The 144,179-nt window shown below is 37.7% G+C and overlaps 1 protein-coding gene and 1 pseudogene across 4 annotated transcripts; both read right to left on the bottom strand.

Annotated features, from left to right (window-relative positions):
* Positions 1 to 49,299: 49,299 nt before the first annotated feature.
* Positions 49,300 to 52,891, bottom strand: LOC132518223 (HIV Tat-specific factor 1-like; annotated as a pseudogene).
* Positions 52,892 to 52,978: 87 nt separating this feature from the next.
* SLC27A6 (solute carrier family 27 member 6) lies at positions 52,979 to 117,250 on the bottom strand. 4 transcript variants are annotated; one of them, XM_060143505.1, is made up of 10 exons: positions 115,988 to 117,250; positions 105,533 to 105,736; positions 97,655 to 97,813; positions 96,232 to 96,356; positions 70,879 to 71,073; positions 63,068 to 63,158; positions 60,128 to 60,299; positions 58,758 to 58,855; positions 57,475 to 57,605; positions 52,979 to 53,553 (listed from the first exon to the last, which is right to left on the bottom strand). In XM_060143505.1, exons 1-10 carry the CDS (start codon positions 116,511 to 116,513, stop codon positions 53,377 to 53,379), a joined length of 1,878 nt encoding a protein of 625 aa, XP_059999488.1. In that variant the 5' UTR covers positions 116,514 to 117,250; the 3' UTR covers positions 52,979 to 53,376. The 4 variants fall into 4 exon arrangements, with proteins under 4 accessions (XP_059999488.1, XP_059999489.1, XP_059999487.1 ...); XM_060143506.1 differs by having other exon boundaries at positions 60,128 to 60,326; positions 116,018 to 117,250; XM_060143504.1 differs by having other exon boundaries at positions 60,128 to 60,326; positions 115,988 to 117,249.
* Positions 117,251 to 144,179: the final 26,929 nt, after the last annotated feature.

Below are 144,179 nucleotides of genomic sequence, written 5' to 3'. Positions count from 1 at the left end.
TCACTCCTGAATGCCAGACTCATATACAAGTGCCTATTCGATATCCCCACTTGGATCTCTAACAGATTTCTCACATTTAATTTGGTTTTGCACCCTCTCCAAACATTCTCCTGCCTGTGTTAGCATGTAAGCAAATGTCAACCTCATTTTAGTCACTAAGTACAATAACCATGAGCTTATCCTTTATTCCTCTTTCTCTCTCCCTCCAATTTATCAACAAGACCTGATCATCAAAATCCAAAACTTCTCATCCATACCAGTGCTATCACCCAAGGCCAAACCACCATCATCCCTCATCTGACTAAAACACTATCCTCTTGGACTGTGACTATTTGTTGATTTTTGTACCCCGAAAGGCCACTTACCACATTGCAATCAGAGTAGTACTTTAAAATCGTGATTTCACAGTACATCACTCATCTGTTCAAAATTCTCCAGTACATAGAAACAGACCTCAAGAAAATCCAGATGTTGGAATTAAGAGAAAAGGGCTTTAAGGTAGTTATTATATAACTATATTTAAGAATGTAAAGGATATTTATAAGAATGAACAGAGAATATCAGCAGATATTGCTGCGTATCAGCAGAGAAATGAAAATGACAAAAATAAACAAATGAATGTTTTAACACTAAAAAGTAAAATATTTGGGAAAAAATTCACTGGACAGTCTAAACATCAGATTATAAATTACAGAAGAAACGATTAATGAAATTGCAAAAAAGATTTATAGAGTTTATCCAAGGTGAAGAACACAAGGAGATTTTAAAACTATGAAGATAGCCTTAGAGATCTGTAGGACACTATCAAGTGGTCTAATGTATGTGTAATTGGAGTCCAAGAAGGAGAATCAAGACATAGTGGGACAGAAAGAATATCTGATGAAATACTGGCCCAAATAGCACTTCTTATTAAGTCCTCAGCATGCTAACATTTATCTCACAGTTTGGTATCAAGGAAACGCACATGTGACATTTGGTGTGAGGAATGATTCAAGAAAGTCACCGTGAATGGGATTTGAAAGCTGTCAAGCTAGTAATGAATACCTTACCATTTCCAGAGAGTGGAACACAGATAGTTCCTGGCAACTGTTAAAACTTCACCAAGAGTGAACTTGGATCATATTCCAGTGGAAAGAAGTGCCTTAGCTTTATCAACCATTCGAAAAATATGGGGGAAATAATAATTATAGCAATATAGGAATAATAATTATAGAGATAAAGAAAACTTGTGACAGTTACAAGTCTTTATTGATGCTCTAGAAAAAAGATGATAGAAAGATAATTGCCAATTAAAAGATAAGTGTGAAATCCAGAATGCCTTTTTTGGTAGCATTGAAAGAGGCTCTCTGTTCCTACAGTGAGCAGATAGAGAATGCTGAGGGCAAGGACTAGGACTTAATATCAAGAGTAGCAGAGCTCCAAAAAACATTAAACTCTTTAACAATACATATTTTCTATGCCAAGGTCAGGGCCCTGGTTGGGAAATGGAACCATGACACACAGGATGGGACTGATAACACCAAAAATCATGAGTCCTCAGATTCCTTAATGACTAGCATTCCCCAATATTTTGAAGGCAGTGCAGAGGCTTTTCCTCAGCGAGACATGAACTCTCCCAGGATTTTCCCTCCACCTTCCCTCCCTCCTGGTACCTAGGCCCATACATAGGCTTAAGCAACAGCAAAACCAGGCCATAGATGTACTGGGCCTGATAAGGAAGGAAAGGAATGATATCTCAAAGGAATTGTAGAATCTAACCAGCAGGAGCTGAGACCATGCATGGCACTGGAGTATGAGGGCGCATGATCAAGGAGGTGGAGCATAAGTTTATCAATCAAGAAACTTCCAGCATACAGAACTTAACACCCTCGTAAAGCTTTTGGGAGATAGACCAGACCCAGTGCTTCTAGGGCAGCTCCTCCATGGACCACACATTTACATTTCTCAGTCCAAAACTATGGTAGCTGTCTTTCCCTCTGAAGAGATATAAAGTGCCTGGACATCCTGCAGAACATCACACTCATCTACTATATTGATAACATCACGCTAATTGGAGAAGATAAGGAAGAAGTAATTATTCATGGCAGGGTTTGGTGAGACCAAAGAGCTCCAGACGGGAGACAGAAACTCTCAGAAACTCTTCAAGGACCAATCACATTCGTAAAATTTTAGGGTCCAGTATCCAGGGCATTCTAAGACACCCCCGTCAAAGTCCAGGACAAATTACTGCTTCTTGCACTTGCTATTCCCACCGTGAAGAGGGAAGCACACAGCCTAGGAGACCTCTTTAGTACATCATAGAGACAACATATTCCACAACTGAGCGTAAGCCAAGACTCATGCTGCACAACATGAAATGCTGCCAGCTTTGAGTGGGGCCGAGAGTAGTAGAAATGGCTTTGCAGTAGGTCCCAGCAGTGGTACAAGCAGCCCTGCCTCTCAGACCATACAACCTGACAAATCCTATGTTACTGGACATACTAATGGTACAAAAGGATGCTGTTAGATTTATGGTAAACCCCAGTGCAAGAATCACAATGCAGACACCATAAGTTTTGGAACAAAGCCATGCCACCTGCAGCAGAAATTTATATTCTGACAGGACATAAAGTAACCATGCAGATGGAACTGCCCATCCTGAGTTGATTTCTGTCAGATCCACCAAAACCTAAGGTTAAGAAAGCCAAGAGGAAACCCATAGAAAGCTGGAAGTGATTTTTATGGGATCAATAATAAGCAAGAATGGACAGAACAACTGAACTACATGAGCAGCTAGTCTAAACACCCACGTCATCCACCAGTGTTTCACCAGTGCCTGTCCCTCAGGTCAGATAGGGAATTCACTATCACTAGCTGATGGGGTATAAAAAGTTTGAGCTTGGTTCACAAATGGATTGGCTTAGTATGTTGGTATAAGCCTTGGAAGTCAGGAATGAGGAAAATCCTCCCAGTGGGCAAAACTTTGAGCAGCAAGCTGGTCATCTACTTCGCATGGAAAGAGAAGTTGCCTGAGCTGAGCTTAGAAAAAACAGAGAATCATGGGCAGTGCAAATGGCTTGGCAAGCTAGTCAGGAACCTAGAAGAAGAAAGATTGGAAAATCAGGAACAAAGAGATCTGTGATAGACACATGAATGTGTTCATATGGGAATAAGCACCAAGTGTGACAATTTTCATATTGTATGGTAATGCTCACTAAGAGGAGCCTCTAGAAGAGAGATACTATGCCACCAGGTAGACAACCAGAATATATAAAGGATTCCTATTAATCAATGATAAAAAGACAGTCCAATTAAAATGGGAGAAAAAGACTGGAACAGAGCCTTCATAAAAAAAGATAAATGTCCAAAAAGTACATGAAAAAGTGCTTAATGTCACAAGTTGTAAGGCAAGTAAACATTAAATCAACAACAACAAAAAATACTACTTCACCCCACTAAAATAGCTAAAATTAAAAAGACAATGACAACAATATAGAGCTAAAATTTTTATACACTGTAGTGGGTATGTAAATGGCACAGCCATTTTGGAAACATTGATAAGGAAGCTTTTTACATAGGTAAATATGTACCTGGCCTTTAATCACAAAATCTCAATCCTCACTATTTATGCAAGAGACATGACAACATATATCCACAAAAGGGCTTATACATCAACATTCATGGACGCTCCATTCACAATTTCCCCAAACTGGAAATAACCCAGATATCAATGAAATCTGAGAAACAGATGGTGATATATTTATACAATGGAATACTACACAGAAATAAAAAAGAATGAATATCTGATACCCTAAGAATGTGGTTGAATCTAAAAGCAAAAACAAAAAGCAAAACCAGGAAGCCAGACACCAAAAAGTGCGTGTTGTGTGATTCCATTCAAATGAAGTTCAAAAAGAGATAAAATTAATCTCTGGTGATAGAAGTCAGAACAACGATTCCCTGTGGCAAGAAGTGGAATGATTGGAAGGGGTGACAGTATTTCCTGGGATAATGGAAATATTCTGTATTTTATCTGTGTACTTAAGATCTGTGCATTTTACTGTATGGGAATTTTTATCTTAAAATAATTTAAAATAAAAAGTACAGGGCTTCCCTGGTGGCACAGTGGTTGAGAGTCCGCCTGCCGATGCAGGGGACACGGGTTCATGCCCCGGTATAGGAAGATCCCACATGCCGTGGAGTGGCTGGGCCCGTGAGCCATGGCCGCTGAGCCTGCGCGTCGGGAGCCTGTGCTCCTCAATGGGAGAGGACGCAACAGTGAGAGGCCCGCGTACCGCAAAAAAAAATAAAAAATAAAAATAAAAAGTACAGTTCAATGTCTTATTTCTCTGATTCTAATTTCTGTCACTCACCCTCTTCTCCAGCCCCATTGACCCCCTGACGGTCTCAATCTTTGTACTTCCTGCTCTTTCTGCCTGAAAACTATTCTCCCAGACAGCCACACTTGCTGAGCTTTATATGAGTCTATATGAGTTTTTGCTCCCTCATTTAATTTAGTTCTGTGTTCAAATAAGGACCTCATACCAAAGCCATCTACCCTTGCTATCTTATATAAAATAGATCACTTACTGTGATCACAATCTATACCCATTTCCTACTTCATTTTTTTCTTCTCTTTCTTAACACTTACCACCATTTGCATAGATTGTGAGAGCAGAGACTTGCTTGTGTTGTTCCATGCTGTATCACAACCCAGCACACAGTAGGCTCTCTACAAATATTTGGTGAAGGGTTGTTACACCGAATTTGTCTTCAAGCTTACCATACTTCAAATCCAAGGTATATTTAGTCAAAGGGGATTTGTTTCTAGGTGACTGCTCTGTCTGCATTGTAAATGAATCCTGAGACAACTATTATTGGATTATTGGATTTCTCAGCAGGCTCCAAACAAGATTATCTGACTCCATTTGTGTCTTCTGGAAAGTGTGTGGTAAGGAAAGCAAAGAAAGTCAAATATCAAAACAGCTTTTATACTCTCGTCTCTGGAGAATTCTGACAATTTTCTGCAAAGGAATGGGAAGCGTATCAAGATGTCATTTTATACATAGATAGATTATGGTACAGTCAAATGATTTGAAGAGCTACCGGATAAATTTTAGGACCAGAGGAGACCTTAGAGATCACTTAGTAGAGACATCTACCAGAACCTTATTGCTAGGATTTATTATTATTATTTGATCACAACATCACCAAAGATCTTACAGTTAATTGCTGGTGCATCCAGCTGTGAGTGTCACTCATAATCTTATTCAAACTCACATTAATATAAATTTGAATTGTTTGAATTTTTCATCAATTCATCAATTTATTCAATCAGTGAATAAGACTGAAGGGAGTTCGGGCTTCTTGTAGGACCAGAGACAGTTGTTCTATTGAGAATGAAATTTGGTTAAACATACAGGCAGGTTAATAATTTTGGAATAAGAAAATGAGGGAGTTGCTTAATTATATTTTCTTTTGTATTATTTACAACAAGGTCTTAAATGTCTATTATCCTTATTTCTTGGTATAATTTAGATATATATTACTATATTAAAGGCAGTCATAATTTTGGCCTGGTCAGGTATTCCTAACTCTGTCTTTCCTTATTTTCTTTTCAAAAAACGTACTTTCAGAGTCACATTTCTATTTTGAAACATTCACCTTACCATGATCATATTTTGAAGACAGAAAGGTGTTTATAATTTATTCTACTTTGTATTTTAGAATGTCCACAAATCTCATCAGGAAGTTTCTGTGCATTGCTGAGTCTGGCTCATTTTTCAATAAAGGGGTTCCTAGAGTAGAAAGGAAAAAGCAGAATTATAAACTCTTTCCTAAATCCAGAACTCCTATTGTGTCCAAAATTTATCTTAAGATCTTCAAATCATCAACCTAAGACAATTTAGCAACATCTCACTAATCCCAATTAATTTTAATCACAATTTGCATGGCTTTAATTTCCTCAAGTTCCGTTATGGCTGGTTTGGAATCCTTAATCACATTGTTGCTTGTCTTCACTGCTCTGCTGCAGATGGCTGTGTCATGCTTGGCAAATGCAATTTTGTGATTTGCCATTCTTTGACAAAAGTTAGTACAGTTGTCCCTTGGTATCCATGGGGGAATAGTTCCAAGACACCCCCCACCTCAGATACCAAAATCTGTGGATGCTGAAGTCCCTTATGTAAGACGGCATAGTACGCAGAACTTTTCAGGTCAGCACAGCATTTACCATCCACATCTTCCCTCCTCAGAAGCTGAAGGAAGCACCCTTGCTCCTACCAAGTGCTCCACTTGGGCTCTGGATCTTCCATCTGTCAGAGATTTCTGTTCTTCAATTATCCCCACTGCTGTTCTACATGAAAAATTTCTCCCTCTCTACTGATCTCTCTCATTAGACATGAAGTGAGGTGATAATGAATTAACTCTTTTCCTCTTCTCCTATAAATATGAACCCATTTCTCTGCTCTCCATAGAAAAACTTCTTGGAAGAGGTAATTCCGATTCTCTTTCCATTTACTCCTTAACTCACCCCGCTATGGCTTCTACCTTCCTCAGTCCACTGCTCTTGTCAAGGTCACCAGTGATCTTTTTGCCAAATCCTGTGACCATGCCTATGGCTAAGGACCATATCTGTGCCCTGAACTTACCAGACTTTTCAAATATATTCAACACATCTCTGATCACTCTCTGCTTTTTGAAACCTTTTTAGGTTGTAGCTGCCATTACTTTATATTCCCCTAATTTTCCTTCTAGCTGAAGGAAAGATTTCACCAGCGTTTTTTTTTTTTTTTTTTTAATGTTGTTCTTTCATTATCTGACTTTTAAATGTCAGCACACAGCAGGCCTCAGTCCTGGATCCTCTCTTCTTCTCTGCACACTTTCCTCAAATGATTATGATCTATTCCCATCATTTTCATGCCATCCAGATGTTACAAAAACCAAATTTATTTCTCCAGTGCCGACTCCTCCTTGACCTTCAGACGCATGTGTCAAAATGCCGGCTTGACCCCTCCACCCATGTCTCCAGGACTTCTCAAACATACCATGGTCAAAGAAGAACTTTTAATTTTCATTCTGTAAATAGTTTTTTTCGAAGTCTTCCCCATCTTAGAAAGTGGCACTAACTCAGAAAGTGAGACTGCCTCACAGTGATCAAGCTAGAAACATGTGAGTCCTTTTTGACTTATCCCCCTTCAGCACGACAACATTCATTTCACGAGCAAAGTCCATTGCTTCTACCAACTATTGACTCTCAGGTTGCAACACTCCTAGTTGAAGCACATCAGCTCTTATTGGATTACTGCCAAGTGGTTTCCCTGATTCGACTCTTGCCCCCTAGCCCATGCTCCAGACAAAGTGAACTGTTGAAAACATAAATGATAACATCCTACTCCTCTCCTTAAAAACCCTCATTAGCTTCCAATTTAAAGTGAGATAAAATCCATTTCCTCACCTTGGTCTGCTAGGGCTCACAAAGTCTGACTTAGGAGCTGCCTCTCTGTGCTCACCTCATGTCTGTGCTTATATCACACTGCCCCAGCCACACTGAATTCTCTAGGAATTTTCCTGCTTCAAAGCTTTGTACTTACTCTGCTTGCAAGGTTGTTTCCCAAGATTTTACCATGCTGGGCTCCTTCTCATCCTTCAATTCTATCTAGAGGAGATTCCGGCAGTGGAACCCCCTCGCTCATCATATTATTATCTTTGTTTTTCTTTTAAGCACTTGCCATCCAGTATTCATCTTTTCCATAAGTCTATTTATGAAGTGTACACACTACACAAAGGCAGATACTTTGTTCACCTCTTTCATCAAATTATTCTCAGTAGCACAGTACCAGTCAAATACAACTCAATAAATACTCGAACAAACTAATGAATAACTAAATTTAATTGATTAGTCTTTCTCCTTAACACTCTTTTCTATTCTCCTTAACATTCTTTTCTATTCTCTGGTTGAGTAATTCAAAGTCATTTCCCATTCTCTCTCCAAAGATGTTGTAATATACTTACATCATAGTGTGCTCCAAGGTCTCTGAACCTAAATTATTGACAATCTGAATTTATTTATATGTATTGTATACATTTTGCTTGCAAGAAATAGAATTCCGGGCAAAGAGTTTACATTTTGCATGTAACTAGAAGTCCAGAGGAGGCTTGTGGCTGCAGTGATGTCTAGTTTAAGGGTGGCATCTAATTCTCTCACCTTTCCTCTCCTGGTCCCACGGTAGGTGCTGCAGTTCCAAGCACCACACAATTATATTCAGTGCCTGGAAGCAAGCGTAACTCAAGGCAGAGACAGTTTTCTCTCACTCCCTTGCCACTACTGAAGGAAAAAATCTTTTCCAGAAACCCCTGAGCAAACTTGTGCTGGCATGCCATTGGCCAGAAGTGGGGCACATACCCACCTGTAGAAATAAAAGTAGGTATTTTGGTACTAAGGAGGAAGGAGGGAATAGCTTCTGGTGGACAATAAAGAATAAGGGCTATAAACTATCACAACGTTAGCCAAATTTCAGCCTTCCCTCTTTGGCTTTGCTTAGCAATGGTGGCAGATGGCAACTGCCCCAGGTTCCACTCCATTACTCTACTTGCAAACCTGCAATGTTTTCAACACATGACCACTGTGATTGAAGCAGACAGGGAGGCCTTGTGTTTTCTTCACTGTGGTAATACATGTGGGCTCTGTGGCCACTTAAAATTGTCGATTCTGTCATCTCCTTAAAATTTAAAATCAAGCTATGAAGAGTTAAAGTGATTTCTCATAACTTCCTTTCTGGAGCTAAAACTTGGCAAAAATAGAATTTCTATAATTAATATTGCTTTGAAGCCAGCATCTACTTTCATAGGCAGGATTTTGCCCCAATTTAAAAAAATATTTATTTATTTATTTATTTTTTAGCTGCATTGGGTCTTCGTTGCTGCGCGTGGGTTTTCTCTAACTGCTGTGAGCAGGGGCTACTCTTCGTTGTGGTGCGTGGGCTTCTTATTGTGGTGGCTTCTCTTGTTGCAGAGCACGGGTTCTAGGCACACCAGCTCGGTAGCTGTGGTGCACGGGCTTAGTTGCTCCGCTACACGTGGGCTCTTCTTCCCGGAGCAGGGCTCCAACCTGTGTCCCCTGCATTGGCAGGTGGATTCTTAACCACTGCACCACCAGGAAAGTGCCTTTCCCCCAATTTAAGCTTACTGAAAGATTGGACTATCTCCTATTACCTTCCTTTTCAGAAACAACCTCTCCACTCCTATTCTGATACCCCCAGATATTGTGCTACTGGATTTGTAAGCTTTAGGAGTGAAGAAAACAATATATGGGGCTAGTGTGGAGAAGAGGTTCTTGGTGCTCTAGCCAGGCATCATGCTGTGCCACTGAGGTGGGAGAGCCAAGTTCAGGACACTGGTCCACAAGACACCTCCCAGCTCTACATAATACCAAACGGCAAAAATCTCCCAGAGATCTCCATCTCAACGCCAAGACCCAGCTCCACTAAACGCCCAGCAAGCTACAGTGCAGGACACCCTATGCCAAACAACTAGCAAGACAGGAACACAACCCCATCCATTAGCAGAGAGGCTGCCTAAAATCATAATAAGTCCACAGACACCCCAAAACACACCACCAGACGTGGACCTGCCCACCAGAAAGACAAGATCCAGCCTCATCCACCAGAACACAGGCACTAGCCCCTCCACCATACACAAGTCACTAAAACAACCTTAGTCACAGGGGACAGACACCAAAAACAACGGAAACTACGAACCTGCAGCCTGTGATAAAGGAAACCCCAAACACATCAAGTTAAGCAAGATGAGAAGACAGAGAAACACCCACAGATGAAGGAGCAAGGTGAAAACCCACCAGACCTAACAAATGAAAAGGAAATAGGCAGTCTACCTGAAAAATAATTCAGAATAATGATAGTAAAGATGATCCAAAATCTTGGAAATACAATGGAGAAAATACAAGCAACATTTAACAAGGACCTAGAAGAACTAAAGAGCAAACAAACAGAGATGAAAAACACAATAAATGAAATTAAAATTTCTCTAGAAGGCATCAATAGCAGAATAACTGAGGCAGAGGAACGGATAAGTGACCTGAAAGATAAAGTAGTGGAAATAACTACTGCAGAGCAGAATAAAGAAAAAAGAATGAAAAGAATTGAGGACAGTCTCAGAGATGTCTGGGACAACAGTAAATGCACCAACATTTGAATTATAGGGGTCCCAGAAGAAGAAGAGAAAAAGAAAGGGACTGAGAAAATATTTGAAGAGATTATAGTTGAAAATTTCCCTAATATGGGAAAGGAAATAGTTAATCAAGTCCAGGAAGGAGAGAGTCCCATACAGGATAAATCCAAGGAGAAATACGCCAAGATACATATTAATCAAACTGTCAAAAATTAAATACAAAGAAAACATATTAAAAGCAGCAAGGGAAAAACAACAAGTAACACATAAGGGAATCCCCATAAGGTTAACAGCTGATCTTTCAGCAGAAACCCTGCAAACCAGAAGGGAGTGGCAGGACATATTTAAAGTGATGAAGGAGAAAAACCTACAACCAAGATTAATCTAGGCAGCAAGGATCTCATTCAGATTTGATGGAGAAATTAAAAGCTTTACAGACAAGCAAAAGCTAAAAGAATTCAGCACCTGTAAAGCTGTAAAACAGCTTTACAACAAATGCTAAAGGAACTTCTCTATGCAGAAAACACAAGAGAAGGAAAAGACGTATAATAATAAACCCAAAACAATTAAGAAAATGGTAATAGGAACATACATATTGATAATTACCTTAAACGTAAATGGATTAAATGCTCCAACTAAAAGACATAGACTGGCTGAATGGATACAAAAACAAGACCAGTATATATGCCATCTACAAGAGACCCACTTCAGACCTAGGGACACATACAGGCTGAAAGTGAGGGGATGGAAAAAGATATTCCATGCAAATGGAAACCAAAGGAAAGCTGGAGTAGCAATTCTCATATCAGACAAAATAGACTTTAAAATAATGACTATTACAAGAGACAAAGAAGGACACTACATAATGATCAAGGGATTGATCCAAGAAGAAGATATAAAAATTGTAAATATTTATGCACCCAACATAGGAGCACCTCAATACATAGGGCAAATACTAACAGCCATAAAAGGGGAAATCGACAGTAACACAGTCCTAGTAGGGGACTTTAACACCCCACTTTCACCAATGGATAGATCATCCAAAATGAAAATAAATAAGGAAACACAAGCTTTAAATGATACATTAAACAAGATGGACTTAATTGATATTTATAGGACATTCCATCCAAAAACAACAGAATACACATTCTTCTCAAGTGCTCATGGAACATTCTCCAGGATAGATCATATCTTGGGTCACAAAACAAGCCTTGGTAAATTTCAGAAAATTGAAATCGTATCAAGTATCTTTTCTGACCACAATGTTACAAGACTAGATATCAATTACAGGAAAAAATCTGTAAGAAATACAAACACATGGAGGCTAAACAACACACTACTTAATAACCAAGAGATCACTGAAGAAATCAAAGAGGAAATCAAAAATAGCTAGAAACAAATGAGAATGAAAACACAAGGACTCAAAACCTATGGGATGCAGCAAAAGCAGTTCTAAGAGGGAAGTTTATAGCTATACAAGTCTACCTTAAGAAACAAGAAATATCTCAAATAAACAACCTAACCTTACACCTAAAGCAATTAGAGAAATAAGAACAAAAAAGCCCCAAAGTTAGCAGAAGGAAAGAAATCATAAAGATCAGATCAGAAATAAATGAAAAAGAAATGAAGGAAACGATAGCAAAGATCAGTAAAACAAAAAGCTGGTTCTTTGAGAAGATAAACAAAATTGATAAACCATTAGCCAGACTCATCAAGAAGAAAAGGGAGAAGACTCAAATCTATAGAATTAGAAATGAAAAACGAGAAGTAACAACTGACACTGCAGAAATACAAAGGATCATGAGAGATTACTACAAGCAACTCTATTCCCATAAAATGAACAGCCTGGAAGAAATGGACAAGTTCTTAGAAATGCATAACCTTCCGAGACTGAACCAGGAAGAAATAGAAAATATGAACAGACCAATCACAAGCACTGAAATTGAAACTATGATTAAAAATCTTCCAACAAACAAAAGCCCAGGACCAGATGGCTTCACAGGCAAATTCTATCAAACATTTAGAGAAGAGCTAACACCTATACTTCTCAAACTCTTCCAAAATATAGCAGAGGGAGGACCACTCCCAAACTCATTCTACGAGGCCACCATCACCCTGATACCAAAACCAGACAAAGATGTCACAAAGAAAGAAAACTATAGGCCAATATCACTGATGAAAATAGATGCAAAAATCCTCAACAAAATACTAGCAAACAGAATCCAACAGCACATTAAAAGGATCATACATTATGATGAAGTGGGGTCTATCCCAGTAAGGCAAGGATTCTTCAATATATGCAAGTTAATCAATGTGATACACCATGTTAACAAATTGAAGGAGAAATACCATATGATCATCTCAGTAGATGCAGAGAAAGCTTTCGACAAAATTCAACACCCATTTATGATAAAAACTCTCCAGAAAGCAGGCATAGAGGGAACTTTCCTCAACATAATAAAGGCCATATATGACAAGCCCATAGCCAACATCGTCCTCAATGGTGAAAAACTGAAAGCACTTCCACTAAGATCAAGAACAAGACAAGGATGTCCACTCTTGCCACTATTATTCAACACAGTTTTGGAAGTCCTAGCCCTGGCAATCAGAGAAGAACAAGAAATAAAAGGAATCAAAACTGGAAAAGAAGTAAAATTGTCATTGTTTGCAGATGACATGATACTATACATAAAGAATCCTAAAGATGCTACCAGCAAACTACTGGAGCTAATCAGGAATTTGGTAAAGTCACAAGATACAAAATTAATGCACAGAAATCTCTTGCGTTCCTATACACTAATGATGAAAAATGTGAAAGTGAAATTAAGAAAACACTCCCATTTACCATTGCAACCAAAAGAATAAAATATCTAGGAATAAATCTACCTAAGGAGACAAAAGACCTGAATGCAGAAAATCATAAGACACTGATGAAAGAAATTAAAGATGATACAAATAGATGGAGAGATATACAATGTTCTTGGATTGGAAGAATCAACATTGTGAAAATGACTCTACTACCCAAAGCAATCTACAGATTCAATGCAATCCCTATCAAACTACCACTGGTATTTTTCACAGAACTAAAACAAAGAATTTCACAATTTGTATGGAAACACAAAAGACCCCAAATAGCCAAAGCAATCTCAAGAAAGAAAAACGGAGCTGGAGGAATCAGGCTCCCTGACTTCAGACTATACTACAAAGCTACAGTAATCAAGACAGTATGGTACTGGCACAAAAACAGAAAGATAGATCAATGGAACAGGATAGAAAGCCCAGAGATAAACCCATGCACATATGGTCAACTTATCTTTGATAAAGGAGGCAAGAATATACAGTGGAGAAAAGACAGCCTCTTCAATAAGTGGTGCTGGGAAAACTGGACAGCTACATGTACAAGAATGAAATTAGAACACTCCCTAACACCATACACAAAAATAAACTCAAAATGGATTAAAGGGCTTCCCTGGTGGCGCAGTGGTTGAGAGTCCGCCTGCCGATGCAGGGGACACCGGTTCGTGCCCTGGTCCGGGAAGATCCCACATGCCATGGAGCAGCTGGGCCTGTGAGCCATGGCCACTGAGCCTGCACGTCCGGAGCCTGTGCTCCACAACGGGACAGGCCACAACAGTGAGAGGCCCGCGTACCGCAAAAAAAAATGGATTAAAGACCTAAATGTAAGGCCAGACACCATCAAACTCTTAGAGGAAAACATAGGCAGAACTCTCTATGACATAAATCAGAAAACGATCCTTTTTGACCCACCTCCTAGGGAAATGGAAATAAAAACAAAAATAAACAAATGGGACCTAATGAAACTTAAAAGCTTTTGCACAGCAAAGGAAACCATAAACAAAATGAAAAGACAACCCACAGAATGGGGGAAAATATTTGCAAATGAAGCAACTGACAAAGGATTAATCTCCAAAACATACAAGCAGCTCATGCAGCTCAATATCAAAAAAACAAACAACCCAATCCAAAAATGGGCAGAAGACCTAAATAGACATTTCTCCAAAGAAGATATACAGATTGCAAACAAACACATGAAAGAATGCTCAACATCATTAATCATTAGAGAAATGCAAATCAAAACTACAATGAGGTATCACCTCACACCAGTCAGAATAGCCATCATCAAAAAATCTACAAACAGTAAATGCTGAAGAGGGTGTGGAGAAAAGGGAACCCTCTTGCACTGCTGGTGGGAATGTAAATTGATACAGCCACTATGGAGAACAGTATGGAGGTTCCTTAAAAAACTACAAATGAACTATCATACGACCCAGCAATCTCACTACTGGGCATATACCCTGAGAAAACCATAATTCAAAAAGAGTCATGTACCAAAATGTTCATTGCAGCTCTATTTACAATAGCCAGGACATGGAAGCAACCTAAGTGTCCATCGACAGATGAATGGATAAAGAAGATGTGGCACATATATACAATGGAATATTACTCAGCCATAAAAAGGAACGAAACTGAGTTATTTGTAGTGAGGTGGGTGGACCTAGAGTCTGTCATACAGAGTGAAGTAAGTCAAAAAGAGAAAAACAAATACCGTATGCTAATACATATATATGGAATCTAAAAAAAAGAAAAGAAAAGAAAATGGTCAGAAGAACCTAGGGGAAAGACAGGAATAAAGATGCAGACCTACTAGAGAATGGACTTGAGGATATGGGGAGGGAGAAGGGTAAGCTGGGACAAAGCGAGAGAGAGGCATGGACATATATACACTACCAAACGTAAAATAGATAGCTAGTGGGAAGCAGCTGCATAGCAAAGGGAGATCAGCTCAGTGCTTTGTGACCACCTAGAGAGATGGGATTGGGAGGGTGGGAGGGAGGGAGATGCAAGAGGGAAGAGATATGGGGACATATGCATATGTATAACTGATTCACTTTGTTATACAGCAGAAACTGACACACCATTGTAAAGCAATTATACTCCGATAAACATGTTAAAAAAAAAACAATATATGGGGCTAAAACAAATAAAGAAAAAACCTTTTGGGACTTTTTGTGCACAGATTTTTTACAATCCCTTAGCCTTATTGAACTTAGTTGTCTACTTAATCCTCAATGTTTCTGAATGAATTGCTGCTTTGGCCTCACCTTTTCTGGAGACTATTTATTGAATATTTACTGCTCACCAGTCCAAGACTGAGCATTTTACATGCATTAGTTAATTTGATTCCTATAATAATCCAATGAGGCAATGTTGTCTTCCTCTCCCTTAGTTCCCCACCCCAACCCCAAGTTTACAGAGAAAATGGAGGTCCAGAGAAGAGAGACAGCTGTATGGGGTCATGTAATTTGTAAGTACAGATTAGGGGTTCAGTCAGAGGTCAGTTTCACTCTCAAGGCTCTTAATCACTGCAGTAGACCACCTTCTCTTGAATGGGTTTCGCATTGTTATTCGGGAAGCAAATTTTAGCTCAAGATACTATTCAGGGTCACTGTTTTCAAGGCTTTGAAAAATACTTCACATACCTCCCAGGTGATTTTGCTGCCTGGAATACAAATGGGATATCTTTTTAGTTGAGCCGAAGGAGAGGGCATTGCAGTATGGTCACTGTCTCCCTCTGAGGCTCCACAGGTCCCTCTTCCTTGCTGCACCTGATTGAAAGGTCTTCTGGTGGAAGGAGCCACATGGAATGTTCTATTCACTTCCCACACCAGAATTCGCTTCTTTCTTGAATTCACTTTTGTACCCAAACAGACACAAATAAGTTCCCTGAAAATACACAGTTAGTGGTCTTTGAGCTGTCCAGTTCTGTACTTCAGAGTGTGACCTTATGGCCATTTTCTTAGAATACTAATAGCATATAGTATTTATACTATACTTTTATAATCCTTAGTATGTTACAAGCATGGGTCTAAGCATTCATATTAGTTTCCTGTGGCCTTTGTCAAATTACCATAAACTAGGTGACTTAAAACAAAGGAAATATATTGTGTCACAGCCCTAGAGGCCAGATGTCCAAACTCAGTATCATTGGGCTGAAATCAAAATGTCACCAAGGCCATGCTCTCTCTGGAGACTCTGGAGGAGGATCTACTTCTTTCCTCTTCCAGATTCTGGTGGGTACTGGCATCCCTTGGCTTGTGGTCATATCATTCCAATCTCCACCTCTATCTTCACATCACCTTCTTCTATGTCTGTCTGTGGTCAAATCTTCCTCCCTCTTATATATACCTGTGATACATTTATATACATGTGATCACTTCTAGTGTCCACCTGGATAATCTCGGCATCTCAAGATCCTTTACTTAATCACATCTACAAAGTCACTTTTTACCATATAAAGAGACATTTACAGGTTCCAGGGATTAGGACCAGATATCTTTGGGAGCCATGATTCAGACTGCTACAGCACATTACACATATAATTCACTTAATCACTCAGCCATTGAGAGAAATATAGTTATTATCTCCATTTACTGGTGAGGAAATTGAGACAGAGAGAGATTATACAACTCATCCAAGATCAAATAGTCATTAAATGGCAGTATCTGGATTTGAACCCAGGTTCCATCATTCCTATAGAAGAATTCTCCAGACTGATGTGCCAAGATAGAAATCAAATGAAAAGAAGTTTCTCCTTTAAAGGCAGTACTCCTAGGTTATGGAATTTCCCCACTTTCTCATCTTTGGCAGGACTCTTTGTTCTATTGTGTACTTTATCATCTTATATACACAAAATCACTTTAAGTGCAGGGTTTTTAGAATAATGTGAGAAAAGTATGCTATATAAACTGTATCCAGTTGAAGTATTTGCTGAATGAATGGACTTTCAACCAATCTATCAAAGGAACACCATTGTTGGCAATAAGCAGTAAATTAGCTAGATACTCCTTATCATTTAAAATTTTTAAGACAGACCCTTCTGGAAAAGCTTTCTAGACCCCTGTACTCCCAATATTTCAGACCTAAATCTTCTTTGGTAACCCATAGAACCCAGGGAAGGGTTTTCTAGACTAAACATCCCATGGTATCAAATCTGTCACACTTCTAGTAGACAATCTTGTAACCTTTGGGCTATGGAGACCTATAGCCTTTGCCCTTTGAAGTCTTTGACCTACCTATCGCTGCTTTTCTTGCTCAGGTGAGGCTATTTTAACCAATCAGCTTTTCTCTTCCAGGAAGCTCTATATTTATATCCTTTCCCAAGTCTACATTCTTTATAGCACCATTCAAACCAAATCATTTTCTATTTCTCTCCCCCATACACCCAGTTTCACCAAAGCAAATTTCATAGTTCTTCACATCACCACGCTCTTAGGGTCAGGTCACTTGGCCCAAAGGCCACATCTTCCTTCCACAGAATCTCATTCTCCTTTGACCAAACTAGCACAAGAGCTCACGTGCACTTCAGTGTATAGCCTTAAGCTGTCCCACCAGTTCTGAGACACCACGGGTATTGCTATTCTACAAAATACTGGAAAAATGTATTCAAAGAATAATACCACATCATATAAAAATATTTTTTAAAATAATATATGTTGGTAGGTGGAATAAGACAATCCTTCATATATTTCCGGTCAGCATGTAAATTAATATAATCCTTTTAAAACACAACTTGACATCATGTATCAAAAACCTTGAACATATTAATGATCTTTGATCTAAGAATTCTATTGTGTAAATTGCTGTAGGTTAAGGTGCTGTAACTGCTTCCAAACATGTAAACTGGTTTAAACACAAAAGAGGTTTATTTCTCACTCATGTGACAGCCCTGGTAGGGTGACTTTCCTAGACATTCTGATTTAAAGATGAGGAGGCTTCTTTCTAAAGCATTGCCATCCCCTATGTCATCATCTGCACCTGGAAAACAGAAGGGACAAGAGAGCACGGGGAAGCTATATTCACTTAAAGCCTTAATCCAGAAGTGACAGATATCACTTTCCCCCACCTTCTACTGGTAAAAGTGATGCAAAGTCTATACAATACAATATGAAAACATTTAAAATATAAAAATTTAAAGGCAAGAGACATTTGAAAAGAGAATAAATTTAATTAGGTTAAAATACTCTTATCTATGGAAAAATTTTTAATGCAACAAAATTTTAACTGATATTATCTATGATTTTTCACTTTGTTTTGACTTTTTATATTTTAAATTTTTAGTGATTATTTTACTGCTTTTCCCTTGGTTTTTTTGCCTGCTTATCATAAAAGTTCCTTTAAGTAATAAAATATGACAGATGTAGTTGAAATCCCTTTACAATGTCTCCTGAGAACCCTCTCCTCACCCCAGAGAAAACCTTTTCTGGAGTTGGTGTATATTTTTCCTGATCAAGTATTTTACTCTGGGTATGCAAGTATGTTTGAATAAAAATCTATGATTACTGGAATTTTTTAAATTACTTGAATGGTATCCATTTTTTATTTATTTTCCATGTAACATTATCTATTCAATATATATCCACATTTATTCTGCAGCTCTAGTTCATTTATTCCAACATTTTCATAGTGTTTCATTGAATGAATATAATACAATCCCTTCATTCATTCACTATATATGGATATTTAGGGGTCTTCAATATTTTGCTATTCCAAAGAAATATTGCAGTGAACATTCTTTTATATGCTCCTTGTGAACTTGTGATAGATTCCCTGTCAGTCACAGGTTAGGATCATATGGAGGTTTATTAAATATGGCCAAATTGGTTTCTTATTGAGTTCATATTCTACTAGGAAAATATGAGGTTCAATTTTCCATACCTTTTGGCCAATTCTTTGACTTTTTTTCTATTTTTGCCAGTCTTACAGCATGTAATGATATTTCTGTGGTTTTAATTTTCCTTTCATTGATTAATTATAAGGTTAAACATTCTTATATTTTTGTTAGACATTTAGATTTCATCTAATAACTGCCTATTTTAATTCTTTGCCATTTGTGTTTATTTTTTACTAATTGATTTCCAGCATTCTATATGTGTGTGTATATATATATATATATATATATATATATATATATATATATTCTCAAAACTCAACTCATTTTAAAATATAAGCATCCCAAATGTCATTGCTGATTTTGTGGTCTGATATATTGCTTGACAAATTAACCTAAAAGTCAAACTGATATTTGCTAACTCTAGTGGGAAATTATAATTATTTTCAAGTTGTTTTTATTGCCATTAATACATGTAGTTCACTAAAGGGATTTCTTGGGACATAGATTCCACACAGATCAAAGAAAGACAAGCACTGAACTTCTTATAATTCACCTTCCCTGTAGCTAAACATAACAGAATCTAAACATGCTGCCAACTGTCGAGGATTTTCGTACTGCTCATCCAGGCTTAAATATCTGCTAATTGAGATAATGGCTACAGTCCATCAGTTAATAGTATTTACAACAAAAACATATGGCCAGTACTTGGAAGGCCAGACATTAGCTAATGTGAGTCATTTCCAGATGACAAAGAGATCATTTATATCGTCCCTATGAATTCCGCTTGAGTACTGTGGCATCTCCCAGGCTTGACCTTAAAAGTAGATATTGGTGGCTCCTTATGTGTTGACTATTGGGAGACTCTGAAAAAGCCTACTCGTTCATCACAGATTATGAGGTACAGACTGAAAGAAAGTCTAGAGTTTGAGAGAGGTAGGGGATGAGAGAAAGAAAGTATGAGAGAAAGAAGCGTCAGAAAAGATTAGAACAGAGATTGAGCAAATTAAGTCTACTTTAGCCAGAATAGGTGGTAGTTTATGCTACAACAATAACAGACAAACCCTAATATAATGACTTAACCCAATAAATAATTTTTCCTTAAGTACATTACATATTCAGCATGGGTTAGAGAAGGCTCTGACCAATGTAATTATCTGGGAGGTAAAAGCTTCTGTGATCATCGGAGCTTTCTCTCCAAATTGATATATATCGTTTCTGACCACACTTGGTTGTCCCTAGCAAATCTCATGGCCACCTATAACTTCAACGGGAACTGATAGACTTTCCATGATATGCCTGGAAAGAAATTGGAAATATTTGATAAACAGCATAGTGACTATATAAAACCATCATTCTGTTTATCAAATGTGGTTCAACTGCTTCACTCTCTGTCCCACGAGGAGAATACATCTACCCCTACTCCAAGAAAGACAGTCCAAAAATCCCACTCATGGGACTTCCTTGGCAGTCCAGTGGTTAAGACTGTGAACTTTCACTGCAGGGGGCATGGGTTTGACCCCTGGTCAGGTTCTAAAGATTCCCCATGCCACATGGCACAACCAAAAAAAAAAAACAATCCCACTCTGCCATGGCATTAAGCTCAATACCTTGGCTTTCTGCATTACATTCATCAGTCTCTACCTCAAATTTGGATGTGGCTACTCTAGAAATGGAGACCTGCCAACTAAAACAAGTTAAATTCCAACACACACACACACACACACACACACACACACACACACACACACACACACACACACACACATTAGGGCATACATAGGCTAATGCTGGAATCAATAGGAGGCCAGTTCAGGAAGTTAAGAACTGCTGAAAAATACTAGTTTAGTGATTTTTCTGTGACTTTTATCAATGAGCAGGATCAGGAAGCAGTCTGGCATTTTATTCATGCTAAACTAGGCCTAGGGTGATACCTGGAAAGGATAGACACAAGGAGCTTCCAATGCTTTGCCAATTAATATGATGAAGTTAAAACCCTATGTAGCCTGTATAAAGATAGATAGGCAGCAGGATATGACACAATTTACTTTTATCCCAGGGATGTCTGTCAGTTTCTAGGTCTGCAAAATTAAATTCCCCTGTGGGCTAACTAAATTTAAACTCCAGGACTCCTTTAGCAAATGCGTTTCTCATCTATTTCTACCTCATTTTCTTCCTGTCTGTCCTGCCTGTGCAGTCTACAGCCCCTGAGCTCATTTGGACTGAAGTCTCATATCTGTGCTTCTGGCATCTAGTTTGTTTGGTCCCAACTGAGTTTTCCCCTACAGAAGATAGATCTATAAAAAGAGAGGGAATATTTTTCACAAGGATGGGGAACTTTCACAGAGCAACTGTTTTCATTAACTGATGGCACAGTTGGCTGAAAAATAAATGATAAATGAGAAAGTATGGGGTATCTTTTAATATGTAGATTACACTTCAAGAGCAGTAACACCAGGAAGTAAGGAAATAACCTTGTAACAAGTACAGAATGCCAAACACCAAGGGGAATAAACAATTGAAAAGAAAAAAACCTGGGGAACTTCTAAACAGAAGTCAGTGAAGGAGGCTTGCCCTTGCTGTCAAAGCATGACCTTTGCACTAGCAACATGGGGATAATCTTGGGTCCTGAAACTTACAGAATCAGAATCTGCATTTTAACCTCATCATCTGGTGATTCATGTGTGTTTCAATGTTGGCACTCATCTAGATTATAATTATTAAAAGTTATTAAAATCAAAAAATATAATTGTTCATATGTTCTTGCCTTCAGAAAGCAGCATCGAACACAATGCCTGACAACTAGTTGGTTATCAGTGACTATTTATTATTAAGATCAAACTATCCCTTTTGGACTAGAAGCATTTCTTTTCCTGTGTAGAATATAATTGCTGAGATAAAGTATATGTGGATGGCTAAGCAATAACATAAAATCTGAAAAACAACTTTAAGTAGAGGAATTTCTTACCATTTGTATATTTACATATTCCTGTCCATGTACACATACATAAATCATGTATACAAATAAGTAAAATTGTTATATAAATTTAAAAGTATATCCGGGGGCGTGGGGTGGTGGTGTGATGAATCGGACGATTGGGATTGACATGTATACACTGATGTGTATAAAATGGGTGACTAATAAGAACCTGCTGTATAAAAAAATAAAATTTTAAAAATAATAATAATAAAATAAAAGTATAACCTTTGTCACTAAGTATTTTTATATAATAAAGGATACTTGGGACTTCCCTGGTGGCACAGTGATTAAGAATCCGCCTGCCAATGCAGGGGACACAGGTTCGAGCCCTGGCCCAGGAAGATCTCACGTGCCGCGGAACAACGAAGCCCGTGCACCACAACTACTGAGCCTGCGCTCTAGCCCGCTCTAGCCCGCGATCCACCACTACTGAAGCCTGCGTGCCTAGAGCCCGCACTCCGCAACAAGAGAAGCCACCACAATAAGAAGCCCGCGCACCGCAAAGAACAGTAGCCCCAGCTCACCGGAACTAGAGAAAACCCGTGCGCAGCAAAGAAGACCCAACGCGGCCAAATAAATAAATATTAAAAAACAATAAAGGATACTTGGACACAGAGATGGATAAGTGTATACATCACATATAAGTGGCAGAATATGGAATAGGATCTAGTTCCCCTGATCATAATCTTACATTATATCTAATAATTTTGAGGCTTAAATATTTTAATTAAGGTTAATTACAGTAGTATTCCATGATGAATTTCAAACAAGAATCAAGTTACAGCTTGAATGGTTTGGTTTTATGGTCATGTTCTTCTGGAATTTTAAACTAATAAATAAAAATTTCATCTTCAGTTTAAAAATATTTTTCATTATTTATAATCATATATTTCTAATATTTGTTATTTTATGACTATGGGCTACTCTTCTGCTTTCTAAATAAGATGGGTTAAATTTAATTTGAATGTTAAGGCTTTATCTCAGGGAAATTTAAATTTTACTAAATGTTATCACAAAGTTTTAAATCTGAAAGCTTTCTTATACTTGATTTATTTTAATCTATTTAATTTTTATAACGAAAACCGTAAAACATAAAGTGATAAAACTAATTTATTTAATATTTTCCATGTGTTATCCACTTATGCCATACTGTTTTTCATGAGTAAAGTTCCTTTGCTTTAAAACGTAAATATACATTAACACCAGCTTTTATTATGCATAATACCTTATTATTTACATCTATGAAGGCTTTAAAAATAGGGAATATAGAAAATTAAAACATATTTATTCTAAAGTAATCCAAAACTTTATGTATTCCATGATTACAATATAAGAATATTTGTGTACATAGAGGGTAAAATGCAAAATGCAAAAATAAGTTTATTTTAATATAGGATTATAGATTTTTGCTATTCTAGCCATTTACCTAATGTTATATTCTTTTCAGTAAAAAGTAAGTTTTCTCTGTGTGTGTACATGTTCTCTCATAATCTGTGGCTGGAATTTTCATCTTCTTAATGACAGATTTAGAAAAACATAAAGTCTTAATTTGAATTGAATTAGAGATATTAGCCTTCTTCATAGCTACTGTTTTGGCTCTGTTTAAAATTTTTCACCTCCCGAGTTCATATTCTCTCATCATCTAAAAACTTTCTTGTTTTTGCTTTCACATTGAGATTTGCAATCAATTTGTATTGATTTTTGCTTGTGGCATGATGCTGAAACAGGCTTCATTATTTTCCCACATGGATATCCAATTTTCACAGCACAATATTTTGAAATCAATGTAATTTTCCCACCACTCTCTAGTGCTACTGTTTTCATAACTCAAATGTCTATATGTACACAGGTATGTTAATGGTTTCTGTATTTTCTTTTATTTTTCTGTTTGTGATGCTATGATAATATATTAAGTATTTTAACTGTATGATAGATCTTTAATTAAAGATTGAATTTACTTAATAGAATATTCAGATTTACTATCTTCTTTTGTATCACTTTAAGTAAGTTGTGTTTTTCTGAATGTCTAACATACATTTAGCTAAAGTTACAGAAAGAAAAAAGAGAGAAAGAAAGAATGGGACAGAAGGAGTATTTGAAGAGATAACAACTAAGAATTTCCTAAAACTAATGGAAGACTTCAATCGTTAGATTCAAGAAACTCAAATTCTAATCAAGATAAAATTTAAGTTAGTGACAGATAAATAGGAAGAAGGTTAAAGAAGTCACAAAAGTAGAGAAAGGAAAAGAAAAGAGATAGACTATGTAGAAAGCAAGTAGCAAGATTGTAAATTTTAACTCAAATACTATTGATACTGGTTATAATTTTAAGTACTAGTTACGTTAAATGTAAATTACTAAGTGCTAGGATTGGGACTTTTCAGAACGTCTCAGATGCCTTAAAGCTGTTCTATAGTCTCTGCAAGAGCTGATTCATTCCCAGTTTATGCTAACTCCTAGAATGCAATTTTTTGAGCCTTAATCTATGGCATTGGGTGTTTATAAGGGTCCCCATAATTGGTGGGCTCTGGAGGATAACTTTTGTTCCCATATCCCCTAATTTCTTCAATAGTGTTGCTCAGCTTCTCTACCACCACTTCAGGGCTGACCAAAGACCTCTGGGCCAAAGCAGCCCCAAAGGGATGCTGCATTTCTCTGCATTTGTGTCAAGATTTAATTCTCTGCATTTCTGTCTTCTCATCCACTAATTTTTTACTGTCTTGTTAGGACAGTGATCACTTCAAGTAAATGTTTTACAACAAATTTTATGCAAGTTTTCTAGCTGTTCTCAGTGAGAAGAGTGGTTTTAATTACCTAGTTTGCTACTATCAGTAAAGATAATTCCCCTTTTGTTTTTTTTACATGTCATTTCATCTCTTTCTAATCTAGTTAAAATGGTTTCTTCATTTCTTAAACTTATTAAAAATAAGAGTTTTAATAGAATAGCATAAGATCCATTGAAAGTCAGAATCTCAGAATTCAATCATTAATATTATATTTAATATTTATAAGCCAAGGGTTTAACAGATTCATGGTATGCAATGCCCCACACCCAATTCTATCAATATTAAAATGGGCATAAGTTTCATGCAAGCACATTTAACATCAATTTCCTTTACCTTAGCTAACTCTAAGGAAAAACACAGTGAACATAGATATAATATTAGGGATATGGGGAAAGTAGACTCCAAATATTTATAGCTTAGAAGACACACGAGAGATAGAAATACCATGAAGCTGAAAGAAAGGATAGAAATAAAGGTAGATATGTGCAGAAGACAAATTCCACTTTCTCTCAGTTTTCCTAGGATCTACTATGGCTCTTTGAAGCTGTTCTAGAATAGCTGGCAGTTCTCCTAGTATGCAAATAATGTTGAACTGTGGACTCATATGAATTCTTCTCCCATCTCAGTTTCACAGCTTTATGCTTGCTTCTTCTTGATAATGAAAACAAGGCCAGATTGTATGGCCAGTTAACAGGCTGGATGAGACAGCTACCAGAACTTAAATAAATAGAAGTTAGTCTTAAATAACTCAAAGGCTTTCAGTTGCTTTTCTTAGTGTGAATGAGCAATGTGCAGTCAGTTGGCAAGAGATGGACTCAGTAACTTTAATACTTCAAGTTTTGCTTAATGCAGATTTGTTCAGAAACTGCTTTTGGAGTAGGGAAGATTTCCTGGTTAAGACAAAGTCTCTGATGACTGTTGAATAATGAGTATGAATTAGAAAGGTTGAAAAGGGCATGGGGGAAGGGCAATCGATGCGGGGAGACATTTAAGAGATATATTTTAAGATCTCATTATTTGAGAACCAAAGGAGCAATTTCTGACTCTAAAAAGACAAAAGTTTCTGACTTGAGTAATTGGGTGGGTGGATAATGGTGCCGTTTACTGTTATCAGAAATGCAGTAGGTTGAAATACTGAGATGCATCTATATTTAAGAACTGAGTTGAGAAAGAGAAGCAAAGCACTTTGAGATAACATAGAAAACCCAGAGAGGGCTTCCCTGGTGGCGCAGTGGTTGACAGTCCGCCTGCCGATGCAGGGGACACGGGTTCGTGCCCCGGTCCGGGAAGATCCCACATGCCGTGGAGCGGCTGGGCCCGTGAGCCATGGCCGCTCAGCCTGCGCGTCCGGAGCCTGTGCTCCGCAACGGGAGAGGCCACAACAGTGAGAGGCCCGCGTACCGCAAAAAAAAAAAAAAAAAAAAAAAAAAAAACAGAGAAAGTAGTGTATTAGAAGCCAAGAGATTCGAGAGTTTCAAGAAGAAATAAGCACTCAAAGATGTCAAATAAACCCTATATATCTAAAGAAAAAATTTAACAATAAATTTTTTTACTGTTACCCAATAAATAATAAATAAATATTGGATTTAATAATAAGTTGATTAAGTACTTTTATAGAGCAATTTTGGCATCAAAAATAAGATATCACTGAGTTAAGATGCAAAGGAAGTAAGTAACTGGAAATAACAAGGTCAGAGTAGACTTTCAAGACTTTATCTTAGTTATAGTGAGACGGGATGGTAGCTATAAAGAGGTGCAAGATTGACAGAGGGTTTGTTTGTTTTTTTTCCTCCAGAAGGAATAAACTTAGAGACTGAGAAAGACCCAAGGGAGAGACAGGATAAATATAAGAGAAAAAGTTCATAACTGATGGAGAAAATATCAAGTGAGAAAGAGGAGTCTTGATCAGAAGTAATAGAAAGTGGTTGGCCGTAAAAAGGAGAGGACATTTTTAACAACTGAGGATAGGCGAAACTGCTTAATGAAGATGAAGATGTGAACATGTTTGTAGAAGATTAGTTGTGTAGATGATGCATGATCAGACGCTAAACCAAGCAAGATACATTGATTAAGCTGCACTCTGAAAACTCAGTTGATTTTAATATAAATGTTATAATTATGAGGAATGACAATTTGTAATAGTCATTCACATAATGAAGTCTCTAAATAAGATAAATTATACGGCGAACAAATCCAATAATAGATTTTCATAAAAATCTTGCATGCAAGACTGAAGTTGAACGACCATTATGGGATATAAGGGAGTTGCCAATGTTCCACAAAGGTTACATTCTCATCAGTTAGGCTACCCTGAGACTTCAAGGACATCCAGTCCGTCAACTAAAGAAAATGCCAGTTGTCAGGATACAGCGAATATATGAGACGGCAGAAATCAAAGAAGAGGACATGCCTAAAGATAGGATACAACATAAGAGCTCAGAAAAGGCGTTTTGAAGCTTTCACTACAACTCACTGCACCTAGTAATCTTTTATTTATATTAGCCTTTGCTATTTAGATAGAGATCACACATCCTTGTTTGCCTGGTCTACAAGTGTTGTCCCAGCCTCCTTTTCTATTCAGCATTTGTCATATGGAGAGCCTAGATTTAGGCACTCCTAGCTGAATGTTAAAACTAAGAAAGGTCACGCTGGAGTTGAGTGAATATGCCAAGTTAGGAGAGCCAAGAAATTTAAATCAGATGGCCACGCCTGTTGGAGTTTGTCCTAAGCCACTCCTAGCCAATGCAGTTTGCTTTAATCTAATTTGACCTTGTTATGCTTGGTATTATAAATTTAGCTGCTCAGACTATAGGAAATTAGCTAAGGCTGAACTATTGACCTGATGGTAAAAATCTAATCTCAGGAAAAATGCCTAAGAGGCTCATAAACCCCTGGAAGCTTTCTCAGGGTCTCCTAGGTTAAGAGCCAGTGCCCTAGATAGAAGTAATTATTTGCCACCACAAGTGATCAGGAAAGGATTGTATTAACATTTTTTTTTTAAGGAGAGAAAAGGGGGGAAAAAAGAAAAGAAAGATCAAATTAACTTCTCCTCTTCTCCTGTTAACTTGCATTGCCTTCCTTCTTTTCCTTCCCCATCTCCCTCCCCACCCTGGAAAACTAACTTATAATTTGAATATTGTTTCTTGAATACAAAAATCAATGCAAAATATTCAATAAGCAGGTAAGGGATTTTATGCTTTAGCTCAATGATTTGCCAACGTTCACACTGTAAACACCTGGAGGGTTGTTAAAACACATTGCTGGGCCTGCCTTCAGAGTTTGATTCAATAGGTTTGGAGAAGAGCCAGATAATTGCATTTCTGAAGTTCCCAGGGGCTGCTGCTGCTGCCCCAGAACCACACCTGAGAACCACTGCCTAGTTCTAGGTAGCTGCACAAAATACCCTCTTCCTTGTGTGGTACTTGAGAAATCCCCATTCATTTTCCCCCCACCACATGGCTTCTTAGAGTCAATGAAAATTCAGGTGTACATTGAAATCCCAGATCACTCCCGATTAGCCACGTGCTTCAGGAGACTCTTTGTGACCCTCAGGATGCTCTTGTAAGAATTAAATTAGAACATGTTAAGTTAAATGGCTACCAAGCTGCCTGATCACAAATCCAAAAGTCCATTGTTACCAACACAATGCCTGTAGGAGACAAATAGCGTAAATGAGAGCGTCCTGTGTTAAGCGTGCACAGCTCGGACATCTCAGCAGGCCAGAAAGAACTTGTGGGCAGTCACTGAAGCGACAGTTATTTCACATCCTCGTAGGACTACAATTTTAATGATAATTGGCGATTTTAAAGACTACTTAATAAAATTAAACAGTAAACCACCGTTCTAATTTAGTGCTTCTTAAATTTTTGGGGGGTTCCAGACTTACTTTGAGAAACTGAGGAAAGCTATGGCCCCTTTTCCCAGGTCGGTGCATCCAATTCGTTGGGGAAACAGAGATCTCCTGCGGGATCTTTGTTTTCCAAATTCAGAACCTCTGGCTCTCAGTGCTTCAGGTTGATCCCTTCCTGATGAACGAGCAGTCTCGCAATCCTACGGGCTACATCTGAGAAGATTTCAAAATCAGAAGGCAGGCGCCTACTGACCAGACAGTCTCTGTTTTTAACTCAATCCTCTTTTGTCCTAGAACGCAGCATCTATATTAGTTTCAGCTGTTGGGACAAAATACCATGAACTTTGTGGCCTAAAACAACACAGATTTATCTTATACCTCTGGAAGCCCAAAGTCCTAAAATCAGAGTGTTGGCAGGTCTTCCTTCCTTCTGGAGGTTCTCGGAGAACCTGTTTTCTTGCCTTTTCCAGATTCTTGCTAGACACCACTAGCATTCTTTGGTCTATGGCATGGGCCTCCATCCTCAAAGACAACAGTTTAGCATCTTCAAATCTCTTTGCTTTCATCTTCCTGCCTCTGGCTTTGATTCTGATTCCTCTGCTTTCCTCTCTTCCTTTATAAGGCCTCCTGTGATTACACTGGGCCCACCCGGATAAGCTAGGTTACACCGCCCATCTCAATATCTTTGACTAAATTGTATCTGTAAAGTCCCTTTTGTACTTAAGGTAGCATATTCACAGGTTGTGGAAATTAGGACATAGAAATTTTAGGGTGTATGTGGGGGAGACATTATTCTCTCTGCCCCAGGATTCATTTCATTTACATCTTTCTAACATGTACTAGCTCTTGTTTGATTACCTTTACTTTCAAGACCAGTCAAATAAAATGAATAATAACTGTGGATTTCAGCTAATATCTTAAACTTACTTCTAACATTTGGTAGAAGTTAGAAGTTCTAACAGTACTTAGTAGAAGTTATTACTTCTAACAACAGCCTCTCCAATGAATTGTGAAAAACTTCTAAAATTATATGCTGGTAGCCACAAGTTAATGATTTTGCTTCCAATTCTCTAATGTAAAACATGTATACTATGGAAACATGGTCTAATGATGCTATATTTTGAGATCAATTGAGAAAATATAGAAAAAGAACAAAGTAGGGGCTTCCCTGGTGGCACAGTGGTTAAGAATCTGCCTGCCAATGCAGGAGACATGGGTTCAATTCCTGGTCCGGGAAGATACCACATGCCGCGGAGCAACTAACCCTGTGCGCCACAACTACTGAGCCTGTGCTCTAGAGCCCATGTGCCACAACTACTGAAGCCTACACACCTAGAGCCCGTGCTCCCAACAAGAGAAGCCACCACAATGAGAAGCCTGCACACCACAACGAAGAGTAGCCCCCGCTCACTGCAACCAGAGAAAAGCTCACGTGCAGCAACGAAGACCCAAGGCAGCCAAAAATAAAATAAAATAAATAAAAATTTATTTAAATAAATAAATTTATTTTTTAAAAAAGAAAAAGAACAAAGTAGTGGGCAGCTTATCTTAAAAGTACAATGTAATCAATCAAAGCTCTTGCACTTAATGTGTAAAAAACACCATGAACATGCAATGAGAAAGACATGACTTCACAGAAATATTGTCAAAAATAAACTGTTATAGTTTTTTTAGCTGACTCCATGATCAATACGAGTTTTTTTAAGATAATGCAATTTTAAGCTGCATTAATAGTACTATATTTAGAAAAGGGGATAATATTCATTCATTCATAAAAGATCATTTTGAAAGCATCTATGTGCCAAGTACTATGCTAGACAATGGAGATACTCTCCACTTTGTACTGCTACTCTGTCTTCATTAAAAAAAAAAGAAAAAGTTAGGTTAATATAACCTGGATAAAAAAATGACATTACCGTTATAGGAAAACACTTAAACTTTAAACTCAATAAAATCTTTGTGCAACAATTTTTCTGAATTATTACAACTGATCATAAAGATTTATTAGCAAAAATGCACTTTAAAATGTTTATTATCATCTACATAATGCAATATTATGATTTTAAACCATCTGTTTTTCAAAATGTTCAAACATCATCAAGTTTGAAAATTGTTTCCTTTTTGTTTTAGTTTTACTTATATTCCTCCCAAATATCTCTCACCATGAACTGTAATCATTTACAGAATTTTAATTCTATTATTTTATTTATTTTTTCTTTTGTGGTACGCGGGCCTCTCACTGTTGTGGCCTCTCCCGTTGCGGAGCACAGGCTCCAGACACGCAGGCTCAACGGCCATGGCTCACGGGCCTAGCCGCTCCGCGGCATGTGGGATCTTCCCAGACCGGGGCACGAACCCGCGTCCCCTGCATCGGCAGGCGGACTCTCAACCACTGCGCCACCAGGGAAGCTCTAATTCTATTATTTTTAACTAAACTTGTAATATATTGCAATTTTATGCTGCAATAAGAGTAGTAAAGGAGATATTTTAAAATAAAAGATAATTTTTAGGCAAATGATTATGTAGGTGACACTCTAAATTGTCTCAACTTTTTCCAGAGACTCAAATCTCTGTTTTATTATTATATTTCAGATATACACATATTCTTAAAATTCCAAATTGATACATAAGTGAGCAGATGCTATTTGTGTTAAAAGCTTTATGACCAAGAAGTAATTAATTCCTCTCCTTCAGTAAAGTAAACACAGAAGAAGATGGGAAAACATGAGCAGTGACTGGTGAATCAGGTCACAAACTCAGGTGCACAGGAAGTGAAACTAGTTCTGGTTAACTTTTGATCACTGCACTTCACTTCACCTGCTGAGTTGTCCATCATTCCATTAGCCCATCTGATCTGCAGATCAGACCTGTGGCACATCAGTGGCAGCTGAGTTGTCCTTCTCCCCAACTTCATAGCTTTTTATTCCAATTCTTTCATTACTATCATGCCCCTCTTAAAAGCTTGGGAAAATACTTTGCTGTGCTCCCAAGCCATGCTGGCACAAGAAGAAATTCTCCCATGCTATCTCAGACCATTTTTGCCTAAATGTGCAACAGGTAATTCCTAACCACACCACACCAGGTTGGATAAAGGGGCTCTTGATGTCTTGCTGCCTCCAGGGGCTTTACTTGAACTGGGGTTCAGATGCCCCACTGTTCTAATTCGGGTTTCTATTGTTCTTCACTTCCCTGGTACTTGGCCTCAGACATCAGCCAAGGCACAGAGCCCATTCTCTGGGAATCACACCAATATCCAACCCTTTTGTAACTGCCCATCCCCTTTCCAGTCTAGCAAACTCGAATATTATCTCCAGAGACAAGAAACAGTGGCTCTGACTGACTTTGCAGCTTGCAATTCTGAAGCACAGAAGCTAAGTACTGACTTCTTTGTTCTGTGTTCTGCTATAATTAATAGGCCCACTTTGATGGAACAGGTGCCTCTTGCCTTAGCTCTTTAAGAGGGTGGTGAGGAGGGAAGGGAGAGGGGTGAAAGGGTGGTTCTTGGATAACGAAGAGGTGGATTCATAGTGCAGTCTTAGTCTCAAACTCATATAGACTAGGAAAAGGACAACTATGAGAGTGGATGTTTGGAGAGGAAGCTCTTCAATTATGTGGAATTATTGATATTAGAAGAGTTGTGAAGTGTAAATGGCTCTACTTGAAAGGGAATGGGATTAGAGTTAAATCCAGGCTAGGAAAGAATTTTATCTGTTCAGGGAAGAGAGAGAAAGTGCTAGTTAATTAGTTAGTTTTTAAATGTGTGTATAATTTTACTAATTGTAATTTTTCTTGAAATAAGTTAAAATTTAAGTTTTTTAAATGCTATGAGAAGTGGAATTGTGCTGGGGCAGAAAATTCACTCATTTTTATAGCCTGTTGTCTTCTGGTCACATGGTGATAACAAAATTTAACTCAGGAAAAATTGAAAAAAAAAAACCAGAGATCTCATCCTCAACATTCTTTCCCCTTCTTATTGAAGACATTCAATCCTAAATCTCAGATGCTACCAAATATTATGGGGTGGAGTTCTCTTTCTCTCTCTTTCTCTTAAATGTATATTTTTGTATTGTTACTAAAGTAATACTTGTGTTCTTGCTAGATGATTGTATTTTTCAAATGACAATGTAAATTTTATTTTACACAGGAACGGGAAAAGAATTCAGACACCAGCCCATAAAAGCATTATAGTCTCCTGGTATAAGTACACAATCTGCTTAGCTCTATGGAGAATGTAAAGCTACAATTCCATAAAGGGAACAGTCTGAAACTGGCAACCTAGGCATGCTTGCCTGGGCCACACAGGCCAACCCCAGCTGTTACTGGGCACTCAGAAACTAGGGTGCCAGCTACTGATACCAGGGAGCAGCAAAGCAGTATACCGATATCTTTACTCAGGTTATCTATTTTGGCATTTGAAAGTTTATTTCATCCATCTTTGAAAGTACCATTTATGCAAGGTAATATGTGGCAAAATATGTTCTTATAAGTGATTTTTGCACAATAACGGCCACTTCTAATTTCATTCTCCTTTTTTCCTTCTGGTTATGGTTTATTACTGCTGCTAATACTGTCAGACTTTGTGCTTGACTTACATGTGAACCCGACTTAGCTGCTCTCCTGAAAGTCCCTGATGTGTTTCCTAGTATCGATAGATAGTGAGCACCTCAGGATATTTTCTTTTTTTAACTTTTTGTTTTATATTGGAGTATAGTTGATTAATAATGTGGTGTTAGTTTCAGGTGTACCACAAAGTGATTCAGTTATACGTATACATGTATCTATTCTTTTTCAAATTCTTTTCCCCATTAGGTTGTTATAGAATATTGAGCGGAGTTCCCCGTGCTATACAGTAGGTCCTTGTTGGTTATCCATTTTAAACATAGCAGTGTGAACAAGTCGATCCCAAACTCCCTAACTATCCCTCCCCGCACCCTTCCCACCCTGGTAATCATAAGTTTGTTCTCTAAGTCTGTGAGTCTGTTTCTGTTTTGTAAATAAGTTTATTTGTATCATGTTTTTAGATTCTGCATACAAGTGATATCATACAACATTTCTGTTTCTCTGTCTGACTTACTTCACTCAGTATGACAATCTCTAGGTCCACCCATGTTGCTGCAAATGGCATTATTTCATTCTTTTTTTTTGCGGTATGTGGGCCTCTCACTGTTGTGGCCTCTCCCGTTGTGGAGCACAGGCTCAACGGCCATGGCTCACAGGCCCAGCCGCTCCACGGCATGTGGGATCTTCCTGGGCCGGGGCACGAACCCGTGTCCCCTGCATCAGCAGGCGGACTCTCAACCACTGCACCACCAGGGAAGCCCCTATTTCATTCTTTTTAATGGCTGAGGAATATTCCATTGTATATCTTCTTTATCATACCATATCTTCTTTATCCATTCTTCTGCTGATGGACATTTAGGTTGCTTCCATGTCTCAGCTATGGTAAACAGCCCTCCAATGAACATTGGAGTGCATGTATCCTTTCGGACCATATTTTTCTCCAGGTACATGCCCAGGAGCGGGATTGCAGGATCATATGGTAGGTCTATTTTTATTTTCTTAAGGATCCTCCATACTGTTCTCCATAGTGGCTACACCAATTTACATTCCCACCAGCAGTATAGAAGGGTTCTCAGGATGCTTTTTAAAAAAAATTCATTTATTTTATTTATTTATTTTTGGTTGCATTGGGTCTTCATTGCTGTGTGCGGGCTTCCTCATTGTGGTGGCTTCTCTTGCCACGGAGCACAGGCTCCAGGCACATGGGCTCAGTAGTTGTGGCATGTAGGCTCTAGAACACAGGCTCAGTAGTTGTGGCGCACAGGCTTAGTTGCTCAGCGGCATGCGGGATCTTCCCAGATCAGGGCTCGAACCCGTGTCCCCTGCATTAGCAGGCAGATTCTTAACCACTGCACCACCAGGGAAGCCCCTCTCAGGATATTTTCAATGACAGCTAACTAAAGGGACTTTATTGCCTCCCATAAATAAAAGTCCAGATGAAGAACAAATTGTAGAGTGGTCCAATTAGGGCCTTTGCTCCATTTCTCTCCAGTTGTCAACTCTGCGCTTCCGTATGTATGTGTCAGGTTTATTTTTTTTTAGCTTGATTCCCCTTATCATTGTAACAGAACTGCCATCAACAATTATGGCAACCTGCATCCTCATTCACATCTGGCTGGAAAGTCTGGCTTTCCATTGCTGTCCATTAAAAGTAAGGAAGGGGGCTTCCCTGGTGGTGCAGTGGTTGAGAAGTCTGCCTGCCAATGCAGGGGACACGAGTTCGTGCCCCGGTCTGGGAAGATCCCACATGCCGCGGAGCGGCTGGGCCCGTGAGCCATGGCCGTTGAGCCTGCGCGTCCGGAGCCTGTGCTCCACAACGGGGGAGGCCACAACAGTGAGAGGCTCGCGTACCGCAAAAAAAAAAAGTAAGGAAGAACTTTCTCAGAAAATCTGCCCTGGTGTCTCATTAATTAGAATATGAGGCTCATTTCTATTCTTAACAAGTCACTGGTAAAGGCAATAGCAAGACCAACCACTTCTAGCCCATGAAATCATTACACAAATCTTATAAATGGAAGGAGAAAATCATCATCATCATCATCACCATCACTATAATCAGCATTTCAGATAGGTTTAGGAAATTAAACATATTGGTCATTTATGGACTTATTTTTTTCTACTAGACACCCCCACTCCTGCATCTTTACAGTTACACTCCAGGAACCTATTCCCTAAGCAGGCAGCTTCAAGCAGGCTTTTTCTAAATTTCTTATATCCAAATCTTTCCTTCTCATGCCCCTCCTGCAAACCTTCCCCATCAAGCACATTCTCTCTCCTTGGGGGTTTGCTAAATAAAAGTAAATAAATATACTATATACTATTCATTCATTTAATTGCTATTTAATTAAACTCCTTGTTTTTACTGAACTTGATAGCTTTAAAGAATACAAGACAGGTATTTTGTAGAATGTTCTTAACTGGGATTTGTCTGATTTCTTTTTCATGGTAAGACTGGGGTTGTCTATAGGTTATTGCCTACATATTGTCTTTTTTTAGTCCAGTGTCAATAAATAACATCTAAGGAAAGCATATGAGAAATCTGTATTATTGCTTTGCTCTTCTCATAGAGAGAACTTTCCCACATGTCCTGTAAAAAATTGATTCATTTTACTACAAAACTCCGTTTGATCTAAACATCTTTCATGTTTTCATACAGCACAAAATTAGATCATAATAGCTTCAAATAACGTTCTCTTTTTGGATTTAAATAGTTTATGAAGGTAATTAAATAGTTAAATCAGGTGTTTTGATGCAGATCAAAGACAACTGACCATTCATAGACTTCCTCTTTAAGCTTAATAGTTTGGCTTGCTTACCAATCACCAAAATATTTGACTGACACAGGATTTACAGGCATAGGTTTGATCATTAGCTTTGATATAAACCAATTAGTTCATATTTCTCCCTTACTGGTTTTCTTGGCACCATCAAAAAAGAATCGCCTTTTTGTTTACTTACCTCAGTCTGACAGAAATTTGTTCATTATGTTATTGCCTTTTTGGCATAAGCTTTCATGTATCATCTTCAAGATTTTTAGCTTGTCTTCATGAGAATATAATATCTGGTCTCAATACTGCAGCTCTTAATATATGGAGAATTGCTTTAATTTTCCATTAAGTTATTGACAAGTTATAAAGCATATATCTATAGAAAATGGTATTTTTGGGTCCCAGATGTCCAGTTAGAGATAATAGTACATTCAAGAAATAGCACAAAGAGCCACAATATAAAAGGATAGCAAATGCGTTACCTATTTCCATTCCCACATCTGGCAGCTGGGGGTCAGCACAAGTTTATCTTTGACCCACCCATTACTGATAACGCATTCCTTGTTCTCATTCATCGTGCACATTGAAGCCATAGTAATTGCTTGGCTACTCTTCCTATTCCAGATGTAATTCACAAACAACTAGAAAGAAGTAAAATAGCCGTCAATTGTGAATCATCCTAGAAGACCCCAAGAAGCACAGTCAATGAACAGTCCTCTGAGTATCTATCGGTAGAGAGGCTTCTTTGTAATTCTGTCAAGAATTAAAAGTTAGGGAATTTAAGTTCAAGCCAGAATTAATCTAATTTCCATTTGAAAAGGCAAGATTGCAGCACTTAATTTCAGGCAATTTTGGCTTCTCTTCCATCTATCATTTCTCTTGACATTGGGTCTTAAGTTTTTGAGAGTGTGCTAAGGATACTTGGGGAGGAGCGGGGCATTGGGGCTGCTTAAATAAAGTATGATATAGGCATCAAAAACTACTGTAAAAAGTGAGAAAGCTCTTTGTATACTAATTTGGAAAGATCTCCCATATACATTATTAAATGGAAAACTTGAGGTACAGAATAGTATTTTATATGCTTGAAATGGGCACAGAAATAAGAACATGTATTTATACTTATTATATCTTCATAAAGACACACTGAAAGTTTTCCCAAGAAATGAATAAAAATGGTTCTCTACTAAGGGCAGGAGACAAGTCAGGATGGAATCAAGACTTATCAATGTATCTTTTCATCTTGTTTTATGTATTGTTTTCTTTAAAACCAGATGGTCTATTTAAAAGAAAATACAAATAAAATATTTAAATTCTCTCTTGACGCCACATACACTTCAAGCTCTTTATTTCTCTGTCCCCATTTAATGCAAAATTTCATAAAATTATCTCCACTTTCTCACCTACCATTCACTCTTCAACCTATTTGAACCCGTCTTATTGCCCCCCCCACCAGTACTCTTGCTGAAGTCATTAATGATACGTATTTTGCCAAACCCATGTAACAGTTTTCTTTCTAGCCCTGTCTTTCTAGATCAATCTGTATCATTCTACACTATTGACTATTACCTTGTTTGGTCTGTGACACTGTAGCACTCACTCACCTCTTACTTCTCTGATCACTCTGGTGTTTCCACTTCCATCTGAGCTCTAACTGTTGGTTCTCCTTATACGTTGGTCCTAGGCTCTCTGGGCTTGGTCTTGGGTCATCTTTCATTCTGCTACTAGAAGGTGTCCTTGAGCTCCTTAACATTTACATTTATGTGGCAATTCCAAAATTTTATCTGTAACTCAGACCACCCACTGAGCTCTAGCCTGGTGGGGACATGCACTCCTGGATTGTTCCCAGTACCGTGTTACTACAGACAATGCCCAAGTCAATGACCTTGTAAATATTTCTTTCTGCATACAGCCAGGTGCATCTGTTTGAATAAATTCCCAGAAATGAGATCACCAGACCAAAGATACATGTTTTAAAATGTTAATAGATATTGCTAAACTGATTTCTATGGGGTTATATAACTTTACACTTGCATTGGCAATATATGAGGGCCTGCTTCCTTATTCCCTTGCCAACTGTTGTGAAACTTTTGAATTTTGCCAATGTGATAAGTGAAAAATAGAAGCAAAGTGTATTTCCAGTACATGTTTCCCTTATTATGAATAAGGTTGAACATTTTTTACACACTTATTTTCTCTGAACTGCTTATGTTCATAACCTTTGTTTTTGTTTTTTTTACTGTGTTACTTATCTTTTCTAAGAGATCTTTATTTAAGAGATTATCTCGTATCTGTGATACAAGTTGCAGATATTCCCCCAGTTTTTCATTTGTCATTTGATTTTGTGGTGTTTTTTTCCCAAGCAGAAATTTCTCGTTTTCTTTTCTTTTTTTTTCTTTCTCCGCCTCCTCTTTCTCCTCCTTCTCTTCTTCTCTCTCTTTCATGTTTCCTCCCCACTCTCTCCCACCCCTTTCAGTCTCTTCTCTTTCCTGTCCTTCCTTTTATATAGTCAAATATCTTTATCTTTCCATTTTGATTTGCAAATTTTGAGTTATAGTTGGAAAGGCCTTTGCCTCTCCAGTGTTATAAAGGAATTGGTCCATATTTTCTTTCAGTGTTTCACATTTAAATATTTTAAGTGCTTAGAGGTTATCCTCATATACAGTGTGTGGTATGAATTTATCTTTTCCAGATGGCAATCTTGTTGTTTCAAGAAGATTTATTTAAAATTTCATCTTTGTCCTATTGCTGTCATACTGTGTACTAAATTCTTGTCTTTGTTTCAAACTTTTGATCATTTTCCATTGGCCTACCTGTCTATTCATGAACCAGGGACACACTGCTTTAATTGCTGAGAGTTTATAATATCTTTTATTTATTTATTTTTAAAATTAATTTATTTATTTTTGGCTGCATTGGGTCTTTGTTGCTGCGCGAGGGCTTCTCATTGTGGTGGCTTCTCTCGTGGAGCACGGGCTCTAGGTATGTGGGCTTCAGTAGTTGTGGCTCATTGGCTTCAGTAGGTGTGGCTCACTGGCTTCAGTAGTTGTGGCTCACGGGCTCTAGAGCACAGGCTCAGTAATTGTGGCACATGGGCTTAGTTGCTCCATGGCATGTGGGATCTTCCTGGACAAGGGATTGAACCCATGTCCCCTGCATTGGTAGGCAGATTCTTAACCACTGCACCACCAGGGAAGCCCTTATAATATGTTTTAATATGAGATATGACTCATTAGCCCTCATGGCTCTTCTTTTTTCAAAATTATCTTAGATATTTTTCCACACATACTTTAAAATCACCTTGTCTAGTTCTAGAAAAGGGAAGTCTTTTTAAATATGGAAAATAACAGAATATACTTATATATGAGGAAAATAATCAAATAGAGAGGAGAGGTTAAAGTCAGAGGAGAAAGGGAGATAATCAGGAAGAATTCTTAAGTGGGGCAGAGAAGATGAGTTCCAGAACATATATAATAAGAATGGCTTTTGATAGTAAAAGGAACATTCATTTCATGGCTAGAAAAATGAAAGTAATTGGCATATAGACTTACATTTTTTGAATGCTATGAAAATGATGGTGTTCCCATATGGTGACTTATGTATTCTCAATTAAGTGTGAGGGGAGCTATCAGCTGAATGGAGTGGTGTGGATGAGGAATGGAAGATTGGGAAAGCATGAGGAAGTATTATATGGTGAAGAAAACATGAGAAACAAATTGGTTTAATGAAGATTGGGATTGACTGATGACACGAATTAGAGAGAGAAGAAGGCTGTGAGCCCTTTGATGAAGTTTTCAGAGGATGAGGTGGCTGTACCAAAACATGAGGATGTTATAGCAAGATTTCAGGGTCCTCACAGGACCAGGAATCATAATAGTCCAGAAGGGACCATGAGGTACACAGAGCATAACCTCTGGACCACAACATTTGGGGTATATGAGTATTTACAACCTCCACTTTAGTGGACCAAAGGGAAAATGGTACCCTCCAGGGAAAGCTACATTTCCAATAAGGCAAATAGTTGGATGGATGGGTTTGCTAAGACACTGAGGGTTTACAGGGGATTTGGTATGCACAGATCTGGGTTCTAAGAGGGCCTAGAGGAAACTCTGGGCAGCAGGGAGAGCTAGAGAATGAGAATAAAGAAATGGAACACAATACATAGCCAGAGCTCAGAATCTTAGGGGAGTTGTTAAAATGCAAGTTCCCAGGACCTATATCCAACAGAGTTTCTGATCCAGTAGAGTTGGGTAGCACCTGAGAATCTGCATATTAAAAGATGTAAAAATGATTGTTACTCACTCTGGCCTTGAGAACCATGTCTCTTGTTGGAGGCTGGGGACTGTGGCAATAAGAGCTTCCTGCAGTAGTCTGATGAAGAGGAGGAAGCATCACTCTTCACAAGGTCAGGTTGTGTTGACTGAGAAACGCAATCATACTTTCACTCTCTCACCTCACTGTTGAAATGTGACAGAGTACACAGCTGTATGGTAATCATACAGCTATGCCCCTGTCTCCAGAAGGATGTGAGTCAAATAGTTTACATAGACTAAATGTCAGATTAAATCAAGAGACCAAAATTCTGACTAAGGAAAAGACAATGAAAGCACTGCAAGAGGTTAGTAAACTCCACAGACAGTTTTAGTACTGCATTTTAACTTTGACTTTTAATTTGGTTAAGACATTGCTCAGAGCTTTCTGGTCTGAAAACCACAGTCTCGATAATAAATCCTTTCACTAGTAAAAATGCAGATGTAACAAACTATGAAAGATCATCAAGAATGTGGTTCAAACTTGATTTTTGTTACACATTAAAAATTTTACTTACAAATTTACTGATATGTAGACAGAATTAACAGCCAGTGTTCTTCCTCAAGAAGATAACACTCATGTATGAAGTTTATAAAAAATATCAGATGCTTTTCCTCTTCTCTTGAACTGTCTTAATTCATCTTAAATATGTCAAGAAGTGGTACAATCTACAGAGAAGTGAATTTTATTGAGAGAGAAAATGACAACCTAAAAATTATTTCTACTGAGAAAGGTTGAGTATCTTAAATTCCCCCCTGTAATAACACCTAATTCAATTCTCTGCTATCTGTCTTATGCTTTCCTTAAAGATGCCAAGACACTTAACTTTAAAATTGTCTTAAAAGCATACATAAGCAGTGTATGGCAGTTTTCACTTCAAATGACACAGAGGGTAAAGAGTAAAAACCCACCCATTCCCCATCCAATTCTATACTTAATTAATTAAACTATTTGAAACTGTCCTTGTAAATATTTTACTTCTCAATGTATTTTTAACGAATGATAAATACCCTTTAAATAAATAACCTCCATTCTTACTGATATAACATGGAAATTATTCCATGTCAGCACATGCTGACTTTTCAGTCACTCTTTGTAATCATTGCAGAGCAACACAAAATATGGATTCTACCAATATTTATTTTACTTTTCTATATTTTAGGTTGTCTTCAATTCTTCAATTAATAATGTTGCCCTGAACTGAATATAATCTGACATAAATACTGGCTCACTATCAATATTTTTTTATTCCTAGAAGTAGAATTGTTGGGTCAAAGTTACATGCATTTTATATTCTGATAGGTACTATCCTCCAGAAAGTTGAACCCACTTATAGGTCCACCAACAATGCCTATAAGACTTCTATTTTTAGTATGTTGCCAGAGCTAGACAGATCCAATCTTCTTAATTGTTCAAATCTCATTGGTAAAAAGTATCTCATCCTTATTTTAAGTTACAGTTTCCTAATTTGTAATGAATCTTAAGATTTCTTTCCCCAGTGCTTCATAGACATCTATAATTTTTCCATTGAATTTCACATTCTCTATGCTATAATTATTATTTGCATTACATCTGCACAGAGTATAAGCCTCCAAAACAGTATTACAAATTACGCTTTAAACAAAGAAATATTTTTTAAACAAAGAAATAACATAATCTTTTATATTTACCCACATATTAACCATTTTCAATATTCTTCATTCCTTCCTGAGGACAGGAGTTTCTACTTGCTCTTATTTTTCCTTGGTCTATAGAAGCTACCATCGTATTTCTTCTAATACATGATTCCTGGCTATAAATTTTTTTATCTGACACTTCTTTTATTTCATTTTCATCCTTAAAGAATACATTTCCAGCATATAGAATTCTGGCTTCAGTTATTTATCATTTTAAAAATATTATTCCATTTTCTTCTGTCTTTCATAGTTTCAATGAGAAGTCAGTCATAATTCAAACTGGTGGTTTATTCCATTTTTTTTTTTAATTTTTATTTCTTTAGTTTTGGCTGTGTTGAGTCTTCGCTGTTGCGCGTGGGCTTTCTCTAGGTGCAGAGAGAGGGGGCTACTCTTCGTTGTGGTGCACAAGCTTCTCATTGTGGTGACTGCTCATTGCAGTGACTTCTCTTGTTGTGGAGTACGGGCTCTAGGTGCGTGGGCTTTAGTAGTTGTGGCACATGGGCTCAGTAGTTGTGGCTCACAGGCTCTAGAGTGCAGGCTCAGTAGATGTGGTGCACGGGTTTCGTTGCTCCATGGCATGTGGGATCTTCCCAGACCAGGGATCAAACCCATGTCCCCTGCATTGGCAGGAGAATTCTTAACCACTGTGCCACCAGGGAAGTCCTTTATTATTATTTTTAATGTAACATGCTGTTTTATTCTCTAACTACTGTCAAGAATTTCTCTTTATCTGTAGTTTCCAGCAGTGTGATCATAATGTGCCTAGGTATGGTTTTCTTTGTATTTTTCCAGTTTGAGGTTTGCTGAGCTTCTGGTATACTGAAAAAATTTTATGTCTATTGCCAAGATTGCTTTCAAAAATAACCCTCAAACCCTCAAACCTGTGCTGTACAGTAGGTCCCTGTTGGTTATCTATTTTAAACATAGCAGTGTGTAAAAGTCAACCCAAAATGCCCAATCTCCCCTCCCATAACCATAAATTTGTTGTCTAAATTTGTGAGTCTGTTTCTGTTCTGTAAATAAGTTCAATTTGTATCTTTTCTTTTTAGATTCCGCATATAAATGGTATCATATGATATTTGTCTTTCTCTGTCTGATATACTTAACTTAGTATGATAATCTCCAGGTTCATCCATGTTGCTGCAAATGGCACTATTTCATTCTTCTTAATGGCTAATATTCCGTTGTATATAAGTACCACATCTTCTTTATTGATTCATCTGTTGATGGACATTTAGGTTGCTTCCATGTCTTGGCTATTGTAAAAAACGCTGCAATGAACATTGGGGTGCGTGTATATTTTTGAACAATGGTTTTCTCTGGATATATACCCAGGAGTGGGATTGCTGGATCATATGGTAGCTCTATTTTAGTTTCTTAAGGAACCCCCATACTGTTCTCCATAGTGGCTGTATCACTTTACATTCCCACCAACAGTGTAGGAGGGGTCCCTTTCTCCACACCCTCTCCAGCATTTATTGTTTGCAGCCTTTTTTTTTTTTTTTTGCGGTATGCAGGCCTCTCACTGCCGTGGCCTCTCGTGTCGCAGAGCACAGGCTCCGGACGCGCAGGCTCAGAGGCCATGGCTCACGGGCCCAGCCACTCCGCAGCATGTGGGATCCTCCCGAACTGGGGCACGAACCCATGTACCCAGCATCGGCAGGCGGACTCCCAACCACTGCGCCACCAGGGAAGCCCTGTTTGCATACTTTTTGATGATGGTCATTCTGACTGGTGTGAGGTGATATCTCATTGTCTTATTTATTTTTTTAAACATCTTTATTGGAGTATCTCATTGTCATTTTGGTTTGCATTTCTCTAACAATTAGGGATGTTGAGCATCTTTTCATGTGCCTCTTGGCCATCTGTATGTCATCTTTGGAGAAAAGTCTATTTAGATCTTCTGCAAAGTTTTTTTTGTGATATTGAGCCACATGAGTTATTTGTAAATTTTGGAGATTATTTCCTTGTCGGTCAGATTGTTTGCAAATATTTCCTCCCATTCTGTGGGTTGTATTTTCGTTTTGTTTATGGTTTCCTTTGCTGTGCAAAAGATTTTGAGTTTAATTAGGTCCCATTTGTATATTTTTGTTTTTATTTCCATTACTCTAGGAGATGGATCAAAAAAGATCTTGCTGTGATTTATGTCAGAGTGTTATTCCTATGTTTTCCTCTAAGAGTTTTAGAGTGTTCAGTCTTACATTTAGGTCTTTAATCTATTTTGTGTTTATTTTTTGTGTATGGTGTTAAAGAATGTTCTAATTTTTTAATATGTAGCTGTCCAGTTTTTCCAGCAGCATTTATTGAAGAGACTGTCTTTTCTCCATTTTATAGTCTTGCCTCCTTTGTTGTAGATTAATTGACCATAGGTGCGTGGGTTTATTTCTGGGCTTTCTATCCTGTTCCATTGATCTGTATATCTGTTTTTGTGCCAGTACCATACTATTTTGATGATGGTAGCTTTGTAGTATAGTCTGAAGTCAGGGAGCCTGATTCCTCCAGCTGTTTTTCTTTCTCAAGATTGCTTTGGCTATTTGGGGTCTTTTGTGTTGCCATACAGGTTTTAAGATTTTATGTTGTTGTTGTTGTTCTAGTTCTGTGAAAAATGCCATTGGTAATTTGATAGGGATTGCATTGCATCTGTAGATTGCTTTGGGTAGTATAGTCACTTTCATAATATTGATTCTTCCAATCCAAGAACATGGTATTTCTTTCCATCTGTTTGTGTCATCTTCTATTTCTTTCATCAGCATCTTACAGTTTTCAGAGTACAGGTCTTTTGCCTCCTTAGGTAGGTTTATTCCTAGGTATTTTATTTTTTTGATGTGATAATAAATGGGATTGTTTCTTTAATTTCTCTTTCTGATCTTTTGTTGTTAGTGTATAGAAATGCAACAGATTTCTGTGTATTTATTTTGTATCCTGCAACTTTACTGTATTCATTCATGAGCTCTATTACTTTTCTGGTAGCATCTTTAGGATTTTCTATGTATAGTATCAGGTCATCTGCAAACAATGACAGTTTTACTTCTTCTTTTCTGATTTGGATTCCTTTTATTTCTTTTCCTTCTCTGATTGCCGTGGCTAGGACTTCCAAAACTATGTTGAATAAGAGTGGCGAGAGTGGACATCCTTGTCTTGTTCCTGATCTTAGTGGAAATGCTTTCAGTTTTTCACCACTGAGTATGATGTTTGCTGTGGGCTTGTCGTATGTGGCCTTTATTATGTTGAGGTAGGTTCCCTCTATGCCCACTTTCAGGAGAGTTTTTACCATAAATGGGTGTTGAATTTTTTCAAAAGCTTTTTCTGCATTTATTGAGATGATCATATGGTTTTTATTCTTCAGTTTGTTAATATGGTGTATCACATTGATTGATTTGTGTATATTAAAGAATCCTTGCATTCCTGGGATACATCCCACTTGATCATGGTGTATGATCCTTTTAATATGTTGTTGGATTCTGTTTGCTAGTATTTTGTTCAGAGTTTCTGTATCTATGTTCATCAGTGATATTGGTCTATAATTTTCATTTTTTGTGATATCTTTTTCTGGTTTTGGTATCAGGGTGATGGTGGCCTCATAGAACGAGTTTGAGAGTGCTCCTCTGCAATTTTTTGGAATAGTTTCAGAAGTCTATGTGTTGACTCTTCTCTGATTGTTTGATAGAATTTGCCTGTGAAGCCATCTGGTCCTGGACTTTTTTTTGTTGCAAGTTTTTAAATCACAGTTTCAATTTCAGTACTTGTGATTGGCCTGTTCACATTTTCTATTTCTACATGGTTCAATCTTGGAAGATTGTACCTTTCTAAGAATTTGTCCATTTCTTCTAGGTTGTCCATTTTATTGGCATATAGTTTCTTGTAGTAGTCTCTTATAATCCTCTTGATGAGTCTGGCTAAAGGATTATCAATTTTGTTTATCTTTTCAAAGAACAAGCTTTTAGTTTCATTTTTCTTTTCTATTATTTTCTTCATCTCTATTTCATTTATTTCTGCTCTGATCTTTATGATTTCTTTCCTTCTACTAGCTATGGCTTTTGTTTGTTCTTCTTTCTCTATTTGCTTTAGGTGTAAGGTTAGGTTGTTTATTTGAGATTTTTCTTGTTTCCTGAGGTAAGACTATATTGCTATAAACTTCCCTCTTAGAACTGATTTGATGCATCTCATAGGTTTTTGATCATTGTGCCTTCATTTTCATCTGTCTCTAGGTATTTTCTGATTTCCTCTTTGATTTTTTCAGTGATCCATTGGTTGTTTAGTAGCATATTGTTTAGCCTCCACGTGTTTGTGTTTTTTACAGTTTTTTTTTTCTTGTAGTTGATTTCTAATCTCATAGTGTTATGGTAGTAAAAGATGCTTGATATGATTTCAATTTTCTTAAATTTACTGAGGCTTGCTTTGTGGACCAGCATTTGATCAATCCTGGATAATGTTCCATATGCACTTGAGCAGAACATGTATTCTGCTTTTGGATGGAATGCTCTTTAAATATCAATTAATTCCATTTGGTCTAAAGTGTCATTTAAGGCCTGTGTTTCCTTATTGATTTTCTGCCTGGATGAGATGTCCACTGATTTAACTGGGGTGTTAATACTCCCCCACTATTATTGTGTTACTGTCACTTTGTCCTTTTATGGCTGTTAGTATCTGCCTTATGTATTGAGGCACTCTTATGTTGGGTGCCTATATATTAACAATTGTTATATCTTCTTCTTGGATTGATCCCTTGATCATTATGTAATTTCCTTCTTTGTCTCTTGTAACAGTCTTTATTTTCAAGTCTATTTTGTCTGATATGAGTATTGCTATTCCAGCTTTCTTTTGGTTTCCATTTGCATGGAAGACCTTTCTCCATCCCCTCACTTTCAGTTTGTATGTGTCCCTAGATCTAAAGTGGGTCTCTTGTAGACAGTGTACAAAATAAGACAGGTCTTATATTTTGTATCCATTCAGCCAGTCTATGTCTCTTGGTTGGAGCATTTAATCCATGTATATTTAAGGTAATTATCGATATGTATGTTCTTATTGCCATTTTGTTAATTGTTTTGGATGTGTTTTTATAGGTCTTTTTTCTTCCCTTCCTCTTTTGTTCTCTTCTCTTGTGATCTGATGACTAACTTTAGTGTTGTGTTTGGATTCCCTTTTATTTTGTGTGTGTGCATCCATTACAGATTTTCGGTTTGCAGTTACCATGACGTTTTGATGTGGCCATCTATATATAAACAAGATTGTTTTCAGTTGCTGGTCTTTTAATTTCAAGTGCATTTCCAATATCCTGTGTTGTGCTTTCCTCATCTCACAATTGTTTGTTTTGATATATTTGTGTGTGAATGATTTCCTACCTTTATTGTGTAGTTGGCTTTACCAGTGAGCTTTTCTATTCATAATTTTCTTGTTTCTAGTTGTGGCCTTTTCTTTTTCACATAGAGAATTTCCTTTAGTATTTGTTGCAAAACTGGTCTGGTGGTGCTGAATTCTGTTAGCTTTTGCTTGTCTGTCAAGCTTTTGATTTCTCTGTCAAATCTGAATGAGAGCCTTGCTGGGTAGAGTATTCTTGGCTGTAGATTCTACCCCTTCATCACTTTATATTGTGCTGTTCCCTTCTGGCGTGCAGAGTTTCTGCTGAGAAATTAGCCAATAACCTTATGGGAGTTCCTTGTATGTTATTTTTGCTTTTCTCTTGTTGCTTTCAATATTTTTTCTTTGTCTTTATTTTTTGTCAGTTCGATTACTATGTGTTTCAGTGTGTTCCTCCTTGGGTTTATTCTGCCTGGGACTCTCTCTGGACTTGGGTGACTGTTTCCTTTCCCATGTTAGGGAAGTTTTCAGTTATTATCTCTTCAAATATTTTCTCACGTCCTTCCTCCCACTCTTCTCCTTCTGGGACCCCTATCATGCAATTGTTGGTGTGTTTATCCCAGATATCTCTTAGACTGTCTCCATTTCTTTTCATTCTTTTTGCTTTATTCTGTTCCATGGAGTGAATTCCCCCATTCTGTCTTCCAGCTCACTTATCCGTTCTTCTGCCTCAGTTACTCTGCTTTTGATTCCTTCTAGTGCAGTTTTCATTTCAGTTATTGTATTGTTCATCTGTTTGTTCTTTAGTTGTTTTAGGTCTTTGTTAAACATTTCTTGTATTTTCTCTATCTGTGCCTCTATCTTTTTCTGAGATCTTGGGTCATCTTCAGTATCATTACTTTGTATTCTTTTTCCAGTAGATTGCCTATCTCCACTTCACTTAGTTGTTCTTCTGGAGTTTTATCTTGTTCCTTCATCTGGGATATATTCCTCTGCTGTCTCTTTTTGTCTGGCTTTCTGTGATTGTGGTTTCCGTTATGCAGGCTGCAAGGTTGTAGTTTGTCTTCCCCTGGTGGATGAGGCTGTCTAAGAGGCTTGTGCAGGCTTCCATTTGGGAGGGACTGGTTCCTGCCCACTGGTAGGTGGAGTTGGGTCTTATCCCTCTGGTGGGCAGGGCCAAGTCATGGAGTGTGTTTATCAGGCAGCTGTGTGCTCAGGAACACTTTAAGCAGCCTGTCTGCTGATGGGTGGGGCTGTGTTCTTGCCCTTTTGGTTGTTTGGCCTGAGGTGTCCCAACACTGGAGCCTACAGGCTATTGTGTTGGGCTAGGTCTTGTTGAGAAAATGGTGGCCTCCGAGAGGGCTCACACCAGTAAATATTCCCCAGAATTACTGCTGCCAGTGTCCTTGTCCCTGCAGCTAACCACAGCCACCCCCCCACCTCCACAGGAGACCCTCCAGTACTACCAGGTAGGTCTGGCCCTGTCTCTTATGAGTTCACTGCTTTTATCCCTAGGTTTTGGTACATATGAGACCCTGTGTGGACGCTCCAAGAGTGGAGTTTCTGTTTCCCACAGTACTGTGGAATTCCTGTGATCTAACCCTGCTGGACTTCAAAGCCAGATTCTCTGGGGGTTCCTCCTCCAATTGCCAGACCCCCAGGCTGGGGAGCGTGACATGTGGCTCAGACCTTTTACTCCTGTGGGAGAACTTCTGTGGTATAATTATTTTCCAGTTTGTGATCATCCACCTGGCATGTATGGAATTTGATTTTATCATGATTGCACCCCTCTTACAGTCTCATTGTGGTTTCTTCCTTGTCTTTGGATGTATGGTACCTTTTTTTGGTAGGCTCCAGTGTTTTTTGTTGATGGTTTTCAGCATTTAATTTTGATTTTGGTGTTTCTGCAAGAAGAGGTGAGCTTGTGTCCTTCTACTCCACAACCTTGTCTCCCAATCTAGTCTCCAGAGATTTTAAAGAGCTATGAATTAGTAAAAAAAGTTCATTCAGATTTATAGCATTTTAATCTAAATTAAAAATATAAAGGCAAAACAGTTTTTTAATGGGAAAGGTAAAGAACAGCCAGATCATCAATATAAAAATTAAATGCCAATTTCTTCATTTACTTAATACTTTTAAATAAAGACAATTAATCCATTCTCATTTATATAGTGGTAACATGGATATCCTTAGATTTATTTAACTTTTTCTATTTCTATTCATTTAAAAAATTTCTTTCTCTTAAAATTACAGATTTTTGCAAAACTGATATTATTTCTCTTTCATTTTTTTTTCATTTGAAAGTGTGACCTTTTATTTCTATGCTACTTATGGTTAATCTTTACATTTAAAAAATGTTTTAACTTTATAACACATGTTTTCCTAACAATGACAAAAAGGAACTATCTGCAACTTCTCTTCCCACCAAAATAAACTTTTTAGCATGTGGAGGCAACATGGCAAAGTCAACTTTCCTTCTGGTTGTACAGAGAATTAGGTTTATGGGCAAAGGAGTTTGCTGCTGGGTCCTACTCTACTTCTTCCTTTTTTTTTTTTCATATTAACAACTTATTTTTTATTTTTGAATATCACAAACTTCAATCAGAATACTTTAAAAAATATTATTCTGCATGCGCTTAACAAATTTGACAAAGGGCAAGGATCCAGTTGACTTGTATTATGCTATGAAGTTTGAATTGAACAGCCAATTCACATATATTTAAAATTGTTAAGTACAGGTAGCCATGAACACTTCACTGCATTAATCTGATGGCATCCTACCTCTAGGCACACGTTCATGTAACACTACTAGTAATTACCCTGGAGCAGAGGCAAAATGGAGATGGAGGAATTGCCCTACAAAGCAAGTTTAAGGAATTAAACAGCGTTGTCATCATCGTCATCACTACTGAGGACAAAGCTGCTGCCTGTGGACAGAGGCCCTTCCTCCTTAACATTCCCTAAACCACCTGCAGTCCCTCTCTCATCAGAATCTTCAAACAACTTGTCACTGGAATTGTCATCAAACAACTTCTCGTTGGAATCTTCATCTTTGAACATCTTTTCATCTACGTCTTCATCTTCCTTTACATCTACATCTTCCTCATCTTCTTTTCCATCTGAATCTTCAAACACCTTTTCATCTGCATCATCTTCTTCGTTCTTTTCATTTGCATCTACCAGCCCCTTTTCTTATGTATCTTCTTTGTCCTCTTTTTCATCCGACTCATCGTCAAATACTTTTTCATATGTTTCTTCCTTCTCATCTGACTCTTCGTCAAATTCCTTCTCAGAGCCTTCTTCATCAAACACTTTCCTGGAGCTGTCATCTTTGAATTCTGATTTTTCAGAGTCATTTTCTTCTAACTCTTCTTCAGAAACGTTTTCATTAAATTCCTTTTCAGAGCCCTCTTCCTCAAAACCTTTCTCAAGGCCGTTCTCTTTTAACTCTTTTTCAGAGTCATCTTCAAATTGCTTTTCTGAGCACTCTTCAGACCCTTGTTCTGAGCTGCTGTCTTCAGCTGCCTTTTGGGGGCTGGCCTCCTCCTCAGACTCCTGCTCAAGGCCATTCTCATCAGGATCCGTTTTGGGTCTCTTCTTTTTGGACTCTCATTCAGGGCCATTCTCTTTCGACTCTTTTTTAGGACTACGCTCTTCATGCTACATCTCGGGGCTGCCTTCTCTGGACTCTCCGTTGGAGAAGTCTTCTTCACGCTCTCTTTTGGGACAGCCTTCCTCAAAGTCTCTTTCGAGGCAGCTCTCTTCAGATTCTTTTTGGGGACAGCCTTCTTCAGCCTCTTTTTCAGGGCCACTTCTTTTAGCATCTTTTTCAGAAGCAGCTTCTTCATCTTCTCCCCTATCTTCTGTTTTTTCAAACTTCTTTTCATCTATAAGTTCTTCAAATGACATTTCAGTTGCGGCTTCTTGAACATTCATTTGAGATGTGCCAGGGTGCTCTGAAAAATGCCTAACTCTAGAAGGCCCCACCCTTCTGGAGCACAGAAGGAATTTGAAAGCTGAAGGCCTCTGTTGGCCTCAGGAGTGTTGAGGAAAGCCTCCCATCCTCTCAGCCTTTCCTCCCTTTCTCTTGTGGTCTCCTCCACCTGATAATCTGTAGTCCCATCACACACTTGGGCAGTGATTTGATGGCCACCAAACCACATTCCATTGAGGGTTTGAATATAATAACCAGCTTCCTCTGGGTCCCTATAGGACACAGAGGCCACACCATGAGGGTGCCTATCAAAGAGAAGGAGCTTCCTAATTTGTCCAAACTTTGAACACTCTACTTGAAGGTCTTCTCTGATCTCGTTTGGCACCAGTGGATCATCCTCAAAATCCATACGATGAAACGTATTTTTGATGATGACAACTTGCTCGTGGTGTATTCAGGCTGGGCCAGCTCTTCTCTCAGGTCTCCAATCCAACTGCTTTTGTTGCAGACAACTTTTTCTTGTAGTCTTTGCACTTCTTCTTCTTCTTTGAGGTGTCGTATTCCCCTTTCAGTTGAAACTTTGCCACCTCCATATGTAATTTGTAGTCTCTAATTTCATCTTCATCCAACCGTTTTAATGCGAGATCCACAGATTCTCTCTTCAAATAACAGCAAAGTCCATCTCCTTTAAGATTTCCTTGATTATCTTTGTAAAGCTTGACCTTAAATTCTTGTTTGAAGATCTCTCATAATAATGCACAACTTGGATATGAGCTGTATAAATTCATCCACTGTAATGTCTGGAGGCATATCAGACACATATACATTTGTATTTCTGTCTTCAACATGAAACCATCCTGATTCAACCTTTCTCTTTTCTCCCCTCTTTTTGGGATAACTGGGTTTGGGAGTTTTTCTTTGCAGAGGTTCTTCTGTAGTCCTAGCACTGACATCTTGGACACTCGCAGTAGAACTAGATGCACCATCATTAGAAAATCCATAATTGGCCTGATATGTAGCAATAAAATCTTCAGTGATCTTGCGGAAACAAGTCTTCTTGTCCAGGTCCCATTCATACGGGGTGTCATTCGGCTGCTGCCTGAAAGAATTGGTTTCTCCACTGGGATCTTTCTGGGTATCACAGTCCTTGGTGTCTCCGTACAATTCTTGCATTCACAACTGCTCATCAAACTCGTCATTCGCATCCAAGTTGTTGCCGCTCATGTTGACGACTTAGCCCAGGGGCAGGGTCCAGGCGAGCGAAGAGGCCAAGCTGACACTGGTTCACCCTGCCAGGTCTTGCCGCCGCCGCTCGATCCAGAACATGGCAGGAGCGCACACACAAGCTGCCGCCACCTATCGGGTCTGAGACAACTGCGGCTCCCACAGCAACGTCCAGAAACCACTTGAAAATGGAGGCCCACTTAGGCTGATGCAGTCACCATTGTCCCCTACTCTGCTTCTTAGTCCAACTCCACCACCCCCTCCCATGGAAGTTAGCTCACTTTGGTAAGAGAGTCTCTTATATGTTTTTGGCTTGAGGCAAACACTGGAGGCTGGTGCTTCTACATGGAGATAAGTACCATTGTGCTTATTACACTATCTTTATGATACACTTCCCAGTTAACTACTCAAAAACCTGTTCACACTCAAAGCCTTTATGCCTCTGATCTTAGTGTTAACTCATGGGTCCTAGTCTAGTCTATTCTTTCCCTGTATTATTAGTGGTTCCTACAGCTCTGTTGGATTTTAGCATCAATTTGATCCCATTTATATATCTTCCCCAAATTCCTAAATGCTTTGGGCTTACCAGTTTTTGTGCTTTCATATTTTTACATTTCTTCTAGCATCTTAATGTGATTTTAGGATAAGGGAGACAGGAGTGCATACATTTAGTTAGTTACCTTCCTTTGAATGAATATTTACAATTAAAAACATCAAAACAAAACTTCAAAACTCATATTAATAAAGATGGTTTTATTGAGTTATAGGACAGGGCACATAAAAATCAAATATTTGATTAAAATTTAACCCTTTACTCAAAACTAGAAATTTTAAATATTAATAAGTTTTTAGCAGATGTCTAAATTGTTAACCACTTATTAATTATTTAAAAACTTTAAGGCAGATATTTACTTATGCACTGAATCCCAAATAGGTAAAAAGAATAATCACCCAAAGTTTGTTATCAATTAAAACAAATTAAAGTTAGTACTTAATTAAAGAAAACTTGTTGCATGTTAAGGAAATATAGCACATGCTTAATGTCAGTTCCCTCTCCCCATTTCATATTAAAGAATCACATACTCTCCCTTTCACTTCTCCTAAGCAGCATAGGAAAATCCCATATATAAAAAAGCTTAAAGTTTAATCTCCCCTAATACTATCTGATCATAAATTTCTTTGGTCAATGGAATGTATGATTTTTTCAACTTATCCATGAAGTAAAGTGGATCAGAAATTTTCAATGGACTAAATCCTTCCTCCACCAACCGAAACTTCTGTAGTTTGAATGTTCCTGTTGTTTCCATCTTTTCCTATAAAACAGTGACCAGGATTAGTGGAGTCACTCAATATTATGTATAATATACAAATAAAATATTCAACAATATAGACTGTAATATTTAATGAAAGCATTTTTATATCCAGTGACCATCTCTATTTTCACTACTAATAATTTAATATTAGAAATTTTAAAATGCTCTTTAGAACATTTAAATCTTTACCTTGATTTTCCTGTGAGCTTCATTCAACATATAAGAATTATGAACATAGTTAATAACTGATTACAAATATGTCTAAAACATATAGGTTTATCTCTTCAATCCAATGTCAAGGCAATATTATGTACTAAGAATGCTACTAGACGGCAAGAAGATAAAAGCTATAAAAGACAGCAATCTATTCCATAAGGCAGAATACTGCAAGAACCAGAGGGGGTAAGGAATGATCTAAAACTTGGGTTCCCAAACTATGCACTGAGGTGCCTCATAGTACCTCAGTGAATTGCCAGAGTCCCCATAGGATATTTAAATTTTTCAAGGTAAACCCAGTGACATCTGTTGTCACACTACCAACTACTTGGTCAAGGTAGTTCAGTTTCAATATTAGTTTATGATACATTGTTTTCAATGATGTCATATCTTTGAGAAACAGGGTTTTTGGTGGTTGCTATGATAAAAAGCAAGTATAACCAAAAGTCAAGGTGGACTATGGAATTAGTCTGGCCCTGTTCAGCACAATCTCATTCCAACATTTGAGGAGCTGTGCAATGCCCAACTTACATCTCCTTAATACATGTGGTTATTTAAATATGAAATAAAAGCATTTTTCTTCCCATTTATATGCATTATTTTTTCAAACAGCAACTAATTTATTAGACCTAAATAGTTATTTTGCTTTGCCCTAAGTACTGAATAAATGAATGTTTAGGTATTTGTTTTGGCCCAAGAGTGCCATGAATTAATTACTAAGACACTAAAGACGTTATGAATCGAGAAAGTTTAAGAATTTTTGCTTTAAGAAATTTAAAGGAGACAAGGATATTATCTCTGTGGTAGTTTCAGGCATAGGGAAGCAAACTTGTTTTAAGTCAGATGACATGCAGGGTCCATACAAGGTTCTATGAATAGTTTGGCCATTTATATGCATCCTTCTGAACGAATGCAACTAAGTCAACCTCTCTTTGAACCTTCTTCCCTGCTCTCATCCTCTACCCAACACTGTCATCACAGAATGAGATGTAACTGTGTAAAAACACATATTCTTTTCTCTTTTTAAAAAAATTAGTTCACATTATACAATTTGACAGTCTGCCTTCTTTAAAAAAAAAAAATTAACCTGGTATGTTTCTCCAGGTTAGGTAATTTTCATCAAAATGGCACTTTTTAATGGTTTCATAGGATCTCATCTAATTATATATGTTAATTAACCTTACTCTTATTCTTGAACTTATATAGAGAATATTAAAAAATTTTACTACATAAATAATAACATTTTATATATAACATTTGTACATCTTTAATTATGTCCTAAGGGTAAATTTCTGGAAATGAAATTACTAAATCAAAATATATGCAAATTCTAAGAGCACGATCACATATTTACCAACTTATTTTCAAGAGAGATGATAACAATTTGTGTTCCCAGAAGCAAAATGAAAGGACCAGTTTAATTTCATCTCAGCCATACTGAGTAATATCACATTTAAAAATTTTTTGTAAATTTACTGCCAAAAAGAATCCTTTTTAAATTTGTGCTAAACAGATCTTCAATAAGATAGTTGTCTTATTCATTTTGTCAGAAGTAACTTATATGTTTGCATTGCTTATATCAGATCATTTATTATAATTCATTAAATAATTTTAGTGCCGGGGCTTCCCTGGTGGCGCAGTGGTTGAGAATCTGCCTGCTAATGCAGGGGACACGGGTTCGAGCCCTGGTCTGGGAGGATCCCACATGCTGTGGAGCAGCTAGGCCCATGAGCCACAACTGCTGAGCCTGCGCATCTGGAGCCTGTGGTCTACAACAAGAGAGGCCGCGATAGTGAGAGGCCCGCACACTGCGATGAAGAGTGGCCCCCACTTGCCACAACTAGAGAAAGCCCTCGCACAGAAATGAAGACCCAACACAGCAAAAATAAATTAATTAATTAATAAACTCCTACCCCCAACATCTTCTAAAAAATAAAAATAATAATAATAATACTTTTAGTGCCAACTAAGTGTCATTCATAGTGCTAACTATAGTAAATACTGTAATAAACGTAACACTCATGGGCCAAGTTCTTTTAGGTGTTTAATGATCCTAAAATATTTTCTAAATTTGTACAAGACTGATTTAATCTTACAGAGGAGTCCTGTGACAAAATATTTCTTCTGCTTAACGACAGTGAATTTTAAGTTGCCCTTGGAGGAAAATGTTTAAAATATTATTTGATCCATCGACTTTCTACTCTACTAAGAATTAAAATCCATTCTTTCTGGGGCAAGATGGGAGGGGCAGGAGGGAGCTGGGTGTGGTTATAAAAGGGTAACGTGAGGGAGCCTTGTGGTGGTGGAATTGTCCATATCTTGACTATGGTCATTGATACATGAAGCTACACAGGTAATAAAAATGTATAGAGCTTAATACACACATACACACAAATGAGTACAAGTAAAACAGGAAATTTTAATAAGATGAGTGGATTGTATCAATGTCAATATCCTGTTTGTAATCATTTACACAGGATCTCTCTGTATTATTTCTTACAAATGCATGTGAATCTACAATTATTTCAAAAATTTCAATTAAAACCATGTTACTTCTTTTTCATATTTAGCTACCTTTATTATTTCAGAGGACTGCTATGAAAATAATGAGACAATATATGTAAAAGCTCTTAAAATATTATGTAAATGGAATATGTATTTATGACAGTTTAGATGATGTGTCTCATTGGCCAAGCAGTGACTTGGCCACAAGGATTACCCAGCAAATGCTTTAAAAAAGTATATTAAGTCAGCTATTGCTCTATCAGGGATGTAACAGTGATATGACAAACATATCCAGAAAAGTTCTATGTGATTGGATGTTAAGAGATGATGAGGACTGGCTTTGGGAAATTATATTTGAGCACAATATTAAATGAATAAATGGCTGGATAAATGAGCAGGCAGAGTTACCCAGGAGCTGAGAAATTTTGTTTCCTTTTTATTGGACTTTACTCCAGCAGTCTAACAAGAGAAAGCCCACCTCTCAAAACCAGTGAGTTCAGAATTCCTGCAAAATATAAGGTCCCCGAAGGAGACTGGACAGAATGAAGCTAAAAAATTAAAGGCAGGGGCTTCCCTGGTGGTGCAGTGGTTGAGAGTCCGCCTGCTGATGCAGGGGACACGGGGTTCGTGCTCCGGTCTGGGAAGATCCCACATGCCATGGAGCGGCTGGGCCCGTGAGCCATGGCTGCTGAGCCTGCATGTCCGGAGCCTGTGCTCCGCAACGGGAAAGGCCACAACAGTGAGAGGCCTGCGTACCACAAAAACAAACAAACAAAAAATTAAAGGCAAAATTGCTTAAAGCCAATTGCCCTGAGGGTCTAAACACATCCTGCAGACACTTTGATGTCAGCTTGGTGGAACCTAATTTTAGGTACACAGCACCAAATGTCTTCACAAAGCATGAAGGCATGTGTAAGATTTGGGTTTGGCTTGCCACCATCACTGGGACCCTCATCTATCTGATTGAAGAGGAGGAGAGCAACAAGTAGGACAATGACAAAGACTTCCTAGCATTTTATTGTCCTCCCTTCTATAATTAGGCTTCAAATATGGCATATTTTAGCATCCCAATGTTTTTCATTGTTCTTGAAATTTTCTAATAAAAATAAAATGCACCTATTATCTAAGCGGTAAATATTATTTTATAACTAAACCATCTCCAGATTCCTGGTCTTAAATTTTATGGGTAGGTAAAATTACCTGAATTCTTAAAAATTGTGGGCAGGCATAAGCCGGTAAAAATGTTACAACTTGTTCATAAACTTTTTCCAAGTCTAAAGACATATTTGGTTTTAAAGTTATAGAAGCCATTCCTGCTTTTCCTTCATAATCTGAAAAAAAAAGTTTGTAATAGCATCAGTTTTACAAGTGGTAGGTGAACTTTTTAAAAAATCCAGTTAATTACACACTAATTGTTACAAATATAGACATTACATCTATTGCAGCAATAACAATGCAACAGTAGCATAAATGAGTGGGTCTTTCCGGGCATATGATTTACTCCCTAGAAATGAATTAGGAGAAAGGAAGTACAGAGTCTATGTTTAATTGTTTAAACTACAGAAACAAAATAGATGGAATAGAAAACACCATAAGTGACCCATAATATGCATCCTGCCACTATTATAAAATATTAAGAGGAAACATTTTTTTAAAGGCAAATATATTTTAGAGAAATGTCCATGTTAAGCATCAATGCAAAAAATAAAGGGTATTATTCAAGTTAAGAAACTAGAGGCAGGTATTTCCACAACTAATTCCACAGATTGCTTACTGTTTATCATGCCACCTTTTTTCCAGGGCTTTGGAATCTCTTGTAGCATTTTGCCAGCACCCAGTGCCTGTCTATTAGAGTTAATATCCTCTTTCTTTGCCCCCCTATCCAAACATTCCCACACTCAGTGTCCCCTGCACCTACAAACATTAATTGGAAAATACTGTCATTTGTTTAAAAAAAAAAAAGGCAGTAAAGGGGAATAGCTGTCCTGTGATTTCAAGTTGGTCACTTTTCTTTGCCATTTTCACCAACGGGAGACAATCCTCATAGGCATATTTATAACGATAAATGAGGCCAACCACATTTTAAAATAATTTCTGAAAAAGATTCAACTTAACTACAAGTCAGTGTTATTAAACATTTAAATTAGAACATGTTCCTATTTAGTGGTATGTATAAACTCTAGTCTTCAAGAGAAAAATAATAGACCATTGAAAAGCTGTAAATATTCTAGCAGTGAGTCACTGATCAGAGTTTTCAAGATCTGCTTAGAAATACACACATACATTAAAATGCAGTGGGTACCTTTCCCCTGGTGTGACCATGAAGTTTGCTAGCTTGGTCTAGGACATTACTTGCCAACCCCAAACTAAGATATTTATTTTAATATGTGAAAAATGAAATGCTGAGTTAATAAAATTGTTGCAAAGTGAAAGGAAAGTGGCACATTCTGAGAACCATTTCCAAACCTGAAACATATTCATACCTGGTACAGCCACACCATAGACATTTGTGTCCTGTATGAAATCCAACATTCCAACAATATCGGCAACCTCTGTGGTTGCAATATTTTCCCCTTTCCATCTAAACAAAAAAACAAGTTCCAGTTAGTTACCTATACTTGAAGAATGAGGTGCCCAGCTTTAAGTTTTAGTGTCTTGCATTTGGCTCTGTGCAAGCACCTAATAATAAAAAATAATGGCAGTTTTCAAAATGAAAAACATTTCTAAGGAAGAACTTTTTTGAGAAGTCAACAAAGTCGGTATCTATTTTTTATTTAAAATTACATCAGTATCTGTTTTTTATTTAAAATTACATTATCTGTGTCTCATTGGTACCAACTGCTACTGTAAAAGGTTTTTTTTTAATATGTCATAAAAAATAAGATAACAATAAATCCCTCTTTGTTTTGTAATATAATAACAGTGAAGTACAAAGAAAGCATTCTCTATCTCTAATGATAGAAAAAACTGAAAGGAAAGCTATAGTTGTCTTTTGGTGTACTGACCCCCTTTAATTTCTAGGAATTAACCCCTTTGGCTCTTTTAATGCATATGAATGTTTTAATTAAAATGAATTGACGGGCTTCCCTGGTGGCGCAGTGGTTGAGAGTCTGCCTGCCTATGCAGGGGACACGGGTTCATGCCCCGGTCCGGGAAGATACCACATGCTGCGGAGCGGCTGGGCCCGTGAGCCATGGCCGCTGAGCCTGCGCGTCCAGAGCCTGTGCTCCGCAACGGGAGAGGCCACAACAGTGAAAGGCCCGCGTACCATAAAAAAAAAAAAAAAGATTTTACATAAGGTGACCTCCTAACATGACACAAAGAAGGTGAGGAAATATAATTCATTTATTCATTCAACGTTTTTGGACTGTCTACTGTCTGTCCTCTACTGTTCTATGGTCATTGATTAGTAAAGCAAAATAAATTCATAAGCCTAAAATAACCCTAAGGAATTAAAAAAGCAAATATAAGAAAGGGAAATTTTGCTGTTTCACTATTTTTGCCATTAGGTCAAGAATTAGACCATATTTGACTAAATTGGTTTTCTGTTTTTACCCTACCATTTAGACTTCACATCAGCCTGCCTGTATCATATGCTAAAAAAAAAGGAGCTCACTGATTTGGACCCAAAAGATTCGTTAAGATAATTACAAAAATGACATCAAAATGTAACTTATATTTCAATCTAGAAACAGATGGGCAGTGAATTTTTAAACTGGGAGACATTATTGAGATAAAAGCTCTCCGTTCCCTGAAGGTAGGCAGCAGGTGGTGTATAATGTTTCCACAGAGCCTCACTCAGAGCAGGGTTCACAATCATGGAGCAAGCTTTGCAACCAACGCTATTTCATACCTGAAAGTGTCTCCAATACGGTCCCAAAAATAAAGGAAATTCTCCTGGTCTTGGACCATTAAATCTCCAGTGTTAAAGTAAACATCTCCCTTCTTAAAAACATCACAAAGCAATTTCTTTTCTGTTTGCTTCCTATTTCCAGCATAGCCAAAGAAGGGATTCTTTGCATTCACTGGAGAAATGAGAAGTCCAGGTTCCCCTGGGAGAGAGGTATTTTCAGTGATTTGATTAAAACTATTATTACACACACCATGCATGTACCTAAGTTACATATGACCAACACATCCAGTGTAGCTTATATTACTTATTTTTATTATATTTGACATCAATTACTCTGGGTGCCTAAATCTAACACCATTTCACAGACTGCCAAAGCACAAATCACTTTGGAAAAACTAACAAAAAGGAAATTGAATATAAAGAAAGGAATATTAAATTTATTTTACATCCTGGGTGGATACAGCAATGGCTACTTTTTTTGATTATGTAGATTCTAACACTGATAATAATGACAATTATATAAATAACAACTACAATAATAATTTTAAATAAGATTATGATGGTAGCAATATTTATTTATTGGGCACTTACTATGGAGCAAGCCCCAAGAGAAATGCAACTGTCATCTTATTAATTTTTCAAAGAAATCCTTTGAAATTGATCATCATAATCCCTATTTCACAGGGAAGGCACTAGGGTCCAGAAGAAGGAAGTATGTTAGCAAAGTCCAACAGATAAAAAGGAATGGACCTAGAACTCAAATTCAAGTTCCTATGATTTTTCTGTACAATATTATCTCTGATTTAATACATATGTTATTAGAAGCTTAAGAATATGTTTTATTCCTCTGGAATGTTACTCTGGAAATCCTCAATGGACAGGAGATAAGCCACGAAATTTATTAGTTTTAATTACATTTAGACACATTATTTAAAATAATTTTTAATCGGACTTATTCAAGTTAATCAAGATATTGCCCAGCAATCAACAAGGTAAAAAACTACTAAGAGTAGAAGACAAAGGGGACCAGCAATCACTTCCCCAGAAGATTTCAAGGCCATTGCTGACTTGTTTTGGCCACTGTGAAGAAAACTAACATCTATGTGATGGGTTAGATGAGGCTGTATTCCCGCAAACTCTAAAGCGATTTATGTCATTTTAACACTCTCTTTTTAATTCTTATTGCTCCCACTCCTCTGGACATTATGGGTTCCAAGGGCACACATACCACTGGCCAAAACTAGCCTGCCCTGACTCAGCAGGGACCCCTCACTGTCACTGTCATCAGGGACACCATCATTAGCATCGTTAGCATAATCACTGCCATTGTTACACTTATTGAGCACTCTCTGGGTACCCGTCACTATTCTGAGCACTTTACATATGTATCCCATCTCATCCTCATCACACACCTGTAAGACAGGGCCTCATATTGTATTCATTTTACAAGTGAAATTGAGGAAGAAAAAGTAATTTGCCCAATATTACACAGCTGCCAAATGTTGAAGTTGGAATGTTTTTAACCAGGTCCATCTGACTCCAAAGGCTGTCCTCCCTTGCATATCCCATCCATCTACATCCCCTATATACATTTCAGAATTTTCTAAGCCTCTTATATTTCCCTTAAAATTTATGTTCTTTATTTTTCTTCTTCAGGACACAGGTGATAGTTTCTTCACTGACAAATTAATTATTGCAAATGCTTAAAAAGGTCAGAGTGTATACTTATCTTTCCCTCCCAGGCATACTTTATGAAAGACACAATGCTTTAATGTAAAATAAAATTGAGCAATCCATAATGAGAATTACAAAATTGTAAAGCAGATATTTGGGGACAATCTGTTTTTGAAAAACCCTGAGGTTGCATAAGCAGTTCTGGGATTCAAGTTCCAATATCAGATATTATTGTAATTGTAATAAATAAAACACACTAGAAAAGAGTGCTTAAATAAAGTTCTTTGCAATCTCCTTAGAAGTGACTTTTTTCTTAGATGCTGTCTATAGAGTTGAATTAGAGAAAGATATTTGATAAATGCTCTTGAAATTCAGAGGATTGGGAAATTTGCTTTTTAAAAGACAAGGCTTATATTTTTGTCCAATCTTTCAGCTACCAGGAAAATAACCAAAACCCCAAAACCAAAACAAAGAAACCCGGGTCTGTGACCTTTATCTCCATATTTGAAGTCATCTCTGAAATGTAGTTTAAACATATTCTGAGGCAGTAGAAAGTAACTTGGGCCTGATTCTTTCAGACTGGATCTCAAACCAATACTAAGGGCACATCTCTACATTTAATTTTCTAGATTGATTATACGCAGCCGCACGTTAACTGGGGCACTCGCTTTCCTTAAAATTTCTAACCCAAAACTATGAGAAAGACTAGCCTGGTGGAGGGAGAGTGGGAGCAAGAAGAGAAAGGGAGGGAGGTAACTGGCCACATGACAGGCCCTCCAGAGGGCTCTGCATACATCATCTCATTAAAGTATCAACAATCACCTCCCGAAAGAAACACTGCTACCTCTACTCTGCATATGAAGAAAATGAGACTCAGGCAGGTTGACAAAGTTGGACAGTTTCTAAGTGTGAGAGCCCAGATTTGAATCAAAGTCTGTCTCACTTTCCACTATACGTAGAATCATAAATTGCCATGCATTTTTATATTATATCTTGGTGGTACAGGACATCAGACATATGCCACTGTAAGAGTGGTGGATTAAGAGAACTATAAGCCCACAGTAATCACTTTTAAATTTTCGTAATTACCATCTGAGTGACCCACGTGGGGCCTCTAACTTCTAATAATTAAACCATTCTACCTGCATTAAAATTCCAAATAAGTCACATATTAGAAATAACCACTCTTTCTCTTCTAAATTCAGTAATTAAAGAGAAATTCAAGAACTTTGCCTGAGGAGACATCTTCAAATACAAGAATCTTACCTTTTTTCACACGACTACACCAGCTGTGTTCATTTCTAATGGGTTCATCTTTCTGAAAATCATACTTTATCAAGTCAAAAGCGAAAAAAAGCTGCAAAAAACAGAATGAAACAAAAACAAGATTTAGTTATTTATTTGTGCAATGACATCTCCTGGTAGTAGATTTAAATCTCAGTCAATTGAAATACAGAATTAGAATGTGGATTTATTAAAACAAGTGAGCTTTCCTGGTAAAAAGTTAAATAAATGTTTAAAAATCAAAACTGAAGGTGTTAGTAACCAGCACTCATGTACTGGCATTTACTTTCACTTCTTTTATGTTGCACCTTACCTTAGAAAAGCCTTACTAATTCTAATCTTTTCTTTTTAAGTTTTTTCTTTTTTTTGATGTGGACCATTTTTTAAAGTCTTTATTGAATCTGTTACAATATTGCTTCTGTTTTATGTTTTGGTTTTCTGGCCCCGAGGCATGTGGGATCTTAGCTCCCCGACCAGGGATCAAAATCTTAACCACTGGACAGCCAGGGAACTCCCCTAATTTGAGTACCAGGAAGCGATCCCTGCACGAAATCACATACTCTGCTAACTATAGTTAAGAGGACACTTTCTTGCCTTCTCTTTTTTGCAATCTTTCAAACATCCCTTGAAATGGAAAGTTTTAATAGAACTAAAATGTCAACTACATGAATGCAAGGATTGTGTTGTGTATTTTAACTTACCATCCCTTGTAAAGGGACTAGATGCCTCAAAAGTACTTGTTTTTGTCACTTACTTAGACCTTTTCCCCAGGCCTTTCAATTTAATGTCCTTAAACTAACCCTCAGTACTTCTGTACACAGTTGTGGTGTAAGATGGAAATTTGTTGGAACATCCTCATCACATCAGGAAACAAGCTAATTGGACATCTCTCCTTGACCCCCAATATTTCCAGCTCCTCTGCTCTTGTAACGTTCGTATTACCATGTCATGCAGATTCACAGATCCTCAAAATCTGACCCTGGGAGAGAACTGCAGATTGGTTCAATCCAACTCCCTCATTTCATGCATAAGAAAATTGAGGTTTTCCCAATCAATTAAACAAGCAATCTTATTAAGCTGAACCAGCACGTACTAAACTAAAATGGAGGTGATAAAATGAAGTGAGAAAAAATAATTAGGAAGGACAAACAAAAGAGAGAAAGAGAGAAGGAGGAGCATGAGGAGAAGGAGAGAAACAAATAAAGAACAAATGGGAAAATATGAATAAAATTAATGAGATAAATGTAATAGTAAAATTTATTATCAAAGACTAAACAAACATCTCAGGAAAGTCAACATGTAACTACAATCACAATTCATTGTTTGAATTAAAATACAAATGAGAGCAACTTATATATATATATATTATAAATTTATTTATTTACTTATGTATTTATTACTTTTGGCTGTATTGGGTCTTCATTGCTGCGTGTAGGCTTTCTCTAGTTGGGGCAATGGGGGCTACTCTTTGTTGCGGTGTGCGGGCTTCTCATTGAGATGGCTTCTCTTGCCGTGGAGCACAGGCTCTAGGCGCTCAGGCTTCAGTAGTTGTGGCTCGTGGGCTCTAGAGCACAGGCTCAGTAGTTGTGGCACACGGGCTTAGTTGCTCTGCAGCATGTGGGATCTTCCCGGATCAGGGATTGAACCCGTATCCCCTGCATTCACGGGCAGATTCTTAACCACTGTGCCACCAGGGAAGTCTGAGAGCAACTAATATTGATTGAGTACTTACTGTGTCTCAGTCACTGTGCTAAGAGCTTTTAATTTAATCATCAAAAACCCTATAAGGTAGAAATTAATATTATCCTATTTTAAGATGAGGGCCAATGAAAGAGACAGCAAAACAAAAAAACTGTTACTCTTGACATAAAGATTCTTATTAAAATGCAAGCTTGCATCTTGTTGGTCTTTATCTGTAATTGGGCTAATAGGATATTGGCTACTTGCCTAATGACTGGTCAAAAGAAAGATTCCAGAGGTTCCGGAACTGCATTTATCATTTCGGCCAAACTAGAACAAAGTCCTGTTTATTACTCTCTTGTGTTTTAACATGCTTTATATTTTGAAAAATTTGCCCAGCAACTGGTAATATCATCTTTAACATTATTTCTTTTACATTAATTTGGCAACCACACGCATGGGTAAGATTCATTCCACACCAAATCACTGTTCAGTGTGCCTGTTATCAGATACAGGGGACTTGATGGTCAGAAATTGAGTAATTTTATAATACAAATGAAATTTAAATATATCACAGCACCTTCTAGAAGTAGCCTGGATCAGAGCATTAAGTCTCAGCTAGAAGGATTTCTATTTTTTTTCCTGCCTTCAAGAGGACCCATGAGGTTACAAAAACGGTTATGTTATAATAACACAAATAAAGAAACAGATGCCACACTTCAATATCTCCTAAATGTATAGTATACATACACATACTGGTATAGGTATAGGAAGAGGTATACATGGCCAGAACACAGCTGCAGGGGTTCTCATTTGTAACAGTCTAGACAAATGGGTCCCCAGAACTGTACAGCATACATCTATGTGACTGTGCACACTGGCCCTTGGAGTTCCCACACATACCTGTATGCTTTTGCATATTCAGATTTGTAAATTTAGAAGTTAGAAAGGGAACACAAAAATTATTTCCTCTATAAATAAATGAGTAGACTTTGAATCCAGAAGAAAGTGACTTGTCAAAGTCAAAAAGTCAAGTAGTGGCAGAGCTGGAACTAGAGCCCTAGGTACAGTGATTCAAATTCAGGATTTTTTTGCCTCAGCGTTATACTACATTGCTTTGACCTATACAGTACAGGCTCATTTATCCCACACCATAGGTAAAGGGTGGTTTCTCTGTTTCCTTAAACAGAAGACCCTTAAAATATACAAACACACACACACACACACTCATAAACTTATCATCTCTCTCTCTATCATAAATATACATTTATATACCTATAGTAACATGTAATATTATATAGACTTGGGACATTATGAATACTCATTTCTAGGATGCACTGTTATGCAACAGAATAGTTTTCTGAATGGTTTGCAGACTTGTATTTAAAAAATAATCATTTTTAAAAAATCAAGTAAAACAGAAAAATAAGAAGAAAAAGTTAAATTTCCCCAAATTTTAACCAAAAGTAAACCATTCTTAACATGGTGTAATATATTCTCAATACAAAGTGATCCCTGGCCATTCTATCTAAAATTTCAAAAAACGCCTCCCAATATACATGCACATGCACACAATCTCCTTTCCCTGTTTAATTTTCCTCTTTTGCACTAATGAGTATGTGCTATAGATTGTATTTTATTTATTGATCTCGTCTGTTTTCTGTCTTCCTCAATACAGCATGACCTGCACGTGGGCAGGAATTTATGTGCGTTTTGTTCACTGTGCTCACTTGTGTCAGGCATACTGGAAACATTATAAATATATATAAAGAAAGTCATTTGATGAACATCATTACAAATGCATTTAAATCAATAGAGGGAAAGGTATGAAACTGATTAGTAAAATAATTTATGAAAAATGAAACCACACCATTCTAGTAAATGCAATCAATTTAAATTTTCTTGAATTTAACAAAAGAAAATGGAACCAAAGTTAAACTAAAATGTGTGTTTAGCATAACAGATACCAGTCCCTATGGGGTCAAAGAATTTAACTTTAACCACAAATTTAATTAGAGGCCTTTGCTCTCAGCTTCTGGGAGATAATCTCTCACAATGTCATGAGGGACAAGACTTTTTATTTGCCTAAGGACCTTGGGCAACCAGATAGTAACTCTATGATTGAGAGTGGGTCTCTGAGCCATGCCAATAATGTTATGCAGGGTTGGGGCTTTGGGTCACCCAGATTGACCTCCTGAGGGACTGGAGGTGGAGGTTGACCACAGAGGCAGCCAACTAGATTTAAAAGATTGAGCCCCCGCAAAAGACTCTGGACATCAAGGCTGGGTGAGCTTCCTGAGTTGGCAATATTCCATGTATTGTCACACATCAATTCCAGGAGAGTAATATCCTCCTGACTTCACAGGAGAGGACAACTGGAAGCCTTGCATTTGGTACCCTCCTGGATTCTACCCTGGCCTTCCCTTGACTGATGTTCCTTCCCTTAACTGATGTTAATCTATATCCTTTAGGTGTAATAAACTGTAACTATTATATGGCTTTTGGTGAGTTTTGTGTTCCTTCCAGTGAATTATCAAACTTAAAGGTGGTCTTAGGGACTCCCAAGCTGCAACTGATGTTAGATGTGAAGGTGGTCCCACGTGAACTGTTTTCTAACTTCACAGTTGGCTAAATTTCTTAGTCTCTAAAAGATGCCTACTTTAAGACAATAAAAAAAGTTTATACAAATGTGAGCAAAAGGAACCTTTTTAATAAGTCTCATACTTTATCTTTACTTTGTATCTATGGATTTACCACCATAAAAGATGAGATAATCAATACTTATACCTTCTTCTCTCCTCCCACACAATTCTCATTTTTTTTAGTTATAAGTATTTTTATAGTGTCAGGATTTATACTTCCATTCGATCTATAAACATAATTCAGAGCTTTTCAGTCCTCTATATTTAAGTGGATTCAAGCAAACCTTTCAACTGAAGGTGGTTCCTTCAATTTCTAAACTGCTTTATCTTCAGGTTCACTAGAATTTTTCATTCAGTGAATATAAAGAAGTAGTATATTCCTGTAAGTACATGGGAATTATATTCTCTGATTTCTTAAAAGTTTGAGAACACTACTTTGTTGCCTTTGGACTTGTAGGACAAGTTTGTTAGAACTGAAATTCTTAGGTGAAAACATTATGCTCTTTTTGGGGGGGCACTGAGTGTAATGTTTTTGTTTTGAAAGATGCCTGAGACATTTCCCATCTTCACCATATACTTTGTACATCTTTTGCTTTTTCTGCCTTAGCATTTTCTTATGGTTCTTTAATTTACGTTCAGTAATTTCACCAGAATATATATATTTCCTGATGATCATTCTGTACCATATTTTTTCCCCCTGGAACATAATCTGCTCTTTTGCTAAAGATTCAAATCTTTATTTTCAGGAAGTTTTCTTCTATTAGGTTTCAAATAGTTTTTTTCACTTTGATTTGTTTTCTTCTACCAGAACATGAATGAAGCACATGTCAGATCATTGTCTATGCTTTCAAAATTTACCTTTCTAATTTATTTTATATTATTATTTGCTTATTCTTTACATCTGTGTGACTCCTTAATCCCATCCATCTTGCTAACCATGTTTTCAGTCCTGTTTATTTTTAAGTCCTTCAGTGTGGTGTTCAACTCTGTAATATTTTCATTTTTCCCTTTTATTCTTTTTCCTTTGGGTTGAGCATGCCTACTTTCCAACTCCATTTGTTGATCTATGATTTCCTTGCATTTTCCTTTGAGCTCTTATGTTTAAAGAGAATATTATTACAATTTTTTGAACCTATGGGAAATTGTTTTTCTAAACATTTTCTGGCCATTTGGGGGGACTTATTATTTTGATATTCATCCATATATTTTTAGCTGTTTTTTATTTAGATTCATTTTCTCCCTTTCTTTCAAGTTTTATTTCCTCTATGGATTTCATGTTTGTTCCTTCCCAATTATTATTACTGGGCATAGAAAAGGAGATGGCAGTCCCCAGTTTTTACTTGGATTTGTCTCTCAAATGCACTGTCACTAAATTTTTTATATTTTTTGCTTTGGGGGCATATATGGGACACACCTCCCTTCTGTTTCATGCATTTAAATAGTAAGCATAGCACAGAAGATGGACATTTGGGTTAGAGGAACTCTGTTGCTGCTTCATCTTTTTCTTTCGGTTTTAACATCCTATCTCCATTTAGAGGCTGATTCCTCTCTCAGATGGTAAGTGTAAGCCTCCAATAAGTTTAAATTTTTGAGAGACGCACTTAAATCTCCTCACATAGTTATGAAACAGTTATTGGTCCAATTTTTTTCTGATTACCTGCTATGTGATGAAACAACATGCAAATGAAATGATAAAAGACTAGAATTCATATGACATTGCGTACTTTTTTTCATTTTCAAACTAAAAAAAAAAAAAAAACAGAAAAAAAAAATCAGAAGTTGCCCAAATAAATTGGAGACAATCATAACTTCCTGCATTATGGACATTATAACAGTCTGACAGGGACTTTAAGATATTAGAAAATTATAATGAGGTCAAGCCAGTAATACAAAATACAAATCTTCATTGTATTCCTATTACATGATTACTTAGGAATGACTCAGCTTCACCAAAAAGCTTTAATTATGAATACCAAATTTTTAACGGAACCAGTGCAATCCATTGAGAAAATTAACTGTAAAGAATGTAATAATACTCGGTAATATCAGCACTTACTTTCCCCCAATTATTTTTGTTTGCAACACACATGTATTTCTGAAATGTCAACAAGACCCTCACAGTCCCATAAAACGCATTATAAAAATAGTTTGTACCTTCTTTAAGTTTCAAACATTAGGGCAATTTATACCAGCTTTGAATCTATTTCTTTACTCTTTAAAAATTATACTTTTATCACTTTTGATAATCCTCACTAAATGTTTCTTTTTACTTTTTTAAATTATGCTTTTTATTACTTCCTTCCTTTTATACTCTTTGAGTTTATTTTAGTTGTTTTTTAAAATTAACTTACAGAAATGGATATTTAGCTCACTAATTTTCAGCTATTCTTATCTGAGCTTTGAAATGTAACATTTTCATTATGATTCAGCTTAAATTATTTTCTATTTCTATTTTTCTATTATGATTTTTTTCTTTGACTCAGAAATTTAGAGATGTTTCATTTCCAAATATATAGGAGATGATCTAGCTGTTATTTTAAACATTTCTATCTTAATTAAACTGTGGTCAGAGAACATAATCCATATATACTCAAGCCTATGAAATTTGCTGGAATTCCCTATGTAGTCCTGTAATCTTTGTGAATGTGTGATAAACGCTTAAAAATAATGGATATTCTGCAGTTTTTAAATGCAGTGTCCTATATATGTTCATTAGTTCAAATAGTTTAGTTATTGTATTATTCTAATACATTATGTCATTGAAAAAACTTTTTGCATGTTCTATCAAATAGTAAAGAGCTAAAATAAAATATTCTACTATGATTCTGGACTTGTTTATCTCCCCTTGAGGTTATATAAATTTTGATACTTTTTTAAAATTTTCATTTTTATTATTTAAAAATATTATTGTTGAATATAAATTCTATTTTGATAATTATTTCCTCCAAACAAGTTGAAGATATCTGTCCACTATATTTTGTCTTCCATGGTTGCTATTGAGAAATTAGCTGCCTTTTACTCCTAAGAAGGTAATTTTTTGGCTACTTTAAAAATTTTAGTGATATCTTGACATAGTTTTTAAGGAAACCATATATTAGAAGCCTACATATAATTTTTGAGTGATATAAAAATGAATGGAAAGTAGAAATAGTGGATTAAAAACAGAAAATGGAGTCAAATTAATATATATTGGGACCTATGCTTGTTTATATATTATATCATTAAATTTGAAAACTGAACAAAATAACTAACTATTATTATTCCCATATGACAGGGGGAAAAGATGGGAGATAATTGAGGTTTTCACAGTCTATGGCACCACAGTTCATCTAGAGGCCACTATGTTATTTATAGAAGTTCTCAAATTAAAAAAAAGGTGATAATATTTAGCATAATTTACAAGCACAAAGTCTAGAGGAGAGGTTAGCAGATCTCAATATATTTCTTTTGTAAAGAAAATATTTTACTTACTTTGTGAAGGAAATTCGCTCTCCCAACTGATCCAATTTTCCCAGTGTGATTCATGAAACAAATGTTTCCTTCAGTAGCTCCATAAAGCTCACACATCTTAATATTTCCAAATCTGTCTAAAAATTCTCTCCATACATCACTCCGTATGCCATTTCCAACTGCCAAACGTACCCGATGATCCTTTTCTCCTTCTCTCTGTTAGAAGAAAAGATTTTACTAGTAATTTATTATTTCCAGTTCCCAATTTTTTCTTTCATTGCTATTACTTAAATAGCAACCATCCAGAAGTAAGTTGCATGTGTGCAATGATGCAAAGGAGTAAAAAAAGTATCATGTAAGTCCATGGCAGAACTAAGTCCAATAGCTAATGAAACTAACACTGGTCCAGAGTAATAGAGCTTTATTTCCCTATATCTGGCAAAATCGCTTCCTAAATTTGAGATGCTGAAGTCTTATTTTTCCTGAAATATGCTTTCTTCCTTACCAGAATGGAGGCTCCTCAAAAAATTAAAAGTAGAACTACCATATGATCCAACAATTCCACTCCTGGGTATTTATCTGAAGAAAACAAAAACTCTAATTCAAAAAGATACTGCACCCCATGTTCATTGCAGCATTATTTACAATAGCCAAGACATGGAAGCAACCTAAATGCCCATCAATAGATGAATGAAGAAAATGTGGTATATACACAACGGAATATTATTCAGTCATAAAGAAGAATGAAATCTTACCATTTGTGACAACATGGATGGACCTTAAGGGCATTATGCTAAGTGAAATAAGTCAGACAAAGAAAGACAAATTCTGTATGATCTCACATATATGTGGCATCTAAAAAAAACAAACAACAGCCAAAACAAAAACCCAAAACCCTGAGCAGAGAACAGATTGGTGGTTGCCAGGGGCAGGGTGAGGAGTGGGCAAAAATGGGTAAAGGGGGTCAAAAGGTACAAATTTCTAGTTATAAAATAAATAAGTCCTGGGGATGTACTGTACAGCGTGGTGACTATAATTAACAATACTGAATTGCATATCTGAAAGTTGCTAAGAGAGTAGAGTTGACCCTTGAACAACCAGGGATTAGGGACATGGAGATGAAGTAGAAAATCCAAATGTAATTTCTAGTTGGTTCTCAGTATCACTGGTTTCACATCCACAGATGCAACCAACTGCAGATCATGTAGTACTGTGATATTTACTACTGAAAAAAAATCTGCATATAAGTGGACATGCACAGCTCAAACCCATGCTCTTCAAGGGTCAACTGTAAATCTTAAAGTTCTCATCACAAGAAAAAGAAAATTTGCAACTATGTATGGTGTTGAATGTTAATTAGACTTATACTGGTGATCAATTTGCAATATATACAGTATATTGAATCATTACATTTTACACCTGAAACTATGTTTTATGTCAGTTATACCTCAATTAAAAAATTAGAGTAAGAATATAATATCAGCTTAGTCATGGTAAATCCATGATTCCTTTTGAAGTACCTCCAACCTTACAAAAGTAATACAAAATAACAAGAAATAACAATAAATAGACAACAATAATAGAGAAATCAATTGTCCCTGACACAGTTAAAAATGGTCCAATGAACACATTCTTTACCTTAGTTCCTTCTCTGTCTTAAAGGAGATTTTAATCTATTAACTCTCAAGAAAAAAGAGAATGTGAAAGAAAGGTAATTTCACAAACTGAAAGGTGAATAGATAAAAGGCATGAGACTAAGCAGAGTAGTTAATTCTGAAATCTAAGCCCACAGTTGGGAACGCAACACATGCTCCTAAGAGTGTCAAGGAAACAACAAAAAAATGAGGAAGGCAGAAGACTTGGTTGGAAATTTGTTTAAGAAGCATCTGCACCCCTAGACACCCTGATTCAGATAATACATCTGGGAGTCTGACCTCTGCACACTGGTCAAACACTGGAGACACTCTCTGGAGAAGCCCAACCAGATACCATTTCAGATGCAGGAATCTACTGAAAACAGTAAGTTCAATGCAAGCCTGAATACTAAATGGTGAGATCTCAGAGCCAAACTAATCTACAGAGGTAGAAATCAGAATATTGTTCACATTTGGTAGGACAATGACATTTTTTTTATGACAACCAGGGGGAATATCTTCAAGAAGAAAATAAATAAAATTGATTAAAAATACTTGAAGTGTTGTTAAATCATATTCAGAAATTTGGGCTAAGATGGAGAGATGAATTAGTAACAGGCATTTAGAAAGCAAAATTTAAAAAGTCAATTATTTTCAGTAATAAAAAGCTAAAAATTGTTATTATATTTTAAATACATTATGTGTCAGCTATGAATAATATATATATAATTTTTATAATGAAAAAACTTATTATCAAAGTATTTTAATGATCATAATTAGATTGGTGCCATAGAGGGAGAAGAAACATATGTGTGTGAATATGTGAGTAAGAAGCCAGGTAGATGATAGTTAAGACTGAAAAATCAAGAAATAGTAACATACATGTTTTATTAAGAAATATGGAAGTAAATAAAACCCAAAATATCTTAAAATAATTAAATATGTTTACCTCTAGAGGTCAAGTATTGATACGAGGGGGTATTGTTTTCTTGAAAGTACTATTTGATTTTTCAGAATTGTAAAAGTACTAATTTAATAAAATAAAAATTAAATTAAAAAAATAAAATAAGAGCCGAGGTGTGGATACATCAGAATCTGACTTGTGGATTTCATTAGACCCTTAAACCCTTAAGGGTTTAAGGTAAATATTCCACTGATAGAAAAAAACAAACAAACAAAACGAACAAAGAAAAAACCTCACTCAATCAAAGTAGCTACTTCCAAGACAGAGGATTATTTTCTACCACTAAATACTACCAGGAGCAATTCTGTCCTGGTTCCAACTCCCACGGGCATGCCCAGTATTGCCGACCTGGCATGGAACTAGCTCTTGGATTTTTCACTGCCATTTTCATATATAAAACAGTAGTGTTGAAAATCTAAGGATTTATTCTGCTTTAACAGAGAACAATCTTTTATTTTTATTTATTATTTTTTTAATTAATTTTTTTTGGCCGCGTTGGGTCTTCAATGCTGCACGCGGGCTTTCTCTAGCTGTGGCAAGCGGGGGCTACTCTTTGTTGCGGCTTCTCATTTCTCATTGCGGTGGCTCCTCTTGTTGCTGAGCATGGGCTCTAGGAGCGTTGGCTTCAGTAGTTGCAGCACATGGGCTCAGTAGTTGTGGCTCATTGGCTCTAGAGCACAGGCTCAGTAGTTGTGGTGCACGGGCTTAGTTGCTCCGCAGTGTGTGGGATCTACCTGGACCAGGGATCAAACCCTGCATTGGCAGGCAGATTCTTAAACCACTGCACCACCAGGGAAGTCCAAAGAACAATCTTTTATATGGCATGATTCTTGGATGCTTTTCAGGTTAGAGATGAGTTTTAGCAAGTATTATTTATAAAATGAATTGGCACACTCTGGAAAACCAATAAGAAGGTGGTTGACACACCAAATTCCATAGACTTTAACCTGTGTGGGATATATAGCTATACAAGCTTACTAAATAATAATATTCATCCAAAGTCATTCAACTGATATAGAAAATAAAATCATCAAAACTAGGATAAGGCTTTTGTCTAGAAATTTCAAAGTCATGTTTTTAACTCTCAAGATATGTATTTATTTAAAGTATTTAAATATTTATTCTATTTTCCTTTCATTTAAAAGAAAGCACAGAATATCATGCTTTGAGGACTATGAAGAAAGATCAACAGATTCATTACTTAGTGTTGTGGGAAAAAAGAAAATGCATATTTCTTCTGTTGTTGATATGCATGCACTCCTAAAACAGTAAAATACAAATGACAATTGATATAAGGGATATAAATTAGTTATTTTCAGTTTATTGAGATATAATCTAGTTTCAGTGACATTATTCAGATTTTTATTTACCAGATTAAAATCATGAGCATGGAAATATATATATACATATATATATATGAAAATAATATGATTCCTTTATCTATAATAATGATATAAAAAATATATGAAGCTCTGTAGCAAGATCAAAATATACAGATATAGTTATTTTTTATTTTTTTTTACATTTTTATTGGAGTATAATTGCTTTACAATGGTGTGTTACTTTCTGCTTTATAACAAAGTGAATCAGTTAAACATATACATATGTTCCCATATCTCATCCTTCTTGCATCTCCCTCCCTCCCACCCTCCCTATCCCACTGCTCTAGGTGGTCACAAAGCACCGAGCTGATCTCCCTGTGCTATGCGGCTGCTTCCCACTAGCTATCTATTTTATGTTTGGTAGTGTATATATGTCCATGGCACTCTCTTGCTTTGTCACAGCTTACTCTTCCCCCTGCCCATATCCTCAAGTCCATTCTCTAGTAGGTCTGTGTCTTTATTCCTGTCTTACCCCTAAGTTCTTCATGACATATCTTTTTTTCTTAAATTCCATATATATGTGTTAGCATACAGTATTTGTCTTTCTCTTTCTGACTTACTTCACTCTGTATGACAGACTCTAGGTCTATCCACCTCATTACAAATAGCTCAATTTCGTTTCTTTCTATGGCTGAGTAATATTCCATTGAATATATGTGCCACATCTTCTTTATCCATTCATCCGATGATGGACACTTAGGTTGTTTCCATCTCCAGGCTATTGTAAATAGAGCTGCAATGAATATTTTGGTACATGACTCTTTTTGAATTATGGTTTCCTCAGAGTATATGCCCAGTAGTGGGATTGCTGGGTCGTATGGTAGTTCTATGTGTAATTTTTTAAGGAACCTGCATACTGTTCTCCATAGTGGCTATACCAATTCACATTCCCACCAGCAGTGCAAGAGTGTTCCCTTTTCTCCACACCCTCTCCAGCATTTATTGTTTCTAGATTTTTTGATGATGGCCATTCTGACTGATGTGAGATGATATCTCAATATAGTTTTGATTTGCATTTCTCTAATGATTAATAATGCTGAGCATTCTTTCATGTATTTGTTGGCAGTCTGTATATCTTTCTTGGAGAAATGTCTATTTAGGTCTTCTGCCCATTTTTGGATTGGGTTGTTTGTTTTTTTCTTATTGAGCTGCATGAGCTGCTTATAAATGTTGGAGATTAATCATTTGTCAGTTGCTTCATTTGCAAATATTTTCTCCCATTCTGAGGTTGTCTTTTGGTCTTGTTTATGGTTTCCTTTGCTGTGCAAAAGCTTTGAAGTTTCATTGGGTCCCATTTGTTTATTTTCAGTTTTATTTCCATTTCTCTAGGAGGTGGGTCAAAAAGGATCCTGCTGTGATTTATGTCATACAGTGTTGTGCCCATGTTTTCCTCTAAGAGTTTGATAGTTTCTGGCCTTACATTTAGGTCTTTAATCCATTCTGAGCTTATTTTTGTGTATGGTGTCAGGGAGTGATCTAATCTCATACTTTTACATGTACCTGTCCAGCTTTCCCAGCACCACTTATTGAAGAGGCTGTCATTTCTCCACTGTGCATCCCTGCCTCCTTTATCAAAGATAAGGTGACCACATGTGCATGGGTTTATCTCTGGGCTTTCTATCCTGTTCCATTGATCTATCTTTCTGTTTTTGTGCCAGTACCATACTGTCTTGATTACTGTAGCTTTGTAGTATAGTCTGAAGTGAGGGAACCTGAACTTCCAGCTCCGTTTTTCGTTCTCAAGATTGCTTTGGCTATTCGGGGTCTTTTGCATTTCCATACAAATTGTGAAATTTTTTGTTCCAGTTCTGTGAAAAATGCCAGTGGCAGTTTGATAGGGATTGCATTGAATCTGTAGATTGTTTTGGGTAGTAGAGTCATTTTCACAATGTTGATTCTTCCAATCAAAGAACATGGTATATCTCTCCATCTATTTGTATCATTTTTAATTTCTCTCATCAGTGTCTTATAATTTCCTGCATACAGGTCTTTTGTCTCCTTAGGTAGGTTTATTCCTAGATATTTTATTCTTTTTGTTGCAATGGTAAATGGGAATGTTTCCTTGATTTCACGTTCAGATTTTTCATCATTAGTGTGTAGGAATGCCAGAGATTTCTGTGCATTAATTTTGTATCCTGCTACTTTACCAAATTCACTGATTAGCTCTAGTAGTTTTCTGGTAGCATCTTTAGGATTCTCTATGTATAGTATCATGTCATCTGCAAACAGTGACAGCTCTACTTCTTCTTTTCCGATTTGGATTCCTTTTATTTCCTTTTCTTCTCTGATTGCTGTGGCTAAAACTTCCAAAACTATGTTGAACAACAGTGGTGAGAGTGGGCAACCTTGTCTTGTTCCTGACTTAGTGAAAATGCTTTCAGTTTCTCACCATTGAGGACGATGTTGGCTGTGGGTTTGTCATATATGGCCTTTATTATGTTGACGAAAGTTCCCTCTATGCCTACTTTCTGCAGGGTTTTTATCATAAATGTGTGTTGAATTTTGTCGAAAGCTTTCCCTGCATCTATTGAGATGATCATATGGTTTTTCTTCTTCAATTTGTTAATATGCTGTATCACGTTGATTGATTTGTGTATATTGAAGAATCCTTGCATTCCTGGAATAAACCCCACTTCATCATGGTGTATGATCCTTTTAATGTGCTGTTGGATTCTGTTTGCTAGTATTTTGTTGAGGATTTTTGCATCTATGTTCATCAGTGATATTGGCCTGTAGTTTTCTTTCTTTGTGACATCCTTGTCTGGTTTTGGTATCAGGGTGATGGTGGCCTCGTAGAATGAGTTTGGGAGTGTTCCTCCCTCTGTTATATTTTGGAAGAGTTTGAGAAGGAGAGATGTTAGCTCTTCCCTAAATGTTTGAAAGAATTCGCCTGTGACGCCATCTGGTCCTGGGCTTTTTTTGTTAGAAGATTTTTAATCAGTTTCAATTTCAGTGCTTGTAATTGGTCTGTTCATATTTTCTATTTCTTCCTGATTCAGTCTTGGCAGATTGTGCATTTCTAAGAATTTGTCCATTTCTTCCAGGTTGTCCATTTTATTGGCATAGAGTTGCTTGTAGTAATCTCTCATGATCTTTTGTATTTCTGCAGTGTCAGTTGTTACTTCTCCTTTTTCATTTCTAATTCTATAGATTTGAGTCTTCTCCCTTTTTTTCTTGATGAATCTGGCTAATGGTTTATCAATCTTGTTTATCTTCTCAAAGAGCTAGCTTTTAGTTTTATTGATCTTTGCTACCGTTTCCTTCATTTCTTTTTCATTTATTTCTGATCTGATTTTTATGATTTCTTTCCTTCTGCTAACTTTGGGGTTTTTTTGTTCTTCTTTCTCTAATTGCTTTAGGTGCAAGGTTGGGTTGTTTATTTGAGATGTTTCCTGTTTCTTAAGGTAGGATTGTATTGCTATAAACTTCTCTCTTAGAACTGCTTTTGCTGCATCCCATGGGTTTTGGGTCATCGTGTCTCCATTGTCATTTCTTTCTAGGTATTTTTTAATTTCCTCTTTGATTTCTTCAGTGATCACTTCGTTATTAAGTAGTGTGTTGTTTAGCCTCCATGTGTTTTATTTTTTACAGATCTTTTCGTGTAATTGATATCTAGTCTTGTAACATTGTGGTCGGAAAAGATACTTGATACAATTTCAATTTTCTTAAATTTACCAAGGCTTGATTTGTGACCCAAGATATGATCTATCCTGGAGAATGTTCCATGAGCACTTGAGAAAAATGTGTATTCTGTTGTTTTTGAATGGAGTGTCCTATAAATATCAATTAAGTCCATCTTGTTTAATGTATCACTTAAAGCTTGTGCTTCCTTATTTCTTTTCATTTTGGATGATCTGTCCATTGGTGAAAGTGGGGTGTTAACGTCCCCTACTATGAATGTGTTACTGTCGATTTCCCCTTTTATGGCTGTTAGTATTTGCCTTATGTATTGAGGTGCTCCTATGTTGGGTGCATAAATATTTACAATTGTTATATCTTCTTCTTGGATCGATCCCTTGATCATTATGTAGTGTCCTTCTTTGTCACTTGTAATAGTCTTTATTTTAAAGTCTATTTTGTCTGATATGAGAATTGCTACTCCAGTTTTCTTTTGTTTTCCGTTTGCATGGAATATCTTTTTCCATCCCCTTACTTTCAGTCTGTATGTGTCTCTAGGTCTGAAGTGGGTATCTTGTAGATAGCATATATATGGGTCTTGTTTTTGTATCCATTCAGCCAACCTGTGTCTTTTGGTGCGAGCATTTAGTCCATTTACATTTAAGGTAATTATTGATATGTATGTTCCTATTTCCATTTTCTTAATTGTTTTGGGTTCGTTATTGTAGGTCTTTCCTTCTCTTGTGTGTCTTGCCTAGAGAAGTTCCTTTAGCATTTGTTGTAAAGCTGGTTTGGTGGTGCTGAACTCTGTCAGTTTTTGCTTGTCTGTAAAGGTTTTAATTTCTCCGTCAAATCTAAATGAGATCCTTGCTGGGTAGAGTAATCTACCAGCTTGGTTGCAGCTTTTTCTCCTTCATCACTTTAAATATGTCCTGCCAGTCCCTGCTGGCTTGCAGAGTTTCTGCTGAAAGATCAACTGATAACCTTATGGGGATTCCCTTGTGTGTTATTTGTTGTTTTTCCCTTGCTGCTTTTAATATGTTTTCTTTGTATTTAATTTTTGACAGTTTGATTCCTATGTGTCTTGGCGTGTTTCTCCTTGGTTTTGTCCTGTATGGGATTCTCTGTGCTTCCAGGACTTGATTAACTATTTCCTTTCCCATATTAGGGAAGTTTTCAACTATAATCTCTTCAAATATTTTCTCAGTCCCTTTCTTTTTCTCTTATACTTCTGGAACCCCTATAATTTGAATGTTGGTGCATTTAATGTTGTCCCAGAGGTCTCTGAGACTGTCCTCAGTTCTTTTCATTCTTTTTTCTTTATTCTGCTCTGCAGTAGTTATTTCCACTATTTTATCTTCCAGGTCACTTATCCGTTCTTCTGCCACAGTTATTCTGCTATTGATCCCTTTTAGAGTATTTTTAATTTCATTTATTGTGTTGTTCATCATTGCTTGTTTCATCTGTAGTTCTTCTAGGTCCTTGTTAAATGTTTCTTGCATTTTGTCTATTCTATTTCCAAGATTTTGGATCATCTTTACTACCATTATTCTGAATTCTTTTTCAGGTAGACTGCCTATTTCCTCTTCATTTGTTAGGTCTGGTGGGTTTTTATCTTGCTCCTTCTTCTTCTGTGTGTTTTTCTGTCTTCTCATTTTGCTTATCTTACTGTTTTTGGGGTCTCCTTTTTATAGGCTGCAGGTTCGTAATTCCCGTTGTTTTTGGTGTCTGTCCCCAGTGGCTAAGGTTGGTTCAGTGGGTTGTGTAGGCTTCCTGGTGGAGGGGAGTAGTGCCTGTGTTCTGGTGGATGAGGCTGGATCTTGTCTTTCTGGTGGGCAGGTCCATGTCTGGTGGTGTGTTTTGGGGTGTCTGTGGACTTATTATGATTTTAGGCAGCCTCTCTGCTAATGGGTGGGGTTATGTTCCTGTCTTGCTAGTTGCTTGGCACAGGGTGTCCAGCACTGTAGGTTGCTGGTCGTTGAGTGAACCTGGGTGCTGGTGTTGAGATGGAGATCTCTGGGAGATTTTCACCATTTGATATTACATGGAACTGGGAGGTCTCTTGTGGAGCATGTCCTGAAGTTGGCTCTCCCACCTCAGAGGCACAGCACTGACTCCTGGCTGCAGTACGAAGAGCCGGTCAAGTCAAGACTTTCCATTGTGATTTCAATGGAACATCAGAACTTCCAGCTTCTGTGACGCAGCAGAATTCCAGGAAGGCAAACAGAAAGTACACAGGGAGGAAGATGAACTGCAGCAAAGCCTTTGTCATATGATAGTGACCTCACGGGTTTGCCGGGCATGACGGCGTATGTGTGGCTCGCCCTCAGCGGCCAGTCAGGGGTTCTCTATGGCAAAGTGGAGAGAGAGGAGCTTGCGGAGCCGCTCTGCCTCCGCTTCACTGTACACTGCTCCACATACAGTACATGCCTATAGTTATTTTTGGCACACACACAATCACATGTATATATATAATGGAGAGAGAGAGAGATAAACAGAAGTTTTAAAAAAACTAGTTTGCCCAGGAATGGAAACTTTACCTAAAAGATATATAATACACAATAAGGTGTTATCATAAATGTTATCAAGGGTTAGCAGGGGCTAAATCCAGCCTACTTCCTGTTTGTTTTTTTTTGTTTTTTTTTTTTTGGTTGCACTGGGTCTTAGTTGTGGCAGGTGGGCTCCTTAGCTGCGGCTCACGGGCTTCTTAGTTGCAGCTCACTGGCTTCTTAGCTGTGGCATGTGAACTCTTAGTTGCAGCATGCATGTGGGATCCAGTTCCCTGACCGGGGATCGAACCCAGGCCCCCTGCATTGGGAGTGCAGAGTCTTACCCATTGCGCCACCAGGGAAGTCCCTACTTCCTGTTTTTGTAAATAAAGTTTTATTAGGACACAGTCACACCCATTTATATGGATTGTCTACCCTGCTTTTGCAATACAGAGGTAGAATTAAGTAGTTGTAACAGAGACAGCATGATCCACAAAGCCTAAAATATTTACTAATCTAGTGCTTTACAGAAACAGCTTGCTGACCTCTGCCCTAAATTATAAAAATAAAAAGTAAAAAAAAAAATCAACTTAATATTTACATGCGTTAAGCACCAGCAGGTAAACTGGACAACACACTGGTGCTACAAATTGGTGAAGCTTCCTCATCCAGATTCCCATTTAAGTTCATTCTATGTCTTCTTAAGAAATGCTTTATCTCATTGGAAATAAATGCGAGTTGGCTTTATTTGTAAAGCAGGTGTAGAGTTTCTTATATTCATTGAGCATATTGGTAGGAGGGCAAAATATTGTTCAGATGAGCCTTTTAAAAAATCCTACCCAGGTAGTGATGTTGTGAAGCTCTCTTGGTAACCCTGGAAGATGACTGGAAGCCAAGGGAAGGGATCAAGCAGAGCCTGAAGTAATAGCATCAACTGGCACGATGGACTGGGAGGTTGGCAGGAGTCAGAGATAGCAGCTAAAGTGGTCCAGATAAAAGATGATTAGAGGAGGAACCCAGATTATGGTCAGGGAAATGGAAAAGGAGGGTCAGCAGAACAACAAATGTATGGAAGAAAAAAATCATCAAGATTGGCAAAGGGAGCCTTCAAACGTCACCCTGGAGTTTATGGAAATTAAGAGGAGGGTCTGAGGTTGCTAATTATATTTGGTCTTATATGCGTCCATTTTGAAGGTGATTTGTGAAATTAGTGGTAAATCATCTAAAATACAACCAAATCTTCCTAATGTCCATCTATAATTTAAAGAATCTCCTCTCTGTCCATAAGTCTCCTGAAGGCTTCTTTAATTTAATTTTTTTAATAAATTTATTTATTTTTGGCTGTGTTGGGTCTTCGTTACTGCATGCGGGCTTTCTCTAGTTGTGGCGACCGGGGGCTATCCTTTGTTGCAGTGTGTGGGTTTCTCATTGCAGTGTCTCCTCTTGTTGTGGAGCACAGGCTCTAGGCATACAGGCTTCAGTAGTTGTGGTGCATGGGCTCAGTAGTTGTGGCGCATGGGCTTAGTTGCTCCGCGGCATGTGGGATCTTCCCGGACCAGGGCTCGAACCCATGTCCCCTGCATTGGCAGGTGGATTCTTAACCACTGCGCCACGAGGAAAGTCCCTGAAGGCTTCTTTAGAACAAATTCCTATTCCTTTCACTTCTTCCTGAGTTATGAAGTTACTACCTAACTGTCACTGGATATCTAAGCTGTGTTGGGGACAGAATGAGAAGAGCATGCATAAATACATGTACGATTAAATGAACTAATGAACACATAGCACCTTCATATGTACATACACAAGAGAAAGTCACAGAGTGGCAGAGACTAAGACACAGAGAGACAGAGTTGGAGAATCTGAGAGAGTGCATGAGAGACAAAAACACAGATAGAAAGCAGGAAAGGCAGAGAGTGAAAGTGAAAGAGAGAGAGAGAGAATATGAACAAAACAGAGAAAGGGACAGAGTGAAATAGAGATACACAGAAACATAGAAACAGAGTGATATATGCAGAGGCAGAGAGGGACCCACCGCATGTGAGAGAAACACAGAGACACTCAGAGAGCTGGACACACACACACACACAGAGATGCAAAGTGAGACACATTCACACAGCACAGAGATCCACAACACACACAAAGTGAAAGACAGTGACAAAGAAGCATGCACACAGAGGGATATTCTCTGTCACTCTCTCTCTCACACACACACAAACACACATATACACAAACACACACAGCAAAAAAAAAAAAATTATATAAACTAGACACATATACCAGAAGGCAGAGAGGCACACACATAAAGACACACTGCTGCTCACAGAGACATCAGTATTGAGACACACGGAAAGAGATACATGCAAATAAAGAGACTTACAAACAGAAATCAAGGCAAACAGAGTCCAAGAAAGGGGGAAAAGCAGAAATCCAGAGAGAGTGGGACGGGAACAAAAGACACGTCTGCAGCCGTATCAGAAGAAGCAAGGGAGTGAAATATGTCTGTACCTCCATGACCAGGTTATTATATTATCTCATTTTAATCACCATGACAACCTCATGAAATAAGAAGCATTATCCCCATTTTGCACATGGGGATAATGAAGTTCAGATCCAAAGTCATACACCAGATAAACAAAGATAGAATTTGAACTCATCGAAGTGTAAGTGCTCTGTGGGCAGAGAGGGTGGGAAGGAACGAGGGATGAGAGGAAAGAAGGAAAAAGGGGCGGAGGGAGAAAACCAGCTCAAAAACCCTTAACAGCCCCTGCTCTATTTTTCCAAGCCTTTCCGCGTGATTTCAGTAATAGGAAGCAATTGAAACCTGGGTTTCTAATTCAGCAGTAAGTGCTTAAATGTTTATACACTGGCACACACACACACAGTAAGCCATTTTACAGTACACAGAAAGGACTCATTTTATTGTCAGCCCTTTAAAATCCCCTTTGAAATTTAAGAGAGAGTTTGCTGAATGGGTCAGAGCTTTTAATGTAGTGACCCCAGGGTTATGGATTTCAGTACACAGTCCCTCTGGCTTTCAGTACCACACATCACAATGGTGTGCGGATAGCAGTGAAGGAGTCACGTTATTTTGTATCAAGGCTCTTGTTTCTTCAAAACATCCTTTGAGAGCTGTTTTCCCGGAGTGTCTGTTGAGCTGCTATATTTGAGGCAGTGGTTGAACTACAGTTACCTCCTACCCAGTCACAGATTTATTCACTTGCCAAATATGCAGGTCTCTAACAACACCTCTTAGAAACAAAACCTCTTTCTTCCAGACCATGTGCTTAATCCTACTCAGTGAATCTATAACACACCCAGGCTGAAGAGGCTCTTTGTATGCCTGTGAAAAGTGAAACTCTGGAAGCTCTGTTTCAATACAGGTAATTTTGTGTATCAACCCTGATTTCTCAGGAAACAAAGACGGTTGTTAGATGGAGAGACAGAAAAGAAACATAAACTCATGGGAAGACAGAAGAGAAACATAAACTCAAAGTGGAAAAAAAGGGACAAATCATTTCTGCCTTCAGCCCTGGATAACTAGCAGCTTAATGCACAAAACAAAAGTATGGTCTAATTCCTTTACTAAAACATATTAACAACATGTGTTAGGGATTATGATTCTTCCATCATGATTCTATTTAACAGAAGACCTCTTTTCCCTAACACCCACTGATAATCACATACGCACATGTATCACAACCACACATCCCTGTAATAAGAAGAATAACTATACATTCCAACAGTTTGCTTCTTTCATGGACACTCTACTACTACACACTGGAAAAATAAAGGCAGCAAGCCCAGTGGGTATCACAGAGCAGGGACAAAGAAACCTTAAATGCAAACAGGATATGAGAGAATCCTGTTAACAAGAAAATAGGCACAAAACAGCAGTTTCTTATACTGAAGCAGGAAAGGCATGGTGGAGGGGAGAGGGCAGGGGACTCTTTTGAGAAAGGACATAAGAGGATTTAAAAGGAGAGGCCCCCAAGGCTAAGATAGCGTGGGCTCAGCTGCCCAAGTCTTGGTGTAGCTGCCTTTCCAGTCTGGTTACGGGCAGGCCACGGTTTGAGAGATAACAGTCATCAGTTCAACAAACCATTTTAAGTCACAAATAACAGCTAGAAAAGACCTCTGTGATTGCAAACGTTACAGCAGAAAGGTGTACCACATAGTGGGCTTATTTCCAATTCATTTTCTAGAAATAATAAGTAATTGAGATTACCATTTGCAGACCACTCACTCTGCACAGGTGCTTTCTATCCTGGCAGCACTGGTGAGAACTGAAAATGGGAGGAAATCAATGCTTCAGCCCAGAGGCATTGCACAGTTGCCTTGTAGAGAAAGACCAGCTCCAGGAGTCTGCAGGACTCACCTCTGACCCAAATGACTGTTCTCACTCACCTAGAAAAAGGCTGTGCAGATGTAAAGGGAGGATGATCTTCCCGGGAAACCCAGAAAGAGGTCACCTGAGCCACAGCTACCACAAGTCACTAATGAACTGAAAAGTTCAGGGGCCCATTAAAAGTGCAGGATAATTTCTGCTGTGAGCTGGAAGCAGCAATGGCCTGACACCCTTCCCGCAATGATGCTGACTTTGATTTTTCCAAAGTCTCTCCCTGAACTCTATCCTCCCCAGGAACTCTGACTTTCTCATTACAATTGAGCTTTCCTTTCAGTTCTGGACTAGGCAAAGATTGTGCCCATCATGAACACATAGGTGTCCCAGCAACTGGTCTCATTACATTTGTTACTTTATTTTTTTAAATAATTCAACAAATTTTTATTGAGCACTACTATGGCAGGCACCATTCTGAGTACTGAGGATATAACTAGAGATAAAAATGATAAACTCCCTGCTTTCCTGGAACTTATATAATAGGGTGGGGAGATTAAGTGACAACAAATAAAAATTATCTATAAAATATGTAATGGGGTAATAAGTTCTATGAGGAAAATAGAGCAGGGAAAGAGGACTCAGAGACAAACACTGTAATAAAGAGCTGACTCCATTCTTGATGTTTGACTGCTGAGAGCTTTCAAACCACCCCCAATCCCCTTTCCTCTTCTGCCCTATATCTGGGCAAGCTCTTGAGAAAGCCCAGGGCTCCTTCCTTTGGCAGCAACAGGAAATTCAAAGCGCATGAGCAATCCTGCATGCACAAGGCCCCTCAGCCTAGTGCTAGCCTCTTATCACAATAAAAGCTGAACCTGTCTCTTTCCCCTGCTTTCTCAAGCCAGTTTTTGGCTTGCTTGGGCCCCTGCCCTACTCTCCCCAGAAAGCCCCATCATAGGAGTGATAAACATGTTCACATTCTCTTACTGCATGTGTGGCATCGTCATCAGTCTCCACTTTTGAACCAGATTTTGGGTACGGGGTCCACTGGAGTTGGGAAGGTGACCATACCAGACGTTTTTAGGGGTTGTCGCCAGAGAAATGCTCTCCAAACAGGAGGAGGAGGGGATTTCAATGGATCAGGGAGTGAGGCATGCAAATATACGGGGGAACACTCAGTGGGAGGAAACTGAGAACCCTGGCACATTGAAGAAAAAGAGAGGAGGTCAGTGAGGCTGGGGTGGAGTAACCAAGTAGTCTGGTGGGGTGAGGGAGCGGATAGGGGAGGAGGTCCCAGCAGGGGAAGCAGATCACATAGAGCTATGTGACCCATGCCAAGGGAATCTGGACTTTTCCTCCAAGTAAACTATCAGAAGGATTTGAGTAGTGAAGTAACATAATCTGACTTACATTTTAACAGAATCATTCCAATTGCTATGTAAGAATTGAAGTTAGGGGGGCAAAATGGAGTTAAGAAGAGGCCATTGCTGGAATTTCAGGGGAGAAGTAGTGCTGATGGAGATGACAGCAGCAGGTCAGGTGGTAAGAGGAGGTTTGAGTCTGGATATATTTAAAGGTTGAAACTGCAGGATGTGCTCATGGACTGGACAGGAGGTGTGAGAAAAAGAGAAGCTGCAAGGGACATTCTAGAGTGTTTGTGACTGAGTACCTGGAAGAATGGAGTTGTCATTAACTGAGACAGTCAAGATGGAAGCAAGGAGTACATGCTGAGGCAGGAGGTGCTGACAAAGTTCGCCACTTTTTTTTTTTTTTTTTTTTTTTTTTTTGCGGTACGCGGGCCTCTCACTGCTGTGGCCTCTCCCATTGCGGAGCACAGGCTCCGGACTCGCAGGCTCAGCAGCCATGGCTCACGGGCCCAGCCGCTCCGCGGCACGTGGGATCTTCCCGGACCGGGGCACGAACCTGTGTCCCCTGCATCGGCAGGCAGACTCTCAACCACTGCGCCACCAGGGAAGCCCAAAGTTCGCCACTTGTGAGACGAGATGTCAATCAGATTTCTAAGTGGAGATGCCAAGTAGGAATCTAGACACATAAAAGTTGACATCAAGGGAGAAGACAGGGCTACAGCTATAAATTTGAGAGTTAAGTTGTAGATGGTATTTGCAGCTGGGAACATGTCCAGAGAGAAAAGGGAAAAGCTTGATTGAGAGTCCTGGACACACTAACAATTAGAGGTCAGGAAGATTGAGGAAGATCCAGCAATGGAGACAACTTAAAGCTATAAACTGGCATTCCTGAACCTGGTTTATATGAGTCTAATGTAAAGACAGGTAATGATAAATGCAGTTCTGAACCTGTCAGGCTGGAGGCTAGAACAATTTTGGCACATCTGCTATGATAACAAAACTGTTTTGCAAGGCCTCTTGGGAGAAGGCTGTCTCCTCTTCCAGAGAGCCCCCAGCATTACTGTCAGTCTGTTTTCATTTGTACTTCAGTACTTAACTCATTCATCCTTATGTCAGCTCTGGATGTAATTGTTATTACACTCATTTTATAGATGAGAAAACTGGGGTGGAGGCTGCTCAGAAAAGCAAAAATTTGTCCAAGATCAGAGAGCTTGTAAGACAGGGAAGACAGGCTTGAACTTCAAGCTCCCCAACTCTAGGGGGCAAAGAAATTAAATGCTTTGCCTGATGTCACATGATGAATTAATGGAAAAGATGGAATTAAAACCCTCATCTTGGGCTTCCCTGGTGGCGCAGTGGTTGAGAGTCTGCCTGCCGATGCAGGGGACACGGGTTCGTGCCCCGGTCCAGGAAGATCCCACATGCTGCGGAGTGGCTGGGCCCGTGAGCCATGGCCGCTGGGCCTGCGCATCCGGAGCCTGTGCTCCGCAGCAGGAGAGGCTGCAACAGTGAGAGGCCCGGGTACTGGAAAAAAAAACCCCTCATCTTTAAATTCATTGTTACTTTTTTTCATTGGGAATAAAATCATCTTTTGGAAAATTTTAGTTGGTAATAATTTGCTAAAGATTCTTGTATTTGCTGGTAAGCCTTACTGGAAGGGCAAAGATCAACCATTTCTGACCTTGACTTCCTATGTCCGTAGCATGGGTATCAGGAACACACAATTAAAGGAATAGGCAATGTGAAAAACAGCAAATAAACAGTAAAATAAATAATCTTGAAGGTATATTTTAAAATGTTAAATCAGTCTGCAATGTAGGAAAACCTTACTAACATACCACATTTACAGTAACAGCAGGATATACCCCAAGGGGAAACAGGTATAATGTTTTCAGGGTTTCTTATTTTATTTTTATTTCTAATGTTTTTGTGTGACAAGTATAATATAAAATTGTTAATATTTTAACATTATTAAAAAGTTTTATTTTAAAATAATCATGATCTAAATTGACTTTTACAATCAATGTTGTATGATTTTTGTTAGTCAAAGGCCAATTATTTTTTAACGCCACAAAAATTACTCTAATTTTATAATGACATTCATGGAAAACATTACCATGTTCTGCATAAAAATAAAATCCTTCCATTTGTATTGGCTTACCAGTTTACATTTTTTCACATATATCTCATAACCAGATGGTGAGAATCAAAGGCCGAATTAGGAGAGGTAGGTATTTATATAAAGACAGGAACTATGGCTCAAAGAGAAAAGACCAGCAGAGTCATACAACAAGAGCTTGAAACTGAGCCTGTCTTTTGATTCCACAGCCAACACACTATCTGATGGCTTTCCACATAAAGCTAAATTTGTAGGGAAATTTAATAAATAAAGGATATATGTATTCTTAATGGAAATGACAGCAGGAAAGGTATAAGCAGATAGACAGAAAAAGATATGTATACTTTATATGTACCACTACCCACGAACTACGAATCATTAAGTATTAAAATTGGCATTTATAAAAAGTCTTTAATATATACGCAGTTCTAAAACTTTCCAAAACATTAATTCCCTCCTAATTCTACTGACGTTTAGGTTGCTAATAGCTATTTTTTATCTTACTCCCTCATATTTCTTTTTGTTTTTTCCTTCTGCCTTTATTTATTTGGCTGCGTTGGGTCTTTGTTGCTGCGCTCAGGCTTTCTCTAGCTGCAGCGAGCGGGTGCGGTGCGTGGGCTTCTCGTTGCAGTGGATTCTCTTGTGGAGGAGGAAGACGGGCTCTAGGCATGCAGGCTTCAGTAGTTGCAGCACGCAGGCTCAGTAGTTGTGGCACACCGGCCCTAGAGCGCACAGGTTTCAGGAGTTGTGGTGAGCAGGCTCAGTAGTTGTGGCTCACGGGCTCTAGAGCACAGGCTCACTAGTTGTGGTACACAGGCTTAGCTGTTCCATGGCATGTGGGATCTTACTGGACCAGGGAATGAACCTGTGTCCCCTGCATTGGCAGGCTGATCCTTAACCACTGCACCACCAGGGAAGTCCCCTTCATCATTTATTAGTTGGAATTCTTCTGGTTCCTGTCCTGGGCATTTGTGTACCTGATATTCTGAATGAAGTAGAATATAAGCCATGCTGAAGAAATAATCATCAAAATAATGAAGGATATTGACATGAAGACTAGAGAGCCACAGCTGAAGTTCTTTGGCAGCGTTCGAGTTCCAACCGCTATTGTCATTTGTAGAGATGTTTTTCTCCAGGTAACTCAAAATATCCTTACCTCTCAATTCTGTAATCATGACAGCAATAATATGTCAAGTGCCTGGATGAGTCATGGTGACTGGCTCCTTTTTGGATTTATTATTGTAGATAACCACAGCAACTGCATTGTGGAAAGCAGCCTCTGATATTTTCTCTTTAAAGGGGCAATTTCCCCTCTGCAGCAAGGAAATTCACTGTTTGATGTTAGGAGGGACAAAGAACCATGTTTGAGGATCACAGCTCAGATGATCAGCAAAGTTCTGAAGGCCAGAATCTTAAATCAAGGTTGTTGGCAGGGCCATCTTCCCTCTGAAGGTCCTAGTGGAGAATCCTTGCTTGCCTCTTCCAGCTTCTGGTAGCTCCAGGTGACCTTGGCTTGTGGCTGCATCACTCCAACCTCTGCCTCTGTCTTCACATGGCCTTCTCCTCTGTCATCCCTCATATTTCTATATTTGTAGTTTCTAAGCAGAAAAGAAAGTTCTGGTTCCTTGCTGACTTTTCTAAATGCTTTCATATTTAGTGTGAGAATAGTAAACACATCTTTGATTTATTTAAGAAAAACTGGGTTTTAAAAGAGAGTTGATTTTCTCAACCATGTAATAATATGCTTCAAATATTTGGGGAAAAGAAAAAATTTAAAAATATCTTTAAACGACTAGGTCTTGGAGGTAAAATCAATTGTTTTGAGTGTTGTCGAGAAAACAATGGTAATGAAAGTAAATCAGAACATCTTAATAACAACTAAAATTCACAATAGTTTTAAAACGGCATTCCTTAGACGTTACTATTTGTGATGAAAAAGTTTCCACAGCTTAATGCTTTGAGAAACTACATCTTTCACAAGATGTGAAATGGGGAAAACATAATGGTAAAACACTTGAAGTTATATAGAAACTAAGAAAATGAAAACACGATAAAAAGAACAAATGCTTTAAAAATATCCATTTTCAATTAGAAAAGAAAAGAATAAATGGTAATGCCCTGAATCAGGGACAAGGTAATGCCAATGCACTTAGCCTTTACCTGTCTTCAGACCCATTCAAAACATAACTGGTAAAACAAATAAACAACAAATTCAAGAGATTTAGGTTAAGTCAGCATCATTTAGTCTCCCCTACTGGAATTTTATTCTCTGGTACTGTTGCATTGTCTTTATCCTTACATCTTATCTAAATATAACAAGGAAACCTCTTAAAGCTTGAAAGAAATGATAGACTTTCTTTGGAGAAAATAAAGTAGGTGTCCTTTCATGTTGAAGTCTGAAAAAAATCTCATGTCATCAATTTCAACATTTTCATTTTTTTACCCTCAAAAAACACTTAGGGGTTCACTACAGGACTGTCTAAACATTACTAGTGACAAATTTAGTACAATCCATATGGAATTTAATGAACAATATTTAATGAAAAATATTTAATAAATATTCATCAAACATTCAGGTGTTTAAAAATGTCTCTTTTCATGATGGGAGTTGAGCATAATCCATTTTGTCAAAGTTTTAATATATTTTCACTACAGTATCCAGAATCATAAGTATACTTTCTGGCTCCCAATAAATATCTTAGATTTTAAGAAAATAGAATAAAGAAACAGGATATAATTAATAGAAAACATATATACAAATATATACTAAAGAATATAAGCTATGCCTTGAGAATGTCAAAACGTGGGTGTTCCACATTGAGAGCTATAGACAAACTATATAGTGTAAATGATAAACTATAATGTTAACTTGAAAAACAGGCATCATACTTATGCATTATAACATAGGTCTTTGCTAACTAGGTCCCATCCCTTGCACTCTTTGGGCTCCAGATTCTTGCATCCAACTGCCTATTTTACTTCTTACCCTGGATGTCTAATTAACACACCAAACTTAACAGGTCCAAAAGAAATTTAATTTTCATTCCCCAAATCTCAGTTTTCCTTATCTCAGCAAATGGTTTGCAATTTGCCTAGACATTTGAACCAGAAACCGGGGACGCATCCTTGATTCTATCCATTTCTTCACTCTTCACCCCCTATTCTTGAACTAACAAATCTTGTTATCTTTCCTTCAAAATAGATCCCAAATTGGTATAGTATTTTCCAGTTTGCCTTTATCTTTTTCCAAATACTCTGATGGGAACAAAATCAAATTTCTCCTCCAGGGTCTACTGAGCCCCATAAGATCTGGTCTATGGATGACCCAGCTCCTTCTCTTTAAACACTCAGGCTATGTCCTCTGTGGGCTGCTCTGTTTTCAGTTTATTCCATCCAGACTGCAGTCCCCCAGCTTTTCCATGGCTGGATCCCACCTGTCATAACGATTCCTCAGCTCACAGGTCACCATGTCAATGAAGTCTTCCCTGACCATTCAATCTATTATAATTAGCAATGCCCCACTCTCGCCACTTATTGGTCTCCATCACCTCAGCTGGTTTTGTTTCTTCATAATATTTATCATTATCTGTAATCACTTTTCTTCATGTGTTTGCTGGCTTATTTTCTCTCTCCTCAAACCAGAGTGTAAGTTACGTGAGAAAAGCGGTCTTGTTTGTCTTCTGTGCCCCTTTCAACTCAAACCTACATTACTTGCATGAATGAATGAGTGACATGATCCTATTCCTAGGTAAATCCCTAGGTATGGCAGAGCTATTTAAATAAGATAAACGGTGCAGCAAGAGTCCCCCAGAGGATCATTGATGTCTAGAGTTCCACCACATTCCTCACCTATTGATATTAAATGCAGCATTAATATTAAGAAAATATAGAGCTAGACCCAATCATAAAATGTATGATGGTCTTCGGTAATGTAGAAAATATAGAAGATTGGAAAGTGGGGAAAGAGCTGCCTTCCTAGTCTCAGGGGAAGAGGATAATTACCCCAACACTCCATGACTAAGAGAAGCCAGTACCTCAGCTTTTTTTTTTTTAAGGACAGTGTGGCTGCCAGCAGTTTGAGGCACATCCAGTGTTTATGCGAAAGGAAATTTTGTAACTGGAGTTTTTAAAAAGAGAAAAAAGATGGGGTTGGGTGGGGGGTGCTAAGTGCTTCCAGCCAGGGAAAACCAACCCTAGGATGTTTTTATACAGCTATATACAAACACTCAACTCAGACTGTGGCTTCTGCCTGCAGGTAAATATCCTTTGGAATATATTACTTACCTGAGATTGACAACAACTCTGGATATACTTAGGGAATATGTGGTTTCGCTTTCTTTTAAAGATTTATATTAAATATCTATGGGGCTTCAAACCACGACTCATGAGACACGCAATTTAATTTCTCTGAGGATGTGGACCATGTCACTTGTTCACTCTGTGGCCCTACTTGAACCCCCTGCTATGTTGGCTGCACAGCAGACACTGATACTTCCTTTCAGAGGAAGTTCACTGAAAGGAATGAACACTGGACAGCAAGAAAGCAAGATCTCCTTGAAGGGATAAGATGTCATAACAAAATGACTTTCTCCCTTTCCCAATCTTTAATGCCAAGAACTGTTTGTACTCTTTCTGTGAGAAATCAACAAAGAGGATTAGGTAATACAACGCATCTCTGCTAAAAAAAATCATTCAGTTTTCCTTTGGCAAATCTATATTTATTTCTCTCTCTCCTCCTCAACTTGTCTTCAGGTAAGTGGTTAGAGATTATTACACAAACACTCCTCTTTCCTCAAAGAACTTTAATTAAGAGTTAGAATACTTAATAACTAAAAGCAACCAGGAGTTCTGCTTTCAATTCTCAGTTCTCTCAAATTCTCTGCAGCTATAGTATTTCCCCCAAATCAGTGCATTACAAATTCAGAGAGGTGAAAAGACTATTTCATTTCATTTAAAAATGTCAAAGGAAAACACCTTGAAAAAAGACTTGTAGCAAATATGACAAACTGTTAATTCCTTTAGTATATGAAATGAGAGCTCAAATGAAAAAGATAAAACATTATGTGCCAAAGAGATAAATGAGTAAAAGACTCAGAAGAGGTATTTTAAAAGGGAAATACAGCTAGAAAACTATCCCACCTTGCCAGTAATCTTAACAAAGAAATTAAAAATGTTTGTTTCTAGTCTATAAAATTATAAATAACAAAGAAATTAAAAATGTTTGTTTCTAGTCTATAAAATTATAAATAAAATTAGAAATCTTTTCCTCGTTTTTTTTTTTTTTTTTAAATAGGACATTCTTTGTTCAAACAGAATATCACTACGAAGCCCAAGCAAGTTGGGTTTCATCAACCGTATTTGACAGGGTGGGCCATGGAAACTGGCCTATTCTCCCTGTTCTCCATCCTACAGGGACTTTTGAGGAAGCTTAAAAAGCATAACGTGTTTTAGGTGTTACCCACGTAAGTAAAATGTAAGCGTTATTGACTGACAACAATAACAACAAAAAGTAGTGTCGGGCTTCCCTGGTGGCGCAGTGGTTGAGAGTCCGCCTGCCGATGCAGGGGACACGGGTTCGTGCCCTGGTCCGGGAAGATCCCACATGCCGCGGAGAGTCTGGGCCCGTGAGCCATGGCCGCTGAGCCTGCGCATCCGGAGCCTGTGCTCCGCAACGGGAGACGCCACAACAGTGAAAGGCCCGCGTACGGCAAAACAAACAAACAAACAAAAACAACTAGTGTCTAGTTTTCCATGAAGGACACTGGAAGACCACTATTTTTAATACCACTCAGTATCGATAAGAGACTGTGCAGTGGGCATACTCCCACACTGTCGATGAGATTCTAAATCACATCCACCACTCTGAACAGCAGTCTGGAAATATGCCATCAAAAAATCACCAAAATACCCATGCCCTTTGACTACCTTCACTTCTGAGGCCCTACATGAAGCTACTAAGTACAGCATCGTTTAAGGTGGTAAAACTTCAGAAAAAAATTAATGCATGAATCCAACCATTCAATAGATACTTACAGAGCAAATGATCTTGCAAAAGTTAATGTTGCTAATAAAGGATGAGAGGAAATAAGAATGGCTGGGGGCATGGTCTAGAAAAGCCATGAAGAAGTTCATTAGGTAGTGCTTACTATGTCCTATACTGAAGGAGGCTTTCATTTTACTGGAGGGCATTAATTCCTTAAATTACATAGTCCAGATATCATATCATCAAAGAATACAATGAAAACTATAAGAGAAAATATGTAGCTTGTGGCATTATAATTATTCTACTGGGAATCCTCAGGTAAGACCACAACTCTGATATTGGCAAAATCTCCTGGAGGAAAATAAAGGTCAAAAAGCTAAAACACTTTTCTGGGACTCCTTGTCTTAGCTGTGGATGTGGGGAATCTTTAGCTATTTGAAGTACTCCTGACCAAAGAAAGAGGAAGGATGGCTTCTCCCACAAGGAGGCAGGTCAGGAGTTAGATGGAAGGTCTCTCCATGGCAAACTCCAAGCTTAAATTTACAGGCATTTTGTAAATAAGATTATCCAGTTTCAGATTCTTCTCTGTGTTATCTCTCCTGTGTAATTCCATATCTTTAATAAAGTCTTATTTAAATGCCTCCAGCCTCGTCTCAGTTGTGCTGTGGGTAAAGAAAGGCAACCTCTGTCACCATCCTTCAAGGGCGGCTGGTTTTGATTTGATTACAGGCTGAGAAACTTCCTTGTAGCCTCAAGAATGCTTAGACAATCAGACAGTGAAAAAATAAGCATCTCAAAATACAAATGAGACCAGGAAAAGGACAATAACTTCTGAGGGCAAAAAAGCAAACAAACTAATAAAGACAAGCTTTAGGCTAATGCAACTGTCTTTGAGGGTCTATTTTCAGAAGGGGGCAATTTATCAAAAGTTCATGGAAATGATTGCTTGAGGTGGTGGGGAGACAAGTGCAAATCAAAGCAAAGTTTCTTTTTAAGTTTACAGCAAAACCAAACAAAAAGATATTCTGATGTAATCACTTATTCAAAAGAAAACAAATAGAAAAACAAGTATAATCATTGTTATTAGTTTTTGTGTGTTATTTAAAGACCAACATTTTAAAAGATGATCTAATTCAACCCTTGGAATAACTGCTTTCTGTAAACACAAAAAAATTTCATAATCAGATGCATGCTATGTTTACAGAAATTTTAATCTGTCTAAACATGAAGTGGACTGGATTGCGAGTCTGTCTTCTCCTGCCTCAATATAAAACACATTAGTACATTCCTGATATCCTCCTTTTATTTTCTCTGACTTGTTTTATACTCATTTTATCTTGGGGTTTTGCATACATCTTTGTAAGTCACTTAAACTATGTTTTGGAAGAAAATGGAGTATAAGCAAACAAAAACTATTTTCTCTCAATTATTTTCTTTTTCTTTCTGAAGTTACATTTTCTCTCTGACAACGATTACTCTTACCTTAGGTTGTTTGCAAAGGTAGCGACAAAGTTCTCCAATGTACTGAAACACAGTCACATTATACTTTTTGCAGTCGTTCCAAAATTGGCTTGCTGAAAATTTCTTCTTTAACACACAAGTAGCACCTACAAGAAAAGGTATAAAAAGGCAAAAGGGAAAAAAATTCAAGGGCAGAATTAACGTAAAACACAAATGATGTTGCTCTGTCTAGAACACTTTTGCTCACTTTCAAGGCTTTTATAATCCATCAGTGGCCATTTATATCAAGCTCATTTGAAAACATTAATCTTACAGTCCAATAAGTCTTTTAAAAATATTCATCTTGTAATTTTATATTCTGACTGTAGATACACTTTTTGCAATATATGGGATGAAAGAAGCAGTCAAAATATGTAGGAGAATTACAAGTATTAGAGCATGAATATAGATGAGGTCATCCTTCTTCACAGAAACCAAGAATATTCACTTGCTTTCAACGTTGAATATATACATAGTATTCATTTTTAAAAACTTTTAAGCAGTCTCAATATAGTTTGAGATTGAGAGCTGGTAAGGTAGAGTTAGTATGAAAGCACCAACAAAAAAGGTTCATTGATGACTGCTAATTGTAACATCCTAATTTTAATAACAATGTAAGTCATATGAGTATGTTCCAAGGAAAATACTAATGTCTTGACCCTCATCTTTATTTATTGTGGACATTGATCATATTTGAAATATACTATTCTATAAGATTACTTTATAGTATTTTAGACAAACATAAATAATGGTGAATTATCTCTGTATATTATTTCTGGGCTAACTAGTAACAGACACATAATCTCAGCACGGTTATGAATGGAATCTACTGAGTCACCAGCTCTACCAACTGACTTCTTGGGTATCTGGGGTACACTGTTTGCAAAGATAGCCTCAACAATTTCTCCTACGCCCTTACCTTTGCAGTGTGAATTTGCCACCCTTCCCTTCAAGAAGTGGGGTCTCTTTCCCAACTCTTCAAATCTTGAATTTAAACTGGCTTTTGACTTGCTTTGATCAACAAAGTGCAGGTGAAATGATCCATGTTACTTCCGAGGAGGCTAAGACTTAAGAGCTACACAGCTTCTGAGTTCACCCTCTGGGAAGGCTCCTACCACCATTTAAGGGCAGGGGCGGCAACCACTCAAGGGTGAGCAACCACATGGAGAGGGAAGCCCTGTCTACAGCCAGATCCAACCACAAGGCCAAATTACTGCTCTTTCCACTTCAGGCATATGCTGAAGTATGTGATGAAATTGTGTCCTTTTAATAAATATTTTTTTATAATTGTATAACATGCACACGATCACTCTGAATTCTACTGATAGAGTTTTGCACTTTAATGAAGGCAAGTTCCAATTATTAGGCATTTTGAGAACTTATGAAACAGAAAATAAAAGCTTACCTAACTCAATACATCCACCAATTCCCAGGAGAGATCCTGCGCTATGATACAGAGGAAGGGATATATAAATGATGTCATTGGAAGTACAACCAAAAGCCCATAATCCAGCAGAACTCTTCATAGCCTGCAGCTGACAAATCACAGCTGCTTTTGGGAGACCTAGAAGAAAAGAAAGAAAGAAAGAAAGAATAGAATAGATACTATGCTGGTATCAACTACAACAGCAGTTGAGACAAAAATACATCAAAATGGTCTATATCTTTGGTAAAAGGGGCCATACAAATGTCAGCTACAACTGTAATTAATCTCTAGAATCTTAGATCTACCCAGAAGGATTAAAACTATAAAATTACATAGAGTTTGAGATCTTGTAAAGTTCAAAGAGCCATATCTGCTATAAAGATGCCAAAAATATATCATTCTTTCTCTGGTTCAACATATTTACCGAATAAAACCCAAGTTGTCATGGGTTTTTGGTGACAGCACATGTAGCTATGAACCCCAGTCTACAGTGACTTCCAGACACTCACCAGGGTGAGCCTCAAGTCCGCCTTGCTGCTGCACCTGCTTTGATATTTTCTGACAGGCTTTGTGCTCCATTTCCATTAACTGGAAGATCTCATACACAAAATTGGCATGATCTTGCCTACCATCCTAACCAAAATTCATTTTTTCAAAGGAAGTTTCTGTGGCTTTTCCTGATAGGTTGGCATCTCACACCCTAAAAGAGTTTATTGTCATCCACATGTACTGGGAATCCCTCCAAAATTTCTTCTCAAAGCCATGTATAAAGATTTTGAGTGAGACTAGCATCCTTGATTCTTGATAATGCAATGCCTTTCTCTTCTTCATTGAAAGAATCAAATATTTATGCATTTTCTGCTTCCGAGAAGTTCCCACCTACTGTTCTTCAGTCACCATATTCCCTACTTTCCATATTGTTCCTGACCTCATGGCAACCCAGCCTTAAAAATAACTTTTCAGTTGGAGGTATGTCGAAAAAAGAAGGATGCTTTATCTAGTTATTTTCCACCTGTGTGCTTATGTCACTCCTGTAAAGCACTTTAGTGAGTGAATTAGTCATGTTTTCGTTCCTAATTTGGTTAGCTTTAAGTGAATAATGATCTCATTAATTTATTATTAAACCACTCAAGGTACTCAGACTTTTTGATAAATGAGACAACAGATAGGAGCTTATCTAACAAATGAAAGTGATCAAAGGTTCATGGAGTTTAAAGTTTTAAAGAAGGAAAGAAGAACCAACAGAATAAATGAAGCGTGTTAAAACTGCAAGTTAGAGTCCCTTCTTGAAAGAGTTAGAAAGCACATTAACATATTAAAGCTTTCGACAAGCCCAACAGTACAGAAATGTTACTATTTTTTCAATGATGTTTCTCAAGCTCATGTGGTCATAAAGCCCCTTTACAACTTTTATTTCCCTTCTTTGTAGACATGAAGGGACATGCTGTGCCACATGCTTGGAGAAATGCTACCTTAGATGGTCTCTGAAGTCCTTTGTTCTTCTAACCTTCTATGAATCCCTAGCATTGAAACTCCCCACATGTCCGCAGATGTGAGGAGACCACTGGGATAAGGTCCAGGCGTAAAGGTGGGAGTGAGGCTGTGTCCAGTGAATTGGGGATTAGCAGGAAGAAGGAGGAACAGATGATATCAAGAGAAAACCAATTTAGGGGCAGGGATGAAAAAATCTGGGGAATTCGGGGATAATTTTGGAAAAAGGAAAGAATCCATAGGATTAAGGAGAAGGAGGGACAAACGTAAATAGAGACATAGATGGTGATAGCAACTGGCCCCAGGCGCAGCGTGGAAGGCAGTTCTGTCTTTTTCCCCCTCCCACTACTTACCGGAGTGGCTGAAGGCAAGGCTGCTCTGACCAGGCTTAAATAGCCTTTCCTAGAGATCTTCAGGCACCTAACCAATTTCACTGAGCAACAACAGAACCAGAAGCTGGCAGACTGAACACATACATAGGCCAAAAGAATGGAATTGGCGATGACAGCAACACAATTTTAGAAAGGCAGATGGGGACTTCCCTAGTGGTCCAGTGGGTAAGACTCTGCACTCCCAACGCAGGGGGTCCAGGTTCATCGGGGAACTAGATCCCACATGCATACCGCAACTAAGAATTCACATGCCACAACTAAGACCTGGCGCAGGGAGGGAGGGAGGGAGGGAGGGAGGGAGGGAGGAAGGAAGGAAGGAAGGAAGGAAGGAAGGAAGGAAGGAAGGAAGGAAGGAAGAAAAAAAAGAAAAGGCAGATGGGCAACTGGTGACTGACACAGCAGACCCAAGAAGATGAAACCGAAGCTGAAGCCTTGAAGAAAGTTGGTTTGCTCCCACAGAACCCCAGCGAGGCTCAGAAACTTGATGACCAGGTACCCCCCCAGGTGGAATATCAATATGGAACTATAAAGAGGGAGCTAAGTGGGAGTTATGTTTAAGAAGCAATTCCATCAGAGTCATAGATAAGGGAATCACCCCTTGTTCATCAAGATCTCACAGAATCTCCCAGGTCAAAGACATGTGAATGGTATAAAAACTGACCTCAATTCTTTCCTTACTCAGAGACATTCTAAGTCTGTTCCTGGGTCCATGGATATAATATTTTGGTGAGCTTGGGCAAACAGAACTTCATAGTAGTAAAATGATTAGGAAAGATTCAATATAATCCAAAATGCTCCCTTATAACCTGCCTGAAAGGGCCTATGAGCAAACTCTACTGCCGTCATCTAACTTTTCCAAGTCTCATTTCTTTACATCACTTCGTAACTTGCACCAACACCTTCATCGTTTATCAACATTATAAGATTTTTATGTGAGAATCAAGTGATTTTTATGATAATAGGTGACATACTAATATTAATTCTCATGTTCATTACAATTATCATCACTTAATTCAGCTCTGGGTTTTGAGTTGCAAAACATCAGCTTATATTAGAGAGAGAGAACAAGAGAGATGCTTTTAATAAAAAATGTCCATGAAGCCTCTAACAAGGCTCAACGTGAGACAGGCTGGGAGCTGGCGCCTGGGATCCTTTATTGGAGTTGCTTCACCTTGAGAAACAGAATACAAAGAAACTATAAGGGACTAAAAATAACTGCACGCATGCACAGTTGAGGCAATTATGAACAATAAAATACAAAAAGGCCACAGCTCAACTGCCATTTCTGAGGTGCCCAGAGCAAAAGCAGGGCACTGCACGTGATCCCTGCACAAAGTACCACCCAGGGGGTGGGCAGAACACCTAAGCCACCCTCCAGCCCAACGCACCAATCCACCCCCACCCTCACCCCATTTAAGGAACCAGTCCCTCCTCAGGGAGTAAGGGCACCTGTTACTTGTTTTCACTTCCTCATGTGCAGCACGAGTCCCAATAAAGCCTAGCATGAATCCCTCATCTGACCTCTTATCAATTTCTATTGAGTAGAACTTAATCAATTTCTATTGATTAAAGAGTCCAAGGGCCCTAGTCAGTAAAAATTATGATTTTGTTACACTCTTTGATAGCTTTGTATTTCTAAAGCATGACATCTACTATATGCCTAATTCTGTATGTTGCTCTGCTCTGATCTCTACAAGACCCCATGTTGCTCAGAACTTCAAGCTAACAGGAGATGCTATCTGTATAACTTTCCCTGTATAAGATCATTCACAATCCAAATTTGGAAGAATGTCAATAAATGCTTTTGATATTTTAAAATGCAAAAAATAAAATAAAATTACAGCCCCAGACTGCTTCCTCCACACTGCTATAAGATCTGATGAGCCTCTGGAAACACCAGGAAGAAGAGAGGTTGAACAAGTAAGGAGAATAAAAGAAAGTCTGCATCCTTCTCCAGCTCCCTTTTCACACTTGACTAGTTTTCCCTTCAAGATTTTTATCTGAGGAATCTAAGGCGCCCAGAAGTAAAAACTGACAGTCACGAATCTCCCAACAAAATGTCGTGAGCAATGAAACTAACCAGCCCACAATCCCACTCAATCACACAGAGCTTCTAGTTAGGATTTGGTTTGTTTTTGTGGGTGTGTGTTTTGGTGGCTGCATTTTAAATATGCACAGCCAAAGGTCACCAGATATTTGAGAAAATCCTCTAGGGTAAAGGACAGAGAGCAACATAAAACAAAAGATAAAAGGATGACAGAGAAAATAGAGACAAGGTAGAGAGGAGAAATTTTCAAAAAATATTAATATTCTGAGAAATATGAGACAATGAAGTATCAATAATACAAAAATAACATGCTACAAAATGAGAAATAGTAAGAGAACACAAGGGTTAAAAGATAAATCTCTCAAAAAGTAAATCAAGGGGTCCCATCAGTGAAAAACAGATTTTTTTTTGGCTGACTGCTAAAAGCTAAATTATAGAAAGTCATCTCTTGTCGAAAGGTTTACACCTTCCCATCTTGATTTTAAAAGCATGTCAAACAATCCACATCAGATGCCATAAACGTGAACAGCAAGAGGAAATGGTACAATCTTAGTGAATGGGAATTGGAATCAAAAGGGTTTGCTGTCCTTCCTAGAATGCTCTAAAATGTCAAGGCAGTTGCTTGTGTTTAACTGTGAACAAATAAAAATTTATTGTTTTGCACTTAAAAAAAAGTCAATCAAAAGGTAAGAGAAGGAAAATAGGATATAAAAGATTAGAAAATTAATAACTAAGTGCAAGGAGGCCAATCTTTAAAAAGTTAGAGTTCCAAAGATAAAAGAACAAACAAGCAAACAAATATAATAGAAGGAGGGAATGGGCAGAAAGAATAGAAATAAAGAAGGAAAAAGAAGAATATGTAGACACCTTTAAAAAAAAAATTTCAAGTACCTAGACTTGCAAGACATGAGTTTCTAGATTTAAAAGGCTTACAAATTTACCAGCAAAATGGATAAGTAAGACTGGTTCCAGTACAAATAATCATGATATCATAGACTACTGAAGGCTAATAAAAGATTCTAAAAATCCCCAAAAAGAAAGAAAGAAAAACAATACCAGGTTGCAAGTAAAGGATTAGAAATCAGAAAGCAAAAGACTTCTCAATATGTGTACTGGAAGACAGAAGATATAAAAGCAATGCCTTCAAGCCCCTGCATCAACATCATTTCTAATCTAGAATTCTATACAAACCAGTGTAAGGGTAGAAAAAGACACTTTCAGGCATATAAGGACTTAAAACATACCTGCTAAATACTCTTTATCAAGCAGCTAATGAAAGCAGTGCAGTGATAAAATGAAAAGCAAACTAAGGAAATGAATTTATAATCTAAGAATCAGGGGATCAGAAAAAAAGAAAAGAGTTGAAGGGAATTCTCAGGGTGATGGTGAGGAATGAACCCAGGACAGTAAGAGAGCAACATGTCAAGACTGGAATCATAGGGAGGAAAGCTCTGGGAAGGGGGCAGCCAAGACGTGGGCTTGACAGAATACAGACTAGCTTTGCAACATCTAAAGGTGAGTTACTTTTTAATAAAGGGATGGGTACGAACCATTTATAGGTGTATAGAAAACTAAGCAAGCAAACAAACAAAACCAAATGGTTAATCCAAGGTTGGGGAGAGTTTTACATAAAAGGAAATAAATATAATTTTGTTATACTATAGAGCTCAGCAAGAAATAGTACTTACTAAGTTATGATACTGATACCAATCAAACAAAAATTTATGATGAAACAATATTAGGGTGATATTGGGGAGAGAAAGTATCTGCACCAGAGAGAAAGAAATGAGTGGAGGGAGAGAGTGGTAAAGAAAGAAGATAAAATCCTCATCTTCCATTGTGGAAAAGCAGTACATACTTTTTAGTAGGTACCTATTAAGTATCCAGTAAAATACTATTCATAAATCTATTTAGATAAATGGAGGTGATTACAGAAGGAAAGATCTAAAAAATACTGAATGTAATTGGTTTCAGGATGGAGAAATAGAGGGGTAAGCAGGGTACTTTTCTCTAAAATTTTTAAAACTATTATAATTTTTCATCTCTGTGCTGTATAACTTTAATACAAATAAATATCAAACAGAAAAAATTAATAGCACTTTTGCTTTCAGCCTGTTGTGCAAATGTATCAAACACTCTGGTTTTAATCTTCAAGAACAAAAGATGTTAATAGTCTGCTCCACACTATTCTCTTTTGGGGTGGGGAGGGGGGTCGGAGGGAGCAGGGAGAGGTAAAGATTGTTTTGAAGACCAGAGTCACTTTCTATTTTTACAAGAAAACACAATAAAAACAAATTTGTCAAGTAGCTTCCGTTGGAAGTTTTCAAAGCATATAATTTCCAAAATTTTATTGTCTCCTTCAAAGTCCAAAGTCAGTCTGAATTTATGCTGGCGACTTGATACATATTAGCATTTCCTAGTTCATTTATCAAAGCTGCTGCAAACAAAGTCAAAAAGAAAACCATAGTCTACTCTCCAGTATAGAGGAGATCATTGTTAGCCTCCAAATAGGAAAAAGGAAAAGAAAAAAGTAAGAAAATTTTACTAATGCAACAGTAGTTTTGCTTACAATACTACCTGTGCATAAGAAATTAGTACCAATATTTTTAATATGCCTCTAATTCAAACTCCCAGTCATCTTCAAATTAATTACAAAAGCTTACTTAGACTACCAAAGATATCATTCAATTTTTCTTAAGAATCAATTAAGTTTAACATTTCTTTCGAATTCTCAGGTAGTTTCACATTCTTTGTGTGTGTGTGTTGTTGTTTACCTAAAAAAGGGAAAGTTTAGTGACTTGATTCTATTTTGTATCCTTCCTCAAACCTGCAACGCCTTCAAGATTTCCTGTTTCTCACATGTTCCAATCAACTTATGCAAAACGAGGAGAGCCAGCTACAGGTGCTTAAATTGCAGCTACGCTTGGACTGTGCTTAGGATTTAACATTTTATACAAGAATTAAGAAAATGGTTTTAAAGTAGACTAATGGATTTTTTAATGCAGCAGGATAATTAGAAACTATTTAAACTAATCTTTTCATTTTATACATTAGGCAACTAAGGGAAGCTAGCAAAGATCCTGCCAAAGAAGCTGGCCAAATTCCACACTCTGAGCAACCGGGTTGGGTCAAGTCTTCACACATTCCTGTGCCATTTGTACTACCAAACTTGAAGAAAATCTTTCCACATGAGACAATGGCCAAGTGAACATGGTGACTTGTCAAGTTAAAGTTAAAACAATTACCTTTTTCATCCAAGTTTGGGAGTTCAAATATCTAAGAACCCCAGGCCTTCTTGGATGCATGCTTTCTGAGATGTATGGTGACTATGAAACCGAGCCCCCCCTAAAACCAAGTTCTCTTACCAACTTTATGATTAATCTCTATACATCCAAAGCTTTGTTCCCTTTCTTGTCCCCTCTGACCTCAATTCTGGGCTAACTGAACAATAATCAACCAGAGTCAGATGACTAAAATTGCTCTTGCGGATAACATCGTTAATGTACTAAAGTAGCTATTATAGATATCATTAACGTGTAAACTCAGGTTGTTTCTCCAGGGTGAGATGAGCTCACAGACCCTCAAGCCATGAACCACCTGGTCAGAGAGTTGTAAACCAGAGACAGCCTGACTCCCCGGAAACTGGCACAGAAATGTCACAAGCTGATGATTAACCCTAGCTTCTTTGTTCTTCCCCTTTAAGAAACCCCTAACTCAAAGATCAAGTTGGAGTGGATCTGAGGCTGGGCACCCTGCAATAAATCCTTACTGGGCTGCAGACTCCCACTGTCAGAGTTTGGCTTTCTGTGTCAAGGGCACATGAGTTCTTTGCTCAGCTACAACTACACATGGCAGAGGTTTGCCTGAAACTGCTGCTTTGCAAATACGCTGCATTCTTCTTAAGTTTCAAGAACAGATGGATCTTACCTGTTGTTCCAGAAGTGAAAATATAAAGATAAGGAGTCTTGAGGTTTGAGGCAACATGGTGGCTATGTGGCACCTGACTGTCAGATGCTGTGCTCAGTTTTTCTTTGAGTGAAATTATGCCTTGTGGAACAGACTCTTTCATTGCCCAAACACTGATATCTGCTGGGAGGCTCGGAAGGATCTCTTCTATAGTTTCAAGCAAATCTGAAAGCCAAAGGGTTAGGAGTAAGTAAATAAGACATAAATCTCAAAGCACTCATCTTGTGTGCTCTTTTGCATGTTGGAACAGGGATGATATGTAAATACAACGCTTACTTCCTTTTCATGTTGGATAAGTAACATCCCAGCCATTTTATGAGTATGTTTCAACATGACCAACAGAAAGGAAAATCTAGTTATTACCTGATTTAATCAATGCAAATAGCCCAATTCAAATTGAACTTTGGAGATTCCATTATCCGGATTGTGTTTTTTTCCCAATTTTTAAATAAAACTCTATTTTCGTACTTTGCTTTACATTTAAATTCAGGACATTGCACTAAACATTCTCCTTGAAATACAACTCAGTAGCTCATTATTCCAAAAAGCCATCTGTCTGTCACTGTTTAGTTCTACTATAATGTAATGATCCAGGAGAAACACCTGACTGGATTCACAAGATTATGGCTTAGAGACCATTTCAGAGTGATAAGTTAAATGAGGAGATTCAGAGATGCTCTTTCCTCTGGATTAGAATAATTAAAGGTAAAAGGTCTTTGAAAGCAAAAGGAGAAAAAGAACACCTTCCAGAAAAGGCAGTAGGATCCACGGTGCACAGCAGGCTATGACAATGGCAGGTGAGAGCGGGCTGCTGAAAGCAGAGCCTGTGTCAGCAGCAGTGGGATCCGAGGCCTGGCTAGAACACACGTCAAGCAAAAAAGAAGGCAGAGGAGTAGAAAAGCCAGAAACACGGGTGTCTTCAGGCCTGAAGAGCTTAGGGGTCCTCACAAGGTCAAGGGTCTGGGTTGAAATTCAGACTGGAGAAAGGAAAAGGGATACTTCTCTCGGGAAGCATCTACTGTACACATTAACAAACGAGCAACTGTGGAAGGGAGACTGTGTTGAGTCACTCTGGGAGATTGAATTAGACCTTCTCAATTTGATCTTTAATATAGGAGAAACTGTCGTCTGTCCAGGAGGAGGGCAGTGGTAGAGAAGGAGGGAGATGGAGAGTGGGTGCAGGTCCTGGAGAAGGAAATATTCAGCGTGAAGGTATCTAGCACTCCACTGGGTACAAAAGAAGCAGAGCATCGGCATTCCTTGGATGAGGTGGAAGCAAGCGAGGCATCATTTTTTTTTCCAGAGTAGAGAGACAAACAGTTATTTATATTCTTTAAATTCTTTTAAAATGTGACACTCCTTTCCTTCAACATGGATCTTTAACAGTGAAGATCCACTTTCATGTTCTACATGGGTGCTCCAGTTTTATTTTCGTATTATACTACATCACACTTTTCTAAGATAAAAGCGATTTCTGAGTGCTATATTATTTATCTTAAAATCTACATTAACATCCACGGGGATATTACGCAGGGGCCTTTTAGAGTTAATGTAAGGAATGCCAAAGATTACCAGCAACCACCGGAAGCTAGGAAGAGGTGAGGAAAGATTCTTTCTTAGACCCTTCAGAGGGAGCATGGCCCTGCAGATACTTTGATTTTGTACTTTTAGCCCCCAATCTGTGAGGGGATGAATTTCTGTCATTTTCAGCTACCCAGTTTGTGTTATTTTATTATACCAGCCCTAGGAAACTAATTCAACCAAGGTCACAAGTTGGTGGACAGAACTGTTAGTCTAACCTAACTCTAAAATCTATATATTACCTCATTAAAGAAATCAATGATAAAAAATATTATTAAATGTAAAATATACCCTGGTCAGAATGATAAGGTCCATGTAAATAAAACCTGTCCATCTAAATAATTACATTTTTAAATAATTTTTAAACAAAAAATAAAAAATAATCACCAGATATATTCTATTTTGAAACTGAATTCAGGGTGATGCATTAAACATCTTCCCAGAAATGTAAATCACTGTCTCGTTATTTCAAAAAGCCATCTGTCAGCCCTTAGTTCTACTATAATACAAAACATTTGAAAAAAAACTCATGATTTACCGCCTCAAAATCTATAACCCAAATTGTTCACAAAGAAGCAGCAAGAGAAATACATCAAATAGGACTAGGAAATTCACAATAAAACCTGCAAGAAAACTGCGAAAACACAGAAAAATGATAAGGAGTTGAAATATCAGGGTTGGGGAGGCAAACTGGGGCTTGAAATTTTCTGAGTTAATTTTTATTTCTTTAACAAATCCAAATAAAATAACCTGTAAGATTCCAGAGAAAAATCTATTTGTACGAGCATACACAGCATGCTGCTGTATACAGATTGCTTTGGTGAGAAGGAGAAGTGAAAAATTACAAGGAATGCCAGGGGAAGGACGAGTCATAAATAAATGAAAAAGCAGGACAAGCACATGATCTGCATTTTGTATCTTCTTTTAATTTTTAGCACTAGATTTTGTCTAAATGATTCTCCTGGGCATTCTGAACATATAAGGTTAAGTCTCTGACTTGACCCATTTCATTACCTTAATTTCAAATTTCTCACCTGGAATTGTAAATTCACAGCACAAACTTTATGTGTTCTTAATAATATGTGTGTCTAAATTGGCAAAATAAGTACAAAGAAAGTTACAATATGATTAACTGTGGTCCCAAATCTTTGTTAGAATTGTAGAGTCCAAAAAATCAGAGTACTTACAGAGTGATGACTTTTACAAGAAAAAGGAAGTGAGCAGAATTCCTAGGAATCAGAGGAGATACAATTTAATCTCCTTCATACATTACAATTAAATTGACTTAGCTGAGACATTTAGAATTATCAAATAGAATTTAATCTAACCAAGTTATTTCTTCAATAGTGGTAGGAAGTGTGGATGAGGATAGTGAAAATTGAAATAAAAATTTGAAAAGTCTTGTACGGGATAAAGAATCATTACTTATCACTGTCAATCTTTCTTAATCAAATGGAAAGTTTTAGTGTCATTTTGCAAGTAAATTTTAAATATTGAGTTCCACCACAAAATAGCATGTGTTTAAATACTTCATGGAAACTTGTTTGTGTTTCATGAAGATTTACTCTTTAGTGAAGTGTCCTACCATTGAAACCCATAGAACTGTAAGCACCTCAAAATGATGCCTGTCCTACTCCATCCTTTCACTGACTGTGCCTGGCACACACACCATAGGTGCTGGATATGGAATGGAGCTCTGTCCATGGGATCCACTGTAGGTGTAGGTCTTATCAGTAAATTACCATAAGAAAATGAGACAGACGACAATTCTACGAGATTTAACAAAGTCTGCACTACAGGAGAAGACTGAATCTCTCTTTTCAAAGCAATAGATTCTTCCAGGAAATATGCATATGCAAGGTACTGTGTTAGGAGGGGTTGCAAGCATAAAAAGAGGTAAATTATGATCTCTGCTTACAATCCTTTAGTACTGTTTGTACAAATTAATTTCTTGTTTCTACATCATTATTATGCCTCTTATTCACATTTCTAAGACTATGAAATCAATGAGTAAAAATGTAATATATTCCTCTAATATGCCATTAGTGTGAATTATGTTATTCATTCTGCATTAAAAACTCTTTTTTTTGGGCTTCCCTGGTGGCGCAGTGGTTGAGAGTCCACCTGCCGATGCAGGGGACGCGGGTTCGTGCCCCGGTCCGGGAGGATCCCACATGCCGCGGAGTGGCTAGGCCCATGAGCCATGGCCACTGAGCCTGCACGTCCGGAGCCTGTGCTCCATAACAGGAGAGGCCACAACAGTGAGAGGCCCGCGTACCACAAAAAAAAACAAAAAAAAACAAAAAAAAACACCAACTTTTTAAAAAAATTGAGGTATAGTTGATTTACAATGTTGTGTTAGTTTCTGGTGTACAGAGAACTGATTCAGTTATACATACCTATATATCCTTTCTCATTATAGGTTATTATAAGACATTGAATGTAGTTTCCTGTGACCTTGTTGTTTAGCTATTTTATATATAGTAGTGTGTATCTGCTAATCCAAAACTCCTAATATATCCCTCCCCCCTTTCCCCTTTGGTAACCATAAGTTTGTTTTCTATGTCTGTGAGTCTGTTTCTGTTTTGTAAATAAGTCCATTTGTATTATTCTGTTAGATTCCACATATAAGTAATATCATATGATGTTTGTGTTTCTGACTTACAAAAATTATTTTTAAATTATCTTATTCTACATAAAACAAACTAATAGGCATCTCAAATGTATTGCTTGTAGCTCTTAAAACACTGGCAAACATTTAACTTTAAACTTTTATGTGTTAATACAACTAATATGAAATTCATCTGCACAGGGTTAACTTGAGCTTTCCATAATGCAAAGCAATATTCACACAGAAACCAAAGTGAAGTTGTAGGTCTCATCACATGCTCATAATTACCATCCTACTGCTTAACAGCAGCTCAACAGGTTTCTCAAAGAACACATGGGTAAGCTATGGTGTCTAAGAAAACTGATGCTTAAGTAAGCATGTCCTAAAGCAACGTATATCATGATGTAGATAACAATACTTCTTATCAGGCCAGAAACTAATTTCATCATCAACAATGTGCCAGCTATTTTTATAAATATTAGTTTACTGATAATCATAACCCTAGGAAGTACACTGGGGCATAAGCCTTTCAACTGTGATAACATATTCTTCCCTGAAGCACCTTTATTAACTGCCCTGAATACGAGCACACAAGTTTGTAAATGGGTTTATGGGTTTTCACTTTCAGCTGTCCTCACATCTTTTGGGGAGAAGACAGTGTATTTATTATTGGCAAAATTGTGCAAGAAAATAAAAAGTAGAATACTTCATTTGACATTATTTCCAACACATCTCCTATTGCCAGTAAATAATTATTACTCAGATGTGTGTTTCTCCCATTCAGCCTTGCCACTTCTCTGAGGCACAATCCCTCTTTAAATTGTTTTTGCTCCTGTCAGTATTCAAGCACCATTCCCTTACAGTAAACACATGTTCAACATATACTGTACATAAGAATCCCAGGGTTGGTATCCTCATGATCACTGAAGAAAATAACACATGCTTAGAACAGTACCGTTTCCAACTAGTAAACCAGGAAGCCACTTAAACTTCCAATCAAAATCAGTTATTTTCTTTTGGAATGGAGGTAATCCTTGACAGAGCTGAGTCTAAAACGGGCAAAAAAATTGCAAAACAGCCATTCATTCTACTACACGTAAAAATTAAAATAGATATGTGAGGCTATCATAGTACATGGATACAATACTACAGGTTCACATGAGCCATGACTTATCTATCTGAATATGTATTACTTTCTATAGAACTTTCTACAGAATTTAAAGGGTCTTATTTTTCCTCTACCTCTTCCTTTTGGTCTTTGAAAAGAAGATGCCTTTATGGTTGAAAGTCATTTGGAGAATTACAATGGCTTGATTGTTAACTGGAATATTTGCCCTGCACAGTCTGAATGCAACAGATCATAAAAACGAACAGGGCAATGCTGCATGCATTACTGTAAGTTTAGAGAGCTGACATAGGATTGTACTTCTTGTGAACAGAAACACAAAACCCTTCTGAGAATGTGGAGACACAAACTACTTCTGAATATAAAGTAAAAAGGTTCTGGATAATATCAATATATATTTTTTAGTTATCCACTTATAATTATAATGATTTAATATGTGATATATTGAGAAAGGAGAGAGTGCAAAATACACACGTGCAAGTAAATCTGAGATTCTGTGGATGTTTAGTCTAAACACTAAAGACTACAAAGTCTAAAATGCTTTGACTTTTGGGGAGTCATGATTCTAACATTTAGCAACATTGATATAAAATAACCCAACCAGAAATTCCATTGATATATCTACTGCCAAAATCAGCTATCAAAAGAACAGCAGAGGGACAATTCATGGGCAAAAATAGGCAAGTAAGTAAACAGTTAGTGAATGCCCAGATGTACCTTACAGTTTTTCATTAGGTCATTCAATCACCTATTCATTCATCCAGGCAGTAAATATTTATTGAGCATCTCCTTTACACTAAGTTCTGAGAATTTAGCAGCAAACAAAACAAACTTCCTTCTCTAAGAGCTTACATCTGAGTTCTTGGCCTATTCCTCAGAGCCACACAAATATCTATACGTGAATTGGCAAACAGATCTTTACCATTCCATTGAGTCACTGGGATAGCCACAGCATACAGTGACTGAGGCAAGAGGATTGGTGATCAAATCCTCTTTGATTTGAGGAAAGTGATCAAACAAAGTAGACGAATGGATGGAAGATGACAGAGAGAGAAGGAAAAGGAGCAGGGCAGAGGGAGGGGTGGAAAGTGAAGGGAAGAGGAAAGGGAAAGATGGAGATGAGGGAATGGGCAGGAGCAGAAATGAGGACAAAGACAAAAGTATACCCAACAGGGTTTGAGATTTAGCATCAGAAAATCCAGGCTCCAGTTCCCATACTGCCTCTCCTAGAAGTAGGAGCTTAACAAGATTACTTGCCCACTCCCAACCATGCTTCCCTCATCTTTAAAACCAGGCTATGGCTGTGGTGAGGATGACATAAGATAATGTGTCTAAAAACAGCTTGTTATTTATACAGTACTTTAAAAATGGAAGAGATTATTATTTCTTATTATCATTATTCTTATTATTGCTAAATATGTCAAAGGATATAATTACAAAAACTTTTAAAAGCCATACACAAACATCTCAACATTTTTCTGTTTGTTCCAAGTAAAGAGAAGAGCATATCTAGGTGGATGATAATCTTGGCAGCAGGCACTATTTGCAATATCAGAGTTGAAATATTGGGGGGAAAGAACTAGGTTTAATACAAGACTATTTAATTTTCAGTAAGTGCTGAAATTTTCCAGGGAATGTTGGGATGCCACCTGATACATCTTCTAAATGAAACTATACAGATATAAAGCTTTTTTGCAACTATTTTTGAATCTTCAGAATGAGAAATAGGAATAATAGTTTTATAAACATTTAAATTTTTTCTAGTTATCTGTGCATGAAAAACCTGATGTCTTAATATTGGCAACTTTAATTTTATTATTTTTATATAACTGGAATGCAATTTTTTTCATGGTTATATCAAAAGGGGATTAACAGAGCCAGAAGCCATTGGGCTATAGTGTATAATACAGCAGAGTCTTAACATCAGATACCAGGTTTTGAGTCTGCTCTGTACCTACTAAGCTGTGTCATCCTAGACACCCTAGATGAATTTCTTTCCCTTTCAGTTTCCAAAATATAGCTCTGTGCCTGCCTCTCAGAATCACTGGGAGTACCTTTTACACAGTCAGCCTTGAGTAAATGGCAACATTCGTATTTCTGTTAATGACAAATTAGAGCAAGAATAACATCTATTTCCCTGGTGGCTTAGTTGATACAGACAGAACTATCAGACACCTGCCATGATTAAAACATCACCTATCACCATGGACCACCTTGGACAATATCTGGCCTGCCTATAAAACCTGTTTGACACTGTTTTTATATAATTTATGAAAAATAACATTTTGCTAAAACACAGCAAAGTGAAACGTTAAAGGTCCTATCCCAAACAGATAGTCCGACTTACTAGTCTTTCTTACAGCTAACACCAAATTAGAATGTAGCAGCAGAATCCAAATGAGATCCCTTAGTAAAAGCCCCCGATGACTCTATAATGATAACAGCAATTATGTTAATTCACCAAGGATTTACTTTGTACATACTAGGCACTCAGCTAGTCACTTTACACAAGTTGTCATTTAATCCTCAGAATGACACTGTGAAGGAGATGGTATTATCACCATTTTACAGCTGAGTAAAGCGAGACTCAGGGAAGCTGATAAACTTATCTTCAATCACACAGCTAAGAAGTGGCAGATCATAAGTGAAACCTGGGACTGTCTGGCTTATCTTGATCTAAACCACTTGACTGGTCTTTCCACCTGATACACTCTCCCTGGGGATATAATGATTTCATAATACATCTCCATTAGAAACATCCGATGAGAATTTAAGACCTCTGAAATGGAAAGTTCTAAAAGCTATATATAGAAATTGTTCATGGATGAGACGCAAGATGTCAAGAATACAGTTTTCAGGGTAAGAGCTTCAAATACAAAAAAGTGACCGTGATCTAAGCCGTGCTGTTTTACAAAACAAAACGAAACTAGTAATTAATAAAAATAGAACTGTCCTACCTTTGAAAAACATAAGGTATGCTATATGTTTCAGGTATGCTAAAAAGAACTGTTACTAGGATTTAAGGTTGATTTCTCCAGGTACCTACTTACTGAGCAAAGCAATTAAATGTTTTTGGCTTAAAATTCCAACAAAACCTGACTGGTAGTGGTAAAAACAAGGAAACTATGCAATTAGTTATTGGCAAGCAAAGCAAAAACTGGCGCAAGTAAAACTGCAAAATTAATTGGTCCTAATTAGGCAAAAACATGGTCAAGAGAAAAGTTTGAAAACTCTGTTTTGAGAGGTAACCAGCCCTATGCACTTCAAGCCGAGTCCCTCAGGAGACAGGATATGGGACGTTTCTCAGGTTGGCCTCAACATCATGGCCACAGAAATCTTTTCAGAGATATCGTGGCCCTTCTAGGTTGCTCTTCTAAAGGGACTTTATGGCTTTACTAATTTTTTGCACAATTTAAAGTTTAGATTTGCTCCAGAAACTGCAATCTAAATTAGAATGAGCAACTAAAATGTCAGAATATATCCAGAGATGCACTGTGATAGTTTTCCCTGCTGCATTCATATTATCACTGCCCCTGCACTAGAGGTAAATATTGCCTCACCATGTTATCAAAATTCTGTGTGACTCCTTTATCCTACTTATTGCTACAGTTCAGAGAAATTTTATCATACTAGTTAACTTCCTTCCAAGGTGAAGAGGAGCTGAATTTCAATCTTGGAGGATATTACTGTTGAAGGGAAAAAAGAAAAAGAACAAAAATACACAATAGAGGCCTTCTGGCTTCTCCACTCCTATAACATAAGATAAAATCAGTGCTTAAGAGTAATAAGGGATAGATTGGGAGTTTGGGATTGACACGTACACACTGCTATATTTAAAATAAAATGCCTTTCTATGAAAAAAAATACCATCATAAAATAAAAAGAGTAAGCATTTTAGCTATTTCATCAGGTCACAAACTGAGCTGGAAGGACAACTGGAACAAGCAAAAGCGAAAGCCTTGAATAACTAACCTTTCTACTATATACTGCCTAATTCATTTTCATGTGATGTGCAATTATTATATAATAAAGGTTACACGGAAGGTACTGTACTTTAGACACCACTGGTGTAGAAATGTAGATTTTTCCCCCCATACTTCTCTGTGAATCTAAAACTTCTATATGAGGTGTCAGTATATATCTATTAACCTAAAATACTTAAATATTTTCACTGAGGTCCTTGCCATGATCCTCCTCATGCTCCACCTTCCTACCCCCATGCAAGAAGCATAAGCATAAACCACTTAGATTATACCAAAGCATCCGTTTTCATACTGCACTTCCACTTTGTTATGCAACCCATCTTACTAGGTCCTTCATTAGTTAGGCACTCAACCAAAGACTTTTCTTTGTAGTTCACTGTCAGTATATTTATGCAAAGCCTAAATCGAAGGGGAGCGGGAAGAAGGTTAGCACTTACTGAAATAAAGAAAGTGATGCACAGGTTGGGGTGGGAGAAGGGAGAGAGAGAAGCTGAGAGTCTGCCAAGAGCCCGCCACTGGCTGGGAGGTGGGAGCCCAACCTTGCCACGCAAATCCTAGCTTGCAGGCAGTGCAGAATAAGAGCAGACATGAAGACTGGCATTCATGCACTTGCGATTAAACATGTTTTTTCTGCAAAGGCAGTCAACCCGGATAATGTTACTATTGGAGGCAGTAGGTATTCCACAATGAAATCAGGATCACTTTCCTCCTCGTCAAATAATCTTGTCAGATCTGACAAAATTTAGAACTTACCAAACTCTATATCTCTGCGTTCTTGCACTCACTGAAGGTATCAAGAAAGGTAAAATGCGCGACCCTACCCCTCCCCCCTGCCCCCCCCCGCCTTCGCTAAAATAATAAGCAGCAGAGATTTCAGAAGTCTTCAAAAGCTGTGCTAATAATTAGTAATTTACAACAGAGTAAGTGATTGAAGTGGGAGAGGGGGAATTAAACCATTGGCATAGAATTATGAAACTATTTTGTACCCTTAACATGCACACTTCATCACACACCCAGAATATTAGTTGTGATTTGGTTCTAACAAAAAAATGAGGGGGTAGGGGTAGGAGGCAGGGTTGCCATTCTGCACAAGCCGACCACACCCCATACTCTACCTGCACCCACCACGAGGGCCCTGGGCTCACAGCTGCGGATGCAATGCAGGAGGGAGACGTAGCGAATGTTGGAGTTGAGGAAGGCCACCACGCAGCCCAGCTTGGCCAGGCCGAACCACACGTGAATGAAATCGGGCTCATTGCTCATCAGCAGAGCCACGGTATCGCCCCTTTTCAGCGTGGAATGGTTCAGGAAGACATGGGCCACTCTACTACTCCTCTTGTCCACATCCTGATAGGTGTAGATGTCTCCCTCATAGATGATGAAAGGTTTCTGAGGCTGCTTCCTGACATGCATCAGGAATTTATCCAGGACAGTGACCAGCTCCCCTTTCAGTCTGTACATCTCCAACCGAAGTCCACAGTGTACCACCTTCAGCAGGTACCAGAAGTCGTCCCAGAAGTAAGGGTACAGGAGTTTCTGCATGAAGCTCAGGAAGACCATTCCAGCCCCTAGTCCTGTTAGCCATGACAAGAGCATGGGGGCCACAGGGCCAGAAGGCAGCTCTGATCCCGGCCCTGCCATTGTCCTCTTCTAGGTGCACCTCTCCTCGGAGACACCTGGTCCGCAACGTGCAAGGCTAGCACCTGCAGCTCGTCCCAACCTTTCCGGGAAGAAGGGAATCTTGCGAAACAGAATCAGAAGTTTGCACAGAAGTCGCCCCAAGGAGTGCCGGGGATCAGGCGTGGGACACCTGGTGGATGAGCAGACAGCCCATGAGATAAGCTCAGGGCCTCGGGATCTATGAATCAAGCACAGCCCCCTCGCCTCCGAACCCCGACGGCCGCCCACGCCCTGCGGCTTTCTCAGGCGCCTGCCAGCCCTCCCCGGGCTGGTTGGGTCAGTCCCCGGTGCCTTCTAAGCCCCTGAGCAAACCCCACCACAGTCAGGGGCAGATGCCCTCCTCGTCGAGGTAGTCTTTCCGGTGCCTGCAACTTGGAGGCTGAATTCGAGCTGAGAGAAGCTGGGGTGGCGACTGCTTAGAAACGCACCGGCTTCCCGGCTTGATCAACCACAAACCGCGCAGGGTGACGCGGCCACACCTCCGTCCCGGGTGTCCCAGGTCTCGTGGGATCCGGGCCCCGCAGCGCCGCCCCGCGCCGCAGCCGCAGCCCAGCGCCCGGGAGCTCTCCTCGAGCACGTCGGGTCCCCGCGGGGCTCCCAGGTGACCGCCGCGCCCTCTGGAAGAGTTGCCTTCTACGCCGGCCGCGGCTCCGCTCCGAGAGTTCTGGAGCCGGTGTAGCTCTCCTCCGAGCCACGGCGGAGCTGTTGCCCGCCTCCCGCCCGCCTCCAGGCTCCCAGCCAACCCCTGCTCAGACCGCGGCCGCTTGAGCGACTCTGGCCCCCTCGCCGGCTCCTCCCTTGGCGCACGGCACGTCCAGCCCCCCGGCGAGTGTGCTGCGATCGGACTCCCAGGAGGGAAAGTCGCCTGGCATGGGGTCGAGGGGAACCAGGCTGCTGGAACAGGGTCGGGGAGTTCATTCATTCAATAAATAGTCAATAAAGGAAACTAGGCTAGAGAGGCGAGGGGAAGAATTAAAGAAAAAACCCCAAAACTGCCGTAGGGGGCAGGGGGGAGGCAGGGAACAGGGAGACAGGCAACAACAAAAAAGATATTTATGAATTGGACAGATCAAGGAATATTTGAACTCTTTGTTCATGAAACATCACAAAGTTGGTTTGCCGTTCTACAAAAAGTATTTGTGAAAACTTGTATCAGTAGGTTGGTATTGACATTTATACTAGAATTCTATCCTTAGAGTGCCTTGATAGTGCTTTTTTTTTTTTTTTTCCGGTACGAGGGCCTCTCACTGCTGTGGCCTCTCCCGTTGCGGAGCACAGGCTCCGGACGCGCAGGCTCAGCGGCCATGGCTCACGGGCCCAGCCGCTCCGCGGCTTGTGGGATCTTCCCGGACCGGGGCACGAACCCATGTCCCCTGCATCAGCAGGCGGACTCTCAACCACTGCGCCACCAGGGAAGCCCTGATACTGCTTTTTATAAAATTTTCCAGTACTGATTGATGTGGGAGCTTAAGTCCATACCCACATCCATATATTTTTTAAAAGCATAAAATAATTTTTTTCCATTGAAATAATTTTAAAAAATGAACAGAACTTCAAACTAAGGATTCCAAAAGGGGGGAGGGCAAAGAGGAGCCGAAACAGGTAATTGCAAATAACAATAAATTTTAGACAATGGTGAAATTTTACTGAAGATAAACTGAGGGGTGTTTAATTACACATTTTTTTCTTTCACATACCACCATCCCAGCTCTCTGCTTTTAAGAAGTGTATAAATGGTTAATTGCACATATTGAAATGATTAAGCATTGCCTCACTTTGTCAGCTTTTCCTCCTTCAGTCTTATGTTCTGCAACTGGGTTCTAGCTAACCTCAGATTTCCTCATAAAGAAAAAACTGATAACTCCAAGGCAGACTGGTTTAATAATCTGAAAATGATTACTTTGAAGTCACAGTGAAGAGCCCAAAAGAAAGACAAGCCTTTAAAACCCTTTTGTGTAGATCAAGAAAATGCTTTCTAAATTTATTTGGAAACTCTGGGCTTTTCAATTCAGAAACACCTTTCCATTTAAAGAAAAGTATTAGTACCCAGTAATTTACAACTGAGAAGTTAGTTTACAGCTTGAAAACCATCTTTGACATTCTATGCTTTTCTCTCCTAGATCTAGTCTGAATCAGTCACCTCCAAGAAAACAATATTTGAAGCAGAGAATAGAATATGGAGCAGTTGGTCCCAGACTTTTGAATTCCAATACAAGTAAAATCTGTCCACCTCTACTGGAAAATGAGTAACAAAACATAGGTTTGCCATCTTTTTAATGTGTAAAATTAAAAACATTAAGCACACATTAAAACAATTACCATCTACTGTCACCACTATTTCATAAAGGGAAGAATTTATTTCAGCATTAAAGAAGGAAGGGAATACCATTATAATAAAAGACAGTCTTTGAGAATAAATAAAATTAACTTCATGAAAAACTCATGTGTTACACTGATTTTTCATATCACGGACCTCCTAACATCATCCCAGGTCATGGAACAAAATTTTTAGCAACTATTGATATAAGTGAGCTGAGAAAATATTTGGCACCATAAATGTGAGACAGTTTGATTTATTAGGAGAACTAAAAACATATGTTGCCAAAATTTATATTGGCTAAGGCCAATTCCATGCCTGAAATCTCACCACAAAGAAGGAATCAATGATCATCTTGGGACAGCTAGAAGTATTGTGTGTATTCCTACATTAGCCCCACGTAAAAGAAAAATCTTGCTTTATTTTCAGTCCAAATATGCTCTACTCTACCCCTTTCCCATTTCCGATTTGACTTTCCTCTCTAACCCACTCCCACCCCACTCTTTACCCTCAGTTACGTTGGGGATGAATTGTTTAGTGAGTAGATCAAAGTAAAACTTAAACAAAGCATCATATGATGAGCCATGACTTATGCCCATAGGATTTTAGCACTGTAAGTTGAAAATTTTTACTTTGTGAAGATCAGTTACTTGTGTCCATATGTTTTCTGATGAAATCCTACAGCAGTCACATTTTGGATTATGGGAGGTTTGGGGAAGAAGGTAGAGGTTTAGAAAGGCCCCAGATGATGCTACATTGGCACCAAAATACCGTAACAGGTGTTTGCACTGGGCCAAGAAGCACTGAGTTCCTACACTGCAGCTGGCACTTGGGGAAGGGGCTGGGGTGGAGTGGGGTATATGAGGAAGAGAGATGGTGAAATGAGAGTGAGAAATGCTGACTGTAAGTAAGACTCATCCACTTTAAAATTCTGTCCAAGAACAGGGTTTTGTTCAGGTTTTAATTACTGTTTTACTCTCTGATCGGAGTTCGGTTTTTAATGGGAAGCTTACTCATCCTACAATCTGTTTGTTTGTATTAATGAACAATTATTGCCCACGATAGTATTCCTCACAAGGACTCATGAAGCGAACTCAACATTAAAGATGAGGCTTCCTGTTAGAGAGTTGGGTGGTATTAACATTACCACATGTCTTAGATACACCAAACACTTCCTGAAATAGAAAATTTTTATAGCACCAAATAAGTGATTCAGTAATAATGGTCTGGGGAACAATTCCCAAACAAATTAAATATATAATTATCATTTTTGCCACAGAATACAAACTATGCCTAGAAAGTCATGCCAGTCAGAATTCTGCCAAGACATTTTACACTCATATTTTATTCATGGCTTTTAAAAACAGTTTGCATACATCTGGATACTTCTGTTTATGATAACTTCCCCTTCCTCAGTGCTGGTGACATGTACTATTTGGAAAAGATGTTTATATAAAGTTTTATCACTGACTCTGAGTCCTCAGCGTAAGCCTCATTTCTATTTTATAAGCCACCTATGTGGAGGCAGGTCATCTGATCATTAATGAGATAAATCGAAGAAAGTCTTTGGCAGCTTTTATTAGGAATTAACAATGTACTGAATATTGCAGTGAGTTGTTCCATGGGCCCCTATTTTTGCATATCTGATAAGGTCTAAGATTTAGTCTAGAAGGTATGGGCAGGGAGAGTGGGACTTCTGAGATTCAGAGTGTATATCTTATTTCTTGACACATCCTGCAAATTTATAACACTTAAAATTAAAAATTTCCACCAAAGCCTTAATTATAATAATCATTTCTCCCTGGGCAGGTAGGTGGTCCAGAGCTGGCATGACTCTGCAGACTTCAACCTGTGCCTTCCACTTAGAAAAGCAAGGCAGCTGCTGCAGCTCTTGCCTGTACCCAGTCATCGACCAAGAGAGGATGGGACCAGGCAACACCTCAGTTGGTGTTTCTTTGTTTAGGTTTCATTTTTTAGCTTTTTATTAAGTGAAAAGTTTCAAACATACATAAAGATAGAAATAATACAAATATTGCTTCCAAACCAAACTCGGGTCCACTTGCCCAAATGCAGCAAAGCCAATCTACTGACACCTGGTTGAGGTGAGAGAAATTTCAGTATTTATTGCAGGACGCCAAGCAAGGAGAACATGCTCAAAAGACCCAAACTCCCTGATGACTTTCAGGGAAGGGTTTTTAATGTCGACCTTAGGGGTAAGGGTTGTAGGGTACCTGATCAGCTCATGGACTTTCTTTGATGGGCTGGTGGTGAGGTAACAGGGTGATGTTTTGCAAATCTCAATTATCAGCCTTCTGATTCCGATCAGTCTGGCGTCTACTGCCCGTGGTGAGTGTGTAGTCCCCATCCTCTACCTGGGTGAGGGTCTTAGGTTCTACAGAACAACTCAAAGATATGTATCAGATTATTATACATATCCCTTCAGGAGGAACTAGGACTCTTTCATTGCTGAACTGTTTTTCAAGCTATCATACTTTTCTTGCTTAACTGCTTTTCCTGTGTTTCTGCATTCCCCCACTTCTCTAATTAGTAACTGCTTGAGTCTGCTCTTTGGAACTTGGGGAAGGCCTAGAAGACCAAAGCCTTTTTCTACAAATATAGAGGGGACATGGAGGGGCTTTTTTACCCAGGAAGGCCCTGCAGGGTTCTACTTAGTTTCAATCCTCCCTTTTCTTTGCTACTCCTCAATCCTGAGAGGAACAAGGGCAAGAAAGAAAATAAAGTTTTGTTTTGTTTTGTTTGTGGTACGCGGGCCTCTCACTGTTGTGGCCTCTCCCGTTGCGGAGCACAGGCTCCGCACGCGCAGGCTCAGCGGCCATGGCTCACGGGCCCAGCCGCTCCGCGGCTTGTGGGATCTTCCCGGACCGGGGCAGGAACCCGTGTCCCCTGCATCAGCAGGCGGACTCTCAACCACTGCATCACCAGGGGAGCCCGAAAATAAAGTTTTTGATTGAAAGGTTCATCACAGACTTGGCAAGGCAACTTGGTTTTAGGGGACTTGGTTTCACAATATCCTCCCCAATATACTCATCATCTAGGTTTCATGATTGTTAACATTCTGCCCAATTTTTTCAACTATTTTTTTCCTGAAGTATTTAAATTACAGACAACATAGAGTATTTCTACCCTAAATACCTCTGGGTACCTCTGAAAAAAAGGATGTTTCCCTACCTACTCGCCATACAATAATTACATCAGATAAAATTAACAATAATTCTTTAGTACTATCTAATACTTAGTCCATAGTTGATTCCTTCCAAAATGTTTTTTAGAGTTGGTTGGTCTAAACCAGAATCAACTCAAGCTCTTTCTCTTTTAATCTGAATAGACCTTATCACAACCACTGTATCTTTTCCCAAGACATTTTCTAGTTAAAGGCCAGTGGTCTTGCAGAGTGTCCCAACTTCTGCACTGGTCTGATGCTTCCCCATGTCTCCTTTAACATGTTCCTTTGTCCCCTGTATTCCAAATAAACTGGGAATTAGACCTAAGGGCTTGATGAGGCTCAGGTTAAACATTCTGGGGGAGACTATAGGTGATTCTATGTACTTTAGGTTGTAGTACATCAAGATAAACATAATACCTAGTTGTCCTGAAATAGCACATCACTATTGATGATGAAATGTAGCTTACCGTATACACTGATCGGCACCTTGCTTCCTCCACCTAATGTGTCCCTGTGATTACAGTCTGTCATTATGCAGAAATCCTCATTTTTTGTGTGTGTGGTTGCATATACTCCATTGTGTGCTATTATCACAACCTACTCAACTCACTCTCTGCTGATGGGTTTGTTTTCAGTCTTTTGCCATTACAAATATTGTTACAGTTAATGAGCATGTGCACATAGTATATACTTTTGCCAGTGTAACTTTGGGATAGCTTCCTAGAAATGAGATTGCTGAGTGAAAGAGTAAACATATCTGTGATTTTTCTAGATATTGCCAATTTACCCTCCATATCAGCTGTATCATTGGCATGTTCACCATCAGTGTATGAAATTATCTGGGAAGTACAAAAGCAGTTACTAACGACTTTCATTAAATTGGAAATATCAGGGAATACGTATAATATTTACACAAATATGTACAAGTTAGTTCATGTTATATATTGTAAAGGTTTTTGTTCTCTTTTGTAACGCTATTATGGAAGTGTTTCATGCCTATCAAATGTCAATTTTTCTTTTACTTTCCATGATACTATTTAATTCAAAATTCATATGTTTTATGATTTTGATGATACTGAATTTCCAGCCTATATCATACAGTAAATTAGAAAAACATATTTAAAACAAAAGCTAAATTAAATTAACAGACCTTTTCAGAGTTGAGAAATATGGCAGCAATGTGGCCTCTAAATCCAGGCCACACTCCAAAGAGATACTGTTCTCCAAATTATTATAAGAATGTGTGTTCTTATTTGCTACAGGAGGTACATACAAATTTTGCCTTGTTTAATAGTTGATATCCATGAACTGCATAATATAATACCAAATGAAAACCTAAAGATTACAGACAAGGAATTTCTGATGCATGCCAACAGGAAAAACCTGTCGACTTTCTAAATCAGCTTTTGAACCCTTAGAAAGATTACAAAAGGCCTAATATGGACCTTTCTCAATGTGGAAATTTCATGAATAGAACACAGATTTGATTACGTATTTTACTGTTAATGAAAGACACCCAATAACAGATGTAGAAAGCCTGCTACTCCATCACAGCTGTGAGTTTCCAACAGACAGTCATGCCAGTTTCTGTGGCTCAGTTTCAACAAAATGAGAACCAGAATAAACACAGCGACTGACACCCTTGTTTAAAGATCAGAATACAAGAGACACGAGTTCTAGCAATGACACGCTGACAGAACCTCTGGCTAGAGGATTTACCCAGGGGAGGGCAGAAGCACGGTTAGCTCTCGCTGCTGCCATCTGACCACATAATTTGTCAAAGCTTAGGCACAGGAGTGCCTCATGCAACTCAGGACCATCTTTGACAAGGCTCTAGAGGGAATGTTAATTAAGTCATTTCTCACCAGGGAAGCTTATGAATGGCGCTCTCCCTGCGCCCTGGCATAATACTGGTAGATCACCAGTGAAATTAAGCATACAATCTGGGCTTCAGGGTCACCTGGCGATACCCACCTGACCTTGTCATCTAGACCAGGTGAACTAAATAGTTTTCTTACCTGCTCTTCAACCCCAAGTACACTGGACTCTGGTCTCAGCAGTCTTACATGTAAGTCTTTACACTTATATTAGCAAAGGTTGCCCAATTCAACCCCCTAATATGAAAAATCCTCAGATTGTCACACTCAGGTCTTTATGTCCTCTGGCTTCCAAGATCACATGATAAGACTAAAGAATTCTAATTCATATTCTTCTCTTGGTGGGCCCTTTTCAAAAATTCCATGTACTTATACAGCTCTAAATGGTACCCCCTCCTATGCCAATAACAAATGCAGAGAAAATTGTAAACTGAGGGGTACCTCAGTGCTGTATCACCTAGTGTATTATTTACTTCAGTGGGACAAAGTTAGCATAGTCTAATTCTCTCCAGGCATTTACTAAGTACATATTCTTCATTGTAACATTTTTTTATCCTTTTCAATGTCACTGAGGCTATTCTAATAGCAGGCCAAGATTTAGAGAAGTTGCATGGCAAATAAAAGGGCTCAAAGTAGGTAAATCAGAAATAGATAACCATAGCCAATAAGGCATACATTCTCCAGGTCCATACACATCAGGGAGTCTTGGTAGGCATAAGCAATAGCTCTCACATCTCCATAACCATCCTACCTGGACCTTCCATTAAATAAAGAAGAGTTTCCTTGGGTGATGTTTAGAGACCAAGTTAATACCCCAGGAAAACTTCTGCCTTCTTTTCCTTTCTCCCAAGACTGAACCCTGGCCTGCACCATTCCCTCCCATCACTACCCGACAAGAGTCCTAACTGGTTGCACCTCTCCTTCACCAGCCTCAATATTAAGACTAAAGGATTAGGATATATGATGTGATAATCCTGTATTCACATAACCACAATGGTCAATTGTAGTATCAGGTGGAATGGGAGGGATGTAGGCCCACCTCAAGCATATAAGAAACTTGAGTAGTTCCTTGGCTTCATTTAATCAGCAGAACACCAAGGGGACCAGCCTGCCCTCCTTTAACAGAGAGCACCTACTGGAAGACTGGTGAGCGATTCTGCCTGATATCTGAGGGACCCTCAGCCCACATGTGACAGAAATGTCACTGCTGGGACTCACTGCTGGGCCTCTCCCCTAGAAGTCCTCAGGCTCTAACATCAGCAGGTTGGTAGGTGGGCCTTTCAACTCCTGCAACTGGCCATCCCCCACTGACTCTTACATTTGATGGATCCTTAAACTACCAATCCTTAAACTGACTACTGACTACCTTAAACTACCAATCCTTAAACTGACCTTGCTAAAGGTCAATTTGATGAGTGACACATTCACCAATATTTAATTTACTAAAAGATGATTTGCTGAGCTATTGAGAAGTTCTTTAATGTGTCAGGTTTTTCTTTTTGTTTTGTTTTGTTTTGCCTTTTGCGTCTCCCTGTATTGCTACCAATACCTCAAGCTTGCCCTTGTACCTTCCAGAGGCTGTCAGACAAATACTAGAATGTGTGTAAGACAATTAATCCAGCAGTATTGCTGCCAGAGGCAGGGAAGGGGCAGACCCAATTGCGGCAGCAGGGCAACATTAAGCTGCAAATAGAATTTAAAGGTCAATCTATCCTTTTAATATAAAACAGGAGCATTAGCACAGGGTCAAGTGGAGCAGGGGAAGGTGCAGGAGGAGGCAGGGACCTCATTTAGCAAAATGGAAACTTTTCAAAGAGTCCAACATTTTTCTTCCCAGGCTCAATGCTTGGTATATTTCCTCACACTAGATTAGGAGAAGGGTGGAGTAAATATAGGGATTACTGGAGCTTCATTATGGAGCCAGAATGAGGAAGGGATTAGGAAATATGAATGAGGATTTTTTTCTTAAAGCAACTTAATTATTTAAAAATGCATTTGAGGGTTAAAAGACTGGTTCAACAGATTTTAGAAGATAGAATAAAAGGACTAGAAAATACAAATTATTTTCTTGCTAGGGTTTATTTAAACCACCGGTCGAAGGCTAACCCACCCATTTACTATCCTACTTGCTTCAGCAGCTCCTCTTCTGCTTTAAGCAAAGCTAGTAGATTGTTTTCTGATGTGCTTTCATGAACTGTTTGACACCTGCTCAGACTTGGTTGCAGAAGATTTTGGAAAAAAAAGTAAAAGCATGCTTATTCACTAGACTAAAAATAGAGGTTCATCAATATGCATATACAGAAGTATCTACAACTGAGGCATTCACAAGTAATATATGGGTTCTTTTTGTTTCTTCTAACTTCATGACAAGGTAAATAATTCAGAATTAGCTTATGTGTATATATATATATATATATACACACACACATATATATGTATGCATGTATGTATATTCTTTCACTGTCTAATATCAATAATAAATATTATTATTAGTCAAATTTAAATGCTCTTTAGGTGACTCAGAGAGTTTCTTGAGAATATCTTATTCTTCAAACAACTTTACTGAAGTATAATATATAATAATTAGAAACAGTACAAACTCAAAGTGTAAAATTTAATGTCTTGACATATGTATATGCCTAAGAAATCATCACCACAGTCAAGATAATGAACACATCATCAACCCTCAAAGTGTCCTCCTTTGAATCCCTCCTTCCTGCCACTCCCCACCACACCTGCCCTACCCCTGTCCCCAAGCAAATCCTGACAGTTCCTTCTATCATTATATATTAATTTGCATTTTCTAGAATTCCATGTAAATGAATCATATAATGTGCACTTTTGTTTGCTCTGTTTTCTTTCACTCAGCATAATTATTTTTAGATTAACTTATTTTGCTGCAAGTAGAAATGGCTTGGGATTGACATATATACACTAATATGTATAAAATAGATAACTAATGAGAACCTGGTGTATAGCACAGGGAACTCCACTTCGCTGTACAGTAGAAACTAACACAACATTGTAAAAGAACTATACCCCAATTAAAAACAAAAAGAAATGGTTTATTTCTTTATATTGATAAGTAGTATTACATTGAATGGATATACTACAACTTGTTTATCCACACACCTTTTAATGAAATTTTAGTGTTTTCCCAGTGTTTGGTCATTATAAGTAAAGCTGCTATGAACATTATTGTACAAATATTTGCCTGGACATATTCTTTCAATTTTCTTGAATAAATAGCTGGGGGTAGAATAGCTGAGTCATAGGGTAAGGATCTATCTAACTTTCAAAGAAACTCCCAAAATGTTTTCCAAAGTGCTAGGACAACTTTTTATTCTCATTAACAGTGAATGAGAGTTTCAGTTGCTCTACAGCCTGATCAACACTTAGTAAGCTAAAATATTTTCATTTTAGACATTCTAATATCTGTGTAGAAATATCTCACTGTGGTTTTGACTTTATATCCCTAATGAGTAATAATGAGCTACTTTTCAAGTGCTAATTTGCCTTCATACAGCTTAAATGTCTATCCAAATCATTTGCCTATTTTGCATGGATTTTTTTTGTTTTCTTATAGAGTTTTGAGAGCTCTTTTTATATATATTCTGGACAAAAGGTCCTTATCAATATGTGCTTTGCAAATATTTTCTCCTGGGCTTCAGTTTGTCTGCTTTTCCCCCTCGGATTTCTTAAGAATGTCTTTCAAAGTACTTTATTCTGTTTAAGTCTTATTTACCATTTTTTTCTTTTATGGTTCATGCCTTTTACACCCCATTTAAAAGTCTTTTGCCTGAGGTTTCACAAAAAAAGTTTCCTCCTATACTTTCTACTTGACAAATACGAGTTTTAGGTTTTATATTTATGATCCATTTGAGTTAATAATTTATACAGTGCAGGGTATGGATTTAACTTCATTTTTTGGGTATACTGATATCTATTCCAGCACCATTTGTTAAAAAGACTTCTTTCTACACTGAATTTCTTTTGCAACTTTGTTGAAAATCAGTTGTCTATATATGAATGGTTCTATTTTTGTAATCTCTATTATGTTCCATTGATCTATTTGTGTACTGGTACAGAATTTTTTCAGTATCTTCATTACTCTAGCTATAATCTTAAAATACATCATTAATCCTCAAACATTAATTTTCTTTTTCAAAGTTGCTTTGGCTTTTCTATATCATTTGCATTTCCATTTGAAGTTTAAAATAAGTCTGTCAGTTTCTACAAATAAAGTCTGTGAGATTTTTATTCAAATGCACTGGATCTATAGAATAATTTGGAGAGAATAGACATCTTAACAATACTGATCTTTGAATCCAGTAACACAATATATCTCTCCATTTATTCAGTCTTCTTTAACATCTGTCAACATTATGTTGGTAGTTTTTGTTGCACAGTTACAGCTCAGCTTTTGTCAGATTTATATAAGCATTTGATAATCTTGATACTACTATATACAGTATTTATAAAATTTTTCAATATCTGACTTTTCTTTCTTGGTATAAAGAAATACCATCAATTTGCATATGTTAATCTAATACCCTGGAACTGTTGCTAAACTCATTTATTAGTTACAATAACTTTTTTCCACATTCCATTGGGTTTTCCGTACAGATAATCATGTCATCAATGAATAAACATAGATTTACTTCTTCTTTTCCAGTTTGGATGCCTTTATTATTTCTTTGGTTTTACTTTGCTGTGCTACCAAGAATTTGAAGTACAATATTCGATAGAAGTGGTGAGAGGACAACTCTGTCTCATTTCTGATATTAGGAAGATAACATTTAAGTCTTTCACCATTAAGTGTGATGTTAACTGTAGATTTTTGATTGCTACCTTTCACCAAGTTGAGGAAATTCTCATCTATATCTAGTTCAGCGCAAGCTTTTATCCAGAGGGATGTTAGATTTTGTCAAGTGGGAGGAGAACCAAGATGGTGGAGTAGAAGGACGTGCTCTCACTCCCTCTTGCAAGAACACCAGAATCACAACTAACTGCTGAACAATCATCAACAGGAAGACACTGGAACTCACCAAAAAAGATACCCAACGTCCAAAGACAAGGGAGAAGTCACAATGAGGTGGTAGGAGGGGCGCAATCACAATAAAATCAAATCTCATACAGCGGGGTGGGTGACTCACAAACTGGAGAACACTTACACCACAGAAGTCCACCCACTGGAGTAAAGATTCTGAGCCCCACGTCAGGCTTCCCAACTTGGCGGCATGGCAATGGGAGGAGGAACTCCTAGAGAATCAGACTTTGAAGCCTAGTGGGATTTGATTGCAGGAATCTGACAGGAATGGGGGAAACAGAGACTCCACTCTTAGAGGGCACACACAAAGTAGTGTGCACATTGGGACCCAGGGGAAGGAACAGTGACCCCAGGGGAAACTGAAACAGAGCTACCTGCTAGTGTTGGAGGGTCTCCTGCAGAGGTGGGGGTGGCTGTGGCTCACCATGGGGACAAGGACACTGGCAGCAGAAGTTCTTGGAAGTACTCCTTGGCATGAGCCCTCCCAGAGTCTGTCATTAGCTCCACCAAAGAGCCCAGGTAGGCTCCAGTGTTGGGTTGCCTCAGGCCAAACAACCAACAGGGAGGGAACCCAGCCCCACACATCAGCAGACAAGAAGATTAAAGTTTGACTGAGCTCTGCCCACCAGAGCAACAGTCAGCTCTACCCACTACCAGTCCCTCCTATCTGAAAACTTGCTCAAGCCTCTTAGATGCCTCATACACCTGAGGGCAGACAGCAGAAGCAAGAAGAACTACAATCCTGCAGCCTGTGGAACAAAAACCACATTCACAGAAAGATAGACTAGATGAAATGGCAGAGGGCTATGTACCAGCTGAAGGAACAGGATAAAACCCCACAAAAACAACTAAATGAAGTGCAGATAGGCAACCTTCCAGAAAAACAATTCAGAATAATGATAGCGAAGATGATTCAGGACCTCGGAAAAAGAATGGAGGCAAAGATCGAGAAGATGCAAGAAATGTTTAACAAAGACCTAAAGAATTAAAGATCAAACAAACAGAGATGCACAATACAATAACTGAAATGAAAACTACAGTAGAAGGAATCAATAGCAGAATAACTGAGGCAGAAGAACGGATAAGTGACCTGGAAGACAGAATGGTGGAATTCACTGCTGTGGAACAGAATAAAGAAAAAAGAATGAAAAGAAATGAAGACAGCCTGAGACCTCTGGGACAACATTAAACACAACATTCGCATTATAGGGGTCTCAGAAGGAGAAGAGAAAGAGAAAGGACCCGAGAAAATATTTGAAGAAATTATAGTTGAAAACTTCCTTAACATGGGAAAGGAAATAGCCACCCAAGACCAGGAAGTGCAGAGAGTCCCATACAGGATAAACCCAAAGAGAAACATGCTGAGACACATAGTAATTAAATGGCAAAGAAACAAGGGAAAAACATATAACATACAAGGGAACTCCCATAAGGTTAACAGCTGATTTCTCAGCAGAAACTCTACAAGCCAGAAGAGAGTGGCATGATATACTTAAAGTGATGAAAGGGAAGAACCTACAACCAAGATTACTCTACCCAGCAAGGATCTCATTCAGATTCGATGGAGAAATCAAAAGCTTTACAGACAAGCAAAGGCTAAGAGAATTCAGCACCACCAAACCAGCTCTACAACAAATGCTAAAGGAACTTCTCTAAGTGGGAAACACAAGAGAAGAAAAGGATCTACAAAAACAAAAACAAAACAATTAAGAAAATGGTCATAGGAACATACATATCGATAATTACATTAAACGTGAATGGATTAAATGCTCCAACCAATAGACACACTCACTGAATGGGTACAAAAACAAGACTGATATATATGCTGTCTACAAGAGACCCACTTCAGACCTAGGGACACATACAGACTGAAAGTGAGGGGATGGAAAAAGATATTCCATGCAAATGGAAATCAAAAGAAAGCTGGAGTAGCAATACTCATATCAGATAAAATAGACTTTAAAATAAAGAATGTTACAAGAGACAAGGAAGGACACTACATAATGATCAAGGGATCAATCCAACAAGAAGATATAACAATTGTAAATAGATATGCACCCAACATAGGAGCACCTCAATACATAAGGCAACTGCTAACAGCTATAAAAGAGGAAATCGACAGTAACACAATAATTGTGGGGGATTTTAACACCTCACTTACACCAATGGACAGATCATCCAAACAGAAAATTAATAAGGAAACACAAGCTTTAAATGATGCAATAGACCAGATAGATTTAATTGATATTTATAGGACATTCCATCCAAAAACAGCAGATTACATCTTCTTCTCAAGTGCTCGTGGAACATTCCCCAGGATAGATCACATTATGGGTCACAAATCAAGCCTCAGTAAATTTAAGAAAACTGAAATCATATCAAGTATCTTTTCTGACCACAACGCTATGAGATTAGAAATGAATTACAGGGAAAAAAACGTAAAAAAACCCAAATACATGGAGGCTAAACGATATGTTACTAAATAACCAAGAGATCACTGAAGAAACCAAACAGGAAATCAAAAAACACCTAGAGACAAATGACAATGAAAACATGACAATCCAAAACCTATAGGTGCAGCAAAAGCAGTTCTAAGAGGGAAGTTTATAGATATACAAGCCTACCTCAAGAAACAAGGAAAATCGCAAATAAACAATCTAAACTTACACCTAAAGGAACTAAGAAAGAAGAACAAAGAAAACCCAAAGATAGCAGGATGAAAGAAATCATAAAGATCAGAGCAGAAATAAATGAAATAGAAACAAAGAAAACAGTAGCAAAGATCAATAAAACTAACAGCTGGTTCTTTGAGAAGATAAACAAAATTGATAAACCACTAGCCAGACTCATCAAGAAAAAGAGGGAGAGGACTCAAATCAATAAAATTAGAAATGAAAAAGGAGAAGTTACAACAGACACCACACAAATACAAAGCATCCTAAGAGACTACTACAAGCAACTCTATGCCAACAAAATGGACAACCTGGAAGAAATGGACAAATCCTTAGAAAGTTATAACTTTCCAAGACTGAACCAGGAAGAAATAAAAAATATGAACAGACCAATCACAAGTAATGAAATTGAAACTGTGATTAAAAATCTTCCAACAAACAAAAGTCCAGGATCAGATGGCTTCACAGGTGTTCTATCAAACATTTAGAGAAGAGCTAACACCCATCCTTCTCAAACTCTTCCAAAAAATTGAAGAGGAAGCAACACTCCCAAACTCATTATAGAGGCCACCATCACCCTGATAACAAAACCAGAAAAAGATACTAGAAAAAAAGAAAATTACAGACCAATATCATCGATGAACATAGATGCAAAACTCCTCAACAAAATACTAGCAAACAGAATCCAACAACACATTAAAAGGATCATACACCATGATCAAGTGAGACTTATCCCAGGGATGCAAGGATTCATCAATATACGCAAATCAATCAATGTGATACACCATATTAACAAATTGAAGAATGAAAAGCATATGATCATCTCAATAGATGCAGAAAAAGCTTTTGACAAAATTCAACACGAATTTATGATAAAAACTGTCCAGAAAGTGGGCATAGAGGGAACCTACCTCAACATAATAAAGGCCATATACAACAAACCCACAGCAAACATCATTCTCAATGGTGAAAAACTGAAAGCAATTCCTCTAAGGTCAGGAACAAGACAAGGATGCCCACTCTCACCACTATTATTCAACATAGTTTTGGAAGTCCTAACCACGGCAATCAGAGAAGAAAAAGAAATAAAAGGAATACAAATTGGAAAAGAAGAAGTAAAACTGTCACTGTTTGCAGATGACATGATATTATACATAGAGAATCCTAAAAATGCCACCAGAAAACTACTAGAGCTAATCAATGAATTTGGTAAAGTTGCAGGATACAAAATGAATGCATAAAAATCTCTTGCATTCCTATACACTAATGATGAAAAGTGTGAAAGAGAAATTAAGGAAACACTCCCATGTACCACTGCAACAAAAAGAATAAAATACCTAGGAATAAACCTACCTAGGGAGACAAAAGACCTGTATGCAGAAAACTATAAGACACTGATGAAAGAAATTAAAGATGATACCAACAGATGGAGAGATATATCATGTTCTTGGATTGGAACAATCAATATTGTGAAAATGACCATACTACCCAAAGCAATCTATAGATCCAATGCAATCCCTATGAAATTACCAATGGCATTTTTTACGGAACTAGAACAAAAAATCTTAAAATTTGTATGGAGACACAAAGGACCCCGAATAGCCAAAGCAGTCTTGAGGGGAAAAACGGAGCTGGAGGAATCCCTGAGTTCAGACTATACTACAAAGCTACAGTAATGAAGACAGTCTCCTCAATAGGTGGTGCTGGGAAAACTGGACAGCTACATGTAAAAGAATGAAATTAGAACACTCCTTAACACCATACACAAAAATAAACTCAAAATGGATTACAGACCTAAATGTAAGACCAGGCATTATAAAATTCTTAGAGGAAAATATAGGAAGAACACTCTTTGACATAAATCACAGCAAGATCTTTTTTGATCCACCTCCTAGAGTAATGGAAATAAAAACAAAAATAAACAAATGGGACCTAATGAAACTTCAAAGCTTTTGCACAGCAAAGGAAACCATAAACAAAATGAAAAGACTACCCTCAGAATGGGAGAAAATATTTGCAAACGAATCAACGGAAAAAGGATTAATCTCCAAAATATATCAACAGCTCATGCAGCTCAATATCAAAAATACAAACAACCCAATCCAAAAATGGGCAGAAGACCTAAATAGACATTTCTCCAAAGAAGACATACAGATGGCCAAGAAGTACATGAAAAGATGCTCAACATCACTAATTATTAGAGAAATGCAAATCAAAACTACAATGAGGTATTACCTCACACCAGTTAGAATGGGCATCATCAGAACATCTACAAACAACAAATGCTGGAGAGGGTGTGGAGAAAAGGGAACCCTCTTGCACTGTTGGTGGAAATGTAAATTGATACAGCCACTATGGAGAACAGTATGGAGGTTCCTTAAAAAACTAAAAATAGAATTACCATATGATCCAGCAATCCCACTACTGGGCATATACCCAGAGAAAACCATAATTCAAAAAGACACTTGCACCCCAGTGTTCATTGCAGCACTATTTACAATAGACAGGTCATGGAAGCAACCTAAATGCCCATTGCCAGACAAATGGATAAAGAAGTTGTGGCATATATATACAATGGAATATTACTTAGCTATAAATAGGAATGAAATTGGGTTATTTGTTGAGTGTGGATGGATCTAGAGACTGTCATACAGAGTGAAGTAAGTCAAAAAGAGAAAAACAAATATCATATATTAATGCGTACGTGGAACCTAGAATAATGGTACAGATGAACCGGTTTGCACGGCAGAAATTGAGAGACAGATGTAGAGAAGAAATGTATGGACACCAAGAGGTTTGAAAGCGATGGGGAGCTGGGGGTGGTGGGGTGATGAATTGGACGATTGGGATGGACGTGTATACACTGATATGTATAAAATTGATGACTAATAAGAACCTGATTTATATATAAAAAATTGTTTTGCCAATATGACAGGTATAAAATGGTAATTCAGTAAAAAAAAAAGATTTGTCAAGTGCTTTTTTGCATGTATTGAGATGATCTTATGGCATTTGTTTTTAAATCTACTTTCATTGATTTTCTTACGTAAAAACCAACACTGCATTCCTAGGATAAGCTTCACTTAGTCATGATATATTTTCCTTTTTATGTATTTCTGAATTTGATTTTCTAATGTTTTGTAAGGAATTTCTTCACCTTTGTCCATGAGCAATAGTGGTCTCTACCTTCCTTTCTTTCCTTATAGTTTCTTTATCGGTTTGGTATCAGGGTAATACCTTTCTCATGGGATGAGTTAGGAAGTATTTTTTTTTTCAGTTTTCTGGTTATTGTTCTTACATGTTTGATAGAATTCTTCAGTAAAGTGATATTGCCCTGGAAGTTTCTTTATGAGAAGTTTCATAACTACAACTACTCAATGTCTTTAGTAGATATAGGTTTACTTAGATTATCTATTTTTATTCATTATGCCTTTGTAGATTGTTTTTTAAATGAATGTGTCCATTTCATCTAAATTGCCTAATTTGTTGGTATAAAGTTGTTTATAGTATTACATATTGTGGTAGGCACAATTATGGCCCACCAAAGATGTCCAAGTCCCCAATACCCAGGACCTGTGACTATGCTACCTTACATGGTAAAGGGATTTTGCAGATGTCATTAAGTTAAGGATCTTGATATGGGGGAGATTATCCTGGATTATCCAGATGAGCCTATATATGAATTCCTATCTGATGTTTATTATTTTCTTTATTCCGTTTATTTGAAGTTTGATTTGGTCTTCTTTATTAGTTTCTTAAGGTGGAACTCAGGGCCTTGATTTTCTACTAAGTACTGCTTTAGTGCATCTCACAAATTTTGAAATGTTGTGTTTTTAGTTTCCTTCTATTTAAAATACTTTCTGATCCCTTTTTATTCTTTGACTCATGGGTATTTTATAAAGTTGCTGTTTAGTTTCTAAATATCTGGAGATTTTCCAGATACCTTTCTCTTACTGATTTCAAATTTAATTCCATTGTGGTTAGAGAACACACTTAGTATGATTTTAAATTTACTAAGACTCGATTTATGACCCAGAATATGATCTATGAATGTTCCAAGGACACTTGAAAATAATGTATCCTCTGTTATTGGTAGATGGAGAGTTCTATAAATGTCAATTAGGTCAAGTTGATTGACAGTGTTATTCACATCTTCTATGGCATAACGGATCTTCTGACTAATTGTCCTACAATTTATTGAAGAGGGGTGCTGAAATCATTTATCTATATCTCCTTGTGATTCTATCAATTTTCACCTCATGTGTTTTAAAACTCTGTTAGTAGAGGAATAAACATTGAGCATTGTTATGTCCTCTCGATGCATCAATACTTTTATCATATTAAATGACCTTGATAATATTATTTCCTCTTAACTCTACTTTGATATTAATATAAACATTAATAATGTTTATATATTTTATATATTTATATATTTACTTAATATACTCAGCCTGTCTTTTAATTTCTTGAATATATGGAATGCAATTATAGTTATTGTTTAACTCATCCTTATTAATTCCATCACTTATGTAATTTCTGTATCAATTTCAATGGATTGATTTATCTCTTGAAAATCAGTCACATTTTCCTTTTTCTTTGCATATCTGGTAATTTTTGATTGGATGCTAGACATTGTGAGTTTAACTTATTTAGTACTGAATATTTTTGTATTTCTTTAAGTATTGACCTGTTTTCTGGGATGCAGTTAGGAAACACAAATAAAGTTTGATTTTTTGGAAACCTGTTTTAAGCTTTGTTAGGCAGAACTAGAGCAAAGATTATTTTAGTGCTATGTTTGCCCCACTACTGAGGTAAAACACTTTCTCTACCCAATGCCCTGTGAATAATGAGATTTTCCACTCTGGATAGTCGAAATAGGAAGTATTCCTGGTCCTGAGTAAGCTTTGCATATTGCTCCCTCATATCCTTTTGATTGGCTCATTCCCCAACCTCAATACTTTATTCACATGCATTCACTGATCTGAACTCAGCTGAAATTTTAAGTACTACGCTCTACAGATTCAGAGTTACTCTGGGCATCTCTCTCCTCCCTGATACTATGCCTTGCAACCTCTAACCATGTTGGTCTCCCAGGATTCTGAGCTCCATCTCTTCAACTCAGAGAGACGGCCAGATTCCACATTGCTCTCCCTTCTCATTCTGTGCCCTGGAACTCTTTCCAGTCAATAAGCTGGCACAACTATTGGGCTCATCTCATTTACTCCTTATAACTCAAGGATTACTGTTCTTCATTGCTGGATGTCCAATGTCTTGAAAATCATTTTTTAATATACTTTGTCCAGTTTTTAAGTTGTTTCAGATGTGAGATTTAATCCAATCATATTAGTCTATCTTAACCAGAAGCAGAAGTCTTCTTCACAGGATTTCCTTATCACTAAAAATTAGATATACTCTTACTTTTCCCTCTCAAAACCATTTTTATTGCTTTCAAGAAGTACCCACAACTCTGTGTACTAGCTGTTAAATTTTTGATGTACAGAGAGATTAGTACTTATATTATATTGTAATTCCAAAAGATTGTCAGTTTTCCTTTTTTCCAGAATAAAGAGAATATTATATCAAGGAATTAGCTTTGAATGAATAGGAAATCTATTTTAAAACTATTCCAATGAAAATGTTATTATTGAGTGTTATATAACAAAATTACTTTCATAACTACCTACACTTAGTCCTGCTCCTTTTTGCTATATAATTATTTAGCATCTATGGTAAAATTTATTTTTCTTTTCACTTTCTTTGAAAAACTATTTTATGAAAATCCTGCTCTTTACTTTTTTAAAGCTTTTAAGAATATTAACATAATGCTGTATCATATATGCTGACTCCATTATTCAATGGATTTTCTTTTTTTTTTTTCCTGTAACTAAGAATAAAACTTCCATAGGAGGCAGCTGTAAAGTTTTAAGGAGTTAATGTATCAGAACCTACTTTGTAAAATGTAAACTATTCAGTGAAGGATCAGAAATGTTATTAATGAAACTAAAGTCCATTATCTTTTTCATATTGTTGAAATATGACAATATGAAACAATGAAAGCCTTGAGTCAATGAAAGCTGTAGGTTTGCCATTATATTATCTTTTTTTCTTTCCTGTATATTCCAAATACATTAATAAGTAAGATAAATTACCAAGCTATTAAGCAATTTGTTTCTTATGTATTGTTTAACTTCTCACCTAAATATGATTATTCTTAATATGTATAATTATAAATATATTATCATTATAAAGTAATTTAATTAAACATTATTATTTTATCCACCCTAATGGTAATTCTGTGAGTACAAGCAACTTTAGCTGGAGCAGCAAAATTGCATGCTTCACTCAAATGCATTTCATCTACTGAGGGAAGATTGGCTCTTCTTGAAGAAGATGCATTTACAGGAAAGTATAAATTCTAAGAGAATTAATAAGGGACACTTGACATTGGTGGACCATTTTGCTCAGCAAGTGAAGACATTTCCAAACAAATCTTTTATCTTGAGAAAGAAGTCCACACCTGTCAGGATGCAGACACAGGAGCACTCAGGTTAGCTATGTCTTACTATACTAGGCAGCTCTTAAGAAGAGAAACACATTGCTCTGCTGTTGATTTCACTCACGTATGGTTTGGACTGGCCCAGATGGACTATGTAGCAGCACTCCTCACGCCAGTGCTCAATCGAACTCCTGTCTGCTCTGCTTGTCAAAGCAGAGCCAAGTTATTGGTATTGGGTGACTGTCTTATTTTATTTAAATTGATGGTCAGCCTACTACCTTTTACTTCCATAGAAAAATGTTAAATATGCCATTCATTTATTTAAATGGATATACATTTAGTACCTACTGTGTAGCATATATTGATAGATTCTGGGGATACAACATGAAATATCACAGTCCCCTCTCAGGAAAGAGAGATGGACAGGAAGGAAGCAACTAGTATGATGGTTTATATAATGGATGAAATAATAAAGTGTATTGAGGGGTAAAAGGAAAGATTTCTTGAGCTGCTTGGGAGAGTCAGAGAAATCTTTTTAAAGGAAGTAATATTTGAAGTGAGCTTTTCTGAACTTTCTCATACCAAAGTGTAGGGGATACAACCTAGGTTTCACCTAGGCTTCGCGTCACATGGCAAAGTTACTTGGCTTCTTTGTGTTTTACATTAGACACCTACCACCAAGACTACTATGGACCTTAAATGAGACAACATAAAGAACAACACTGTGAGGCACATCCTAAGTTTCTAGTAAATATGATCCATTCTTTCTTTCTTTGCATTATATTATCAGGTATTGTTTAGTCTTATCAGGTATTAGGGTAACACCAACTGGCTCAGGACTCACAAATGAGGAAAAGCAGACCCAGAGAAGCTGGTTAGCCATAGCCACACAGGTAATTAATCTCCTGAAATAATTTCCAAAGTTAATTTATGACTCTTCTAGAAATAGAATTTACTTCATTTTCATTTTTCTTGACTCTAAACAGGCTTAGATTCTGCACTTACCATTCCTAAAACAGGTAGCACTCAAAAACCTATGAAGAGCTTTAAATGTGACAAATGCTTAATTATTTTTTATCAGTTGGATCAAAGATTAAAACTATTTGTTCTTACTTTAAAATTTTTAAGTATTTTCCTTCTCATTTTTGATTATGTGACTATTTGTGAAGATAAGTTTATCTGTCAGTTTCTGGGAGCTACCTTTAGCATTTGGTTCATGAGCAAGAATTATTCTTTCCAAACTTTAATACTTTACTGAATAAACTAGATGATGTCCCCAAGAATTCTGTCTCTTCACATCTCAGAACAGCGGCAAACATAGGCAGAACAGCCTTAATTATACTCAAGTCTGAAACGACAGGTGATACTTTTTGATAATTTAGTCATACTGTTCAAAATCTCTACTGCATGAAAATCCACATGAACAAAATCTGTGCCTTATATCTATATCTCATTATAACAATGCAGGTGAAGAAAAGTCTTAGGAAAAGAAAATTTTCTAAGAAAATAAGTATTTCTAAGACTGTATTTTTCTTAAATAGAAACTCATGAGATGAATGCCAGTAAATATTACCTTTCCAAATTTTTTAAATATTAAAATTGATATTTAGATATTAAAACAATATTTATATTAATTGTACCTATATGTCCACTGCCTGAGATAAATTAGTCAAAGTTGAAATGAAATTATTTGTTACAGCATCTTTTTTTTTCTGCTTTTTTGTGAATTTATTGGTATTTCATGTTTGTTTCATTAGAAATTTCAAAAGCACTTATTTGCTACAAGAACATATTTGTGCTCATTTAGCTTAGAAGCAAGCATAAAGAGTCATCACATTTACACATGTGCATTAATCCAGTGCAGATTTGGTAGCCCAGTGATATTTGGGGTGTGAATTAAAGTTTTCAACATATTGCACTAGATTTATACACAAAACATTTAGTCTGAAATCTCTTGTGAAATGAGGACAGTTGAAGTGTCAAAACATAATGTTTCAAAGAAGAAAGCAACAATGGAATTTAATGAGTGTTTGCCCTAACAAACCTGCATCTTTGTACTTGGGGTACAGAAATTGAGTACCATCTGGATGAATCAACCAGGAGAATTTATACTGTTAATCTAGCTCTTGATTGGGAAGCATTAAACTGGATATCACAGTGTGTCGACAAAATACTGTAATAATAATTTTAATTATTTATGTTATTTAATAATAATAAATTATACTCAGATAAATGCTCATGGGTAATAATGTATTTTAGCTTCCTGTATAGTTCTCTACTCATACATACCCAGGACTGCCCTCTTGCATGTGAAAGTCTATCTCCAGGAGTGACCATAACAGCTTGCTTTTATTCCCTAATGGGCAACTTGGGTTCCCTTTCCTTTCTTTGCCTATGACTGCCTTTCCTTTCCTCCACTCTGAATCTTGGTATTTTAGTACCCCCCGAGTTTTTGACAATAAGAAGGGAAATAATGAGGAAGCTAGTTGGAAAAGAAAAGTGGGAAATTCCAAGATGGGTTCTCCCTCAACTTAATGTCTCACCAGCAAGCCACATTCTCAATCTCCCAATTAAACTTTCACTTCTCAGAATTCCCCAACCTTCTCTTCCCTGGACTTCTAATGCAGATTTTTCAGAGAATTGCCAAGATAAATTTTTTTTTGCATAAAGCAGAGCTAAAATCCCTAATGTTTAATTAAACCTTAGGGAAATGGATTGCAACTGATTGCAAACAAGAGAAATCAACTTACACTATGCAGATTTAAACAGGAGGAGAATTGCTTTTAGCTGGAGAATAAGACACAGACAAAGCAAGAATCGAAGGAACCTGGGCACAATGACCGTGGCTAAAATCCCACCACCAAACACCATGTGGGTGCAGACACTGCTGTCCTTGCAGATGACACTGGATGCAGCCTCTGGCACTAGACAGTGTACACCGTTGTACCATGGTGTCTGCGGTCAAGAGTAAGTTATGCTGCCAGATGAACACTTGCTCCAGACCAAGGGCCTGTAAGGTTGTACTAAATCCTCACTTCCAGGGGACAGAGAAAGAGGGGGTTTGGATAGTGGAATGGGAGTGTTTTGCAGTAGGAGAAGGGCCCTGCCTCCTCAGGTATTATAAGGTGGAGAATTTTCCAAATGTACAAATGAGTTTCAACACCTAAAGAGGCAAAGCAAACTAAATGTCCAGTAGAGTGAGACTTTTAGAAATTTTGTGAATTTTCCTTTATTCGTTAGTTTAAAATTTTTTTTAATTTTATTATTGGACTCTTTTTTAAAAACCTTAAACTGAGTTCTTCAAACAATGGGATGTAACCTGTAAAACAGTCATGAAATCAATTCAGTGAGCTGTGACTAACATCTTTTAATACACTAGAATGGAACAGAAATTATCATTGAGCATATCACATAGTATGTTGAGTTTTGTTCCATAAAACTTTTGTTTCAGTTAGGTATATATTTATTTAATTATGGTGTAAAATACTTCTATTACTATGAGTCTTAGTCACACACACAAAAAATTGAAAACCGCTGCTGCAAAGGACTGTACTTTCCACAGACTTGGAGACTAGAGAGTAACTCTAGTTTTTCATGTTAGTGGCCTGGGAGAGGAGACAAACTGTTGGCAGAACGGACAGGTCAAGGTAGGAGAACTGGGAATATGTGGGCAACTCTCAGGGCCGTATGAGAAATGTAATTAGAAGCTGATGTAGCAGAAAGGACCTCAGAGGACTCTGTGCTCTCTCTCCATTGTCCTTCACCCAAGCCTCAGATGGCTGCAACTCTTTATCCAGGTCCTAATAATTATTCTGTTGAGGAGACAGTATTGAAAGGGTTACAGCAGTAGGACATGGTTCCTGTCATCCCAAGTTAGAATCCATTTTGAATGTCCCCTGAGAGGGCTCGGAGTACGATGCTGGAGTCTACAGCGTTTTTACTGCTATATTTGGGCATGAGTTAGGTAGGCTACAAGTATATTGTTTTTGTAGGAAATCAGTTCGGTTTCTAAAGAACTGACTCAACTTTCTAATGATTTGGTAACTTCCTCTAATAGCTTTAAATAGAAATGAGGGCTGGTGAAAAATCATTAAGATAGTGGAGGAAGTGTCTCTCAGTTTAAACACATGAACAGGTGGTAGAAGCCATGTAGAAATTGCTTTGCTATTTTTTTCATAGTGCAAAAATTCTTTTCCAAAAGCATAGAGGGTACAAGCTTATAATTTGGCATTTGTGTAAATTACAGTAATACTAGACATTTTTAATGTCATATACTGTCATTACTCATTTTCTGGTCTCCCTAAAACTGAGTTATTAACTTGAATGTATTGAGAGCCAGACTTTTTTTCTTTTTCTGGGGACGGGAGGGGAAATCTTATGATACTATCATGTTGATCTCCCTGTGTACAACACCAGGGCATCTATTCCTGGCAATAGAGGATGCACTGAATTGCATAATCTATCTGCTGATTAAACATTTTTCTGTAACTCTCCTTGCTTGGTGTGGTGAGGTACAGGACACAGAACTACAAAGAGATTCATTTCCAAGGAAGCAAACACATTTTCTCTCAAAGAGCACAAGACTGTGAACTGCTAGAGAGTTCCGTGTGAACTTGGAACTCTGAGATGTAATTGATGTACAACACTGTGTTAGTTTTATATATAATACATAATGATTTGATATATGTATATATAGCAAAATGATCACCACGATAAGTCCATTCCCACATGTGGGAATAATAATTTTTCTTGTAATGAGAACTTTTAAGATCTACTCTCTTAGCAACTTTCACATATACAATATTATTACCTATAGTCACCATACTGTACATTACATCCCAGTACTTATTTATTTTATAACTCTAAGTTTGTACTTTTTGACCACCTTTGCCCATTTCACCCCACCGCCACTCCCCACCTCTGGCAATCACCAAACTGTTCTTTGTATCTCTGAGTCTGTGGTCCTTTTTTTTTTTTTTGGATTCACATATAAGTGAGATTATGCAATATTTCTCTTTCTCTGACTTATTTTACTTAGCATAATGTCCTCAAGGTTCATTTGTATTGTCACAAATGGCAAGATTTCATTCTTTTATGGCTGAATAATATTCCACTGTGTATTATATACCATATTTTCTTTATCCATTCATCCATCAGGGGGTGCTTAGGTTGTTTCCATGCCTTGGTTATTGTAAATAATGCTGCAATTAACATGGGGCTGCAGATATCTTTCTGAGTTCTTGTTTTTGTTTCTTTCAGATAAAAACCCAGAAGTAGAAATGCCGGGTCATATGGTAGTTGTAATTTTAATTTTTTGAGGGACCACCATTCTGTTTCCCATTGGCTGTACCAATTTACATTCCCACCAACAGTGCACAAGGGTTCTCTTTTCCACATCCTTACCAACACTTTTCATTTCTTATCTTTCTGATAATATCCATGCTAACAAGAGTGATGTTGTTTAGAGTATGGGGAGAGAAGCAAATACTCTATGAAAGCCTGATCCAGTCATTTCTTCAAAAAAGAACACACTAATGATAATTTTCACCTCACTCTCCAAATGTCTTCTTGGAATTCCTGGATCATTTGGTAACTCTATGTTTAACATTTTGAGGAAATGCCAGATTGTTCTCCAAAATATCTTCCAAATTTCATATTCTCACCCTCAGTGTATGAGGGTTCCAGTTTCTCCACATTCTCACTAAAGTTTGTTAATATTATTGTCTTTGATTATAGCCATCCTAATAGGTGTGAAGTGGTATCTCCTTGTGGTTTTGATTTACATTCCCATGATAAGTAATTAGATTGAACATGTGCTATTGGTATTTGTATATCTTCTTTGAAGAAATATCTATTTAGATCTTTTGCCTGTTTATTTTTTGTATATACAATAAAGTATTGCAGCTTTAATTATTTATTTTTCCAGTCTTCTTGGGATATAATTAACAAATGAAATTGCATATGTTTAAAGTGTAAAATGTGGTGATTTGATAAATGTATACACTGTGAAATGATTACCATAATCAAGTTA

Source organism: Lagenorhynchus albirostris, chromosome 3, assembly GCF_949774975.1.
Source record: "Lagenorhynchus albirostris chromosome 3, mLagAlb1.1, whole genome shotgun sequence".
NCBI lineage: Eukaryota > Metazoa > Chordata > Mammalia > Artiodactyla > Delphinidae > Lagenorhynchus > Lagenorhynchus albirostris.
Note: the sequence above shows the minus strand (reverse complement) of the source record. Positions and strands in the feature narration are given on the sequence as shown.

Excerpts from the sequence above, each read along its gene's own strand:
- SLC27A6 (XM_060143504.1), bottom strand. The coding sequence starts at position 116,513 with ATGGCAGGGCCGGGATCAGAGCTGCCTTCTGGCCCTGTGGCCCCCATG. Across the intron at positions 63,159-70,878 it reads GAGCGAATTTCCTTCACAAA|CTTTTTTTCGCTTTTGACTT; the intron begins GTAAGTAAAATA and ends TGTTTTTTGCAG. Across the intron at positions 53,554-57,474 it reads CACAATTTTTAAGAATTCAG|GAAAAGATGGAAACAACAGG; the intron begins GTAATTTTACCT and ends ACTGTTTTATAG.